At 45.2% G+C, this 144,179-nt stretch overlaps 1 protein-coding gene and 1 long non-coding RNA gene across 2 annotated transcripts; one reads left to right on the top strand and one right to left on the bottom strand.

The window, feature by feature from the left end:
* The first annotated feature begins 14,553 nt into the window (after positions 1–14,553).
* On the top strand, positions 14,554–31,307 carry LOC129324991 (uncharacterized). The gene is made up of 3 exons (XR_008596571.1): positions 14,554–14,691; positions 21,891–21,965; positions 31,198–31,307. It is a non-coding gene; the product is annotated as an uncharacterized LOC129324991 (long non-coding RNA).
* Positions 31,308–40,831: 9,524 nt separating this feature from the next.
* HIBCH (3-hydroxyisobutyryl-CoA hydrolase) lies at positions 40,832–132,960 on the bottom strand. The gene is made up of 14 exons (XM_054972973.1): positions 132,873–132,960; positions 128,241–128,283; positions 127,465–127,605; positions 120,140–120,224; positions 118,817–118,897; positions 117,327–117,379; positions 84,256–84,334; positions 83,337–83,482; positions 76,719–76,805; positions 68,804–68,862; positions 62,949–63,030; positions 49,499–49,618; positions 48,320–48,353; positions 40,832–41,614 (listed from the first exon to the last, which is right to left on the bottom strand). The coding sequence occupies exons 1-14, from the start codon at positions 132,914–132,916 to the stop codon at positions 41,496–41,498; spliced, it is 1,173 nt and encodes a 390-aa protein (XP_054828948.1). The 5' UTR covers positions 132,917–132,960; the 3' UTR covers positions 40,832–41,495.
* Positions 132,961–144,179: the final 11,219 nt, after the last annotated feature.

The following is a 144,179-nucleotide window of genomic DNA, read 5'->3' as shown; positions in this document are numbered from 1 at the left end:
TAAATAACAGCAACTTTTGTACACTTATGAATTCTTCACACTGGTGCTTTCCCTCCATGCGCGTGGGGGAAAAGTTAGGCAAAGATATGTACGCTGTTTTGTGTACATATTGGGCATATGTATATTTTCTTCCGCAATCACATTTTTGAAAGCCACGATTGGCTGCAAGTTGCCAGGGTTTTTTATGACATAATTGACTGTTCAGTGGTTCATTCCTCCGATACCAGACCTTGGACCATGCAGAAAGCTCTGATTAGACACAAGGGCGACATTAAAATATGAATGCTTGCCCCTATCTTTGCAGTGAAGTTGTGCTTAAAATGAACTTGAGCCCAATTTCTGCTACTTTTGTCAAAGTTTCTGTCCACTGTCACGTTGTTGTTGTTGTTGTTGTTGTTGTTAATTAGTTCGACTTTCTCACTGAGATCCAAGGCGGATTACACGGTGCAAGTGAATTAGACATTAGGCATTATTCTTGCTGCTTTACTGATCCCTTTTATACTAGGAGAGCTGAGTGGGTTCAGTTCTGCCCGAAAAGCCTCTCAGAGCCACTGCAACGACCACGTGCGTATAGTCCCCCCCCCCCTTCCAGAACATACTGGAATTGCTGGCACAATCAGCTGAGAAATATTGCACAGCTCATTTTGAAAAGAGTCGCTGGAAACGCAAATGATGCAAACGGTGTAAAACTGAATTATTCAGAAAGGCTTTTTACTCAGATAGGAGGGCTGTATTGTAGGGAGGGGGTCTCAGATGCTTCACTAATGAGTTAGGGACCATAAACTTCACCACTGTTGCCTTACATATTATCTGTTGCTTTAAATATGTGCTTCTATGAACTACCTGTGCTTCATGTTCTCTGATGTCAGTCCTAGAATTGCTTATTTTCTGTTTCAGCATTTCTTCAACTCTGTATTGGATGCTTGCTAATGTTATGTCTTTGTAAACTTGTATTTATTTACCCTATGGCATAGTTTATGGCAATGTCCTTGATACTGATTGTATCACGCTGTGTAATTTGCCTTGAGTCTCAGTGACAAAAGCGGACTATAAATGACATTGTTCAACATCCTTTCTTTTCCACTTAGATTTTGCCTTTAACCCTCTTCTTACATCCTCCGGGTAGATTGCTGCCACCAGGAATTATATTCCAAAATAATTTAAATTTCCCCTTTAATAATGTGCCCAAGAGTCAGGCTCCTTCATGGGACCATGTGGCCCTGAGGATAGGAATGAGATATATAGGAATGACAGATACTCTGGGATTTACAAAAAAAACCAAAATAAACTTATTTTTACAAGAAGCATATCGGTTACACTCTAGTACTTAAGCTTGATGGTTTCAAAGATAGTTCTCAGTTCTTAAAGTTTCCTCACATAGGCTGAGGGCCAAACAACAAGAGACGAATGACACAGGTTGGACACTTGTCAGCTTCCCTCAAGTTTTGATGGGGAATGTGGGCAGCTTGGCGGAATGTTGGACAAGTGACAGTTGAAAAGTCGGTTGGACAGCAGTCGGAGAGCCAAGCTGCAAGACCTGGACGCCTACATTTCCCATCAAAACTTGAGGGAAGCCGACAAGTGTCCAACCTGTGGTATTCGTCACTTGTAGCTTGGCCCTCAGTCACACAGATATGCCTAAACTTTCCCTCTCAGGTGCACACACTGTTTGCCTGCTTCAGATAAATTAATCTCTCACTCAAATACACATTGACTTTTTCTCATTCGCACAGTTCACGTGTCAAAACCAGAAAGCAGGATGTATGTTCTCTCACAGTCACACAGTTCAGGCTTCCACACGGGTTGCCTAAGTGAACTAGAGTGAGAATCCCCTCAGGCTTCCACACAGCCTGCCTGCTTTGCCCAGACTGAACATTCTCTCTCTGCTCAGTAACTAAAATCATCAGTTCACTCCGCCCCCACTCAGTCATCATCCAATCAACTCACTCGCTCATCCCTTTCACCCCTCCCACTCTTCTTCTGTACCACACCAAGCATTTAAACACACACACACACGCGCGCGCTTAAAATCAGGGCTTTTTTCCAGCAGGAACTCGGTGGAACGGAGTTCCGGAACATCTTGAAAATGGTCACATGGCTGGTGGCCCCGCCCCCTGATCTCCAGACAGAGGGGAGTTGAGATGGCCCTCTGCGCCGCCAAGCGGCGCGGAGGGCCATCTCAACTCCCCTCTGTCTGGAGATCAGGGGGCGGGGCCACCAGCCATGTGACCATTTTCTCCGAGGGCAACCCACTGAGTTCCACCACCTTTCCTGCTTAAAATCATTACAGGAATGAATGAATGAATGAATGAATGAATGAATGAATGAATGAATGAAACACGTCATACAAAATGATCTCTACCCCTGCAGGAGCTACAAGTGACCATGAACAACAATCACATCCACTCAGTACAGTAATGCTTCCTTAGATCACTCCTATCTCAAGATGAGCAGAACTCTAAATTGACCTGTCCTGAGGTTTCATTGCCCCTTGACTGACATAGCAGCGATGAAACCCTAGTTGGCTCCAACTGAAGGTCCTTCAGTACGGATGTTTATTTCAAAATTCCTAAACTATTTTTCTGCCAGGAAAAGACGTTCAAAGAACCTGGCTGGGCGTCACCGACACTGTGTGTGAGAGCCCTTATTCCCTAAACCTCATCTCAGCCCAACCATTTAGCCTCCATACTTCAGGGCAAATCTACACATTTTGGATTTTGATTTGATACATGTTCATTTCTTTCTTTCTGACAGGCCTGCGTAATCTGGGCCATTTCTACACGGCTTACCTTATTCTGCAAAATAGCGAAATCTCTCGCAAAATCTTGCGAGAAGACGCTGTTATCGTGTCTTCTCACACAATAACAGCGTCTTCTTGCGTGATAACAGCATCTTCTTGCGAGATTTCGTGCAAGATTTCACTATTTTGCAGAATAAGGTAAGCTGTGTGGAAACGACCCAGGTGAAACGTAGACCTTTGTGTATTACAGCCGGCCAGTCAATCTCTGAGAAATTGCAGGCAAACTGCCAAGATTAGGGAATGCCTCAGGCTTAACTGGTTTAATGCAGCACAGTGGGTCACAAGCTTTCTACACCTGCCTTGTAGCCATGACTTCTATAAGAAATAAAATGCTTGCCATCTGAAGAAAAGGGATACTGAAAGCTTAATCCACAATAAATGGACTAGACCAGGGTTCCCCAACATGGTGCCTATGAACACCATGGTGCCTGCCGAGTTTTTCAGAAAGTGGGTGGGGTCTCTGTAAGGCAGACCGTATTATGGCTGCCATTGTTCAAATAAAAGGGATTTCCATGTTTTTTATAGAAGCCACAAACTGCCACTAGAGGATCAGAAGGATTGGCAACCATGTGCTTCCATTTCCAACTCAGGCTTTCCTACTTTTTCTTCCTTAGTCTCTTTCTTTCTCCTCCCACAAGCTTTCCTTCATTTATTTTTATTCACCTTTCTCTTGCAGCAGCCATTTTGGATTTGGCTCTGCCTCCTTTGGCAGACATTTTGGGGTGGTGTTCAGCCCCACCTCTCAAAATTTCAGAGGTTACCACAGAATCAAAAAAGTTGGGGGGTGCTGGACAACATTTTAGGATGACCCCCAAACTCTATTGTTTGGGGTTGCTGCAAGCTAAATACAGCTACCCTCTGGAATGTATTGTAATAGATTGTTCAAGATTGGATGTTCACAATGTCGTCAGCCTCTCACTTGGCAGTCAATATTACTCTTAAGGCTCTGACTCCTTACTCCTTGTGGTCCTAAAATGTCTTGATGCTTACAGCTGTGTCACAATGCTCATGTGCATAAGCAATTCTTGTCCAGAAAGCCTGACCTCTTGACTTAAGAGGTGGCAGAGAGTGGAGAAACCAAAGGTTAGTAGAGATCAGAAGAAAAGACCCAGGAACAAGGACCCCAAAAAAGAAGCAATTGAAAGCTTTTGTTTAAGGTACAGTTTATATATATAGATATATTTATCCTGTAGCAATCATTGTGGGTTGGACACCGTTTGTTTTTCTGCAGCCAAAAGAGGGAAGTGGAGTGATTCACCCAATTTCCCCTGGCCCAACGGAACTCAAAGTCTTGAACGTCCACAGGAGAGTGGAGATTTGAATTCAGGTCTCTTTCAGACTAAATCTTGGTCTGAAACTCTAACCACTACGCTGCCTTTCGTGGGATGGCTAATGCTGGACAGTAAGCAAGCAGTCTTGGGTGAAGTAGGTTGCTGCCAGTTCCAGCCAGGAAATTCCTGGTGATTCATAGATGGTGCCGGGGGGGAGGGGGGCAGGGCTTTTTTTCAGGGAAAAGAAGTGGTGTAACTCAGTGGGTTGCCCTCGGAGAAAATGGTCATGTGGCTGGCGGCCCCGCCCCCTGATCTCCAGACAGAGGGGAGTTTAGATTGCCCTTTGCACCGCTCAGTGGCACGGAGGGCAAGCTAAACTCCCCTCTGTCTGGAGATCAGGGGGCGGGGCCACCAGCCATGTGACCATTTTCAAGAGGTTCTGGAACTCTGTTCCAACGCGTTCCAACTGAAAAAAGCCCTGCCCCGGGGGGGGGGGGGGGGCAGAATTCCTGGTGATTCATAGATGGTGCCGGGGGGGCAGAGTTTGGGGAACGGAGAGAGCTCAACAGGAACGTGAGGCCATAGAGTCTGCCTTCCAAACCTGCCATTTCTGTCTGGAGATCAACTGGAAAGAAAAAGAAAAGAAAAACTTACTTGTATTAACTTAGATTTCTATGTGACCTTGGCTAGTCACTGACTAATTAATTCTGAGCTTCTTTTTGTCCAATCTCACACCTTCTCTCTAGGATTCCCAGGTCTCTATACCCGCCTGGCAAGCGGGGCGGGGGGGTGGAACTCGGTACTTACCGGGAAGGTATTCTTCGCAGGCACATGTACACTCCCAATGCTGATGTGGAAGTGACCTCCTCACGCTGGCCATGGGAGTGTCCCACTCCCACAGCTGTGGGGTGACGGCACTTCCGGTGATGTCACTTCTGGTGACATCACTGTGCAGGCACAGGGGGTGTGCCGTCTTCACAGCAGGCCAATTTGGGCCTCAACTGGGCCCAATTCAGTCCAATCAGCATCCAAATCGGCCTGCCGCAAAGCACAGGAGCGCTGCTGGAATGGCACAATGACATCAGAGATGTTGTTGCGCCGCCCTGGGAACGCACCTGGAGGCCGCTTCCCATGCCTCCCTCCCATGCCAAGCAGGTATGTGGAGGCGGGGGGCGGAGGGGGAAAGCGGGGGATCCCCTGCCCCCATGGGGGAATGGGATCCCTATATCCCTACTTCTCTTTCTTGTCTGACTTCAGTTTCAAGGGGGAGAGGCCTGCAGACCAGAGGCTCACAGGGCCGGGCTCTCTTGCAATCAGTACAGAGAGAGCGTGTCCTACTTTCACTTTTCAGCCCTTTATTTCAGGGTATGATCAAAGCTTTCAGCCAACGGCTGCTGAGGCTGTCAGCAGTTGCGAGGTGATTTCCAGCCAGTTACATAAATCCAGTGAGCTTGGGTAGGCCAGGAACCCAAAGGCTGCCAGCTGAGGTTTGAGAAACCCCTGGAGATTTGGGGGATGGAGCCAGGGGAGGGGGAGGTTTAGGAAGGGACAAGATCTCAGCGGGGTACAATGTCACAGAGCCCATCCTCCAAGGCAGCTATTTTGTCTGATCTCCAGACTATTATAGTCTGGAGATCAGTTGTAATTAGAGCTGCCAGTCCCTTGGTGCGGGTGGGGGGGATTCCCTGCTCCCAGCCTCTGCCACCCACCGCCACTCACCTGGCTAGCAGGGGGGAAAGGCCCGGGGAATGGGTCTGGGAGGCAAAAAACCTCCTGGGCCGGCATGCCACAGGTGCATTCTTGGCAGGCGCAATGTCACATCCCCGGTAGGTGCGAGGAGGGTAAGGGAACATGGCAATCCTCGTTGTAATTCTAGGAGATCTCCATGCAACCCTACCCCTCCTATATACTACTTCCTTCCAATTGGCTGTTTTTTTTATATTAGGGAAGGGCCATAGATAACAACCAGACAGCACAATTCTAAAAAGCAGATTCCCCCTCCCTTTGAAAGAGGCCCAGCTCCCTAGTCCTCATTGTCAGAGACCTGGTGCTGGTCTGGACTAGGGCTTTTCTGTTCTGATTTGCTCTCAGTGACCCCTCCCTTCAAATCTTTGTCCCTTTCTTTTAGGGATGTCCAACCCTGCTTGTCACCCCCTGGCCTTGCTCACCTGGTTGGCGGGGGGAAGGAGGGGGGGAGGCATGCCTGGAGTCACCAGAGCAGGTGGCGAAATGGCACACCTGTGAGCTTGAGAGGACCCAATGATGCCCTTTCTGTAGAACACCAGAAGTGATGGGGTCTCAGTAGGGCTGCTAGCCTCCGGGTGATGGCTGGAGATCTCCCAGGATTACAACTGATCTCCAGGTGACAGAGATCAGTACCCCTGAATAAAATGGCTGCTTCGGAGTGTGCACTCTGAGGCATTATACTCCCCTCAGGCCCCTACCCCACCCCCAAATCCCACCCTTTCCAGGCTTCACCCCCGAAATCTCCAGGAATTTCCCAACCTGTACCTGGCAAGCCTAGTCAATGGGGCCAAATCCACCCCAAACCTATTGAAATGCTATGTTTGGGGGCGATTCTGCCCCCACTGAGGCCCCGTTGCTTCCATTTACCAAGTGGAAGGAATGTCGTCAAGGCCTCCGGAGGCTGCCAGCCCTGCTGAGTACAGAGAATAATAATAGTATTTATTTAATCTGAGTTCTCAAAGTACCACTGACATAATTTCATTAACTATGATAAAAGTAATGTTAGCAAAAGTATGTGTGTGTGCATGCGCGCACACTCGTACCCATGCATGCACACAAGAAAACTGTGCATGTTTGTTGAACCCATGCATCGTTATAACTGTTGTAGTGATGCATGCTATGTATGGGCAAAAGAAATTGCTCCAAAGCTTACCAGCAGCCACTGGTTCTAGCCCAGCATGGTGTGTCTTTGTTCTTCTTTTACTTACAGCAAGTTTGTGTGTTTGTGCGTGCGTGTGTGCATCTGTGCATTCAAAGCTGTGAAATGACACTGCTTATCCTACCACCGAATTCATTCTTCTGCACATTTAAACCAGACCGATCTGTGCAATTATTTTCATTATGACTTCAGTTCTCTACCTATTGCTTGCTCTAATTATTTTTGTGTATTTGTGTGTATAATTATTTTTACATCAGTTCTCCACCTCTTGCTTGCTTGATGTTTGTTTGTTTTTTAACCAGCTGCCCCGCTGCCTTCTCAGCTGCTTACGTTCTGGCTTGTGAATTTTCAGTCTCAAATCGCTGTGATCCTCTTTGGAGTATTTTAATGGCCTTTACTCACATAATCTCTTTGCTATGTGGCAGATGGGTGCTGTGCCTTCAGTCTTTAGAAGCCCTTGATCAATGCTTCCTGCTGTGTTGGATGAGATTGTGTGTGTGTGTATGCAGGGCTTTTTTTCAGCAGGAATGCGGTGGAATGGAGTTCCGGCACCTTTTGAAAATGGTCACATGGCTGGTGGCCCTGCCCCCTGATCTCCAGACAGAGGGGACTTTAGACTGCCCTCCGCGCGGCACGGAGGGCAATCTCAACTCCCCTCTGTCTGGAGATCAGGGGGCGGGGCCACCAGCCATGTGACCATTTTCAAGAGGTTCCGGAACTCCGTTCCCCCGCGTTCCCCCTGAAAAAAAGCCCTGCTTTACTTTTCATGTTACCTTTATACCAATATTTCCAAATTGTACAATCTGTTTTACCAACGATTTACCTAAACGACCAATTATCTTTATATAATTGACCATATTAAAATCAATTTATAAAATACATCAATACACAATTGCTTTCTGGTTTCCATAAAATTTTATTCACTGTAAACAAAATATCTTCTCCATTTCTCATCAAATTTGTTGATAGATCTTCTATTGATACAGTTCGTCAATTTTGCCATCACCCCATATTCTGACATTTTATCCTTCCAAATTTCTCTAGTGGGGCATTCTTCTTCTTTCCTGCATGAAATAGTTAGTGTAATGTTCTATCAATATTATCACTATTAATATTATCAGTATCATTCCCAATAGCATGATCTGGGGTTTCATGGCAAAATTTACTCTTTATTTCTTCTGAAGGAAGGACGTGGCTTCTTTTATTGAGTCAAGCCATCTCACTTCGGGTCTTCCTCTTTTCCTACTGCCTTCCACTTTTCCTGGCATTATTGACATTTCCAGAGTCTTGTCATCTCATGATGTGACCAAAGTATGATAAATGTGCACATTCCCAAAACCTCAATATTGTTTTTTTAAAGAACATTTTATGAGAAAAGTAAAGTTTTTCTAAGTGGAAGCTACCTGTGGACGGTGGACTCTATGGCATTATACCCCAATGAGGCACCCCCTCCCCAACCCGCCCATGCTCCATCCCACCCCCCCAAATCTCCAGGAATTTTTCAGCCCAGAGCTGGAAACCCTTAAAGACTCCATGTAGATGTCAGTAAATTGTCCCTTTTTTGTGATATACTTCCACTGTGTTTGGACCTAGAGGTTACTTAGAAATGGCTTGGTTGCCAACTCTGGATTGAGAAAATCCTGGAGATTTTGGAGCAAAGCCTGGGGAGGGGAGGAACTCAGCGGGGATGTGATGTCAGAGGATCCAGCCTCTGAAGCAGCCATTTTCTCCAGAGGAACCAATCTCTGTAGTCTGGAAATCGGTCGTAATCTTGAGAGAACTCCAGGCCCCACTTGGAGGTTGGCAACTCTCCCAATCATTTATTTTATTTGGATTGGGTTGCTCTAAGCCAATTTGTGGACCAATTTTACTAGATTTTTAACCCCTCTGCCTCACAACTTCCTGAACTACAAGTACTGAACACAGCAATGAATCTATATCCTGTGATACCTCTAGTGAATGTGGTTCTCTGGAGAAAAAAATAGCAAATTTTGAATCTCCAACTGGCCAAGCTGCCAATGGATTTTAGGATAATTCTTAAACTTGACATTCATTCCCCTACAGTAACAAAATCAATCGCTTTTTGAAGCTCTGAGGTAACCCTTGAGATAGTGATTTATGCCTAAATCCTCTTTCTTCTGAATAATAATAACAGAATAATAACATTTGGTTTATATACCACCCTTTAAGCAGTGGTGTAGCATGGGGGGCAAAAGGGGCAGTCATCCTGGGTGCAAAATTTGTGGGGGGCACATGAGACTGTGCTGCGCACTTGGGACGTGGCCACCCCACTCTGCAGCAGCTGCCTGTGCTGCCGCAGCAAGCTTAGCCTGCTGCAGGGAGGCCGGCTCGGCACCCAGAGAGCCAGCCGCCCCATCCGCTCCGCCCTTGGAATTGACTCCGCACTGGAATTAATGTCATTGTGTGGGCCCAGAAGCGTGTGCGCGAGGGCGTCCCTCGTCATGGGCCCTCTAGAGGCATGCTACACCGCTGCCTTCAGGACAACTTAACGCCCACTCAGAAAGGTTTACAAAGTTTGTTATTATTATCCCCACAACAATCATCCTGGGTGGGGCTGAGAGAGCTCTGAGGGAGCTGTGAGTAACCCAAGGTCACCCAGCTGGCTTCAAGAGGAGGAGTGGGGAATCAAACCCGATTCTCCAGATTAGAGTCCTGCCACTCTTAACCACTACACCAAACTGGTTTAGGAAGCTTGGTTGCTTCCTGAACCTTCCTCTTGTATTCATGCACCATCATAGCTATTTTTTAAGTGGGAAGGGTCAATCGTTCTGAACTAACTGGATCTAGTTAGATGGCCCCAAGGTTTATAGCTAAAGTTCAATAGCCAATTACTCTTTGCAACTGTCATTAGAATGGCTCTAAATTAGAGCTGCGCCAAATCACTTCAATATAATATGCACACAGTTGCCAAGCCAAATTTATTTTGGAGCTGCGTAATGTTTTTAAAGAATAAAACGTGATTTAGGAATAAAGTCAATGCCTTTAATCACACAGAGCAGTGAGATGTAAAAGGAATAAGCTAAACAAAAAAAGAGGAAATTATTAAAACATTTTTGTTGTAATAGTATAAAACCAAATTAAAACTGTCAAATGTTCTAGTTACCCTGACATTTTTTTATATTTAAAAAATTTTATTGGGTAGGTTAAGATAAGTATTACAAATTACATGAATCATCCATTTTCTCTTTAACTTCTAAATACTAATTGTCTTACATTTATCAATTCAAATAAACACTTCCCACCCTCCCTCTCCCCTTACCCTAGTTACCCTGACATTTTTAACCAGCCCCCCCCAATCTATTGGTTCCTTCACATTTACATGATGGTTGCAAGGATGATTCCCACCCCCACCCCCCCTTATGGACTTTGTTACTAGGTGTATCACTTCCCATCCACCAGGCAGCGCTTTCGTTGTGTCAGCTGTGGAGAAGGTTGCCAGCTCCAGGTTGGAAAATTCGTGGAGATTTTGGGAGTGGAGCCTGGAGAGGGCAGGGTTTGAGGAGGCAAGGGATATCAGCAGGGTATAATGCCATACAGGCCATATTCCAAAGCAGCCATTTTCTCCAGGGGAACTAATCTCTGTGGCCTAGAGATCAGTTGTAATTCTGGGAGACCTCCAGCTATCACCTGGAAGCTGGCAACCCTATCTTCCACTGTTCACTCATATAGAATCGGAAGTGTCTATCCACTAATTTTGGTGGGAGGCTCTGACAATTCACATAATTTTTATATTTATGCCTCCAAAACAATATTTTAACACAGAAGGAGAAGGTGAAATATCTTTTATTCATCCAGTATCTTTTTTTGGTTGTGGAATACATGCTGTTTTCCTCACTCCCCATGAAATGAATTTTGTGTGTGTTAACATAGAAAACCCAGGTACAGAATATCTGCTACTCACTGCTGTATAGTCAGGTCCAAACTGGAATTTGACTGAAACCTGAACTTCGCACGTAAATCCTGTTTGCTTAGTAAGGGCGGACGCCTGCTTGTAGCTTTGCCAAGAGTCTGGAGATTAGGATGTTTTCTGTAGGCAGAATGACAGCAAATGGTAGTTCCTGGTGTGTTAAATAAAATCAAGGCCCTAGCCAGCTCTTCCTTTTCTTCTCCAAGTCCCTCCAGGGCTAGTTGGACCCCAACATTGGTGATGGGTAGAGGGGTCCCTGGGGATGGGATAACAAAACCAGAAATATCTTGCATAACTTGGAAACAGGCTATCCAGGTGGGCGACTGTTCGGGAGGGTATTTATCTGGAAAAGGATTCTGTCATAAATGCACAGGACATCATTTTCTTTCCCACCTCTCCTTGGAAAATAATATGCTTTTGGATAAAGAGACTTCTTTCTTTCCTCTTATTTCTCCCCCCCCCCCGCCCCGCACTGTTGTCTAACCCATCCCTCGTGTTGTTTTTTTAGAGAGAACCAGGGCTTTTTTTCAGCGGGAACTCAGTGGAACGGAGTTCCGGCACCTCTTTAAAATGGTCACATGGCCGGTGGCCCCGCCCCCTGATCTCCAGACAGAGGGGAGTTGAGATTGCCCTCCGCACCGCTCAGCGGTGCGGAGGGCAATCTAAGCTCCCCTCTGTCTGGAGATCAGGGGGCGGGGCCACCGGCCATGTGACCATTTTCGCCAAGGGCGATTTAAACTTTAAAATACTCCCCCCTTGTTCCAGCTGACCCCCAAGTGATGTCATTGTGTGGTCCTGAGTTCCACTACCTCGTTTCCCAGAAAAAAAGCCCTGATGAGAACTTTAGTCATTTAATAGAGGGGTTGGGGGGTTGGATTTTTTTTTTTTTTTTAGAAAATAGCCACACTCGCCTTCAGTGCCAATGAAAACAAGTCCTTTCACCCCAAACTAATTTTCCTCACTCGTTCTCACTTACTTCTGTCTCCTCTCCCTCTGCTCCTCCCATTCAATTCACACTCCCCTTTGGCTCTCTTTGCAGCATTTCCATTCCTTCCTAGCCTTTTAGAATTTTTTTATCTATACAAGTTCTCCCCATTGTTTGGTTGCCCTTCATATTTCACAGGAATATGGTCAGACCGAAGTCTCTTTCCCTCTCTTCTTCCCTTCCCCCTCTCTGGCTTCCATTCAGTCGGATCTCCCCTTATTTCCTCCTTTGTTTTAAGCCTTTTCTAAAGCAAACCTCTGTCTCCAATAGCCTTCCCTGCTGAAAATAGGGCTTAATTTAGGCTTGCCAACCTCCAGGTGGAGCCTGGAGTTCTCCCAGAATTACAGCTGATTTCCAGACTACAGAGATCAGTTCTCCTGGAGAAAATGGCAGCCTCGGAGAATGGACTCTATGGCATCAATTCCCTACTGAGGTCCCTCCCCCCCCCTCAAACCCTTCCTTCCCTAGGCTCTGCTCCCCAAATCTCCAGGAATTTTCCAGCCTGGAGTTGGCAACCCCTGTGAACCCCTCTCCCATACTTGCCTTGAAGGAGGAAACAGAGGCTAGCTCTTGAGGACACAACAAAGTATACACACATATAATTACATCACGCTTGAGGCATGGCAGAAGAGGAAATAGGTTATAGACTCATAGGGTTGGAAGGGACCTCCAGGGTCATCTAGTCCAACCCCCTGCAAAACGCAGGAAATGCACAACTACCTCCCCCCCCACACACACACAGTGACCCCTGCTCCATGCCCAGAAGATGGCAAAACACCATCAGGATCCGTAGCCAAACTGGCCTGGGGAAAATTACTTCATGACCCCGAGAATATGAGAGTGCAAAACAACCAAGTTGCCATCTAGCTGGTTTCTTCCCAGTAGCACTGCAGCTGTGTCTTATACCACTGAGTGCTGCACAAGATACTACACATTGAGCCTCAAACCTGAGCAGCCCCATGTGGGGAGGGAGATATTTGCACAAGTCCTTCTTATGCGTCATGCCAGCCAAGGATACTGCAAGATCTTAGGGGCTTTAAAAGGTCAATCTCCCCCCCCTTCCTTTCTCCCCCCTTCAAGTGATGCTTATCTTCCTCCAACCTCCCATGCCTCCTGGAAGGCAAATAGGCACACTTGTTCCTCCGTATGCTAGTTCCCCTCCTCCAGTTTACAAAAAAAAGTTATTTTTCTTTGCATAGATGAGGAGTCCCCCGAATACAGAAACCTCTTCCTTATCCATTTTGCTGCCTTCCTGAAAGACCAGCAGCCATGAACTTCATGGTGCACTGTAAATAGGTATAAATGTTAGCAGAGTGCTTATGCAGCGGTTTGGGACACTGAACTGATGGAGAGTAACAAAGACTTTATTAATAGAACTAACAACTGGATAGGAAAGAGAAGAAAACAAACTAGCTGCCTTGCTAGTTGAGAGAGTTCTAGAAGAAAGGTTAAGAATAGCATTCTGCAGACAGACAAGGAAAAGCCCTTGGTTAGCAAGAAGATAGTCCCTCTACAATCCTAGCCAGCTAGGCCTTGCCCCTCCCTGCAGGATCTTCTGTTCTTTGTACATGAGACATTGCTATAGTTCAACGGTAAATACATGTAGAAATACTCATGGTTTCCCCCTTACCACAATCACAGCCAGCAGCCATTTATCAAGTACTCTCTAGTCAAATCAAGATGGGTAGCTATGTTAGTCTGTCTGTAGCTGTAGAAAAGAGCAAGAGTCCAGTAGCACCTATAAGACTAACAAAATTAGTGGTAGGGTGTGAGCTTTTGCAAGTCACAACTCAGTTCTTCATACAGCTGTATCTGAAGAACTGAGCTGACACTCGCAAAAGCTCATACCTTACCACTAATTTTGTTAGTCTTATAAGTGTAACTGGACTCTTGCTCTTTTCTACTCTCTAGTCAGGGTCTATGAATTCCAGGTAGCGGTGACCCCATCACTTTTGAGGGAGGGAGAGAGAACATCCTCTTAGACACCAGCCCGGTTCACAAGATTTAGGGTTGCCAGCTCCATGTTGCGAAATTAACAACCACAACAACATTCTATTTATATACCACCCTTCAGGACAACTTAATGCCCACTAGGAGCTAACCCAAGGTCACCCAGCCGGCTTCAAGTGGAGGAGTGGGGAATCAAACCCGATTCTCCAGATTAGAGTCCTGCGCTCTTAACCACTACACCAAACTGACTCTTGAGATTTGGGGGGTGAAGTGGGGTATAATGCCATAGAATCCAGCATCCAAGACAGCCATTTTCTACCAAGGAACTGATCTCTGTCAGATCAGTTCCTTGGTAGATCAGCTTGGAGATCAGTTGTGATTCCTGGAGGTCGCCAGGCACCACCTGGAGGTTGGCAACCCTGAGTTGGGAAATTCCTGGAGATTTGGGGGGGTGGAGCTTGGGGAGGAACCTCAGCAAGTCATACTATCCGTTCCTCTCCAAAGCAGCCCCTTTCTCCAGAGGAGCAGGTTCCCGCTGCCTGGAGATCAGCAGACATTCCGGGAGATCGCCAGCCCCCACCGGGGGGTTGGCAACAGCCGGTGGCGAAGCCGCTGCGGCGCGCAGGTGAAGGCGCGGGGCTCGGCCAGCAGGTGCCGCTGCGGAGCCACGAGCGCGCCGGGCTCGGGCGCCGGGACTCAGGAGGGCGGCGCGGGCAGGTTTTAAAGGCGAGCCGGAGCGGCTGCGGCGCTCCCGACGGCTGGCAGCTCCGGCTGGGGCTGCGTTGCCCTCGGGCGCCTTCCCCGGAGCCCCGCCGCCCAAGATGCGCCCCCGGTTCTGCCAGAAGGAGGCGAGTGAGTAGCCGGGGCGGAAGGGCGTCCCGTCCTCCCCAGCCCTGCGCGGGTGGGGCTGGATCCCGGGGCGGGGGGGGGGAGAGGGGCGCAACTTGGGGCATCGCCCCCCGCCTGCTCCCTGCCAGGGGCGCGGGCGCTGCCGCCTGTGGGGCTCGCATGCCCCTCGAGGCTTTGCAGGGCGAGGCTTTGCCAGCCTGCCCGGTTGGAGGGGGTCGTGCCCAGAGCCGCTCCCGTCCGAGGACTGGCAGGGGCGCGCAGACCCCCCCCGCCCGCCCGCAGGCTCCCCGGGTCGGTTCTGTGGTGTGGACTGGCTCGTTCTGTAGGGTTGCAGCCTCCAGGTGGGGCCAGGAGATCTTGCATTAAAACTGACCTCCGGACCATTGGTGGTGGTTTGGGAGGGTGGGCGCGATGGCACGAGACCCTGCTGAGGCCCTTCCCCAAACCCCCCTCCCTTGCCAATGGAGTGGAGAGTGCCCTCAAGTCAGAGTTCAATCGTGTTGACCCCTGGCGGGGTCTTTCAAGGTAAGAGGCAGTTTGCCATTGCCTGACTCTGCAACCTTGGTCTTCATTGGAGGTCTCCCATCCAATTACCAACCAAGGCTGACCCGGCTTAGCTTCTGAGATGAGGCTCACCCTTGCCAGGATCCGCCTCCAAATCTCCAGGAATTTCCCAACTCAAGAGTTAACCGCCCCCCTGTACGGGCCAGAGGCACAGAAAGCATGCAGGTACCTGCTGGCTCTGAAATCTCTTGCGGGGGGGGGGGGCACCACTGAGGAGGAAGGAATCCCTTATGGAGCAGCAGGGCCAGTCCTTCCTCCAGGATTCCCAAGGGGCTGCTTTGGGGTTGTAAGGCGGGATGCATCCGTGTGCCACGGGGCACAGTTCGTGCAGCATCAGCTGCTGGGCCGGAGCTGCACTTGCTTGAGGCCTAGGGTTGCCAAGGGAGGGGAGCGCAGTGGGGATCTGATGCCGTAGAGCCCATCCCCCGAAAGTTGCCATTTCCTCCAGGAGAGCTGAGTTCTGGAGATCAGTTGTAATCCCAGGGGGGACTCCAGGACTCACCTGGAGATTGGGAACCCCAGCATGGCAGTATATCTTAACTGACCCTGGGGTGGTGAGATGCCAGTAAAACAGGGCTCTGGTTGGATGTGAAACTAGAGCCCCTTGAGCAAATGCCTCTTCCCGATGGTCTGATTTAGCGTCCTCTTGTGGAGTCCGAAGGGCTCCACTTTCTCTGCCAGAGGGGGTACAGTGTAGCCGAGCCGGGGGGGGGGGGCTCTCTGGCGCAGGCGTGTGGTAAGATCCTGGCTGCAAGGCATCCCTTTGTTCTTGCAAGAGCTGCCTTCTGCCCGTTGCATACAGGCACGTGGCCAGGCTAATAACTTTGGTACTTTTCTGAAAGGCTGCCTCAACACAGACCTTGATGGATTTTCTTTGGCAGCCCAAATATTTAGGAGCCAGACTCTTATCTCAGCCTTCAGGGTTATGTAGGACCATATTTTCTAGTTATTGCTGCCACAAAAGATATGAGGCATCGCTGTGAAATTTTTAGGCGCCATGGTGACCTGTTGCCTGGGATTTATCGAGCCCTGCTTTTAAGGTTTTTAAAATGGTGCCTTGGGTCAAACTCTCAGGAGAAGATCGAGCACATGGCCACACTGATCCATCTCTCACCAGGTCCAACCAAAACAGTAAAAAGCCGTCAGTGTCTCTTGTTTTCAGGTGAGAAAGATTCCTCCTCTCTTGTACCAACTTCCTCTCAAGCGAGTTCTTTAAATCCAGTGAGACTTGCATCCCAGTAAACATGCATAGGATAAAGCTGTGGGGTGTTTGTGTGTGAGTGAGTGGGTGTGGGGAGAATCACTGGATCTTGCAACACCTTACTCCACACTAATTCCAAAGCACTCCATCACGCAACGAGATTGGCCCTGCTGCAGCTGACGTAGGGGTTGCTAAGCCGTGTATGAGTCTGCAGAAAAGGGACAGATCGGGGTGGGGGAATCTTTCAGCGGTTTGTTTGAAGGCATTCAGGAGCCGTCGGTACGGATGCCTGTGTTTGTAATCCTTTCCAGGGACATCTCTCCCGTTGAGCCTTCTTACACGTTCAATATTTTCACAACAGTTGGAAACAGTTGCTGACAGGCTACAAGACTGGGGTCGAGTAGCTCTTTGGCAGACTGTTGTCCCCTGCATTGGTTGGTTGTGGACGCCCTAAGAGGGGATCGTTTGGTTCATAAGTGGGAGGGCTGATCTAAAATACTGATACTAGAAATAGGATATTAAAAATACTGATCTAGAAACCTAATTCTGCATATTTATATGGGATAAAGTTACTGTATATGCACGCCCAGTGATTTTATTTTTGCAGGCGAGTACCTGTTTAGAATTCTTTGTTTACATTTATTAGCGCTTTTTTTAAAAAGTGCCTTATTATCTTAGGGGTGAAAATCGATTCTGGACTGATTAGTAACTGCGGGCGTTAATGTTGCTCCGCGTGACACTGCGTGCTAACCACATGCTTCCCAGAATCAATGAGTTGGAAAGCCCGCACTGCCTCTCCACAAAGCAGCCAGTATGCTAGGAATCTTTAGGCTGGCGCTTTCAGTCCGCAGGCCATGTTGGCAAAGAAGGCAGCAGCTCTTAGAAGGCTTGAGGTTGGCATCTTATCACAAGTGCCACTGCCTTTCTGGGTAGATACTTTCTGAATTAATCCCCCCAAGCTAGGTAAAGCAGAGTTTTGCATTGGCACCCTTGTTTTCTTCAGTGCCTTGGGAATACCTCCCACTTCACGACGTGGGATGGGTTGATTGCCGCTTGCTGAGTGGGTATAGACCGCCTTGATTTAGAGATAAGGAGATGGTGTACATTTACGGAAGGAGTGGCTGAAGTGAAGGCTTAGCCCCTGAAATTCAGTTCAGACCTCCTGGACTGAAATAAAAACAAGCTACCCTCGTCTGTCGAAGCAGAGAAGAGAAAATGTGCTCTTATCAAACTGTCAGAATACAGAAAGTCCAAGATAATGAACTTATTAAAATGGTAACTATTCGTAGCCGCACCGTTTGGGAGAACGGTGTCAAAATGGAACAGAAAGGGCTAGTTTGAAGTGGCAGCATTTTAAAATGTAGGCATTTGGCGAAACCAAAGAGAATTCAGGAAGACTTTAAAGTGGCATATTTGGCTTTTTGTTTTCTAGGTATTTTTGAAATCTTGTTTTAGAACTCCGTTCGTACCACATATCCTCTGACTCTTCACCCATGCAAAGCAGGACCCATGATTTGTAACAACACAGTTCTTGCACCGGGAATCTTTGCCCGATCACCTCTTTGCTTACTGTGTATTGTTGAAAACAATCTTCTGTCTACTTATTCCCTGCTCTGTAATAGGGCGTTTCTGATATAGAGCGTATTAGTGGAGTGTTTAATCTCAGAAGGGATCTGGTCGTGCACATTATGGAACAGCGGCGATTCAGGCACATTAGCATTGGCAATAGGGTTGCTAGGAGCCCAGTTTTTACCCGTGCAGTCTGGTATTTTGGGACTGTCTGTTTGGAAATGTTCTCCAAATAACCGGACACCTGCCCCCTCTCCCTTGCTTCCAGGCTGCTCCGTGCTGGCCTGCCCAGCCCGATCGCCCAGCCTCCTGAGCGCTGCCACCAGCCAGGAAAGGTGGCCAGCCCACCCACCTACCCAGTGTCCTGTGTGGCACTACCCAGGGGGAGTGGCCAGCCAGCCCTGCCGGCCTCCTGCACAGTGCTGCCCAGGAAGAATGACCAGGCCGCTCTCCCAGCCTTTTGCAAGGTGCTGGGAGAATGGCCAGCCAGCTCACCCGGAAGTGCAGCGTGAACCCATAATGATGTCACTTCCAGGCCGGGAATTTTTTTAAAAAGGTAGTCCCATGCCGTCCCTCTCCCTGCGGGTCTGATAGTCTTCTGGACCCCATCTGGCAACCTAGTTGCCAGCCCCAAGTGGGGCCTGGAGTTCTCCCAGAATTACAACTGATCTCTAGACTACAGGGATCAGTTCCCCTGGAGGAAAGGACAGGTTGGGATGGTGGATTCTACAGCATCACGTTCCTGTTGAGTTCCCTTCACTCGCCAAACTCTGCCCTCCCCAGAGGAATTTCTTAACCTGGAGCTGTGAGCTCTAACACACATTCCACAACAATTGTAGCCTGAATTAGGTGGTTGTGGGGGAATCGGGGTGAGAGTATGCTGGGAAGTGTGCACCCATGCATGTGGAGTTGGCATAAATGTGCCCCCCTCTGATCTGACGAAGAGAACTGTGATTCTCGAAAGCTTATGCTACAGTAAAGTTGGTTAGTCTTAAAGGTGCTACTGGATGCTTCGATTTTGCTACTACAGACTAACACAGCTAACTCCTCTGGATCTCCTGACATGCAGCGTGATTAATCTTCTAGGAACTGGAGAACTAGTCTAAAACTTGCAAAGTGGCACCTTGATTCCACAAAACCCAAACAAGGACTGGAGGTTACTTCAGAAATCTGCCATGAAACAAGAACTGTAAATTGGAGGGCATGTTGTTGCGCAGGTGGTATTGGGTGACACTCTACAACCTACTGACTGAAGGATGGCAACAAAAACAAACGAACTTCTGGCGCACTGATAAGGCGGCATTTCTGTAACAAAGTCCAAGGTTCCTGTTACAGATTGTAGGGCTGACAGACTAATTTTACTCAGACAGACTAATTTTACTCAGACAGACTAATTTTCAGAGCTTTGACTCTCGAAAGCTCATACCCTGAAAATCTTGTTGGTCTCTAAGGTGCCACTGGTGACTGGGCTCAAATTCTGCTGTTCTACTGCAGACCAACATGGATGAAACCTTCGAGAGTCAGTTTGGTGTAGTGCTTAAAAGCGGCAGGACTCTAATCTGGAGAGCCAGGGCCAATTCCAGACGGCCCTCTGCAATCCAAAATGTTGCGCGTTGTCACGCGTCATCGCGTGGAAAACGCGAAATATCGCGTTTTCTTGCGCGAGTTTTGCGCGAGGTCGCGCAAAACTCGCATGAGAAAATGCGATATTTCGCGTTTTCCACACGATGACGCGCGACAACGCGCAACGTTTCGGATTGCAGAGGGCCGTCTGGAATCGGCCCAGGTTTGATTCCCCACTCCTCCACTTGAAGCCAGCTGGGTGACCTTGGGTCAGTCACAGCTTCTCAGAGCCTTCTCAGCCCCACCACCTCACAGGGTGATTGTTGTGAGGATAATAACAACATACTTTGTATATCACTCTGAGTGGGTGTTAAGTTGTTCTGAAAGGCGAATGTTGTTGTCATTATTATTATTATAAAGATAACACTCTGGCTATCTTTTTAAAAAGCCTTCTTATTAGAAGGTCTGATTATTGCAAGAGAATTATAGGCTGAATTTTAATTGGCATTCCTGATTATATTTTTAATTGTGTTTTCCTAAAATTGCTACGATGCTTTGAGGAGGGGGCGCTCATTTCTTTTAGGAACTTACTTGCCATTTGTGAAGACAATTGGAGTTTTTGGGGTGGGGGCGCAATCCAAATGAATTTCTGATGTTATGGATCTAATCCTAACTATATTCATGTGATAGCAAGTAAATCAGCGGGATTAATTTATCTGTGAAGTGTTGTTAGAACTCTGTGGCTTTCACACGGCATTTCTGGCAGGAATGAAGGCAGTTTGGGGCACAACGTTGGAAATGTGTCCTGCCTGCTTTTGATCACTGAAAGCTTTGGAGTCTTCCTGTGGTTATGCAGCACCGGTCTTTCAAATAATTAAATACCTCTGCAAGGTTTTCAACATCCACAGGTTCTGTAGATCTTTTGGAAAATCTGTGCTCTTTGCTAAAGCAGTAAAAAGCACAGCAAGGATTGTGTATGGCAGATCGGACGGGATGGCTGTGTAGTTATTTGAGAGCCTGTGCGATATAGTGCTTTTAACTTTTGTATTGGAATTACGCAATTGTGTATTGGAATTATGCAACTGTGTATTTTATCTTTTATTGTCTATCGTTGCTTTAATTTATTATACCACTATATAATGTTGTAACCTGCCCAGAGCCCGTTCGTGGGGAGGGTGGGCAAGAAACCTAATAAATTAAGGGCTAGGTTTGAATCCCCGCTCTGTCTCTCACTCTCTGCCCTAACCTACCTTGCAGGGTAGCTGTGAGAACAAAATGTAAGAAGAAGATGGGGAGAAAGGTGGGGTATAAATGACATTTTAAAAAGCTCTTGAACAGAAATACTCAAACATCTGGCATGGAGAGAACGATTTAAAACATAAAGATTTAGCGGTTTATGTAACTCTTTTAAAAAAAAAAAGTCCAAGTCAACATGGGGCTTTGCTATCTGCTGGAATTCCAACTGCTCTCCAGGCTGCAGAAGTTAGTTCCCCTGGAGGAAAGGGCTGCTTTGGAGGGTGGAACTCTGTGGCATTATACACCACTGAGCTCCCCCTCTTCCCCAAATCCTACCCTTCCCAACCTTCACCCCCAAATCTCCAGGAATTTCCCACCAGAATTGGCACCCCTAGTTTATATCCTAGGGTTGCCACAGGTTCCCGTACCCTCCTGGTGAGAGGGGGCACCTGGCACTTATCTGGGGGCAATCTCTGTGTGCTCCCAGCAGGCGCGATGATGTCACTTCCGGAAGTGCCCGATGGTGAGCATGCTCCCGCCCTCCATGTCACTTACGGAAATGACAGCTTCGCAGCGGACAGGTGGGAGCGTGCCCGCTGCATACTGACCCCGGGAGGTTTTTTGCCTCCTCGGCCTGTTCCCTGGGCCTGCCCCCCCTCTGCCCCCGATAGGCAACTTGGCCCCCCCATTATACCCCAAGAAGGCTCTCTTGTACCTTGTAAGAGTTGCTTTTCCACCAAATCTGGGCCAAACAATGAAAAAAATTGTGCCTTTTCTTTTCTATCCGGAATGGTTAAGGAGCCCTCTTGGCTCAAGGCCTAGCAGGGCCAACAGCGTCCTTAAAAGTAAAATAAAATAAACATTAAAAAAAAACCTCTTTCACACTTCAGCTTCTGTCCTAGCCCCGTTGTGTGTGTACTTTTCTGCCCGAAAATTCTTTCCAAATTAAGAACTGTTAATCCGAGGACAAAGAGGTCGGAGGCATTGTGTTCGGGGGGGGCTGAGGGAACTTTACTGCTTGTTTGGACTTGGGTTGGAACAAGAATGGATTCTCTGTCTGCCTGCACAGGACCTGGGACTTGGAGCCGTGCCGCATGCTCTGTGGATCATTAGGAAAAATACACTCGAGGCAGGATACTAATTGGTGAGTGGCTTGCCCTAACACGGGGGGGGGGGGGGCGGGGGGGGGAAGGTTACGGCTGGATTTTGTCTTTGCAAGGGAAGCGTTTGGCACACTGGGCTGTGGCTGGGGGGTAGGGTGGGGTGGGAGATCTGGCAGAACCAGGCCTCGTTCTCGTAGCTCAGTGTCTTGATGAGAGAAACGTTGCACACTTAGCTCGTCAGTTAGGTTTGAATATGCTTACTTTATTACACTGAATAAGCAGGGGTGAAAAAATGCGACATGTTGTTTTTAATGTAGAACACAACCGTTTGCGCAGAAGACTCAGATCCTCGGCTTTCTCCCCTGCTCCCTGCCCCCCACAGAACACAATTTTCCAGTCGCACAATCTGTGAACACCTTGTAGTTGCTACTCGAATTGTAGGGCACGATTCAGGAAGATGAGCATTACTTGGCATGGTTATCAGGTGTGCTGAGGTTCCTGCCATTCAAGTACCCCTGTGATTGCCCTCCTTTTATTAGCTTCCAGGTGTAGGGTTGCCAGCCTCCAGGTGGTGGCTGGAGATCTCCCAGAATTACAACTGATCTCCAGGCAACCGGTTCCCCTGGAGAAAATGGCTGCTCTGAAGGGTGAACTCTATGGCATTATACCTCACTGAGGCCCCTCCCCTCCTCAAACCCCACCCTCTCCAAGCTTCATCCCCCAAATCTCCAGGATTTTCCCAACCTGGAGCTGGCAACTCAAACCCCCCAGTCCCAAACTGAAAAAACCCTTCCCTGGAATTCTTTAAAATTCTTTAAAATTCTTTTGAAACAAGCTGCTGTTACCTTCAGTGTATGAGAGCAGGTGTCTGGGTTAGCGGGAGTCAGTTGCCCGCCTCTGTTGGTATTAAACCATAATGTAAAATCCCAGCTTGGCCGGGTGGGGAAGGCTATGATCAGTTGGCCTGGGGCGGGGGCTGCTTTCTTGCCAGTATTGGAGTTTGTTTAAGCCCTGCCTGGAAAGGGAGGGAGGAAGAGTAAGGAAGGAGGAAGGAGGTGTGCCATCTTGGCAGCAAGTCAGGTGTGTATGCATTGTTGGTGGATTATTTCTTTATAGTCTACCTTTCTCACTGCTGACAGAATTTAAAAGCAGTATTTATTAGACATGCCATCAACGATGCAAAAACTGCATTACAAAATCAAACGTCAGTGCAACAACATGCAACCAACCCTCTTTATAAAAAAAATCAATAAAATGTGAATGCAGACTTGAAATTTCAAATGCCTGTAAAATAAGAACACCTTTGCTATGTTTGCTAACATTTGAATTGTAAAGATGAATTGACTTTGGTTTGGTTTGGTAGCACTGCTTGGTTGGATTTTTAGGGACTCCCCAGTAGAAAAACTAAAGTGCAGAATGCGAAGGGACCTGTTCCAACAGGAGTAAGGAAAACTGGAGATAGTGCATCAGCTATCCCAGTTAAGCGAGACTGCCGTAAGCACGATTATAGATATAGCCCCGATAAGATATTTGGATTATTTCTCTGCTTGTTTCTTGTGTCCGGTTTTTAGGTGGTGTACTGATCTATCCTTATCAAGGTTTGATCACTTCTCTAGCATGCCAATGCAATGCTTTCTGGGGCTGGCTACAAAAGCTTTTCTGTTTCTTTGTTTTGCAAATTATACGCTTCGCTTATGTTAGATTCAGGCCGTGTTGGTCTGTAGTTGAAGAGCGAGATTCAGGTCCAGCAACACCTTAAAGACCAACTAGATTTCTAGGGTATGAGCTTTGGAGAGTGAAGATCCATAGGAGTTAGCCATGTTAGTCTGTAGTCGCAAAATAGTCAAGAGTCCAGTAGCACCTTTAAGACTAACCAACTTTACTGTAGCATAAGCTTTTGAGAACCACAGCTCTCTTCATCAGATGCATGGAGGGTATGAAGAAACTGGCCAGAGATATATAGGTGGTGAGGGGAGGGGGAGTAGATGCAAATCAGTTATGAAAGTCTTGAAAGAGGTGGAGTGCGCAATACAGACCAGGCGGGACCCCCTCCCCTCCATAGCTGAATCTGAAAGGAATGCCTGATAGTGAGATAACCACCCAGAGTCTCTATTCAATTCAAGTCTGGTTGAGTCAAATTTACATATGAATTTCAATTCGGCAGCTTTCCGTTGGAATTGGATTCTCCGCTCACCACCTATATATCTCTGGCCAGTTTCTTCATACCCTCCATGCATCTGATGAAGAGAGCTGTGGTTCTTGAAAGCTTATGCTACAATAAAGTTGGTTAGTCTTAAAGGTGCTACTGGACTCTTTACTATCTGGAGCGTAAAGGCTCCCTTCGCTCTTGTGTTTGGACGTTTCCACTGTAGATTGGCACAGGGTATGTAGCGGGTGCTCTGAGCATATGCGGGTGGCCAGTTACATAGCCATGTTGTATTTATCGCAAGGACTTCAGAAATGACAGAAGTTCAAGAAAATACTTCCTTGGGGGCCGACAATCGAACCAACAACTCTTTTATTTGCTAATCTGCTTGCAGCTTCTGGGTTGCTGCATAGGGTAATTGCCCTATGCAAACCATGGGAAAACTTGTGCCAGTGGTGGCATGCTAATATTTAAGAGCTCAATTTATGCAACCCCCAGTATTTTGTCGCTAGAGATAGGATGTGAACACGGCATGCACTGAGGTTTGTGCGCATGGTGAGTCCTTAAACACAGCACTTGCTGCATGTGACATTGGCACAAGTTGGGGCGTTCCTGCAGCTTGCGTTTCAGGTAACATCTAAACACAGCCTTGCTCTGGTGCAGGCTTCGGGGTAGTGGGGTACAGATCCGTGTGTCTTCTAGGAAAACCCTTCGAAGTTTACATTAAAAGACTTTGAGCCTGGGAATCTTCATTAACAGTTAACTAAAGTAGGTGAGGTGATAGTCGTTTAAACCATCACCTGTCCTCTATCTGAACTCCGCAGTTTTCAGTCTGGGACACACATGGGCAATAGCTGTTCATAGCGGTTCTGTCATCTGGCTAAGCTTTCCTGGTTTGAGCACCAAATGTGATTAAAAGCTGTGCTGTTTGACTTTAATTGGGGCCATTGTTAGAGAGAAGGGGTGTGTGTTTGCGTGCGGCAGTGAAAATTCACCTGGGATTTTATTGTCTACATTATTCTTCCTAGTAATCCATCATGTTCTCAGAGCAGAACTAAATCTTACACACATGGAAGCATAACAAAAGCCCCCAACGACTCTCCCCCCAAACACCCCGAGACCAGAGGAGATAGTTGCTGAGAAGCAGTGTGAGTATGTACATACACAACTTCACTGTGAGTTGAAAAGCAGGCCTTTTGTGGTTGTGTGTGCATACATGTAGTCATCACCAGCACCAGGGTTTCTGGCGCCCGTGGCCACCCTCCCGTGTGCATGCACGCAGCGCACGGGCGTGCCCCCAGACTGCGTGATGACATCACGTGATGACGTCATCACGCAGCAAAGCTGGGTCCATTGGCTGGCGGGTGGCTGGGGTGGAGGCTGCCCGTGCTTTGCAAGCCATCCCGGCCGCCTGCTGTGCCTGGCTGGGGGTGTGTGGCGGTGGCAGTGATGCGGGGCTGGTCGGCTTGAGCAGCTGCGGGCCAGGCACACCAGCCCCTCCAACCCTGCAGCGCCCGCCTCACCGCCTCAATGGTGGCGCCGGCCCTGCATGTAGTGGGTCCTAAGAGAAGGAGGGGTTTTCCCATTTGCACTTATTCCTCAGAAAAGCTTGAACCAGCCTCTTAAGTAGGGTTGCCAACTCTCGGTTGGGAAACTCCTGGAGATTTGGGGAGGTAGAACCTGAAGAGAGCAGAGTTGATTATATCACCAGGATACAATGCTATAAAGTCCACCCTTCAAAGCAGCTGTTTTCTCCTGGGAACGGATTTCTGTGGTCTAGAGATCAGTTGTAAATCTGGGAGATCTCCAGGCCCAACCTGGAGGCTAAATAACAAAGAGGCAGCCTCGGTATGAAGCCGAACTACAAACCGAGGGGAAACTCCCATCTCGGCCCAAACCATGCTAGTATCTATACAGTACATTAAATATAATAAATGTATGATAAATACAATAATAAATCCCGACAGCGAGTCCATTCAATAACCAGGAAGTACAATGTCGCTGGTTCTTCTTGTCTTTCAGATAGAAAGAGTTCATTCAAGTACGAAGTATACCTACTAGCAAGGTTTGGGCTAAGATGAAATGTCTGTGATGAAATGTTTGATGATTTTGTAGCGCTCGAGCACTTTATATTTATTAACACTTGCTTACGTGTCCCTATAAATGTTTGCATTTCTTGATACAAGTTCCTCAGTGGGGGGTTTCCCCTCGGTTTGTAGTCCAACCTGGAGGTTGGCTACCCTTCCACTAATTTGACTCTCTCTTTGGAGAAACCGTTTTGAAGCAGCAAGTGATGGATTAGACACTACCATATGATCAGGGCTTTTTTTCTGGGAAAAGAGGTGGTGGAACTCAGTGGGTTGCCCTCGGAGAAAATGGTCACAGGGCTGGTGGCCCCGCCCCCTGATCTCCAGACAGAGGGGAGTTGAGATTGCCCTCCGTGCTGCAGGGCGCGGAGAGCAATCTAAACTCCCCTCTGTCTGGAGATCAGGGGGCGGGGCCACCAGCCCATGTGACCATTTTCAAGAGGTTCCGGAACTCCGTTCCACCGCGTTCCAGCTGAAAAAAAGCCCTGCATATGATAGTCCAGTTCTGACGGCTTAGCAGTTTGGGCCCCCTCTGTCTACAAGCAGAAGGTGCTGCATTTCTCATGTGTTGGGTGACATGAGCACAGACAGAAGTGGGTGCAAGCCAGAATGCTTCCTAGCCGGCTGCTCTAGGCTTTGCTTCAGAGGAACGTGAGACCAGTTGGGCGTTTCTGCTCTGCTGACGGATGTACTGAAAACAGGGTTGCGCTCACCTCTAACTGTTGTTCATCTAGATCTTCGCACGGGCCAGCTGCTCAAAACAAGATTTCTTTAGCTGATAGGCTATTAAGTGCGGGGTGGGGGGGCCCTCCCCGCAGACCGTTCCGAGCTCGTTTTTCTTGCTGAAATGGTCACGTTATTGGAGAGGCCGCCCCTCCGTTCCCCAGTTTGTTTTTTGCCACGGTGAGAAACAGACGTTCTTTTCTTACTCTCTCTGGCTTTGCCTTGCTCTGAATAAGTTAGTAGTTAATAGTAGTAAAGTAGTTTTATAGTTGATAGTTGTTCGTGTTGCTTGAGTTACGTTGTTTAAAAAAAGATAAATTTTTTCATACAGAGGGTGGAAGTGGTGAATTACAATTCCGTTAAAGTTGTGCTCCCTCCCCCATCGTGCTCTGCGTCTTCGAAGGCAGCTGAGATAGCGGATAAATTCTTATTCAAAAAGTGTGCGGCATGCGGCACTAAAATGGCCAAGACTGGTCATCATTTGTTGTGCTTGGCGTGTTTGGGAGAAGCTCATGTCGTAGAAACTGAACAAAGTGGTGCTTTTCCATTACAGGATCTCTGGGGCCATTTGGAAGGTGGTGGCGTCTTTCCACAGTCGCGCACTCTTGCTCTAGCTCTGCTCCAAATACTGGACTCTGGGGGAACCTTTGTGGGATCTTACCATTGTTAGCTTTCAGAAGAGCTTCCCAAAGCACTTGGGCTGTTTGGATGACGGTTGACTTATCTGCCCTCTTTCTGCCATGCTCAGAGGCCTCTATGGGATCCGTGCAGGCCCTGCCATTCCTGACGTTGAAGTTCCAATGCTTTTGAGCTCAGGGGCCAGTTTTACTTGGCTGTCTCAGAAGCTAAGTGGGGTCAGCCCTGGTTAGTTCTTGGATGGGAGACCACCAGGAAAGCCCAGGGTCGCTGCACAGAGGCAGGCAACGGCAAACCACCTCTGTTCGTCTCTTGCCTTGGAAACCCTACGGAGTTGGCTGCAACTTGATGGCACTTCACACACACAAAGTAATCTCCACTCAGGAAAGTAAACATGAAAGAGTGATGGGCGTATGGGGAATTGCTAAGTGGGAAAGCAGAAGTCTTGGATGGAATTGGCACAAGGGGGACTCATCGTAAACGCTTTCGCTTGTGGCTGCAACTGTTCTTTCTGGGCATGGGACCAAATGCTGAAAGTGAAGTACAGGTTAAGTCATAATGGTGCTGGAAAGAGTGCCTCTTCAGTAAATGTGAGTAAAACACTGTGGCTGGTGGCATTTCCAAGTGGCATTAAATGCCCACCCTGCCTAATAACAGTCTCCAGGTATAGCACCCCCAGGAACAGAGCTCCCCCGTGCCTTCATTCTAAGTCCTGTTGCCTGCTTGTTCTTCCTTACATGCTATTGTTCCCATCATCTGCCCTTTCCAGGCTTAACTCGTTGGAATGGATAACTAAGAGTTTCTACACAAGACATCTGACATGTGAAGAACATGTGTCGGGATATGCAATGTTAGCTGGGAAGGGTAGTTTAAAAAGACAGAGCCGGCTGCTGGGCAGAGGCTTTGCTATACACTGGAGCTGTGTGAAGGGGCTGTGAAATGCCAGAATGGAAACTTCTGCCCATTACAACCTCTCCAGGTCCAAGCCTGGCTCTGGAAGGCAGCTGCAGCCCATTTCCATTCCTCGCTGCCTTCTGGTTGCGATCCCACACAGTTTTAGACTGGAGAGGTGAAATCGACAGAGCTTTTGGCAAGGCGAAGATGAAATTAACAAACCCTCTGAGGAGCAATCTCCACCAGCTCTGTCTTTTTAAACTGTGCTTCCCAGCTAACATTGCATCTTCCCACACTTGATGAACATGCGCTAAGGCATCTCGTGTAGAGAGACTCTGACAATGAAATCCTAAACAGAGTTACTCCAGTCTAAGCCCACTGATTTCAATGGACTTAGACTGGAGTAACTCTGCTTAGGATTTCATTGTAAGTTCAGGTAATTACATGAATGTGGTAGGTGCCCCGATACATTTCACCTTAAGAATCCCTGTTCACTTGTATTTTCAGATCTGTAATCTGAAAGTCTGGGAGAGAGAGAACTGACAGATAGTGAATGGTATCCTTGTTAAGGCAGGGATAAAAGGCAGGGTCACTTTGGGGGTCACAGGAGGCTGCTTATTCAATGGCATAGAGCAGCGCCATCTGAGTAATGCTATTTTAAGACAGTCACTTTTCATGGATTTATTCAGGGATTCAGTAGTGAGGTCTAGAGGTTTTAGAAACAAATCAGGATTTTAGCAAATAAATTGATTTCCAGGATAAAACTGCCCAATCTTGTAAACTTGAATAAAATGTCCTGCACTCTCTGTCTGTTCGTATAAAGAATGTTGCATATCAGGATATGCTTGCCCATTTGAAAGGTATAACTTTCTTGTGGTACTGAATATAGTGTGTAGGTTATATTGCTTGCAAACTGGGGGCATCTTAGAGCTAGAAGGAATGTGACAAGTCATAGGTTCAGGGTTGCTAGATCTCTTCACTCTTCAGGCAGGAGACAGGAAACCTGGCACTCACATTTTATAATGCCTTGGTGAGCACGCGTTCCCGGGGCTGTGCAATGACGTCACTTCCAGGAGTGACATCATCATGCAGGGCCTTGTGCCACCCTTGGGAGCATGCCTGTGCTCTGCAGCGGGCCAAATTGGGTAGGAGCGCTGCCGGGGCGACGCAACAGGCCCCGAAGTGCTCCCATGCCTTGCAGTAGGTCGATTTTTGGCCCAAAATGAGCCCAGTTCAGCTCACTGCAGAGTGTGGGAGCGCTGCTGGGAGGGCCCTGAAGAGCTCCTGTGCTTCACTGTGGGCCCGTTTGGGGCCCCCGTTGGCCCACTGCAGCAAGCAGGAGCACTCCACCCAGGACTGCACCCCAGGAGGCGCATTCCCCCGCCTTCCCCACTGCCAGACAGGTAAGTGAGGGCAGGGGGTGGGAGCAGGGGATCTCCCACCCCGAGCAGGAGACTGGCAACCCTACATAGGGTGCATATTTAGGGAGAGGCCTGCTCCAGAGTGCTCCCTGCAAATGTCTGAATGGAGAGGCAATAGTTTCAAAATGTTCTGTGTGTTTTAGTAGGCAAACAGGCCAGATCTTCCAAGTTCTTGAAAGGAGTAGACATTTCTTATTATGACTTCAGCTTATGCTTACGAATTTCGCTTGTGTGGAAGAATTCATTCCTTTCTCTTATTTCTGCTACTCGCTCACTTTCCTTGAGTGGTTTCTACAGGGATCATTTTGTAGAAAAAGAGCTGGAGGAACTCGTTAGCATAACTCATTAGCATATGCCATGCCTCTTGCCATCACTGTAAGTGTGTCGTTAGCATGGCTGATTTGCATATGCCACACCCCCTGACTACCTATCCTGGCTGTTTTGGACCCAATCCTGGCCATTCAGGGCCGAAATTGGGCCCAAAGTGGCAAAAAGGGGTTGAAAATGGCCGAAAAGGGGCCCAAAATGGTCAGGATCGGGCTGCTGCTGAGTGGGAGAGTGATCCACCACCCGTCAGAGGCTCAATCCAGGCTGAAACAGGCCCAAAATGGCCGAGGGTCAGGTGGGCGGGGCCACCTGACATGTGACCTCTTTGGGGAACTGCTGGAACTGTGTTCCGGCGCGTTCCCCCTCGAAATGAGCCCTGGGTTTCTATAGCCTACTTGTAAATAGGGCCCCCCTTTGCTGTGGTGTGTCACATGGACCAAACTTCCTTGCATTTTTGAACACAACATGCGAGTTTGGCTTAATATTCTTCTAGAGAAAGGCAGATTATAAACAGCAACACAATCCTTTCATATTAAAAAAAAAAGTGTTGAATTTCATGACAGTGAAGATGAAGAGGTGTTTACACCAAATTCTTGGATTCTGTCCCTTTGGTCATTCCACAAAGAGTTGAGTGTTCATTTGATTGTCTGATCATTTCTGCTGCTGTGTGTTGTCGTCTTGTTCCGCCTCTTGTTGAACATCTGAAGCAGCTCCTAGTTATCAGAAGACACGTTTGCAAATGTTGTTTCTAACGCCTTGTTGGTAATTAGTGACTGAAATTGGAAAATCTAAGTGTACTACTTCCAGGCCTGTTGGGCAACGCAGCTGATTAAATGGGAATAGTGATTAATAATGACCCAATAGAAGCTTACTGGGTGTATAATTTAATTATGAGAATTGAGTTATTTAAAGGCTCAAACAAGTTTCCCCCCCCACACAACTTCTACTAGCAACTCCAAATATTAAAAATCTGTGTGTTATACGTGCAGAACGTTTAGCTGCTAACTAGTTAAACAATGTAAACTTGTTCTCTCTGCAGGTATTACGAGCTGGGAGAGACAGATTAGTCATACTTCTGCTCAGAAGCGAGCAGCATTCTGTGCGCCTCTAAAGGATAATATTTCAAGGTGTACCAAGTGTACAGCTTTACACCATGGGCTGTATTAAATCTAAAGGCACCTTATCGGGCTCAAACACCATTTTGGACGATGGAAGCAAAGCCCTTGGAGCCTATAACGGGGGCTACGGTGGAGATGCCCCTCTTATCCATGGAAAGCCTGTGGCGACTTCTTCCACGAGCACGGTCATCCTGGACTTCGCTCACCGCCTCTCCCAAGAGATTCTGGATCAGGCCGTGAAGCAGTGGGCAGTGACCGAAAGCAAGTACAGTGACATCCCCTTCATCGAAAGTGACGTGCCATGAAGGGCCGTGCCGTGCCGGGCCGTGCAGGACATCCGACAGCTGTCTCGTGTTTTGGTGCTAGCGCAAATAAAGCCAAGTTCCCATGTTGTGACTTTTAAGATGCCTGTTTTATACATGCAGCTAGCCTTGACTGAGACAATGCCATCCCTTTTCAGAGAACCAGAGTAGCATCCTGTGGTTCTAGGGGTGGCTTATTGTTCAATGCACTGATAAATCCTGTTCAGTACCAACAATAGCGCTAAAGATGCGCAGGAATGCGGAGCACGTGTACTACTGCAGAGGGTAGAGTTGAAACACACTAACGGGGGCCAGACTTTAGAGAATTAAGGTCAAGGCTATAGGAATAACAGTGGTTAATGATCCCGACTTTTGCAGGGTATGTGAATTGCTAATTCACTTAGGAGAAATGAAGCACATGGGTACAATCTAATTAAATTAAGCACTTAAGCCCCATTTATCTCAGATGAAGAAAGTTAAGCGGGCGATGATTATGGCTACTGAAAGAAATGGGGCAATTTCTTAAATTCAGGGTAGTTCACAGTAATGCTTTATGCGGCCACTGCCACCAGGGCTTCCTTTCCTGAACATATCAGATCCCCCTGATGTACTGAGGCCGGTTGTTTACAGCATCATCCAGCTGAGCACACAAATACCAAAGACCTGCCCCAAACAGAGGGAAAGGGTGAAGTTATGCAGATTGCAAGTTCCCGAACGTTAGTGGTAATGTAGAGCAACATGGCAGCACAACTTCGCCAATGGACCATTCCGTCTCTTTGATCGAGATTCTTATTTATGCCACAAATGTGATCAGAAGCCAGAGAAAACTGGAGATAAGCTTGAAAGCACAATTTGTAAGAGAGTGAAGAATAAGCAGTAGCCCAAACAAGAAAAGTTAGATCCATGATGGTTGGGTGAAGTTCAGATGGCAAACAAATCATTCTGTTAGAAGCATTGGTTTATCTCTCGGCATTATTCACTGAAGAAATGTGGCTCACGTAATAGAAACGGTCTGATCTGAGACAGTGGAAGAGCCGTGTTGACGGTGAGTCTGCCAGCTTAAATAACTGGGCTGGTGGAAACTTAAACGGATGAGGGTTAGTAGCCCTGGCCAGTATTTCGTCACGCACCATACGGTGCTATTTCTAAACGTTGCTATACGTGTTAACATTCAAAATAGCAGGAAGGATCACCAGATAGTTTAGCAGCTTGTTCTGGTGGCTGAAATATCATCCCTGAGAGGTGGAAGCTGTATCTTCCCTCTCGGGGCCAAATCTCTTGGCTCCAGCTGGGTTTGATAAGCATGGAGTGGATCGGAAAGAGAGAGAGAGTCAGTGAAGCAGCAGAAAATAGGAGCACAGCAGGAAAGCCGCTTGAATTTTCCTGGGTTGGAACACCAGATGAAGCTCTTAGTGTTCCTAAATACACGTCGCTTTCTCCGCGCAATTTAAGGCCATTGATATGACGGACTGAATGCTAGACTGGCTCCCTATCAGACTATCAGAGCTATAGTGGATTCAGTGTTGTACAACTATTAACACAGAAAGACAAGCTTTTGTGTGATACACAGTAGTAAAGGAAGTAACAAGACTCACATTTGACTTTTAAAAACTTTTTAAACAGAAAGGAAATATGGCAAAATGTGCTTTAAGCTGCAACACAACTTTGTTAATGTGATATAAAGAAAGGGAGCTGTACCCTCAACTAGAGTGTATTACAATATATTTTTACAATATTTGTAACATTTTCTTTCTACCCAGATGAAGTTGTGATTAATCATTTGGAATTGTGTTTGAATAAAAAGAAATTTCATAGTTTTTGCGTGTTTGTCTGGACAGCTAATATGGGGTGTGTGTGTGAAAATTGTGGGGGAGATGCTCCCCCTGCCTCCCAAACACTTCCCCCCCCTCTGCTAAAACACGGTGTCCCCTGTCTACCAAACACCCTTTCCCACCCTCCAGCCCTCCCTCTGCCATTTGTTAGCTGTGGTCTAGCATGCCTCTTTTTGCTGTGGCACTGGCTGGGCTGGGCTGGCCAGGCCCAGGGTGGGTCGTAGCAACCATGCTGCTAGGACAGCTTTGATTTGTGTGCATGTTTTATGGGCAGGGTTTAAACCCCCAAGTGTATTTTTGTTTACTTTTCAGATTTTTTCCTGCAAGCCTGGGGGCTCCCAGTTTGCAGAAACATCTGTTTTTTTCTGAAGTGCCCACGATGTGTGGCTTTAACAATCCTCATAGAGGAGGCACTTGGGAATTAGATATATGATAAGATTAAATACTGTACTGTGCTTAACACAGCTTGAGTAATCCATGAGATAGGAAAAAGCAAAATGGTGTTGACATATGAGAAAGTGTATGGTGATGATCAACTTACATTATCTTCTAACTTAAATAGTGAATATGGATGAGCCTCTCATTTAAGCAGCTGAAAATAAACAGAACGTATACTACAGACTGGGGAGGGAAGGCGGCATGGTATAGCCCGATCTCGTCAGATCTTGGAAGCTAAGTAGAGTCAGTACTTGGATGGGCAACCACCAAGGAAGATTTTGCAGAGGAAGGCACTGACAAAGCACCTCTGCTTCTCACCTTCTTTGACAGCCTCTTACTGGGGTTGCTATAAGTTAGTTGCAACTTGACGGCACATAAACACACGATATAGATTAGGATAATTAGCATCAAAATGAAGAAGATGCTAGCATGGTTGACAAACTGACAACTAAAATAAAGCAAGCAATGAAAGTCGAGAAGGTTTCTAAATGAGAACAAAAAGGGCCACAAACGTGTATGCTGGGGGTAAGCCAAGGAAAATGAGGACCAGTAGTATATTAAACAAAACAATAAAAATTGCTGTAACTAGTCAGGGGGATGGATTGGTCATTGACAAAGGAGTGAAAGGATTGCTGAAGGAAGATAGGGAGAGTGTGGAGATGCTGAACAAATTCATTGTCTTTCATAGAATGAGAGAGGGTTACACTGGAACTGCTACTGTTAGGGGGATTGTCTGATGAACCGAATCAACTATCCATTACCTTTGAGCACTGGGTCCGTGAACTCCTTTATAACAAAGTAAATGTGAAAACGAGCAGCAAAGTTGCAACGCTACCTGATGCTTCAAAGACAAATTGACAAGTTAAAAACTAACAAATCATTGGATCAGGACAGCAAAATAGCATTCTTAAAGAACTCCAAATCTGAGATTGTTGATCTTTTATGCAATGCGTAATACCATTTTTTTTTAAAAAAGGAGTCCAGAAAATCAGTTAGCCTAGATCTGTTTGAGGCAATTGGTGGCAATTATTATTAAGCATAGGGAGAAATGAACACTTGTGGGACAGAATTAAGAGTTTCAGCAGACTAAAGTCCTGCATCACCAACCTTTGGGGGAAGCCTGCAAGAATACTAAACATATAAGAAGAGGCCTAATAACGATAATAACAACATTCAATTTCTATACTGCCCTTCAAGATGACTTAACACCCACTCAGAGCGTTTTACAAAGTATGCCATTATTATCCCCACAACAAAACACCCTGTGAGATGGGTGGGGCTGAGAGAGCTAGAAGCTGTGACTGACCCAAGGTCACCCAGCTGGCTTCAAGCAGAGGAGTGGGGAATCAAACATCCTGTTTCCGCAGCCAACCAGTTGCCATGGAGGGCCAACAAACAAGGTAATAAAGCCCAAGGCTTTCCTCTGAAGGATAGTAGTAAAGCATTAGATCAAATCCCTCATCAAAAACTCTAGGTGTGGGAAAAGAGGATGCATTTTTGGCTGCTTCCACACACATTGGATAATGCACTTTCAGTGCTCCTTAGTGATCATTTGGAACTGGGTTTTCCAAAGGATTGCAAAAGTGCATTATCCAACGTGTGTGGAAACAGCCTTCATGTGGATTAGTTGCTTAAATAATAGGATAGGACTAAATGGACACTTCTCATAATGGAGTGAAAGTAGTGGGATCTTCCAGAGACCTGCAGTTGGACTCATGCTGCTTAATTGTCAATCATTTGGAACTGGTTGGAAATCAGGGACACCAAATTATTCAGGATGATGGAAACCAACATGGATTGTCAAGAGGATCGCTCCAAACTGGGTGAGTGGACAATGTAGCCATTGGTATTCCATGTCACTGTATATTGATGAGAAGTGAAGCAAAAATCCTAACTTTACATCACACCTAACTTTAGATCACATTCCGAACCTATTTCAGAATGGACCAAGAAAAAGTCATGGCACAAAGGAACCGTCAAATCTGTGCTCAGCGGCACCAAGAAAAAATTCTGTTAGGAAAAGGACCGAAAATAAAATGCCTAGCATTGTGACTCACATTTGAAACACTGTCTACAGTTCTGGATACCTCGTCTTTAAACGGAGAGCTGGGAAAGATGTGAGAAAGGGTAACCAACAAGGCAAGGGGGTTGGAGTATTTCGTTGTGAGGAAAGGCTAAAAAGATTGGGGGTTTTAGGTGGGAAAAAGACAACAAAGCAGAGACATGACAGGTTTATAAAATGATGCATGGTCTAGAAAAAGTGGATGGCAAACCTTTTCTCCTCCCATAATACAACTCATCTGCACCTCACACAGTGCAAAATTCAGGAGAAACTTAAAGGATCTGCTTTCCAGTCAGCTGATTGGGGTATTACAATAGCTGCTAGCTAGGGTGGCCAGGCCTACTGCTACTGCCACTCTAGTGGGAGAATTTTTTTAAAGTCAGCATTGCGTTCACTGTGATGTCACTTCCAGGGAAAGTGACATCAGGACCTCTAGGAATTCCAATGATTCCTAGAGCTACTCGTCATGACTTTCAGGTTTTTCCAGAAGTGTCATGTCATGGCACATGCCCCCCATGTCACTGCCCCCCTCCCAAGCTGCAGCCAGTTGTCACACACGGCCTGGCAATGCTGCCACCAACGGGGCTTTACAGCCTAAATAAGATAGGATTAAAAGGACAGATGGGTAAATTTAGCAGTGAGGCAATCCAAGTGGCAGGAGAATCCCCCGACAGGAGAACTTGTGCTGGTCCCAGAAAAACTTGTTTCCACAAACAACGGAAGAAGCAAGCCAAGCCTTAAAACAGTTGCTATGGAAAGCAGCTGGCCACTGCGGGAAGACCATGGCTGCTTCCACACACGTTGGATAATGCACTTTCAATGCTCTTTAGTGATCATTTGGAACTGGATTTTCATGTGTGAAACAAAAGATCCACTTCCAAAGGATCATTAAAGGGCATTGAAAGTGCATTATCCAACGTGTGTGGAAACGGCCCACGCAAGGTCCGAGTGTAGAAATAGCCAAGAATCCCATTCTCTACAATTGGACACACAAGTTGTGGAGGAAAGCTCCCCAGTTTTGTCAACAAACGAAAAGGTTTGGGTAAGGTTTGCTTGTGTGTACGTTTTCTCCATTTAACAGAGGAGAAATGACTTCTCCTAAATCTCATGAGGAGGTTGCTTTACTAGCAAATAACGGCTGCTTTTTTTGCTTTGTCATTCTCACCAGTGTCTCATTAACCATCCAGATCATCTCTTTTGGAATAAGCTGAATCGCTTTCTTCAACTTACCTTCATTCTTCAGAGAAATCTAAATTCTGAAATTGTAACTTGTCTATTGCCATGGAAACAAACAGGAGGAGAAGAATCGGGGTTTGACCTGCCTGGCTATAAAAAGCACGTCAAGTGTGAGCTTTCAACCAGTAGAACAAAATATCTATGACCGCTTGTGAAATGCAGGTTTGTACTGAATCATCACTATTATAACTAAATCTACGGGATCTGGTCGTAGGGCGCTGCAAAAGCACAAGATGGAGAAGTGTTCAAATTCATAAACCACAGAACTGTTTTGCTAAATACCAGGGCTTTTTTTCAGCAGGAACGCGGTGGAACGGAGTTCTGGCACCTCTCAAAAATGGTCACATGGCTGGTGGCCCCGCCCCCTGATCTCCAGACAGAGGGGAGTTGAGATTGCCCTCCACGTCGTGCAGTGCGGAGGGCAATCTAAACTCCCCTCTGTCTGGAGATCAGGGGGCGGCCACCAGCCATTTTCTCCGTTTTCTCCGAGGGCAACCCACCGAGTTCCACCATCTCTTTTCCCAGAAAAAAAGCCCTGCTAAATACTAACCAAATGGGCTGAATCCAGCCAGCTTCCCCACTCAACCTTGCCCAACGTAGCTGCTTAGGACAACCCAAGTCACATATGGCTTTTGTCTATGCTGGTCCCATGATCCCCAGCAGTCTTTTGGGGTAGTCCAAGGGGACTCTTCCTTCCCTTCTTCACTGTAAGAAAAGCAGGTTGGATACAGCCCAACGTGGGTCCAGATTCTCATGTGAACATGCATGTGCAATTTGTTGTTTCCTCCAGCAGTGCTCACAATGCGCCTTAGTTTTCTATGGAGCGTGGAGAGTTGAAATGTCCGGGCAGACGTTTAGACCACAAGTGAAAGGAAACTCCAGCCAACGTGAATGCAAGTGAGAACACATTATCCACTTAGTCTGTGACTCTGATAGAGGTGAAGCGGGTTCATTTTTCTACTGCCACGGCGTCAAAAGGATGCCGCCTGGCAGAGTTTTTCTGGGTTGGGAGGGGGCATGGGTTTCAGGCCTCTGAGGATGTAGACCTGGAAGACTGCCGGGACTGATTTTTGAGGCATTCTGTGACAAAGTTGTTTGCTTCCGCCTTGAATTGGACTCTGTGGTTAATTCAGTTCTGTATCAGGATGTTACGAGACCCCAGTCTGGTCCCAGCTATATGTTAATTTGTTACGATCATAGATCAGCCAACAACAACATAGCAAATAAGTCATAAACACATAAGAATAGACACCATATAATGAATAATTCATAGCCCCGATAAAAACTCGTTTCAATGATAGCTGTATTTAACCAGTTGCTTCCTTAAGGCTCAAAATTTAGTCACCTTAAGGGTGAATTCATTGGAAGGATCCAAAAGGAGAAAGGAAGCTGTTGCTTATATTGCATTTTCACTTGTACTGTGTAATCTGCCCTGGATCTCAATGAGAAAGCTAGAAAACAGCAGAAGCAGCATAAAATTTGTCAGATCTGCTTGAAAGACTGGATAAAATTGGGGAAATATATGGAGAGCAGATAGCCTTATAAACCATAAAGGAGCCCATGTACAATGGTTTCGACCACGTCCACTTGGCGAGGGCAATCCCAGCTATGTGGATAACTTTCAGTTGGAGTGGACCAATGAGGTGGACGTGGTGCTTCACGATGCATAGCCTGCCGTGTCTAGCGCCTTGACCCTTGTTCCTCTTGTCTGATAAGTTGTGAGCTGGGTTGGACTTTGTTGAGTGGCTCCGGGAAGCTATAAATGCCTCGAGGGATGGGATGGTGCTGGCCATCTTGAAGGAGACGGTTGTGAGAGTCCTTCTGAAGATGATTGCTCTGGACCTCGATGACCAGTGGCCAGTATTCTGCTTCTGGGCAAGCTGCTTTGCATGTGTGTTGACAAAGCAACTTCCAGTAGTCATGGAGGAAAAGGATTATCTGGACCTCTTTCAATCCAGAGCCAAGACTGGGTTTGGGAAATGGTCTTGGTTGCCTTCACAGATAATCACCACCAAGAGAACGGGCTAGGGAAGTGCCTTTCTCCTTGTTCTCCTGGACTGCTCTGTGGCTTTAGATGCCATCAGCTGTGAGATCCCTCTGGAGGAGCTGGCTGTTGGGGAAGGGGCGTGCTTTGATCGTTTTGCTCCTACCTGGCTGGATACTTTCAGAAGATGCTGCTGTGAGCGGGGGGGAGTGCTGGTTCCCCCAGGTTTATAGCATAGGGGTGCTGCTGGATCCTGGCTTAGAGTGGCAGGCTCAGGTGTGTGCTTGGAACAGAGCTCATTTTATCAGCTTTTGCTGATATACAACTATGGCTTTCTTTGAAAGGTGTTAGGCCTCAGTGATCCATGCTCTAATCTCATCCCGTTTAGACTACTGTGAGGCACTTTTCATGGGGCTGCCTGGAAGTGTGGAAATTTCAGGTAGTTAATGTTGTGGCCGTCTAACTGCAGGACATGGGACACAGGGATTTTATCACGCCTGTGCTGAAATATCTATGACGCCTGCCTCTTTGTTATCGGGCACAATTCCAAGTACTCATTGTTACCTTCAGGATCTTAAGGAACAGAGTCTCTAAATGGTCACCACCTCCTGTACTGTTCAGGTAGCTTGCTAAGCAAGAGCCGTATCTCAAGAACTACATCTGTTGCCCCTGCCCAAGTGAGGCATGTAGTGGTTAGAACTGGGCCCTTCGTGGGGGTTCCCTGCATGTGGCATTCCCCTCCCCTTGAAGATCAAACGCTGCCCACACTACTAGCTTCTCGATGCGAAACTAGAATGGTTTTGGTCCATCCAGGCTTTTAACTGAGTTTTATCTCCCTGCCCTTTTCTTTCCCTGCTTGTATTTCTCTGTTTTTATGCGGATTTCATACTGCTACAGTTTAAGTGGTCACTGTTCAAAAACAGAGATGCTTGGTTTCACTGCTGCTCAATGGTAGAGTATCTGCTTTGCCGACAAGATCATCCCAGGTAAAATCTCCAGTTAAAAAGATTCAGTTGTCCATGATGTGAAAGATCTTTGCCTGAAACTCTGAACAGCCACTTCCAGGGCAGCTTCATTTCTAAAATGCATTCGATTGTTTTATTTTATGGTGTTAGTCATCCTTGGTAGGTTCTGGACCAAGCAAGATATAAATCTTTTAAGCAGGTAAAATCTGAAAAAAATGCTTTGTGACCAAACGATCAAATTTCATTCCGTGTTTGATCTAAGGTAAAGACTGCAAAATGAGTAATATTTGCTATTTGCATACAAGGAGAAAGTTTGGACAAGCTGTTAAGCACTTACTGCAGTTGTAGAAATATGAATGAGGTCTCAAGCTAAAGACGAGGATCAAATGCTAGGAGCACTTTCTTGGGAGTAAGCCTTGTTGAATAAAATGGGAGTTACTTCTGAGGTTACCTGCTTAAGATTGTTCCCCAAGCGTGAACGGTATGTCTACGTGGTGAGGTTGAATGGGAAAGGAAACAGGCACAAAGCAAGTATCACAAAACCAGGATCGCAAGTGGTTGGACTGCAAATCAGCACTCTGCTGGTTCGACTCCCACTACTACCATGAACTCTGCAGTCTCTCCTCTTGGCCCCAGCTGTGTTGCGGGGATAATAATAATACTGACTTTGTTTGTCGCTTTGCATGGGACACTAATCTGTCCAGAAGAGTGGTATGTAAGTGCAGTTAAAATTGAATTATTTTCAATGTGTATTTTTATAGATCCAGATCCAACAGTAGACAGCTTAGGCATTTCCCACCCCTTTTCTCTCTCATATAAACCCCTCTAAGGTGGTGCCTTCTATGACACCTATCATTCTCTTTTTAAAGCCATTTTTCCTTTTAGAGTTTTAAAAATTTGCACATAGTTGAACCTGTTAATTTATACAGTTAATCGACTTTGTTTTCAGCAAGTGACACCCCTATGGGAAAAATACCACCACATTTTTTAATGGATTTGAAATTTATCACTCTGCAAATCAGCTCCTGGTGCATTGAAGAAGTCAGAGCTGACCTTATCAGGCCCACCACTCCCTTTGGCTCTTCTTTACGACATGGTTCACCTCCTGTACAGACTATCTAGTTTAATCTACTAAACAATATCTGGATTTTTATATATGCAATCTTAATTTTACGTGGAAAAGTACAAGAGCACAAATTCAGCTGATGACAGCACCGTCCTGGTTCTCTAAAAGGCCAAGCTTTGTCTTCAGAAATGCAAATCCTCTTGCTTATGTAATACTAGTAAGCATCTACCACTCAATGCAGGTTATGCCTTTCAAAGCCGAATCTGTGAACATTCCTTCTTTGTGTTAAAGGAAACTGGAATTAATACAGAATTAGGCTGGCCTTAGTCCAATTCTATTGTAACTTGAGATCTCCGCTTCCAAGACACTTGAAACATGAGTCCAAAAATTCATCTGTTACTTCTTCTAAGGTAGCTGGCTTCCACTTTGGAGACTGGTCTTTGTCAATGATCACTGCCAAAAAGGGGGGGAAAATAGTAATTATTTTTTACAGCCAAGAGGCCTTTGCTGACAGAAATATCAGGAGTAGCTGATTACTTATTCTCTCTGCTGACTGTACTGGAAGACTAAGCTCTGTTGCAGTACAGGCAGCGCAGCTCGTTCTGTCTGTTCTTCTTCTACAGAACAGAATCAAAAAGAGTCCAGTAGCACCTTTAAGACTAACCAATTTTATTGTAGCATAAGCTTTCAAGAATCACAGTTCTCTTCGTCAGATGCATGATACAGAGACAGTCTCTGTATCATGCATGTGACGAAGAGAACTGTGATTCTCGAAAGCTTATGCTACAATGAAATTGGTTAGTCTTAAAGGTGCTACTGGACTCTTTTTGATTTTGCTACCACAGACTAACACGGCTAACTCCTCTGCATACAGAACAGAATGCCATTCAAAGGGAAAGTAAATATTTGCGTTCTCAATTTCTGCTACTAATGGCACATAATTAAACCTTAAGTGTTAAGCATTTGTTTTAATGGTCTGCACTCCATATAATGAACTTGTTTTTTAGTGAAATCCTAAGCAGTTACTCTAGTCTAAGCTCACTGAAATCAATGGGCTTAGACTGGAGTAACTGCTTAGGATTTCACTGTTTGTATCCGTGCTACCTACCAAATCCACCATGACTGCTGAATATCTGCCGTTCAAAGTGGCCCTCCATATTACCACAAAATTCCCCCCTTTATCTCAAAACCTCATTCATATTAAGTATTTGCTTTTGCAAACTTACTATAACCTTGTGAGCTTTAGTTTCCTCCATCCTAGAGCCCATCCCTCTAAGACCCTAGCCGATTGCCCATCAAACCAGATTACAAAGAAATTTTAGTTATGCCTCTTCTCCCCCCAAATGTTACCACTCGCAAAATCTCTGGGAAAGGTCCTTTTACATTCTGCTGCTAGAAAAGGTCACAGTTCTGATGTACAGCAGGATGCGGGGTAAGAGGAATCAGATGTCCAAGAAGATGGGAGAAGAACAAGATCCCATTCCCCCAAGTACACAATACATATAAAGGGATAGGGACTTTACTCCTATTGCTGTAAGTATGATGGACTATAAACTCCACTACTGTTGCTATTATGCTATAAGTATGATCCTACTGAGTAGTCCCTACAGTATTTAATATGTCAATCTTAGAATTGCTTGGGCTCTGTTTCAGCATTTCTTCAGCTCTGTTGGATTTCTGCTGGTTTTAAATCTTTGCACATTTGCATGTATATACCCTATTACATGTTTATTAAAATGTCTTTGAAACTGACTACTGACTTACACTGTGCAATCCACCTCGAGTCTCAGTGAGAAAGGTAGATAATAAACAACAAACAAATAAACGACAGTATATTATGGGGGAGGGATGGTGACATGGTACAACCTGATCTCGGAAGCTAAGCAGGGTTAGTACCTGGTTGAGAAGCCACCCAAGAAGACCCTGCAGAGGAAAGCGATGGCAAAGCACCTCTGCTCCTCACTTGCCTCAAAAGCCCCTTGCTGGGGGGTCTATAAGTCCGTTGCGACTTGATGGCACAGACGTACGAATATATTGCATTCATCTACCTTTAACATTACTGAGGCACTACCCACACATTTTATTTGTTTATGCCTCACCTTTCTCCCCAATGGGGACCCAAAGCAGCTTACATCATTTCCTCTCCTCCATTTTTTCCTCACAACCCTGTGAGGTTGTATTGTGTTCAGTTTGGGGCACTGCCGGGACTTTTCTTCAGCTGGAACGCGGTGGAACGGAGTTCCGGAACCTCTTGAAAATGGTCACATGGCCGGTGGTCCTGCCCCCTGATCTCCAGACAGAGGGGAGTTCAGATTGCCCTCCGTGCCGCTCGGCGGCACGGAGGGCAATCTGAACTCCCCTCTGTCTGGAGATCAGGGGGCGGGGCCACCGGCCATGTGACCATTTTTGCCAAGGGCGATTTAAGCTTTAAAAAACTCCCCCCTTGTTCCAGCTGACCTAAAGTGACATCACTGTGCGGTCCTGAGTTTCACCACCTCTTTTCCCAGAAAAAAAGCCCTGGGCAACACAATTTAAGAAGGATAAAGATAAGCTTTGTCCCGAGGGCAAAGATGATGGTGAGGGGTCTGGAGACCAAGTCCTATGAGGAAAGGTTGAAGGAGCTTGGTATGTTTAGCTTGAAAAAGAGACAACTGAGAAGTGCTATGATAACCATCTTCAAGTACTTGAAGGGTTGTCATATAGAGGATGGCACGGAGTTGTTTTCCCGCTGCCCCAGAAGGTCAGACCAGAACCAACGGGTTGAAATTAAATCAAAAGAGTGTTCAGCTAAACATTAGGAAGAACTTCCTGACAGAGTGGTTCTTCAGTGGAACAGGCTTCCTCGGGAGGTGGTGAGCTCTCCTTCTTTGGAGGCCTTTAAGCAGAGCCTAGATGGCCATCTGACAGCAATGCTGATTCTGTGAGCCTGGGCAGATCATGAGAGGGAGGGCAGGAAGGGTTACATCAGTGCTTAATTCTTGTGGCCTTCTTACATGCCCAGGATAAGGCTGATTGCCACTTTGGAGTCAGGAAGCAATTTCCCAAGGCCAGTATGGCTAGGGATCCTGACAGTGTTTTGCCATCTTCTGGGCAAAGGGTCACTGGGTGTGTGTGTGGGGGGGGGGAGGTAGTTGGGAGTTTCCTGCCTTGTACAGGGGATTGGGACTAGATGATCCTAGAGGTCCCTTCCAACCCTACGATTCTGTGATTCTAGGTAGGTCGGGCAGAGTGTATGTGACTGGCCCAAGGTCACCCAGCAAATGTCCATGGCAGAGCGAGGAATCAAACCAGGGTCGCCCAGATCCTAATCCAACCCTCTAGCCACTGCACCACACTGGCTCCTTCACAGACTGAGTTTTCACCTTTGTGGCAATTGCTCCCCTGCTCGGTCCCAAGAGATAGAAGAGACGGATGAACGTAGGAGCAGCAGTGCCTACTTGTGTACGGACATGGTAACAGGATGAAGAAGAGGGCATGGAGATGAGGGAGAGAAGAGTTACTAGCTAGGTAACCTCCCATGTGAATAAGGTGGGTAAAACCAGGTTGGAAATGATATTGTCCTAGAAGGTCAATTTTCAACACCACATTCAACCCCCGTTTTGTCTTACTCAGCCTTTTCCTCTGAAGAATCAAGGTACTTAAATAGGAAATGGATTACCTATAACTGCTGCCCACCCTGGAGGTTTATTTCTCAATCAGCACTTCATGTAGCTAGATAGATTGGTGTGATGATTAATCTGGTTGTGCGCTCTGACTCCTAGGGCGTTTCAATAACCGTGCTTGTTCCCAGTGATTATTACAATTATTGGTGTTTCTCTCGGCCCTGGCTGAAGGCTCCTGCTTCCTTAAAGATTTCTCTTAACTCTGCTTGTCTTCTTGTGTTTTTTAATAGCATTCTTTTCAGCAAGTAACTTTAACAAGAGCTTTCTCCCTGCCACAGACAGTGTGTTTCACCAGTAGGCTTTTCGGCAGCTCTTCGAAGATGAACCCCTCTCCCCGTTCAAAAACCCACTCAGTGCAGGCGGGCTAAGATTTCACACTAAGATTTCACGCCAAACTCGCGCGAGAAAACACGATATTTCGCATTTTCCCCGTCGCGATCCGGAACATGGCGGCATGCAGCGCCTTCAGGTTAGTCGTCTGGAATCGGCCTAGGTGGGGAATCGCATTTTCCGATGCAGAAAGACTTCTTGTTCACGGAAAAGCCAGAATGTCACAAGGAAAAGTTCTAGGCTAGTTGTCTTTTTGCTGTGCTAGTTATCCACTCGGAGAGGTTTTGTTTAACATTCCACTCTCTGAAGTCTGAAACAGTCCAGTCCTGACAGGGTTACAGGATATGTGTGTGTCTGTGTGTGTGCATGCACATCAACTCTCAGCCGAGTCAATATCCTAGTTTTACAGACGCTACCAAAGCATCGGCAGTCACAGTCCTGTACAGTGCAGACCAGGTCGGGTGGGATTGTGCCTCCAGTCGCTCTTCTGGGATAACCCTCCCTTCCCTCAAGCTCAGATTCGTTTACAAGACCCAGTTCCTTCCTTCCTCCCACTGATAACAGAACATGTAAACATCTGTATAAACAGTTCTGCTAGAGGCTGATTAACTGATCCAATAATAGTGACAATACAAGCAATAAATATTATTGCTGTAAGCAGCTGGGGATGTGTCATGGCGGGCACTGAGGCTTCAGAGTTCCTAACTAGCTGTTGTGATCCATGAATATTCTAGTTGCCCTGCGGCTTCCTGATGATGTAAATGAGATCTAGCCCGAATTCACGCCGAACCCCGTTATACTTGAACTGCATGCTCTAGCAGTCCAATGGAATGACCCCGTCCCGTTATGCAAATAAGATTCCAAGGAATCTGACGGCTGTTCATGAACAGCTCAAACCAAAGTCACTGAGATGTCTGTTATGGAAATCATCTAGGAGAGCCCAGATTATTCCGCCTCTAAATACTTCCATTCTGCTGCAAACCAGTGTGTCGTTAAGTCCTAAGCGCAAATTAAGGTTTGCTTCACCCTCATGTGTATGTGGAACTGTTGTTTTACTTTGGGCTGGCTGCTTCTTTTTCTTGGTTTTTAGTTTTATTGTTGGTGTTACTTTATCTTTGCTGTTACTCACCCTGGATCTTCCCCTGCTGGGATTAGGGTATGTGTATAAATTTTAAATAAATATATTATGCCACAAAGCAACAACATAATCATTCAGGTCCATGGGTGAGTTTATTTGGGTGCGTACTGACTCTGGCTTTGCATCACTGCCTGTCTGGTATAGTGGTTAAGAGCAGCGGGACTCTAACCTGGAGAACCAGGTTTGATTCCTCACTCCTCCGCTGTAAGCAGTCGGCCTGGCCTCCGCCATTTTAATAACCATTTTAATATGGTTGCTTGTGATGATAAAAATATCACCAGGCCTCTGGATTTAAAATGGCCGTTGTATTGCCACCAGAGAGCCTCCAACAGTTGCTGAGTACCACCCAGGAGAACACGGCATGCATGGATGGAATGCCGCATAGGAATGCAGAGTGATTAAGAGGTGATTGGATTTGCAGTCCCACCAGCCCCATAGGTGTCCAGTGCAACAAAGGTCTCGCAGAGTCATCCCCACTTAACACATTCCTCTCCCTTCTTCCATGATGAGATCTCCTGTCCTTGAATGAGGAGCTAATCAAATGACATTCATAAGTATATACAGTTGTTCCTGGGAAAGTACAGTCCCCACCTAAATCCATCAACTTAGCTCTGGTGGACTTCATCAGCAAACTATCCCTTTTGTGCAGCGCTAGAACATATTTTGCATTTGCTTTCACACACCCTGGTAGCTACCAATCAAGGCGATTAAACCTTTTGTCAAACCCAGGAACTGATCGTTGGAGCCTTTGTTCTAATGGCTAGGTGGCCTCTTCTACCTCAGGGCACATTTTACCTATAAAGGTAGAGCCCTGGCCCCATTCAAATCGTGCATGCTTCCTGGCTGCTCCCTTAGGGTCACTTCCCTAAGCCTCTCTCTCACCGTACATGCTTCCGGATCCACAAGTGCTGTTCCCTTGAGGTTTACCCAAGCCTCTTGCTCTCCTAGCCAAGGATGCTGGCGTTTGAAGCAACTCTCTTCTCCCACGGACTGGAACCCACCCACCACTTCAGGATAGGTAGATATATTTGCTCCCTCTCTCTGTATTCCCAAATTCTGACTAAGCTTCCTAGGACTCTGTGTGTGTGTAATTATTTTTACCCCGTAATTGCGAGTGTACGTGCATGTCATTTTGTTCTTAATAAAAGTTATTGTTGGACTTTAAGAACCAGCCTCGTTTGCTCTTTTGGGAAGGGACCTGGTAGAAATTGGTGATAGATCCCTGCGGTTGCCGGCCTCTTGCATAGCCATTCTCTTTGCTTGCTAATTCCCCCACAAATCATTTTATTGGAAGAAGACCAGTTCCGGTAACACCGCTTGTAGCCAGCTGGGTGGCCTTGGGTCAGTCACAGCTCTTTCAGCGCTCTCTCAGCCCCACCCACCTCACAGGGTGATTGTTGTGGGGATAACAACACACTTTGTAAACTGCTCTGAGTGGGTGTTAAGTTGACCTGAAGGGCAGTATATAAATCTGATGTTATTAATGTTCTTATTTACAAATGCAGATGATTCCTTCTTAGTAATGGCTTCTTTATGATGTTCCTGTTTTTGGGCTTTTTCTTTTCCATAAAACAAAATCCCTTTCCAATAAATGTCAAGTAAAGTAAAATCCAGGTGCCACCTAAGATTGTGCCTGGCAACATCCGGCACGTGGATTGATGCGGAAGCCAGGAAAGTGGCTGCCACCTTCTACGTGTCTCCCAGATCTTACAAAGGATTTTGCACACTTGCCAGAATGACGGATAGTTACGATCGACACCCAGTGGTCTGCTACTGCTCTCTTAATGGCGACAAAAAGCATCGAGTTGATGACAGCAATCCCAATCCTAACTTGAAATGGCCTCTCTGGCCTGTACCTTACCTGCTCGATAGAAAAGAGCAAGAGTCCAGTAGCACCTATAAGACTAACAACATTTGTGGTAGGGTGTGATTTTTTTGTGTGACTCAGGAAAGCTCACATCCTACCACAAATTTTGTTAGTCTTACAGATAAACTAACATGGCTACTTATCTTGATCTATATCCTTACCTGCTCGGACACCTTCGTAGAAGTCATGGCCTCTCTGGAAGATAAAAAAAAAAAGTATGTGATAATATGGCAATTTAAGAGTTATTACTCTTCCTATGTTTAGTTCAAGTGAAGTAATACCATTTCCCTCGAAATTGGTGTTCACCCAAAGCAGGGCTTTTTTTCTGGGAAAAGAGGTGGTGGAACTCAGTGGTTTGCCCTTGGAGAAAATGGTCACATGGCTGGTGGCCCCGCCCCCTGATCTCCAGGCAGAGGGGAGTGTAGAGGGCAATATGAACTCCCCTCTGTCTGGAGATCAGGGGGCGGGGCCACCAGCCATGTGACCATTTTCAAGAGGTTCCGGAACTCCGTTCCACTGTGTTCCTGCTGAAAGCCCTGACCCCAAGTATTCAGGTTTTTATGATTATGCTTGGCAGTCCTGGGCCAGACTAGCTCCTCAGCTCGCTTCACGCTTGTCCTTCTGTCTCACCCTTCATCCTAGTACACAGAAGATGCTGCTTTGACACAGCTTGGTGGCCCTGGTGTGCCTTTGGGTGTATTTTTAGCTGGCTGAATGCCAAACAGCTTCTGGAAGAACGTGGTGGGAATCCAGCAGTAAAGCCACAACCTGTGTCCTTGTGTTTGTTATAAATGCAATTATTTTACATTAAGGAATGGAACATTAGTGGTAACTAATATAACCTTACTAAAGATTTTGTAGCAGGCACTGGTGTTACATGCTTTCTAGGTTTCCTTTTTGGAACCCCACTGCTAACATCTCCTTTTGAGAGAGAAAGAAGTGTGCCATTTTCCAGGGCTTAACTCTCTCTCTCTCTCTCTCCTCTTCCCGGAAAACTATTCTACAGAATATGCCTTAGAATTCCCTTAGATGTTTCCGCCCCCTTCACTTTCCGTGGCGCCCTGGGAAACAGCTGGATTGGAGAATGCCCCCCTTGAGCTGTCTCTTCCACAGAAGCAAAAGCCGAGTGCTTTCCTGCATGAGATCTAAAACTAACATCATTTGGCTCTGTACATAGGAACATCACGTCTCATCAGACTCTGGGCACAAACACAAACCAGAGATGCTCCAGATACCATTCTGAAGCAGCAAGACTGACGGCCACCCTGTGAGCTTTAACTGCCAGCCTGATACATCTATTGCACACGGGTCAGAAAGCACCAGTCGGACCGCTGTCTTACCATGCACGCTTGGCTCAGCCTGAACTCCATGGCGAGAACTCCCTGCAGGCTCAAGGAAGCCCCTTCTTGAAGCTGCCTGAGGGTCATCTTTAGAGACGTTGGGGACATTTTAGCAATTGTCTGTGGAGCAAATCAAACATTTCCCATTTGAATCTCACATTTCATAAGATCACAAAGATCTCCAGGAAACCGAAAACACCCCAGGTCCCATATTCTATGTGGGGTTTCAAACAGCAAAGGGAAAATAAAAGCAGGTTAGAGCGCACTGCTCCTGTTCAAAGCAACCGGAAGAATAAATCCAAACGATCATTCTGTTCATTAAAAGAGCAAGATTTGAGTCCAGTAGCACCTTAAAGAAGAATTTCAGCAGGCAAGTTTTTGAAAGTCAAGCTCCTTTCATCAGAGAGCTTTGACGCTCAGAGCCAAGCTACAAGTGACGCCTGACACAGGTTGGACACTTGTCAGCTTCCCTCATGTTTTGATGGGAAATGTAGGCGTCCTGGTCTTGCAGCTGTAATGGAGAGCCAAGCTGTAAAACCAGGATGCCTACATTTCCCATCAAAACTTGAGGGAAGCTGACAAGTGTCCAACCTGTGTCAGGCATCACTTGTAGCTTGGCTCTTATAAGCTTATACCCTGGAAATCTTTAAGGGACTACTGAACTCGAATTTTGCCACCCAGATCATAGGAATTTAAGAGGTGTGTTGAATCAGTGATTCGAGATAGGGAGGAGTCTTTCCCATTAATATCAGTGGACTAATCATGTGATTCAGGCCATCCTAAGGAAAATGGGCCAACTTAGATTAATGTTTCTGTATACACCTACTTTCCAGTGTTGCAGTTTCCATTTTACTCTCTCTCTCTCTCTCTCTCACTCACTCTCTTGCTCTCTCTCTCTCTCTCAACATAAAAAAACAAACAAGGAAGGACACCATTTAATGGATCAAGAATAGTCTTATTTTAAATAACGACTCTCTGACTCTCTATTCATTACAAAGATCCGCATTCTTTGTTCTTCCCCCTGTCCCAAGGCAAAAACTAGCACTTCTAAGGCACAACCATCAATAAGGTAAAGCTGAAGAAGTCATGCTGGGTGGACAATTCCCCGAGACTGACAATGCCGATGCTCAGGTGCCGAGACCACTTCTGAAGGTTCTTCTTCCTATTGCATTTCCACCTAGTCTAGGTACTAGGAGATGAACTAGATCTCAGTCTGTGATACTCTGAAAAACATTTTGAAGCTGTGCACCTGCTGGTGAGTTAGCAACTGCAATAACCGAAGGGGACATTTCGGAAAATTAATCGGCAACCCGAGTTCCTGCAAGCAACTGATCGGTCACGATCTCTCTCTGTGCCACCTGACTAGGATGTCATCCCAGTTGAAATGAAAGTGCCCTGAAGGCATATGGGGCTTACTGAGACCACTAAGCCAGTAGGGTTGAGGTTATGCCAAAGGTGAGGGTTGATTATCCATACCGTTGGCCATTCTAGGCAAAGCAGAGCCACTATGGTGTAGCGGTTGAAGGGGTGGGCTAAGGTCTGGGAGACCCAGGTTCAAATCCTTCCTTGCCAGGAAGCTTACTGGGTGACCTGGGGCCAGCCACTCTCCCTCACCTTAACCTACTCATGTGATTTTTGTGAAGGGAAAATGAAAAAGGGGCGGGGGAGAGATCCATGCACGATTCCTTCAGCACCCTGGAGGAAAGGCAGGATTAAAAACGCAGGACAGAAAACTACTTCTGTAGTATGGAAGAATCAGAACGTGAAAGGATATATTCTGATTCCAACACCACACTTGTCAAAACAGTAAAACTAAGAATACAAATATCTTATCACCACAGATAGGATTTCTGGGATACCTGAGAAAACCGACAGACCGGCGCCATTTGGCTCCGGCGCTTTTGTGATGGAAGGCCTCCTGCTGCCGCTGCTGCCGCTGCTTTGGGATATTCTGCACCAACCCAAGTTTCCAAACAGTTCATTTACTCCATTCATTCTTTCTCCCCAAGGGGAAACCCAAAGCGCCGTACATCGTTCTCTTCTCCTCCATTTTAGCTTCACAACCACCCCATGAGGCTGTGTGTGACTGCCCCAGGGCACCAAGCGAGCTTCCATGGCAGGGGGGGGGGGACTCCAGTGCTCTAACCACTGCACCACCTTGGCTTTCTTGCTTGCGCTGTGAAGGCTGGGAGTGGTTGGGTTGCAGGTCAGCATTCTGCTGGTTCGAATCTCACTCCTGCCATGAGCTCAGCAGGGGGGCCTTGGGTCAGCCACTCCTCTCAGCCCCAGCTCCCCAGTTGTGTATTGTGGAAATCAGGGGTATATCGTAGAAAAAGAGCTGAAGGAGCTCATTAGTATAACTCATTAGCATATGCCACGCCTCTTGCCATCACCGGAAGTGTGTCATTAGTATAACTGATCTGCATATGCCACACCCCCTGACATCACCTATTCTGGCTGTTTTGGACCCAATCCTGGCCATTCACGGCCGAAATTGGGCCCAAATTGGCAAAAAGGGGCTGAAAATGGCCAAAAAGGGGCCCAAAATGGTCAGGATCGGGCCACTGCTGAGTGGGAGAGGGATCCACCACCCATCAGAGGCCCAATCTGGGCCATTTCGGCTCCAAACCAGGCAGAAACGGGCCCCAAATGGTCAAGGGTCATGTGGGCAGGGCCATCTGACATGTGACCTCTTTGGGAAATAGCCAGAACTGCGTTCCTGTGAGTTTCCCCTCGAAATAAGCCCTGGTGGGAATAATAACAACACTGACTTTGTTCACTGCTTCGAATGGGGCACTAACCTGTCTGGACGAGCGGTATATAAGCACTGTCACCCTCCTCCTCCTCCTCCTCCTCCTCCTCCTCCTCCTCCTCATTATTTACTGCAAAAGGACGAGATTTGAGCCATGTTCTGAAAAGGTTGCCTTCTCTGGGAATGGATCCAGAAACAGTTAGGATTCTGTCTCTGTCAAAAGGAGCACAGGGAGGCTACATTTGGATTCATCCTGCAAAGGTCTGTTGTACTAGATGGGCACGGAATGGAGGAAGACTCCAGAATAATATCTTCCAGCTCTGTACTCTTTCCTCCTTGGAAACCTGCTTGTGATTCCTAGAATGAGAACCTAATTGGATAAAGAGAAACGGACGGCTGCCTGCACTCCCTCTTCTGGAACGTGGCCCAAGCAGCATTTCCTTGTGCTCCTTCCCAAGCAGGCCTCTGGGTGAGAGGAGGCTGAGTTCCCTTCCTACCAATCCCCTGTAATGCCTCCAGCAGAACACAATTAGGGTTAGAGAAGACGACCACAGGAGGCACCGAATGAACATTATACCTCCGTCTGCATTGACTATTTATCTGTGCAGGGCACTGTGAGGGGGAGGGGTCCAGATATTCTACCTCTCCCAAGTGACTGGAGCCGCCAAAATCCCCTTCTCCCCAACTGCACGGGAAGGAAGGAAAGGCAAGGAGATTAAGAAGAGGCAATCGAGGTGCATGGGGATGGTGGCGAAGTAATGTTTGCTGCAAAATGGAAGGCGGTGAAATGCCCAGGCCTGAGAAGGCTTGGAAGAATAAACGAAATGAATATGCGGCGATGGGGAAATGAACATCTTTTATACATAACGGACTTTAGAATTTCAAGGAAAATGGAAAGGTTTTATATAGCTGAAAATCAAGAACAAAATCAAATTAACACCGCGAATGATAAAAGGAAAGAGGTAATACTTGCTTATAATAAAAATGTTGTTAGATGTGAAGATAGATGGAAAAAATCCAATGCAAGTATTTAAATAGAAGTGAAATATGAAAAGAAAATTTAAGCAAGTTCCACATAAATGTCTGATATTGAATATAAATGATTATAGTTTATATGTTTGCATTTTTGTATATTGAAATTTTAAAAAATTTATGTAAAGGTAATTTGGATAAGGTCAAAGCAGGTGCAGAGGGGAAAACATACTACCTACACCTGGTCACCAGCCAAAGTAGGAACAGACTGAGGCAGGGAGCTCCCTCCCTTGAGTCAGATCCATTTCAGCTTCCCGTCTCCTTATCCCACTCTGGGATAATAATGCCCTTCTGCCAATACAGGCAGGCTTGTTTTTCCTATTACGTAAAAAACAAAAACCCAAAGATAAGCTTGAAAAATTCTGTTCTGCAAGGCTCAGCGTTACAAGGGGCACTTCAGTGGCTCCGCAGGGGGCGGCAGATGGTGCGATTTACCCACTGCTGCTGCTGCTGCTGCTGTTTTGGGTGGGTGTATGAACCCAAAGGCTGAAACAGCAGCTGTCCCACCCGCAACATCCAGGGTTTTCCTGGCTTCTGATCACTCAGATCTCTGATTCCCCCCTCCCTGTTTGCAGACACCAGCAGTGACCCATTTTGCCTGTGTCCTTACATCTGCTAACTCCCAGCTGCCGGGCAGATCTGAGAGCACGAGAGGACAGAGTGTTATGCCTCCGGTTTTGTATACATGAATCACTACCAGCTGGCTTAATAGCAGGCACAGGGAAAGAATGGAAGTGGCTCTGGAAAGGAAAATCCTAGTTATTAGCATCTGCTTAATGTGCTGGTCCCTTTATACAGGTTCACAAACCAAGGCGCGTTTGCCACCAGACTTTCTGACTAGAGCAACAGCTTGAAGTGTCTTCATCAATTAATAGTCCAGGCTTAATAGTCCAGGCTTTCTCCCCTAGGTTCATCGGTGCTATCGACATGCCAACCCCTTGCTGTGGAAACCAGCCCCCTGGTTCATCACAGAGTTGGGTGATCTAAAGAAGACTGGAAGACACCTGGAAAGATGCTGGCGGAAAACTCGTGCTGAAGCTGACGGAGCATGCTGCAGAGCTCCATGGACGACTTATGGAACTGCAGTGATGGCGGCAAAGAAACGCGACTTTTCTGCAACCACGGCAGCAGCTAGTTCACATCCATCCCAACTGTTAAGGTATCGCAACATCTTTTAACCCCTAAATTGGAACCTTCACTGTATTGTCGAAGGCTTTCTTCTAGGCAGATTAGTGCCCCACTCAGAGCACTGAACAAAGTCAGAGTTATTATTATCCCCACAGCTGGGGCTGCGAGGAGTGGCTTATCCAAGTGTCACTGTGACACTGAGAGATCTCTGTCTTTTGGTGCTACGCCTCTGAAGATGCCGGCCACAGCTGCTGGTGAAACGCCAAGAACTACAATGCCAAGACCACGGCAATACAGCCCGGAAAACCCACAACAACCATGGAACCTTCACTGTTCAACAACAGACAATTAGCTGCAACACCTTTGCAAATGTAACCCCCAGAGTCAAGAGGACCAGGTTCAATGTTTACCAATTCAAAGTATAAATGCAATTTATTTAAACACAACTATGAGACATTTCCAAAGTTATCAATGCTGGATCAGTAACCAGTGACCCCAGCGCCAAGTCCTACTCACAATCCCTTGGTAAAGTACGCAAGCAGTTCTGTGGATTTGGCCAGAGGCGAGGCCTGGAACAGCGCCCGAAACACCCCAAAGAGCCTTGCCACAGCAGGACTCTTCTGTTTGTGAAGATGCTGCCTGAATCCTGGAGCTGCCTGAATCCTGTCCTAGGGTGCTGGTCTCCAAGAGTCAACGAGTTCAGGTGCCAGCAATTCCTGGGCTTTGCTCTTCCTTGCTTCTTCAGCTCTTGTCAGTCACTGCAGTTCTCCCAAGAAGAGTTCAGCTCTTCCAGCTAGCAGCTTCAGCTCTCTGATCTTAGCTCCAAAGCTTGGAAGCAAGCTTTGCCTTCCAAAGAGCAGCAGCTTCAGCTCTCTTCTCTCCCTCCCTCCAGTCTTTCCAGCTAGCCTAGTCCTGCATTATACCACCCCTCCTAATCATGGTGACCTCTTTTTTATATACATGGCCTTTGCTAAACATGCAAATTAACAGAACCCTAGGTACAGCTCAGGTCTCTGCTAGTCTGGTCTATCCATGTATCTGCAGTCTATTGATCAGGCCTAGGTCCTAGGCCCCAAACCCTTTTTCCAGTACAGGCGTACACAAAGTTTTTATTGATAAAATAGCTCGAATACTCTTATAGGTCTGGGTGCTAGGCAGAAGTAATGCGTAACACACTGTCTGGACCATTTCTGAATCATTCTGACCCAGTTCCAGAGATGGATATTGACAGAATTGTGGCATCTGTGAAGGCCACCACTTGTACTCTAGATCCTTGCCTATCCTGGCTACTGAAATCTTGTAAAGCCCATATAAAGCAGCCCTTGACATTCATCATAAATCAGCCACTCAAGGCACCTTCCCTCAGCCTCTCAAAGAGGTGGTCATCAGCCCACTACATAAAAAGCATCCTTAGACAAAAACGATGTAGCCAATTATCGCCTAGTCTCTAACCTGCCCTTTCTGAGCAAACTGGTTGGGAGGGCAGTAGCTGACCACCGCCAGTCCTCCTTTGACAGCTCTCATACTTTGGACTCTTTTCAGTATGGGACGGAGATGGCTGTGGTGGCTCTAGTTGATGACCTCCATCTGATGTAGACAAAGACTATGCTTCATTGCTTCTACTCCTGGATCTATCTGCAACCTTCGACACAGTAGACCATGCCATCCTGCTGAGGCGTTTGGAGGCAGAAGTAGGTATTAGGGGATGTGCCTTGGACTGGTTTAAATCATTCCTCATGGGATGGACACAAAGGGTTGCTACTGGAGACCAGTTATTCTCAGAGTGGGAATTATCTTGTGGAGTTCTACTGCGCAATCTTATCTCCCATGTTATTCAGCCTCTATATAAAGCCTTTAGGAGAACTCATCCATAGCTATGGAACTGGATGCCATAAATATGCAGATGATACTCATCTCTATATCTCACTGTCCAAAATCCATGGTGAGTTACTAAGTCACTGCTTGACAGCTGTAGTCAATTGGTTGAAAGTAAACAAATTGAAATTGAACCCAGACAAGATGGAAGAGGTGCTGGTTGGAAAAGCAGAAATCTTGAAGGACATTGTGCTTCTGACCTTTGATAGGGTTCAGTTGACCCTGCTGACTCAGTTAAGAGCCTAGGTGTCATACCAGACTCAGCACTGCTGCTAGAGAAGCAAATATTTGCAGCTGTGAAAAAGGCCTTCTCCCAACCCGGCCACCTGGATTCATGCCACAGTGACATTGAGTCTAGACTACTGTAATGCACTCTACATAGGTCTCCCCTCAAAGTTGACTTGGAGACTCCAGCTGGTACTGAACACTGCAGCTCATTTACTCTCAGGAACTAGATGTAGCATGCATATAACTCCCATTTTGCAGTCACTCTATTGGCTTCCCATCAGTTACCAGGTTGAATTCAATATCATGAGTATCACATTCAAAGTCCTTCATAGACTTGGGCCCTCATATCTGTGTGACGATTTCCCCCCAGTTCTGCCACAGCAGCTTTGCTCATCCAGACAGGCCTTCTGCAGATACCACCCTGCAGTTGGGCAAAATGAATAGCTGCCTGCACAAGTGCATTCTCTATGATGCCCCCAAATTTATGGGATAGTCTGCCTGAGGAGGTCAGGAAAGCCCCCACTCTCCTGGCTTTACACAAAATTTGCAAAACTGAATTATTCAGGAGGGCTTTCTACCCAGATTATAGGATTGTGTCATAAGAAACAGCTCAGAGGCATGCTTTGATAGGGACAGGGACTATATGCTATGCTACTGGATATTGATACAGATATGTGCCACTAGTGAGTTTCCACATTGCTTAATATGCCATGTAAATTAGTTATGAGTAGTTTCAGAAAGATTTCATGTCTATGCTCGACTTTATGCTTATTTTCAGATTCTCTGAAAATCAGAAACCGCTCTGCTTGAGTTTTCCTGCTAGAGTTTGGGGGCAGGGCCCGACTACACTTCTCAGGTAAACTTGCAGGAGCATGACTCATGTCGGGCATCTCGTGTAGTTTAGTTCTTTGTCTGTGGCAGTAGATCTGAAGAAGTGAGCTGTGACTTAGGAAATCTCATACCCTACCACTTATAGGTGCTACTGGACTCTTGATCTTTTCTACTGTGCCCCAAGTGAATGCAATCAAAAAGTGCTCCTCAAAGGTATAAAAGCATCCTGAACAGACCCGTTACTGCTTTGGAGAAATGGTGTTTTCCATCTCCCCTCTGTGCCACCACAGGAGGAGAGAATCCTCGGGATTAGGGAGACAGGAACAGCTGCGCTTTCAAGGGAAGCTGAAGCTGATGTTGCTCCCCATTCAGAGTTTCTCCTGGAAATAGCTCTTTTCCTCCTCCCATTTGCTGTGTCCAGACAAATCGTTTCAGACTAGCTTGAAATGATCCACACGATCCCTCTCATGGGGACGTAATTGCCTCTATGAGAAAGCACGACTGTGGAAAGAATGGAAGGCCCCCACCAAGCGAGCCCTTGCAAATTTACTCAGCAGTGACAGCATGTTGACCGCAGCTGAGACATCTGGCCACGTTCAAGGTCAAAACCTCAGCACACTGTACACCCCTCTCCAAAATACACACAGCTACAACATTGCTTTTTACCAGTCAAAGCACAGTCTGAAAGCTGATGATAGTATTTCTTGAGAGAGTCTTAAATCAGAAGGCTTGGGAGATGGCTAAGGAGGGACATAAGGCAAGACTGGGGCCATCCAGCCACACAATGGGGTTCTCTTTATCCATCCGTTCTGGGGTAGGAGGTAAGATCCCTCTCCCCATGCAGCTGGATGCTACAAATGAACACGTAGTTGCATTCACTTATGAGTTTAAAAACACCCGCTCTGGAGTCTGCCCTCGACCTAAGGTAAAATTTTGCAGAAATCATTACGAAGCTGAAAAGTATGTGTGTGTGTGAGAGAGAAAAATCCAAACTTTGCTTAGTTTCAAGTTCAAAACACTTTTTTTTAATAACAGAGCTTTTCCTCACCACCATAGTTGTTAACTTCTGCTCACCAAGCATTGTAAGAGTTATTAGCAGGAGTTAAAACTTCTGAGATATAGGGAGGGGGGGGTCATTTCTACAGTCAAAATGGCGTATAATAATAACATTCGATTTATATACCGCCCTTCAGGACAACTTAACGCCCACTCAGAGTGGTTTACAAAGTGTGTTGTTATTATCCTCAGGACAATCACCCTGTGAGGTGGGTGGGGCTGAGAGAGCTCTGAGAGAGCTGTGTGACTGACCCAAGGTCACCCAGCTGGCTTCAAGCGGAGGAGTGGGGAATCCAACCCGGTTCTCCAGATTTGAATCCTGCCACTCTTAACCACGACACCAAACTGGCTGGCAATCCTACAACAGTGCCATACAGACCACACAAACCCTACTGATACCAATGCTTGTCTGCACAAATGTACAAACGTTGCATGATGATATTTCCCCTGCATGTTGGTTGATACGTAATACCACTATATCTACTGAGAAGAAAAATAAGGGAAGTCAAAATGATAAAATATTAACCTCTGACTGAACTAAACATGCTGAAGAGGAAAATCTGACTCAGAAGTGTGAAGTTTCTTGGCGTTCCCAGACAAAAAACCCCGAAATGGCCAAAAGCTTCCCTCAGGTCCAGAATGGCAGGATGAATTTTACCGTCTGTTAATCTATTTCAGAACTTATGCTTTCAGACACAACCAAGGCAACTTCCTTGGTCCCCAGGGAGACAAACACCTCACCCAAGCCCCAAGTCCTGTTTCTCAGTTCAGACGGCTATTTAAAATTATCCCAGAGTTTGACTTCGAGCCCCTCTGCTCCAAATATTTACAGAGTCTTGTGCACATGTTTAGTATATGGCACATTCAACATAAGGAGAAAAATCTTATTTTATAAACCCGAGGAAGCTTTAAAATTAAACCCAGTCACCCTCCCTCAGGGAACAGCACTGTTGTCCCCACAGGCCTAATGAACCAAGCTGAAATCCTCTGAGCTGGAATTACCATAATCTAATGCTGTAGAGATTAAATTTAAAAAATCCATACTCCACATTTTGAGTAATTTCATACTACACATTCAGTAATTTCATACTACACATTTTGAGTAATTTTCATACTACATATTTCAATAGAAAAGAAAATCGTAAAGTTTTTTCAGCATTCCCCCAAACTGCCCCGTTTTTCCACTGGGGAAAAAACCCCCTGAAGAAATCCTCAGTTTAATCCCCATGCTATACAACTGGAATGAGTTAAATGCTTTTTAAGACAAGGTTTCAAAAAGTAACATATTTCATAGGGTTTTTTTAACCTATTCTGAGGACTTTTTTCATGCTATGCATTTTGAGTGTGAGAAATCTTGCTTTAAGAAGTTCATTCATTCGAAAAGAGAAGACATTTCATAAGAGGTTTTTTTTGGGGGGGGGTCCCTCAAATTTATCCATTTTGCCTCCAGAAAAAAACAAAGCCCCCCTTCCCCAAATGTCCTCTTTTTTCTTGTCCTTTACATATCTATATGGTGCTCAATATACAAGTTGTTAGGTCACCAATTCAGACGCAAGACATCTGTATTCATACATGCATCAGATTCATTCCCCCAGTTCCTGATCCCCTAGTGATATACAGACAGATCTCTTTCACTCGATCCAAAAATAATCAAGTCTAAAAAACATCTTCCTCGTGCTCTCTCTTCTAGACCCCAAACTGCTCCTATTCCTGAGACATGGGGGAAAATGCATACAATTTATTATGAAATACGGTCACCAGCACAAGGTAAGGGGAAAAGTTGCGTTCTGCCTCAGGCTTCAGTTTGCTGGCTGTTCTTAACTGTGTTGTAAGTTGTTTTGATCAGGGCTTTTTTTCAGGGGGAATGCGGGGGAACGGAGTTCCGGAACCTCTCGAAAATGGTCACATGGCTGGTGGCCCCGCCCCCTGATCTCCAGACAGAGGGGAGTTGAGATTGCCCTCCGCGCCGCTCCAGCGGCGCGGAGGGCAATCTAAACTCCCCTCTGTCTCGAGACAGAGACAGAGACAGAATTCTTTAAAGCCCTATTCAACTCATTAGATCAATATGCTAATTAATTAGTATATGGTAACAGCTGCGAGAGTTGCACAGGCAGCAAAACGGAAGACAGAATTTTGTCCAGATGTGATTGAATGGGTGAATAAATTGTATGAATATGCCTCTATGGCTAAATTAACTTCTTATACGCACAACAGACCAACAAAGGAATTCCAGGAAAAATAGAGATTTCTTTGAATACATAGCTTGAAGTTAAGAGGAATATATATCAACTATAAAACTAAAATCTTTAAAATGTTGAATATAAAATGTGATGCATATGACTGAATATAGAATGTTGAGTATAAAATTTGGGTATAATTAATTAAGGAGAGGGAGAGGAGTAATATTATAAAATTTAGCTGTTCTATATATCTTGCTTATATTTTCTGTTGTAGTGTAAATCTATTATTCTGTATTCTGTTCAAGATTCTTTATGCACTTTCAAATGTCTTTTTTTTTTAAAATAAAGTTTATAATTTTTTTTTTTAAAAAATGTTAATTCACATTTGCTGGCTATGCAGAACCCCAGCTTGCTCTCTTTCCAAGGGCAGGAATAACAAGGAGACAGGCAAGCCAGAGACCTCCTTAGTAGCCCGGGCCATGAACAGCAGTCACTTAAAAACAATGGCATGAAGTCTCAAGGAAGATCTGAGGAATGTGGAATCATTCAACAGACAGGTGGACGAACAAGGCAAAAAACCGACAACACAAACTTCATGCCTGCTTATGTTGCGTCTTCTCCTACCCTGTGGCACACAAAGCACTGCACTGCTATTTAGGGAGGAGGCTGTTGGGGGGTGGAGGTCCCTTTCCGGAAAACAAAAGATTCTACAGCATCAGCCACCAGACTGTCCCCTTCTGCAAATGAACACACACCGTGGATGAGACTGGTTCTTCTGATACATTCAGGTGAGTTGTGGGTTGCTTCTACATGGAGGTTATTCTCCGCTTTGGCTTCGGAGCATCCGCACGAGGTTATGCTCTCAATCATGGGGCAATTGTCCTTCCTCCATCCACAGTATGCTCTTTCCCAAACCTGCCTTGCTGTCACGTTTTTGGGGAAAGTGCAGGCCAAATCACATCACCTAGATGGGAAGGTGTGCATTTTCAAAGGTCCTGCCCGCACTGGCACCATTTTCCTTGCTGCCTTCTAGCACCAGTATTCAGAATCCCAGTGCCAAGAGGCAGTATCAGGTGAAGGCCTCAACCTCTATACCATGTTTGCTGGCCCTTCGGTGCAACTGGTTGGCTGCTGTGTGAGATGGGATGTTGGAATATATGGACCACGAGTCTGACCAAGCAGGGCCAGTATTATGTTTCTATGCTCCTTCTCCAGCCCCTCGCAACCATCATTTTTCACACTTCACCACTGGAAGGCTTTTTGAGGCTTTAAAAAAATCAGCAATTTCTATAGCTCTGTAATACTGTAACGTTTGCTGATTTTATTTTTAAAGCTCCCCCAAAGCCCCTGGTAGCACAAGGCAAAAAGTCTGTAGAAAACTGCCATGTGGATGCTCCATGGCCTATGTGCATGCTTTCTGCATTTACAGCGACGATGAATGCAAAATGGAAAATCTTCACTGTGTGGATGCAGCCATTGTTTCAAAAGTATAGAATTGTTTGTTAGTGTGTTGTGAGGCTTGGCAGGCCTTCCACTATGGCAGCAGATTTCCTGCCAATAAGCTCTGTCGCTCACCGCAATGTCACCAACATCACAACATCATTTCCGAAAAAAACACAGAAGTGACAAAGGGCAGCTCTAGGAATCCCTGGAAACTCTATGGTAACACTGAATTGTACCAGGAAGTGACATGGCATCACCAGTGATGTCAAAGGCCTCCTGCTTGTTGCCAAGCTCAGCCCTAGTCTTAACACAGCAACAACAACTGTGCATATATACTTCTCTTCTAGGCAGATTAGTGCCCTACTCAGAGCACTGAACAAAGTCAGAGTTATTATTATCCCCACAATACAGCTGGGGAGCTGGGGCTGCGAGGAGTGGCTTATCCAAGTGTCACTGTGACACTGAGAGATCTCTGTCTTTTGGTGCTACACCTCTGAAGATGCCAGCCACAGCTGCTGGCGAAACGTCAGAAACTACAATGCCAAGACCACGGCTATACAGCCCGGAAAATCCACAACAACCATCGTTCTCTGGCTGTGAAAGCCTTCGACAATATATTGAATAACCATAGTGCAATCTCCACCAACGTTTGTGCTCACCATGGTTAGCATCAAATCAGGGTCTGAAACCGTGGTTAGCTTTAATAGCAGTGCAAAGAAAAGCAGTCTGGGCACACAGGATGGGAAGGTGAGAACTTCAAGCTGAACCTGCCCTGGAGTCACAGAACTAGTCTAATGCTCATTAACCAAGGAACAGGGGTGAAATAAGACAGAGACTGGCGTCTCCTGCACTCAGTCCAGTGTAACAGCCCTCAGATGGCTTGGAGGGGTTGCAGTATGTAGCCTTAAAAGTATTTTAAGATTACCTCTAGTTGCTTGAGTGCAAACGGAGAACCATCCTGCTTCAAGTTTTGGACAATTCCTTCCATGGTGTTGGCTGAAAATAGGCTAAAACAGAAAGTATCACACAGATCAACCAACAGTTAAATTATTTTGAAATCAGAAAAATACTGAATTCCCCAGTTTGACCAACTTTTTATGTACATTTATATATTTATTACAGCATAGCAGATCCAGTATACAGTGTAAGTTATCATTATACTGATATTAAAATAACCATACCGAGCAAAAGGTGAAGGTTTTGAGTCTTCGGGGGAAAATGCTCTGTAAGATTTCTGAATTTGGAACTGCCTTCAGTCAGAGAGGAGCAGAAACCTCACCTGCACCCTAGTCCTTTAATGACTGTGCCTCTGTAAGGAGACCCTCATTAACGACACTGTATGTGTGACATCTTCTACAGATAAGGCAGTTCATATGCTCATCCTAAGTCTGACCTGGCAGGGTCGGCCTTGGTTACCAGTAGGATGGGAGACCTCCAAGGAAGGCACAGGTCACTATGTAGAAGCAGGCAATGGCAAACTACCTCTTAGTCTCTTGCTTTGAAAAATTCCCAGCAGGGGTCGCCGTAAGTCAGCTATGACTTTATGGCACTTCCTACCATCAAGTATTTATTTACAGGCACATTGACTGGCCTCAGCATCAATAATGAACATGGCCAAGGTGGCTTCCAATATCTGGTCAGATACATACGGATTTCAGTTTTTATTTTTAAATCCCCATAGACATTCAAGCAAGCAACAGCGACTGCTATAGTACTTTGGTCCTCTCTGCCCATTAATCATTCCACATGTCTCTGGGCCCCTTTTGTTCTTCCAAGGTCTGGATCCTAGACTTTTGTCCCTCCATTTGCACAGTTCCTCCTCTGTTGTAGAGCTGATTCCTCCAGTGCTAGGGACTTCCCACTCACTGAAAGACGCTGGCTTTGCATGAGCAGAAGCACCTAGTGCCAGGGGAGACTGCCTCCATGATGGAGGGCAATGCTGCACACATGTGGAAACAGATCAAGATGGCTAGCTGTTAGTCTGTCTGTAGCAGTAGAAAAGAGCAAGAGTTCAGTAGCACCTGTAAGACTAACAAAATTTGTGGTAGGGTAGGAGCTTTCCTGAGTCACAGCTCACTTCTTCAGAAACAAGGTTTCCAAGCCCAGGGACTTTCTGGAAAGACCTTTACAGCAAAGTTGGCGCACTCTGGGATCTAAGAGAGACCAATGCATTTATACAATTCAGCCTACTTTATTTGTCTATACCTGTCTAAAAAACTGTTTTCAACATACTTCTGCCCAGGGCTTTTTTTCTGGGGAAAGAGGTGGTGGAACTCAGTGGTGGAACTCAAGACCACACAATGACGTCACGTTGGGTCAGCTGGAAAAACAGGGGAGTTTTTTAAAGTTTAAATTGCCATTGGCAACGATCACATGGCCATTGGCCCCGCCCCCTGATCTCCAGACAGAGGGGAGTTTAGATCTAAACTCCCCTCTGTCTGGAGATCAGGGGGCAGGGCCAACAGCCATGTGACCATTTTTAAGAGGTGCCAGAACTCCGTTCCACTGCGTTCCTGCTGAAAAAAAGCCCTGCTTCTGCCTATTGTGACATTTTGGAAAATGTATTGGTGGGTGGGTGGTCAGGCAGAAGAGACAGCAATTACTCAGCCCCTTAATTATTAAAATGGAAGACTCTTTAAGTTGCACCTGCATGCAAATTCACCTCCTCCAACTCATAAATGATCTAATAGCCAACAGATATATACATGTTGCCAGGGCTTTTTTTCTGGGAAAAGAGGTGGTGGAACTCAGTGGGTTGCCCTTGGAGAAAACGGTCACATGGCTGGTGGCCCCGCCCCCTGATCTCGACAGAGGGGAGTTGAGATTGCCCTCCGCGCCGCTGAGCAGCGCGGAGGGCACTCTCAACTCCCCTCTGTCTGGAGATCAGGGGGCAGGGCCACCAGCCATGTGACCATTTTCAAGAGGTTCCGGAACTCTGTTCCCCCGCGTTCCTGCTGAAAAAAAGCCCTGCATGTTGCTATGGAAAGGTGGTGTGGTGTGATGGATGAGAATCTTGGAGAGATGGGTTCACATGGCCACTGGGACCTCACTGGGTGACTTTGAGCTGGTCACCCTCAGCCAAGGCCACCTCAGAAGGCTTTTATGAGGATTAGGATGGAAGAATGGAGAATGTTGTTGTAAGCTGCTCTGGAACCCCATTGGGGTGAAAAGCAGGATATAAGCATCTAAATAGATACTACGTGCATACACAGAACATTCGCAATCTCAACATTCAGAGAACTGATTATTTTTGGCAAAAATTTCAGATCCACTCGAAGACCTGATTTGTCTGTAGTTGAGAGGTGATGGGAATTAAGAGTGCCTGGATGTTGAGATCCCACAGCCTTTCAGCCTTCTATAGTAAAGTAATTTTTGTTGTGAAAGGTTCTGCCATTTAAAGCTGCCTGCACATTATACCTCTTCATCTCTTTAGCCTTAATCCCAGAGCTGTGGAGAGGAAGGAAGAGGAGCTAGACAGTGCTTATTGTCTGCTGAGTAAAAGGCATTCTGCATATGTGCAGAGGCATGCGTTCCTTCATGCCAGCAAGTTAGAGCAAGATGGTTCGCAGTTAATGCTTGTCAGAATTAAAGCGACCATTCGTTTTTCTGCTCTTGTCCCCTTCCCACGGCCTCACCTACTCCTGAAGCAAATTCTCGCTGCAAACAGAGGAGGAACCCAGAAATAATATAAAGCTCACTCGATTTTTCGATTGTTCTCACTTGTGACAGTGGACATTAAAGAAGAAAAAAACAAGAAGGAAGCAATGGGCCAGGGAGAAAAACTGACGGGACACAGCAGGAAAGAATGAACTGGGCTAGGAAAGGATTAACTGGCTCAGCTCCAGCCATGTTGCAGCCCTCCTGCCCCATTCCATTCTAGGCAATCCGGCACACAAAGGGCTAGCATATTTCCCCTTCTATCTTTGCCACGAAAAGGGCTATAGACTTTTTGAAAAAATAAAAGTTGGGAATTTAGAGGTAGGGTTCAACGTATTTCTAGAGACTGCTGCTCCCCAAAGCACATCTTTATAGGCATGAGCAGAACAGACAGGCACAATCCAACACATGGATCTGTGGCCATAACATGCAATTTGGCCCTAACAAAATATTCACAAACCCTGCTCTCTGTGTCCCCTGCCTTGAGACGGGGGGCACCTCACCTGTAAAATGCCCTTCTCTGACTTATTTAAAATACTTATATGCCCACCTTTTCAGAAAAATCTGAAATCTTAAAAAAAAGCTTTTTTAAAAATCCCAAATAATATAAGCAGTGCACAACAATATTGCCAGTGGTTAAGTGGTTGGGCTACGAATCAGCAAATCCCACTACTGCCATGAGCAGTGGGCAAACCACTCCTCTCAGCCCCAGCTCCCCAGCTGTATTGTGGGGATAATAATAACTCTGACTTTGTTCAGTGCTCTGAGTCGGGCACTAATTTGCCTAGAAGTATATAAGCACAGTTGTTGTTGTTATGATTATCTGTTGGGGGGTGGGCAGGTCCCTGGCCAGGGTTGTTTGGGCCTTTGAGGGAGGGCTCATCAAGGCCATGCCTACCAGCAACCACTAGACAACTTGCCTGACTTGCCTGACTCACCCAGGCCCAGCTGCTTGCTACTGTTCAACAACCAACATCCCACAAAAGCCAGAGTTGTACAGTGGTCAGAGTCAGATTGGTATCTGGGAGATCCAGATGTGACTCCCCACTCTGCCACGCAAACTCACGGGGTGACCCTGGGCCTGTCACACACCCAGCCTAACCTGCCTCACAGGGTTGTTGTTAGGATAACAACGGAGGGCAGGAGAATCATGTAAACTGCTTTGGTTCCTCGCTGGGGAGAAAGGCAGGGTACAAATGTGATAAATAAAGATTAAATATCGCTGAAGAGAGGGGGGTAGATAAAATGTGGGTCGGTCAGTGGTGGGAAGAAGAAAAGGAAGCAGAGAAAGGTGGGGACTGCCAGGCGGAGGAAATAGGGGAGAGGGATACAAGGGACTCCGAAGTGCCTCCTGCAACTCCTTGCCAATTCCCCGCTATGCAACTGGGCTTGGCCCAGCCTTGCAGCCAGCACTGCATGACTGGGCCCAGCCCAGCAGCTAGAACTGTGCAGAATTTTCACAGGGAAAGGATGCCAGAGGGAAGGAAGGGGCGGGGGGACTGAAGACTGGGGTCAGATAATGGTAGGTTGGCTGATGGCTGGGAAGGAGGAAAAGAAGCAGGGAAAAGGGAGACGCTATGGGGGCTTTCAGGGAAGGAAAAGAGGAAGTACTGGGGGGGAGATGAGATGTTCCCTGCATGTTCCCCTACTTGTCCTATGACAACTGCATTATTGTCTAATTGATTTTTAAAAAATATTTTGCAACCTACCATGAGTATTAGTGAGACGATGGCTGATAAAAGAAGCAAATAAATAAAAAAAACAAATAAAACTTTAAAAACTCATCTAAAAAAGCCTTGTATTCCCTGCTCACAAGAATAGTTCTGTTGGGCAGCCTTGCTGGAAACCAGGAGGATAAGAGTCCCTGGCCTCTTCTGGGAGGCTGTTCCGGAGGCATGGCACAGTCTTGCCGAATATTCCTTGGACAAGGTTGTTACTTGCAAGTAAGAACGAAGCTGCCACAAGGGAACATGCCAGGAGAGGCGGCCCTTCAAGTACGTGGGACTCAGTCATGAAGGGCTTTAAGGGTAAGCGCTAGCACCTTGAATTGGATCTGGAAATGAATGGGCAGCCATTGAAGTGGTCCTGCCAAGGGGCTTCTGGGTACTGTACCAGCAGCACCATTCCTACCGTCTTCAATGACAGACCCACAAGGAATATGCTACAGTAATCCAGCCCCGAGGTTACTGAAGCATGGATCAGCACGGCCAGATCAGGCACCAGTAAACAGGGAGTCAGCTTCCTAACTAGACATAGCTGGGGGGGGGGGGGGGAGCATTTTTTGCTGTCATGGACACCCGTTTCTCCAACAGGAGACTGGGATCCAGGAAGATTCCCAAGCTCTTCACAATCTTGAGTTCTGCCTTGAAACTCTCCTGACCCACCTTCTTTTAGGCCAAACCAAAACTCTTCTATTTACCTAGGATTTTAATTAAAAACTTGATCTTTTACAATCACTTTTAAGGTCTGCTTCTAGCCTGAGTGCTGTTTTATTTTATGAGACTCTTTTAGAGCCCTTTTATGCTTTACTCTTGCTAGGTTTTTAAAGCCTGGTTTGGTTTTGAGTAACTTTTATGTTCTACTTTGTTAGCTACCTCGAACAAGTTTTCTGGAGAAGTGGCACAGAAGTGTTCTAAATAAATAAATGAATGAATAAATAAAATAGCTGCAACTGAATCAAGAAAGGAATTTTACCAGGTAAATATTTTTGCAGGTACCTTAAAATATGCTCTAATATTTATTCATGTACCACATGTTTATTGGACTTAATTGCAATCCATTTCTGCTACAAATTTAATGAATAATGTTATTTTTATAATGGGGTGGATCCAACCATCCTCCAACATAAGTGACTGTTTGTTCAATGAAACAGCAATGTAATTTGTCTCCTTAGACTGGAGAAAGAGCCAAAAGGAAACGTGGAGCACAAATATTTTAATAAATAAATAAGTTTTAAAAATTAGCTCAGGAAAGTGGCAAGATGGGGGTAGGATCCACTCCATTTTTTTGAGTGGGGTTTTAATATCATTGTGTCTGTTTTATGCTGTGACCTATCCCAAGAGCCCTTTGGGCTGAGGTTAAGACCTAAATAGAAGGAAGGAAGGAATAGTAACTGAAAAGTACCTGTTAATCTTGTCCGTATGTTCACCTAGTATGAATTCTTTTTCTTGATCAAGTTTGCACTGTTGAGAAACAAAAAAAGAAGGAAAGAAGAAAACTCTTTAAGTTTCATCCTCTAAATTCGGAAAACGCCAAACAAAAGCAGTAATTGCTAGGGCCTTTTAAGAAAATGTGAGAAAATGGAATTTCTGTAAAACAGTTAAGATAGTTTGTCTGTGCTAAAATAATTCAGAGCCACTGCCGATAGAGAGAAGCCTCGGTTGTATGAATTTTCAAAAAATTCTCTCATACATTATAAAGACATTTTCAGGAAGATTAAAAAACCTAGCTACTCTTATATACAATGTAGTTGAGAGGGAGTCAGCGTGGTGCAGTGGTTAGAGTGACAGACTATGGCCTGGCCTTCAAACCCCCATTCGGGCAGGAAGCTCACTCACAGTACCACCCTAAGCAGAGACACACCCTTCAAAGCCCACTGACTTTGAGGGACTTGTCAGTGGAAAGTGCCATCAAGTCACAACCGATGAATGGCGACCCCTCGTGAGGTTTTTAAGGCAACAGACAAACAGAGCTGGTTTGCCACTGCCTGTGTCTGTGTAGAGACCCTGGACTTCTTTGGTGGTCTCCCATCCAAGAATGAACCAAGGCTGACCCTGCTTAGCTTCCGAGATCGGGCTAGTCTGTACCATTCAGACTGAGGCTCGTTGGACTTAGAAAGGTGTGACTCTTCTTAGGGCAGCACGCTGAGTGTCCCAGGGCCAGTCACTCTCTCTCTCAGAGCCAAGCTACAAGTGACGCCTTACACAGACTGGACACTTGTCAGCTTCCCTCAAGTTTTGATGGGAAATGTAGGCGTTCTGGTCTTACAGCTTCGCTCTCCATTACAGCTGCAAGACCAGGATGCCTACATTTCCCATCAAAACTTGAGGGAAGCTGACAAGCGTCCAACCTGTGTCAGGCGTCGCTTGTAGCTTGGCTCTCAGTCTGACAGGATTGTTGTGAGAATGAAAAGGAGGAGGGGAGAGCTGTGTCACTCTGATCTCCTTGGAGGAAAGAAAGATCACACACAAATGAATGAGGGGGCCAAATGTCAAGTCACCGTTCCCCAGATGAGAGAACATTTGCTTCTAGTCCCCTGACCAATGGACCTTCCTACCTATTCACAGTCATCCCAGAACTACGAACAGATACACTGGGTGACAAATATTGATTATTCGCTGCCAGCCGAGAGGGCTGCGCCATTTGATATATTTGAACTGCAGCTTGTGACGACCGCCATGGACTTTCTGGCACTACAAGGGCTCCGGCCAAACAAAGAGGATGCATCTCTGTAACAATTTGGATGGAATTATGCTAGACACCTGGAAAACATTGCTGATTACACCTATCTACAAGAAAGGTGATAAAACCGATCCAAGTAACTATTGACCAATCGGTCTCCTGGCAATAACTGGCAAACTGTATGCATCTCTTCTGCAAAAAAACCCTGCTGCACTGGATGAATAAAGAGGCAGTGCTGGGTGACGAACAAGCAGGCTTCAGAAAGGGCTACTTTTGCGTGACAATTTGCTTCGGGGAGGAGCAGAGTCTAATGCTCAGCACTTGCATGCCACCACTTTCCTGTTCACAGCTTCCAACTCATTAACTCTCAGCATGCACATTATGATACTCCAGCTTTCCGCTTTGTTGCGAATTTATTACCATGGCTTTATTTAAATTAACTCCATTAATATTTCTGCTACCTGCTCATCCCAGGTCCTTGCTAAAGAAAGCAGAGCCCAAGCAGGACAAAGATTAAGAGATGCACATGTCTTGTAGGGGACCCATTTTTGCAGGCACGCAAGTAGACAAGGTTTCAAGCTAGCTCTCTTTCCTTGAAGCTGTCTCTCCTTTCTGCCTCAAGAAATTGTCTGGGAAAAGCATGCATATTTAAAATTAAATGGGTAGAAGACAGCATCTTACATATTTTAATTGATCGTAAGCGAATCCAGCAGTTCCATAAAGGGGAAAACAGAATCCCATATGGGACTACTCCACCAAAGTAAAAGAGCAAATAATCTTTGGCACCAATCTTTTAAAAAATTTTGCCTACAAAGGAAAAATGGTTTTAGAGTACAAAATTCTGAGACTGAGAACTGTTTGCTTCATGGGGGGAAGAAAATAATTTCTAAAATATATAAGATATTACTGAAATGGTTTACGGAAAAGGAGGTTGTTAAAGTTCAGATGGTCAAATGGGCAATAAATTGTAATAGGGAAATTTCAATGGAAGCTTGGGAAAAGGTGTGGAAAAATGTAGTTAAAATCTCAGCATGTACCACTGTGCGTGAAAATGTATATAAAATGTTGTATAGATGGTATTTAACACCGAAGAAGTTGGCCAATGGTAATAGCCAGATGTCTGATAAATGTTGGAAATGTAAACAATGAAGGTTCATTCTATCATATGTGGTGGACTTGTGATAAGGCTAAGCAGTTCTGGGGGGATATAGTAAAAGTTATGTCAGATATTTTACAAAGGAATATAAATAAAACCCCGGAATTGTTGTTATTATGTATGAACCTAGAAGATTTTGATAAACTGGACAGAGTTATGGTGTTTTATATGATCACGGCGGCCAGAATGTGTTATGCACAGTTGTGGAAGACTCAGGAGATACCATCTATGGAAGATTGGATTCTGAAAGTTTTGAACATGGCAGAAATGGACAAATTAACAAGGGAATTGAAAGAACAAGAAGAATTGGATTATACATTAAGCTGGGAAAAATTCAAGAAATATGTGGAGAAAAAGTGGGACATGAAGGGGAAACTGTGGTCTTTGGAGAATTAAAGGGGAGATAGAAACTTACTTAAGGTCAAAAAGGGGTATATTTCATTGTATCTTATTGGATTAGTATGGAGTTATAGTATTATAGTAATAGGTATTTAAGGAATAGTATGTTACACATATATATGTATCTTTTTTTTTTAGTTAGTATACTTAGTAGTACTTATTATATACTTATATAATTTTTATATTTTTAATTAAGATAAGTAATATAGTAAGTGTAGATAGTTAAGATAAGTAAAGAGATTTGATTAGTATGTATAATATAGATATACATTATAGACTTTAAGAATTTATATGATATACTTTTTAGATTAAGCTGGGTATGGAAAACTGCTGGGAGTCACTAGAAAAGGGGGGGAAAGGATGGGGAAATTGTTATGGGGTAGAAAATGTTAATGATTTTTGTGTATGTTTGTGAACCCATCCAATAAAATTTTTTTTTTAAAAAAAAATTTGCCTAGAAAGTATACTGCAAGGCATATTGGGATGGCTGAAAACAACTGTCTATACTAAGAACAAAATGATCTCAAACTTTTAAACCAAAAGACAGTGATTGAAACTCAGAAGGAATTTGCCCATTAAGGTCCCCTGCGTTTGCAAGTCTAAATGCCACGACAAAACATATTGTACAAATAAACCAATCCATTCCCTTTCAGACACTTGACAATAAATTATTTTAATAGCATCTGTTAGGTTCTTTAGGACATCATAACATTTTATATTTTCTATTTTCTTTTCAGTACCAACTTGGGACTGTATCTACTGTAACACGTTCTGTAAATAGTCAATATGGCTGTCATTATAGCTGGAATTTTTGAAAAAAGATAGGATAGCATTGTATCTTCTATATTTGAAACAAAGAAGTTTCAAGATAGTGTTGGATTAAAAATTGTCTCCCACTGCAGACTGTTGCTGAGCATCCCACTTAGGGTTGCCAGCCTCCAGGTAGTGGCTGGAGATCTCCCGGAATTACGACTGGTCTCCAGGCCACAGAGATCAGTTCACCTGGAGAAAATGGCTACTTTTGGGGGTAGACTCTTTGGAATTATGTCATGCCAAGGTCCTTTCCCTCCCCAAACCCCACTTTCTCCAGGTTTCTCCAGGTTTCATCCCCCAGATCTCCAGGAATTTCCCAACTTGGAGCTGGCAACCCTATCCCCACTGCATGGAGCAGAATTACGGAGAATGCAGTGGGCTGCACTGGGAAGGGTGAAGAGCTGTCCTGCAAGCTGAGCTCTGCTTGCGGCCTTCTTAGGCTTGCCGTTCTCCTTGTTGGGGGGACCTCTGCCCCCACCTCCCACTGGCCACTGCTACTCGCAGCAGCAGCAGGAGAGAAAATTAAAAAGTTGTTGTCCGAGCTGTGATAAAGTTGTGACGGGACATCATGCCCGGCATTTTCCCTCCCCCAAGTCTCCTGCCAGTTGCCAGGCCCAGCCTGGCAACTCTATGCCTTCTGGACACATAAAACCAGGGCTTTTTTTCAGGGGGAACACGGGGGAACGGAGTTCTGGAACCTCTTGAAAATGGTCACACGGCTGGTGGCCCCGCCCCCTGATCTCCAGACAGAGGGGAGTTGAGATTGCCCTCTGCGCCGCCGAGTGGCGCGGAGGGCAATTTCAACTCCCCTCCATCTGGAGATCAGGGGGCGGGGCCACCAGCCGTGTGACCATTTTCAACGAGGGCAACCCACTGAGTTCCACTACCTCTTCCCACAGAAAAAAAGCCCTGCATAAAACTGTTGGCTTCCAACACATTTTGCAAGTCTGCACAGTTTGTGACTGACCAAAAATGAATACAGACAATCAGCTATGGATGTTCGCTTAACAGGTGCTCCGATGAACTTCAAAGATTGAGTCGTATGTTTTTATGTGTTTTTATGTTTTATTTAATTGTTTAAAGTAGTTTTTATATTTGTCCTGAAAACGGTTCAGTGTCTGAAGTGTTTTAATGTTTAAACGTTGACCACTGTGGGGACCCTAAACTGGGTAGAAAGGCAACGTGGAAATGTTTAAAATTAAATAAATAAACTGCTGCCTGCCAGGGACTGCAAAAATATGCAGGTTGCCAGAAATGCAAAATACATGCGCAAGCGCACCTGCATCGCACAGGCACTTCCCCCCATCCAATTGACGGACAAGCTGCTCTTCCTGAACTGACAAGACTTGCTCTCCTGCTCCAAATGTAATGACAGGAGAACACAGCCGGGAAGGACTACCTTTCATAATACTCAGCACAATACAACAGGACACGGGTGCATTCGGAAAGTCACTAATTAAAACCCAGTGACAGCGCCCAGAACAATAACTTAAACAATATGAAATTTCTTCAAACTGAACTGAACAGGTCAGACCTGCCATTTCCTGGCAACTCTGCAAAGTCTATGGCTGTGCTTGACTTTCAGCTTAAATACCACGGCGTCAAGAGACAGGGAGTAACTCGGCAGACATATAGCTGACAGGCATGCCCTCCAACCAGAACACTTAGCCGATGTTGGAATTTCTGTGCAACGCATCACGTTGCTGGTTCACTGGCCCATGCTACTCATCAGTTTTCACAAAAAACTGAACATTGAACATATAGGCACAGGAAGGCTGAGCTCACTATCTGTCATGCCTCATCTCACTATGCTTTGCTGTCTGAAGCATCTATGTTTCATTTAATGAAGCCTGACAGCTTCTCAGGGGATATCACGATGTCAATTAAGAAAAATGGTGAATGGCATGAACCTAATGCAGGGCCTGTGTGTGGACCCACTGGGGCACACCTCTCATCATTTCTATTTTTAAAAAACAGGCCTCCGCCCATCTTCCGCATTAGGAGTCCAGCAGCAAAAAAGACTAGAGTAGGAAGTCATTGCCACACTTCCAAATGCCCTCTCTTTGCTATGAAGAGTTTTCATGGCCTATAAAATGCAAAGATCTTCTCTTCTCTTTCTGCAATTTGCTAAGGAGGATCCTTTATGCAAAGCCTAAAGTTCCCGAGAATTTCACTCCAACTGGATGGGAGGTGGGACGATATAGGTGGGAATGCATTTCCCATTATGCCAATGTACACACTGCCTGAATACAACGACAACTTCAAATGTGTGCCTAACAGTATTAAAGATGCCAAACTGTCAGTTCCTGGCAGGTAGATCCCTCAGCCCCTCTCCAGTGAACACACATTGGTTCCAGTAGAAAAACTTTATTCAGGATTTGACAGTTCAGGTCTGCACTCCATCACGGCGCTTGGTAGAAGTGATAAGGCAAGGCAAGCAGTTCTATATTATACTTTTAAGACTAACCAATTTTATTGTAGCATAAGCTTTCGAGAATCACAGTTCTCTTCGTCAGATGCATGGAGGGCAAAAAGAAACTGGTCAGATATAGAGGAGGAGAGGGGAGGGCGGAGTAGATGCAAACAGCTCCTTCTGATATGGATGCTGTTTGCATCTACTCTGCCCTCCCCTCTCCTCCTCTATATCTGACCAGTTTCTTTTTGCCCTCCATGCATCTGACGAAGAGAGCTGTGATTCTCGAAAGCTTATGCTACAATAAAATTGGTTAGTCTTAAAGGTGCTACTGGACTCTTTTTGATTTTGCTACTAGAGACTAACATGGCTAACTCCTCTGGATCTATATTATACTTGATTTTCCCGCGCTCAAATAACTGTTAAAGTTTTGGCACGCAGTATACATGGGTCCTGTGACAACCCTTTTTAGTTATGGCTAGACATTCAGTATACAATCATACATTCCCAGCATCTGGGCGAAGTAGCAAGAGCTGGCATCTGGACCCTCCAAGGTCCGTGCTAGCTTAGAGGAGCGTATTTCTATAAGATAACAGGAGAGGCCTACTCTGGGTCTCAAAAGTAACACTTGCACTAAGGAGAGAATACATCAGGTTAATGATGAGCATTGTGGTTACAACATACAGACAATCATAGCATGGCTGAACACAGACATGACACCAGGGCCGGCGCGCCTATTAAGGCCAGGTAGGCGGAGGGAGCGCCGGAGGAGGCGCGGCGGGCGGGAGCGCGAGCCACAAAGCACCAGTCTCCTATCCCTCCCACCCCGTGCCGCTGCCAGCACAAGCCCCCGGCCAGGCGCAGCCACCGCGGGCAGGCATCTGCGGCGGCGCAGGCAACCGAGCGGGAGAGCTCAGAGGCCGCCTGCCACAGCAATCGGGCTGGCGGCGACGCGCGCGCTCCTGTGATGACATCACGCGTGATGTCATCACGCAGGCCGGTGCGCGCGTGTGGGTGCCCGTCTGGCCGGCCGTGAGCGTGGCAGACCCTTGTGCCACCCCTGCATGACACAGACAAAGACTGATGTTATAACAAGCTGAATCCAAATCAAACTTCTCTCGAATATGGTGGACACGACCATGAGAAAACTCGGTGTTTATATCCTAAAAATCTAAGGGAACAGTATCAAATGCAAAATGTTGGTGCTCATTCCTCAGACAATGAAGGCAACTTTAGCTGTTAAAATTTTTCTAAGCACCCAAGTGTTTTCATGTAGAAAAATGGGTGCAACTCCCGTTTAGTCTTTATTATGGCCCACGAGCCGTACAGACTGACTAAATGGGACTTGCATGCATTTTTCTACAGGAAAAGCAAGTCCTGTTTAGATCATTCCATGTTGCCATTGTATATGGGCCTTGTTCGCTGTGTTGTCATTCAAAGAACACATGCTGAACAGCCATTCCCCAGCTTCCAGCACATGTACAAAAAACTGAAAACATGTGCATGCATGTCACACATGACTGCCGCTGGTTTTCATTCATTTTCCTATACTGGAAAACTGGAGCATCTGAAACAATCTTGAGAGTATTAAAAAAGGGGCAAAATTCACTTGAGAATTCTAGGTTTAGTACAAAGGAAGATTAAGCAAAGACACTTAACGCCATCTCTTAAAATTCTCACTCCATCTTTCGGTATGGAACAGCATCGACCTGGGAACACAAAACTGCGAGAACAGGCCAGTTCCGGGTCATTTTTCAGAAGAAGAAATGAATTCACCCTCTAGGCAAGTTTTCATTTACAGAGACTGAGCACGGTTCTCCGCCACAAAGTCCGGGACTAGCTGGCTTCGTACGTACCTTTGTATGATAGGCATCCAGGAGATTTGCAACATTTTCCTTGGAAGGTGATTTCAGCTCTGTCAAGTCCTTTTCTAGGGCTGCCACCTGCAGTTAAGCATCAAAGAGCTGTACTATTCCCAAAATTATTTCATACAATAATGAAGTCAACTGATTTTCTCAGAAAGAGCTCTAACGAGGCCGCAGAAGCCTGCAGCCACAATCCAACACAGAGGGAGCCAGTGTGGGATAGTCAGACTAGGATCTGGGCGATCCAGATTTAAATCCTCACTCTGCCATAGAAATTCGCTCAGTAACCTTGGGCCTCTCACACATTCTCAAGACTAACCTACCTCAAAGGGTTGTTGTAAGGATAAAATAGAGGCCAGGAGAGAGATGTGGTAAGCCACTCTGGGTCCCCACTGGGGAGAAAGGTTGAGTATAAAATAAGTAAATAAATAAATGCTTAAGTCCATGAAAAGAATGTGCTTAAGCATGCCTAACTATGGGATGCAGGTCTGGGAATTTATGCCAAGTATCAAGATAACGGCCCTTGGATACTCACCGTGAAGGGTCCTTCTCCTCTGAGGAAAGGAGGACATCTTGGGTGATTCCCACCATCCAATCAGGGAGGCAGGAAGTTGATTTTTCTTCCTCTTCCTTGATGAGTGGGACCACCCCTTGACTCTTCAGTTCTGGGTACTCCCTTCAGCTGTGTTCGGTCTACTGTAACTTTCAACTATAACTATGAAACAGAACTTCAAAAGATAACCATTATCTATGCTCTGCAACCATGAACTAACCACATAGAGTCATATATATAAGAAAACATATATATAACAATCACAGACTTACTAAACACTGTCTTGAGAAATTGGAACAGATACAGAAGGGAAGAAGAGTGCAGCTTTGACTTGTCTTCAGTGACCAACAAAGATCTTGGGAGGGCAAGATGTCCTCCTTTCCTCAGAGGAGAAGGACCCTTCACGGTGAGTATCCAAGGGCCGTTCTCCCTCTGAGGCGGAGGACATCTTGGGAACTCCCAAAGCAGTTCTTAATGTTCGGGTGGGAGATCTTCGTCCCTTATCACATGTTGGAGCACTCTTCTTCCGAATGCCGCATCCACCGATGCGTAAGTATGGATATGGTAGTGTTTGATGAACGTGGACACGGATGACCAGGTGGCCGCCTTGCAAATATCTTCTATTGACGCATTGTTCCTTAGAGCTGCATTGGTTGACGCACTCCTTGCCGAGTGAGCTGTGATTCCTTTTGGCACTTCCAGCTTAAGTGCTCGGTAAGCTTCCGTAATGCACATTTTAATGCTGTAGGCGATGGCTGACGCAGACATTCTTTGGCCTAATCTAGGACGTGCTATATTTATGAATAGAGAGTCCGACTGAGGCAGCGATTCTGTTCTGATTATGTCTATTTTAACTGCACGTCTTACGTCGAGATTGTGCCATTCGCGTTCCCTCGCATGTACTGGTGATGGGAAGAATGATGGTAAATTGATCTCTTGAGCTCGATGGAATCTAGACGTGGCCTTGGGCATGAAGACCGGATCTGTCCTCAGGACCACCTTGTCTCTATGAAAGACGCACAAATCTGGTCTGGTTGATAATGCGCTGAGCTCCGAGATACGTCTTGCCGAGGTTATAGCCACGAGGAAAATGGTCTTGAGCTTAAGCCATCTCAGTGAGATATCCCTCATTGGTTCAAACGGAGCTTTAGTAAGTGCCGATAACACAACATTCAGGCGCCATGTAGGAAACCTGTGTATCGTGGGCGGTCTTATTAATGTTGCACCCCTAAGGAAGCGTTTGATATGTGGGTGTTCCGACAACAGAGTCCCATTCTCTGTAGTGACGACTGTGCTTAGGGCAGCGATCTGTCGTCGCAGTGTTGCTGGTCTGAGGCCTCTATCAAGACCCTCTTGAAGGAATGATAGTATTGCTTGTGTGGAAGGGTGTAACACTGATACCTTTTTTCTCCTGCACCATCTGTTGAACGCTTTCCAGGAGACGTTATAGATCCGGACGGTGGATTTCTTTCTAGACGCTAGTAACGTGTCTATGACTTCTGAAGTATAGCCTGCTTGTTGCAGATAGCTCCGTTCAATTTCCACCCTGTCAGAGACCACCATTCCGGACGAGGGTGCCATATTGGACCTTTTTGTAGCATGTCCGGATGGACTGGTAGTTTGAGTGGAGGTGCTACTGACAGAAGTAGTAGGGATGAGAACCACGGTCTCCGTGGCCACCATGGAGCGACTAGTAGTATCCTGGCTCTTTGTTCCCTGATCTTCCGAAGAAGCTTGGGTAATGTTGGTAGTGGAGGAAAGGCGTATAACAAACCTTTCGGCCATTGTGAGTTGAGAGCATCCGTGTCTTCCGCTTTCGGATGAAAGAACCTGGTAAAAAATCTGGGAACCTGGTTGTTGAGGTGTGATGCAAAGAGATCTACTACCGGCATCCCGAAGTGTGCTGCTAGGAATAAGAACGTTTCCTTCTTCAGGGACCATTCCCCCGGATGAAGGACCTCTCTGCTCAGCCAGTCCGCATGTACATTGAGAACTCCTCTTATGTGTTCTGCTTGAATCGAGCTGAGGTTGCTCTCCGCCCAGCTGATGATTTTGTGGGCTTCTCTTTGCAGGCGAGATGATCTGGATCCCCCTTGTTTGTTTATATATGTCTTTGCGGCTATATTGTCCGTGCGTATCAGGACATGGCTGTGAAGTATTTTCTCTCTGAAGAAAGTCAGAGCTAGTAGAATGGCCCTCATTTCCAGGACATTGATGGGAAGTTTCGTCTCTGACTCGGACCATTTGCCCTGGGCTGGAATGCCCTCCATCGTTGCTCCCCAGCCCTTGAGGCTGGCGTCGGTATATATCTGTATGAGGTGGTGGGTAAGAAAGCTCTTGCCCTGCCGTAGATTGGCGTCTACTGTCCACCATTCCAGACTGACCTTCACCGTTCTGGGGACCTGGATCCTGATGTTCTTCCTCTGTGCTATCTGCATTTGGAAGGGGCGTAGTAGTGATTGAAGAGGTCTGGAGTGGAAACGACCCCAGTAGATTGCTTCTGCATTGGCTACCAGCACCCCCATGAACTTTGATAGATCCATAAGCATGGAGGAAGGTTGTTTGATTATTGATCGTGCCAGTAGTCTGGTCTTGTCCCTCTTCTTGCTTGGGAGGAAGAATCGTCCTTCTTTGGTGTCGATAGATAGGCCCAGGTGTTCCAGGCACTGAGACGGTTGTAGTGAGCATTTGGCTAGGTTTATTAAGAAGCCGTGTTGTTTGAGGAAGTGAATGGTGAATGTAGTTACTCTGATAGATTCCTCTCTGGAGCCAGCTCTTATTAACAAGTCGTCTAAGTATGGATGCAAATGAATGCCCATTTCTCTCAGCTTGAGAACTGGTACTATGAGCAGCTTGGTAAATACCCTGGGCGCAGTTGCCAGGCCGAAGGGTATCGCTCTGAATTGAAAGTGAAGGTCCTTCACACAGAATCTGAGGAATTTCCGATGTGTTGGGGTCATCGGTACATGTAGATAGGCCTCTGTTAAATCTATTGAGGTTAGGAACTCCCCCGGCTGTAATGCCTCTGCGATGGATTGTAGAGTCTCCATCCTGAAATGTCGAACATTTATGAACTTGTTCACGTATTTTAAGTCCAGCACAGATCTCCAGTCCCCTGTTCTTTTGGGGACTGTGAAGAAAATGGAGTACACTCCTTGTCCCTGTTCGTGTGGTAGGACTGGTTCGATTGCCTTGATATCCAGTAGGTGTTGAATGGCCTGCATAGTGATGGATCTTTTTATGGGGTCTTTCTTCAGTGGGGAGACCAAGAATCATTCCGGTGGTAAAGAAGCGAATTCTATTGAATAGCCCTGGGAGACTACTTCCATGGCCCAAGCGTCCGCGTTGGACTCTAACCAAGTCTGTTGAAACAGAAGTAGTCTGCCCCCCACCGGAGCTGTCTGCCAGTCAGGGTTTCTGACCCTTGTCCTCGGCGTCTTGCCTGCTGCCGCGATGGCCCTGTTGTCTGTTGAACCTGTTGTGAAAATTCCCTCTGCGTGATTGCATTTTTGGTGGATTCCATCCACGTCTTTGGTCTTGACGCTGTCTTGGTAGGGTGTGGTGAGATCTGAATGATTGAAAACCGAAAGATCGTCGTTCAGGTCTCTTTAGTGACTTTGGTAGAGCCTTCTTTTTGTCTCTAGTCTCCACTAGTATTTTGTCCAGTTGTTCGCCAAAGAGCTTCTTTCCCTGGAAGGGATAGGCCATCAGAATAACTTTAGCTTGTAGATCAGCTGGCCATGCTCTGAGCCAGAGTAGTCGTCTGGCAGCCGTAGTGGAAGCCATTGCCCTGGAGGAGGATGACAGTGCGTCTAGAGTGGCGTCCGATGTAAACATGCAGGCTTTTAAAATCCTATTCGCTCCTTCTAGCAGTCTTCTGTTGTTGTCTGGTAGAAGCTGCAGGAGCCTTCTGATCCACACAACGGATGCTCTGGAGACGATGGAAGCTACGGAAGATGCTCTGATGGAGAAGGCTAGAGCTTCGTGTGCTCTCCTCAAAAATACATCTCCCTTTCTATCTAGTGGATCTTTTATGTTGCCTTGGCCATCCTCAGCGAGTAGACCTTGGGTCTGTATGGCAACAACAGGGGCGTCTGCGATAGGCACCTGTAATAACTCAGTAGCAAAATTAGGTAATGCATACAACTTTTTAATTGCATTAGGTATCTGCTTGCAAGCCCCTGGCATGGCCCATTTAGCTTTTAATTGGCGCTCAAAGAATTCTGGGAATGGGAATACTTTGGGCTTGTCCTCCGACTGGGGAAGAATTCTTTATTCCCTTTGGGTCGTTGTACTTTTGGGTCTTTCACCTCCTCCCCCTCTGTGCCGGGTTCCTTCAGATCCAAGGCTGCTAGTGTCTTGGCTAACAGATAGTGATAATCTTCAGCCTGAAAAAGCCTATTGGATTGCTCAGAGGAATTGATCTCCATATCGTTCTCATCCTCTGATAAGAATTCCCCCTCTTCGGAACCCTCGCTGGGGGAGGGAATTTCATCTGCCCAATCAATATTTTTGTTCTGGACCCGGCCCTGTTTTCTGGCCGCCTTGGTTGGCCAGGTGTTGCTCTGATTACTCCCCTTATGAGACTTTTCTGGCCTATCAGCTGTTGGGGTGTGTGAAGGCCCGGGTATCTCTGCTTGGCAGATTGCCCTTAGTTCGTCTCTCAGGGTTTGTCTGACTACTGACCTTATTATTGGGGATAAGGTGGTAGCAGGATCACTTACGTAATGTTCTGGAGCGTGTCTGCAGGAGCCCTCTGTGGAAACTGCTTGATTTTGTGCCATTTCTCCCGCCGGGAGGTTGGCAAGCACGTCTTTCGAAAATGGCGGGAAATCGCCAGACGCGGCTTTTCCCGCCAAAACTGGGCTCTGCTCTGCCGCGTCTTCTTCCTGCTCATCTCGGCCGCGGGCAGATCTTGACGGCTCCCTCTGCGAAAGTCGGGGCCGCTTTTTCGAGGGCTGGGATTCCTCCGATGTTGCTCCAGAACCGGGTAGCCGCGCAAGCCGCGTAGGCATGCCGGTGCCGGTAGGGCATGTTCCCGCCGCCGGAAGGACGGCTCCAGGGGAACATCCCTCAGCCCTCTCCAGAAAGCTGTCCTCTGAGTCCGATGACTCTCTCGAGGCCATCTGTCCCTCGCTGGGTCACACTCCTCCCGGCCGTTCCACAGAAAAGGGAAGGGTAAGGAAGGAGGTAGATAAAGAGGAAGGTGAATTGGAAGAAGAAGAATGGAGTAAAGATAGAAATAGAACAAAGGAAGGTAGCAGAGCTAACCTAAGAAGTACTGCTCTCCCCTGAGGCAGGAAAAGAACTGAAGACTCAAGGGGGTGGTCCCACTCATCAAGGAAGAGGAAGAAAAATCAACTTCCTGCCTCCCTGATTGGATGGTGGGAATCACCCAAGATGTCCTCCACCTCAGAGGGAGAATTGGGAGGATTATTTATTTATTATTTATTAACAAGATTTCTACTCCATCTTTCAGCTCCAACAGGGCCACCATGGCAGCTAACCAATTAAAACATACAGATTAATCTCTCGTCTTAAAAAATTAAAATGATCATACATATGCATCATTAAAAGCAGGGCTTTTTTCAGCAGGAACGCGGTGGAACGGAGTTCTAGAACCTCTTGAAAACGGTCACATGGCTGGTGGCCCCGCCCCCTAATCTCCAGACAGAGGGGAGTTTAGATTGCCCTCCGGCGTGGCGGGCAATCTCAACTCCCCTCTGACTGGAGATCAGGGGGCGGGGCCACCAGCCATGTGACCGTTTTCACAGAGGGCAACCCACTGAGTTCCACCACCTCTTTTACCAGAAAAAAGCCCTGATTAAAAGTATTAAAAACCACAGCTTAAAATAAATACAAAAGATACAAACAACAGTTAAAACATTGGGGAGGGAGGAAGGATCACCGAGGGAATTTCCAAGGGCAACAAAGAAGTCTCCACCCACTAGCAGAAGACAGCATCAGAAAAGGACTGACGAGGCTCCCTAAGGAGCGAGTTTCAGCGTTTTGGTGCCACAACTGGGAAGGTATTCAACCTGCCCAGATAAATTTACCTTCTCTGCTTCTATAAAATGAGTGGCAATTCCTGCTCTGTGAATATCTCTTCCTTTCAGCCTGAATCCGGTCAGGGCAAGAAAATATCCAATCTTCCCTGACAGTTTTGGCAAGAAGTAGCCTCCACCTACATCGGGGAAAAGGCCTGTAAATTTAAAAAAGAAAACAAGTTAGCCAAGGCTACTGGTAATACAAGTAATCAAAATTTCCTACTCGCTCGGCTCTTTGTGGTACCATTTCTGTGCCTGGTAGTGAGCTCTTTTTACCGAAAGGACCGCTGTGCCCTGCCTTTCCAATCTTCCCTCCAAGGCGCATAAAGGCTCAGGTGTTTCACTTGAGGATTCTAACGCTTCCTTGCCACTAGCCTCTTTGATCACGAGGCTAAATTGGGCAGAACGGGGCGTCTGATTCTTGGAGAACATGCATACATTGTTACAAGAGCACAAGCAAAAACAGCGGCAGCACGAAATATTATTTTCTGCAAGTTAAAAGTCAAAAGATTTTTGCCTTTAACTTTACATCCACTTTAATGAATTTCTAAAAAAACATGTTCAATCAGTTTGGTAATATTATGGCTGAAATTATTTTTTCCCAGTACTCACAGTGGGATACTTCTTGGAAGTAAATCAAAGCTAAATCAAGCAACTGGGCCTGGGGAGAGCAGGTGTTAGATAAGGCTCCACAGCTGTTTTCCTAGGAACTGTTTTATCAGAATTTGCGGCAAGGTGTCTAACACCTTAACAGATCCTGGGGCTAATCTGGCATAACTACAAACGATCAAGCAAGAAGGCAAGAAAGATATCCTCTTCCCTCTCTTATCTATGTTACATTCTATGAGCTGTCTGGGTGTTTTTCCTCTCTTGCCTTCTTCTTGCCTTCTCTTCTTCCTAACCTTTGAAATTGCACAGTTGGCTTTACCTATTGCTGTCTCTGGCATGGCAAAAACGGTCTTCTCCGTGGCAACTCGGAAATGCCCGTGGACAGACAAACCAACACCCTACCAAAAAAAAAAGGGGGGGGGAACATAATAAATAGGTTTCTAGTGCACGCACAAACACATTTTAAAAAGACAATCAAATCAACTGTTTATTAAAAAGCTTATATTAAAAACAATATAGCCCACATATGCAAGCTTCAGTTTAAAGAAACCACAGCTACATGAGGGTGAGATCAGAATTTGTAACCAGAACTATCACGGTTTTCGTCAGTCGTTCCAACTGCCCATAAGACAATGAACTTGGTGAAGATGAATGGCGCCCTCTGTTTGAATAACTGAACGGAAACCTGGCTGTGGCTGAGTTGCAAAGAAGCCATTTTTAATGCACTTATTGGCAATGGTTGTGTTGGAGAAGAGAGAGTGCAAGTTTATAAAAAAACAATTACTCAAATCACAGAGTGCACACTGGCGGCATTCAGGTGCCGCATCAAACTACAGAAGGTTCAAGCCACAGTTTGTAGGAGAAAACCTAGTTATTAAACAACCCAATGTTTGCAACACACCAAAGGTTGACTGAAAATCCCAGTATCTGCAGCTGGCCTTTCGCACCACCAAGCAGAATCCCCCGCTGCTATCCCAAGCTGCCTTGGCTTGCCAGGCTACTGGCAAAGTGTCACCCACACAGGCAGCCCGCGTGCTTCTGGGTTGGCTGCAACAAATGGAAGGAGAAAGGCGGAGGGGAAGAAGCTTTGAGCAAGCGGAGCGTCTCTTTTCGCGCATCAAGAGTTGGGTGAACTCCTTCCACCTCTCCTTGGAGTCAAGCTCCGACAAACCAAGCTGTTTGTGCATAAACTGGTAAACAGTTTGATTCTATATGCTAGGAATAACATGGCACACCTGAGGCTATCAGGGTTGTTGCGGGGGGGTGGTCCTAGGTACCCCCCCAGAATCTCCCATGCCATCCTTCCTTGTTGCACACCACCCCAACTTACCTGGACTGCTCACAGGGTGTGATGTGGTGGCAGTGGCTGGCAAATGAGAGAACACTGAATACCTGCTGCCTCTTTCACTCCCCCAAGTGCTACCCATCAGTTCCCAAAGCATTTCCAGATGCCTGAAAATGAATATGAACAACTCTTAAAATGCAACAGAAGAGTTGGACCCAGAGCTTGCTCTTCTACTGAAAACCAACATGGCTACCCACCTGAAACAGGTGCCCAAGATGCTTTGTCTCTGGAGTGTCTAATATGCTCTGGGAAACGTAGTTCCCAGAATGTCCGACCTCTGGTGTCAAGTGGTCTGGGAACTACAGTGCCCCAAATGCACAAGGGATACCAAGTATACAAGACATTCTGCAGAAGGCAAGAGAAGGAGGCAGCAGAATTTTCCCATCATCTCTACAGCCTGCTGCCACCACACCAATCCTGTTAATGGGAGAGATGAATTGGGATGGTGTCAAGGAGAGGAAGCAGTTCTCTGGCTCTGATTTACCATCCGAGTAAGAGAAAAAGTATTTATTTAGTAAATTTATATGCTGCTTCTCCAGGGTCCTGTTCGAGGCAGCTTACAAGTAAACAGCAAGACCATAAACTCATAATAAATTATTAATAAAAAAAACAAAAACATTAGAAACAAGCCAGCAGCCTAAAAGAATTATTAGACCCCCTTAAAAATATCCATGCGATAGACTTTAGACAGAGGCAAACCACTAAACAGCTAAACAGATACAACTTCTTAGTTAAAAAAAGTTGGGGGCCGGTGCCTAAAGAGAGAAGATGGGTCTCAATATGGGGAAGTTTGCTAGAACTTCTTTCAAAATGCATATTTTATTTATTAAATAACTGCAAGAAGTTTCTAATACTCCATCTCCCCTCCAGGATTCCAAGCCAGGATACTAACTACCTCCTTAATTACAGTACTTAGAAGGCCAGGCACCCTGTGACCCCTAAGCAGTGATGAAAGTCCAATAAGACGTTCCTTGAACCTTCTAAACCATCCCTCCATCTCTTCATTCTATTCCTCGCCTTTATACCTTACCCTGTCTTTAAAGAGCTCAGGGTGGTAACTGGAAGAGGTGATGCACACAGCCTATCCCTTTTCTTCTAACCCCCTTTTCCTCTGACCCAACTGTCCTCTGGCCCAACACAAAAACAAGCCAATGCCTGATACACTCTGCATCCATTTTTTAAAAATGGAAGTATGACCTAAGATGTCACTCTTCCTCTTCAACTACTCTGGATAGGTCATTTGCAACTACGCTGTCAAGAAACTGTCTCAAAAACAGAAATCTGGAGATGACATAATGTCCCCTGGCACCAGAACATCTCTCTCCCACAGGGGTGCTGGAGCCATGTACTTCAGAATACAAGAAAAGAATTAATTCACTTAGGCTGTTCCCTAGCAGTGCATCTCAGTAGGGAAGCCAGATTATTTCAGGATATGGGTTCCCTTGGTTCAGAGCTGTTAACTGAATGCCTCCTTTGAGGAAGCAGAAGTACAAGAGCCTTTTCAATATGCGTGTTTTGAAACTTGAAAGAGAAAACTTTACTGCTGACAAATCAGGGCTATTCTGATAAAGATGTGTCAACAGTCACTTCCTATTTTTTAATCCCTTGCTTGGGGTCAAGAGGTGAACCACAAACACAAGAGCAAACCCAGTCTATGTGGTGACAGCTAAAAATATTGCATATCAGGAAAAAAGAGCTCCACTGCGACCTCATATAGAAGCAGCTCTGTTTATAGTCAAGCCGCAATAATATTGGAGTCTGGGTATCAGGGTACATGAAAGAGGGATTCTGTTGGACTGCACACTTAATACAAGGTAAACGAAAATTAGACCATGCTAAAATTTAAGAGAAAGATTTAAGACTAATTAGTTTATGAATGTATTGTTATTTTAATGTTAAGGCACCTTTCACATTCACAGAACAATTTTATGCTTGATGAAGGATCTCTGCATCAGTCGCTGACTCAAGCACCCCGTTCAACCACAGGCTCAATTCAGCTTTCAGAGAAAATGAAATTGACATTCCATTGAATTTCATATCATAAAAGATGCCAACAAATATGTCTCACTGACACCCGATATGCATTTGCGAGCGACGATAGCAAGAACCAAGGGGCGAAAAACACCCATACAAGTAATTCCATTCATACTGTAACAAATTACCAGCAGCCAGTCATTTGCAAGAATTCTTGCAAAATGTCAGGGGTAACAAGCAGGACACAGAAATTACAGCGCCAAGAAATGACAGACGGCTTGGGTTTAAACTAGTACAAAGTCAAGAAGTGATCGTTTCACCATCTCAACCCAAAGCAATTACTTGGTGTCCATCCGCCGGTCTGATAATAAGGACACAGCTTAGTGGCAGAGCAAACCATGCACAATGTTTAACCACTGAGAACCATTTCAGAAGACAATATCGGGGCAGATACACCAAGGACCTGTATGTTCATAAAATGTTACTCCAAAAAGCTGGTACCAGCAATTATACATTCTGATAGCAGCTCAAGCCTTTAGGACATCTACATGGGACATCAAATTCCCCCATCTCCTTCAGCTTCCTATCTGATTACAGTAGAATGGTTCCGCTAGCCTATGCTAGTGTATAAACAGGAGATGTTGGAGGAGATGAAGAACACTGTAACAAGAACATGAGGTGCACCCATTTATTTGTGTCATCCTACTGCCTTGCAATATGAGCAACACAGTTTTCATGCTCAGGATCCAAGACATCAGATACGGCAGTAATACTTTAACGCCGACATCACATGTTGAACTAACACCCTATATTTACATGGAAGGATTCAAAAGGAACCTCAAAAGAGGTTTTTTAACACATGGGGGTGGCTTTAGCAGTTCACACCAAGTATAACTTCATGTTTTAGTCTATCTTTAACAGTTTTTCTTAAAGTGTATTTTCCATTTCCCAGAAAGAGTTCAACACATCAACTTACAACCAGGGGTTTTTTCTGGGAAAAGAGGTGGTGGAACTCAGTGGGTTGCCCTCGGAGAAAATGGTCACATGGCTGGTGGCCCCGCCCCCTGATCTCCAGACAGAGGGAAGTTTAGATTGCCCTCCACGCCGCTCGGCGACGTGGAGGGCAATCTCAACTCCCCTCTGTCTGGAGATCAGGGGGCGGGGCCACCAGCCATGTGACCATTTTCAAGAGGTTCCGGAACTCCGTTCCACTGCGTTCCTGCTGAAAAAAAGCCCTGCTTACAACATTATTGTACCTTGTTCACACAGTTCTGATTCGGGGTGGTCATTCTCTGGAATTTCCCCAGAATTCTCCCACAGCTACATGTGATTCAGTTGATCAAATAAGCAAATGGCAATCTTCCATGAAACGACCACACCATTTACTGATCCCAGGCTTTCCCTCTTAGGAGTTAAGAAAATGGCCAGAGATGAGCTACGGAGTTAACTTCAGTGTTTGCCTATAGGATAATATTCAGGGGCTTTCCAGCCAGCAGAGGCCAGATGGGAAACGTCCTGTGGCAACTGCTGAGATCGAGTCCTTGTTGGTTTTTCTTGAATCAATGCTGCTTTAAATATCGTGTCATTATTGTTAAGGAGCACACAAGTCAATCTCATACCAACTCTTATGGAACAGGAGATTAATGTCTGCAGTACATCTGGTATATTTTAGGATAAGAACTGCATTCCGTTCAGAAAAACAGAGCTGGGTGTTTTCACCTCTGTAAACAAGAACAGGAGAGGTCAAAAAGTTGCTTACCTGGTTTTGGGTGGCAATAACTTTTGGCTAAGCAAAACAAATATTCTAATTATTTTACCAATCTTAGACATCATTTTCTGAAGTGTTGTGTAGTGGTTAGAGTGTTGGACTAGGATCTGGGAGATTCCAGGTTCGAATCTTCACTATGCCACAAAAGCTTGTTGGTTAACCTTGGGCCAATCACTGGCCCTTTTCACACTGCTTACCTGCTCCCGGGACGTTGCGAATTATCGCACAAAAACTGCACAAGATAGCGTCTTCTCGTGAGAGTTTTGCGCAACGTTGCGCAAAACTCTCATGAGAAGACGCTATCTTCCGCGTTTTTTAAGTGATATTTCGCAACGTTCCAGGAGCAGGTAAGCAGTGTGAAACGGGCCACTCTCTCTCTCAGCCTAAACTACCTTGCAGGGTTGTTACTGTGAGGATAAAATGAAGGACAGGAGAAAGATGTGAACTAATTGGACTAAATACGAACTTTCTTGATTAAGGTGCATATGTTATAGCAAAGATGAAAATATTACCAAACCTTTTGGTTCATTCTTATGGCAATACTCGTAAGGGTAAATTAATCAACCTTAAATAAGATACAAAAATGTTTCATATATTTAAATGGGACAACAAAAATCCTAAAATTCAAAATCAGATATGACAACAAGCTTGGAATAAAGGAAAATTTGCTGCTGTAGCACAGTGGTTAAGTGGTTCGGCTACGAATCAGTACTCTACTAGTTTGAAACCCAACTACTGTCATGAGCTCAGTAGGTGGACTTGGATAAGCCACTCCTTGCAGCCCCAGCTGGACTGTGGGGATAATAATAACACTAACTTGTTCACTGGTCTGGGTGGGGCACTAATATGTCTAGAAGAGCGATATATAAGCACAGTTGTTATTACTACTACTACTAATATTGAACAGTTTTAAATACTTGATTAAAAACTGTACTTTCAGCAGCAAGAATACCAATGGCACAGTCTTGGAAACAGGATAGGTTACCTAACAGGGACAGATTTGAAAAATTTGGTTTATCATGCTGATAAAAAAAAAAACTGCACGTAGGAATATGTGCGAAGGGAAAGTATCTGTTCATTAAAAATGTATTAGGAACTGACAACTTTTCATAACATATTGGAATGACTACACCTAAAGAATTGATTACACATAAAGAAGTGATTTTACACTGAATATAATTGTTCTGAGCAAGTATCAAAATTAATATGTTTACTGAGATTAATATGTTTACTGTGTATCATTCTGTCTTGGCTGCAGTATTCTCTGATCCTCCTTTGGCCCTGAGCAGGATAGAAATGTAGCAAACAAACAAATACATCTGATTTTTTAAATATATGAAGTACAGTAATTATGGAAAAAGAAATCTGAAAATTTTCTGCAGAAAAATAAAGTGCTTGACAGTTTTCTGTGACAGGAATTTTTCCACTCTATGTCTCTGATCAGACTCCACCCCATCGCAGTCCCACTTTGCCTCCTGTGATGGTCATTTTTGCAGCAACTAAGGTGTAATTCTTTGTCTTCTGCTTTCACATGAGCTTCTTGCATATTCCCACCTCCTTCAATGGCCCTTCTCCACATGCCAGGAATCCACAACTGTTTGAGCATTTGGGTACTTCCAGGAATTCTAACACTGTGCTGCCACAAAATGGCCACCGCAGGAGGCTGAGCCTGCCACAAAATGGCTGCTGCAGCTTACTTTCAGTCCCACAGTGAAGATCCTTATGTTGTAGTGGCAGCTGCTGCCAAAGCAATATTTTAAAAAACTGCACTAGCCAATCAAATCTCCAACGGTCAATTAGAAGCCCTGCTGGGCAAAAGCCACATCTGGACTCATCTACTTTCTAAGCCACAGAGCCCATGAATATTACCACATATACAATGAGAAAGAACCCCATCTCACATGTCCTCAGCACTAGGCCAAAAGCAATGGACTTGAGTAGGGCTGCCAGGTCCCCTTTCTTGTAGTCTTTGCGTGTGTGCACAAAGCATGAGTGCTCCCAGGCAGCGCGATGGAGTTACTTCTGGAAGTGATGTCATTGTGCTGGGCTAAGTAGTGCTCCTGCTAGAGTTGCCAGGTCTCTATACCCTTCAGCCAGAAGGGGGGGACAAGGCACTTACCTCGTGCCAGCAGCGAGGTCCTTTTCTTGCTTGCTCCGGCGCGTGCACGATGACGTCACTGCTGGAAGTGACATCATCATGCCGGCATCAGGAGAGCTTCTGTACTCCGTGCGGGGCCAATTCAGCCCATTTGAGGCCCAAACGAGACCCAAACGAAGCGCAGGAATGCTCCTGCGGCTGGCACGATGATGTCACTTCTGGAAGTGACATCGCCATATCTGTTGGGTGCACACGTGCATTCCTGAGGTGCCTCCCAGTGGCAGGCAACCTCTGAGAGCTTGCCACCTCCCACTGACCACTGGTGGGTCGGCGGGCAAGGTGGCAAACTCCCGGGAGTTTGCCTGCCACCAGCGGGCACCTAGGAACCCTAGCTCCTGCACTTCACAGTGAGCCAATTTGGGCACCAAACGAGGCCCAGAAGTGAGACTGTCACACTGCCCAGGAGGCCTGTTCCCCCACTTTTCCCTGCCACTGGCCAGGTGAGAGGGTGCAAACGGGGATCCCCCACCCGGCAACCCTAGTCTTGAGGGCTGCATTGTCTAGACTGCTCAGCTAACAATAGGCATTTCTATAGATTCCTTGCACCCATGTATACTTTTATAGTGGCTTCAAATAGCTATTCTTCTGATCTGCCATTGTTTCCCTTAAAACATTATACTTTTTCTTGCCGGTTTTAATTAGTACGCTTCAACTGTTTTGCAAGCTGCCTGGTGTGTTTCTTTCTTCTTCTTTTTAAAGCCAAAGGAACATTTTATATCAAATAATTAAAACAATTTAGAACTCATCGTTTTATACAACAATGGTAAACATTACAGGCAATTTGTTTGCACACAGGCAAACAATCATGTACTAAAGTTCTTTGCCGAATAGTAAATTTATGTATAAAAACTCACAATCCAAAAACACAGAGCATAAACCTGTGCAGTTGTTATATATAAATTTCCTGTTTAATATATTAAATTTGCTTCCCCCGTCCTCTATCCCAGCTAAAGGATGAACTTGCCTTTAATTCCCTCTGCACAGAGAGACAAGGCAGGTCAATTGACTGAGCCTTCCAGTATCTTTAGACCTCGTATGAGCATCCTCTCTTGTGATCTTGTCCTGGGTCTTTTAGGCAGTGCAAACTACTCTCCAGCAGTTGCCAATTTACTGGGCCGTTTCCACACGGCTTACCTTTGTTCGTAACGACTCGGAACATCGCGCAAAAAACGTGGAAGATCGCGTTTTCTTGCACAAATCTTGTGCAAGAAAACGCGATCTTCCGTGGTTTTTGCACGATGTTCCGGGTCGTTACGAGCAAAGGTAAGCCGTGCGGAAACGACCCTGGTAGCTTGTGAGCTACCTGGTGGAGACCAGGCTGCCGCAGGCTGTAGGTACAATTCAAAACCTAATCAAAACAGACTTGGTATACTGAAGATGAGACAGTTAAAGTGCAAATGGTGAAGTGGGCTATTAATTTTAACAAAGAAATAACAATGGAGGCGTGGGAATACTTGTGGAAAAACACGCTGAAAATTACGACATGTACCAATATTAAAGAGAATGTTCATAAAATGATTTACCGTTGGTACTTGACACCAAAGAAAATTGCGCTAGGGAATTTGAATATGTCTAATAAATGCTGGAAATGCAAGAAACATGAAGGATCTTTGTATCACATGTGGTGGACTTGTGAGGTAGCTAGGAAGTACTGGGGGGAAATAATAAAAGAGATAAGCGAGATTTTACAATTTCAAATAAATAAGAACCCAGAACTCCTGCTGCTGAACTTGGGAATGGAGAGCATTCCAGCACAATATAGGACATTGTTATTTTATATGACAGCAGCGGCTAGACTTTTGTATGCGCAAAAATGGAAAGTGCAAGAAGTGCCAACTATTGAGGACTGGATTTACAAATTGCTGTACATGGCGGAAATGGACAAAATGACAAGGAAACTGAGAGACCTTGATCCAGGACAGTTTAACACGGATTGGGAGAAGCTGAAACAATATTTGGTGAAAAAATGGGAGGTGGGAGGAGAACTGTGGCAGTTTGAAAATTACTGAAATACAATAAAAGTAGAGGGAGGTGACTTTACCGGGGGGTGGAGAGTTAAATGAGAATTTCTAAGCAACTATTTTATTTGACTATTATATATAGTATTAAGTATCATAGGTGTTATTATAAGAATTATAATGATAGAAATTAATTAATTATAAGAATAGAAACTAATTAATTTCATTTTTGGCAATAATTGTATAATGGAGATATTTTATAATTGCAATGAAGAAACCTAAGCAAGGTGGGAAAATACATAGTAATAGACTATATGTATAGTATAGACTACATGTTAAATTGACTGACTGAGGTATATATGGGTCAAATTGGTTGACTACTTTTGGTGGATTGCTGCATAATGGAGGAATTATATAATTAAAATAGTACGAAGACAAGATGTGCAGAAAAAGTAATATATAGAATATAAGTTAAATTGGTTGACTTATATTGAATGTATTGTTTATAGAAGTACCTAAAATTATGCTAAATGAGGGATAAATTGTTTGTCCCATATTGAAGATGAGATTATAAGATAGAGAATAGAGTACCAAAATTAGTTAAATGACTATTATTAAAAGAATATATGCCAAGAATGTATTATTTAGTTATGCATTATTTAGTTGTTAAAGTAAGTAAGAAGACAGAGGATACACTATGTTATATAGATAAGCTTAGAAGAAAGTGAAAGTTAATGTTTGACAGATATAATAAATTTGAAATGAGTAAGGGATAAGGGACAAGGGGTTGGAAAACTGTTGGAAGTCAACAAAAGGGGGGGAAAGGGAGGGGGTTAGAACTGGGGAAATTAAAGGAAATTGACTGTAATGTACAATTCAATGATTTCTAATCCAATAAAAAAAAATTTTTTAAAAAAAACCTAATCAAAACAGACCAAGGTACTGAAGGGGGAGTTTAGTCATCTCTCTTCCCACTGAACCTCTCCCATTGAAGCTAGAGGGTTCCAGATGTGTGGCTCCTGTTTGAAGTCGCAAAGTTATCCTACTGTTTTACTCAACCCTAGACGACCAGACATAGGCAAGACTAAACCCCCAACAACACATTATGCTTTACACATATTCACCACAAGGACTGGCACCCACACTGCAGCTGTGAGTCCCAGGTGGCCACTCTTGTATAAAAGCACAACAGGGCCCTGATTTTGATTGGAACCATGGTGCAAGAGAGGCACGTGCCTTTCCCCCTAACCATTTTCAAGAGCTGAAATGGTCCAGTGGGTAGTGATCAAACCCCTTGGGCCATTTTGGCCCCCAAAAGCAGTGCAGGGGGAAGACCCTGCCACTGGGGAGTTGCAGCCGCAATATGGCTGCCAATTTCTGTGGTGAACTTGAGTAAAGTGTAACGTGTAGTTTGCGTTCATCAGGGAGGTGAAAGCTTCTCTGTGCCCGTGAAGTCCGTTTTGTATGCCCAGCCCAGCTCTCTTTGGGGCGCCTATCCCTTGCTCTGTATCACACCCTTTACGTGGTACTTCTCAGCTGCTACAAAAGAGCCAAACAGGTGGGGTAACCATGAGCTTCAGCCCCCTCCCCCCAGCTTCTAGCACCCTCAGAGTTGTACACTCTGCTATGTAGAAGCTTGGGAAAGATGTGCCTCTTATTCTTCTCGCCTTTTTCTCAGCCGTGGCTGGCTCCTAATTTTTCTTCCTCCTGTACCTCCATGCAGTGAGATTAACCTGGGGTGGGGAACCTTTCTGCATTCGTCTCTGTTTCCTTTCCCTTTCTCTTTGGCCGCCACGGCAGCTATTTTAGAACTCTAGCATCTGGATTGCCTCAGACCTGTGTGGAGGCAACAATGACTGATGGCTTCTTGTCAGCGGGTAAGCTGGCAGCCCACCTTAATGCTGCACCTGTTGATCTGGGGACAGAAAGCGAACCAGATCATGAGGGGGCTGAGTCTACCCACGCCCGTCTAGCTTCAAAGCCAGACCCCATGAAGCCCCTGAAGCACATCAACAAGAGGCGTCACAGCACTATAGGCACTCAGAGGCAGCACAGCAGACACTCATGGCCTAGCCGGCACATGGACAGCCTCAGATAGCAGGGCAGCCACTCACAGCCTAGCCAGTGCCTTTCCCCTCAGAGGCAGCAACTCAGCCACTCATGGCATAGCTGGCGCATGGATGGCTTCAGATAGTGCAGCAGCCGCACAGAGCATAGCCGGCGCAGCTGCAGTTTCCACACAGAGGGGACAAGGTCACAAAGTACCTCCAGCTGCATTTGTTGATCAATCCAAGTGGCGCAGAACATTCACGGCCAAAATGGCTCACACAGAGGCACAACAGTCATCTTCGCCACCGAGCTCTGCCAGTTAACAGACCGTGAGTAACACACCTGGTCTGGCTTGAGCCATAAAGTCATAGCTGACTTAAGATGACTCCATCACAGGTTTTCCAAGGCAAAAGAGGAACCGAGGTGGTTTGCTATTGTCTTCCTCTGTGAAACAACCCTACTCTTTCTTGGTGGTTTCCTATCCAAGTACTAACCTGGGCCGACCTTGCTTAGTTTCTGAGCTCTGCTGGGACTGGACTGGGCAACATAGGCCGCTATCCGCTTTGACAGCTTTATATCACCACTGCTCAACGCTGCAACCCCATTGTGACAAGAGCGGATAAGGCATTTATTACATGCAGAAAAGCAGTCTGCTAATAATTAACATTTTGGATTTTTGTTTAATAAGAAGAAAACACCCTCATCATATGGCTGTGTCATCAGCCCTTAGAACTCGCTATTCAAGCCCCTGTTAATAGACTGGGGTGTCTTTAAACTGCATTCTTCCAGCTATTGCTTGATAGCGGCTCCTCCAGGCTACGTGTTTCTAAATTTACACAGCACATTCCATTATTCAGGCGCTAAACAGTATGAAGTGGCTAAAAGGTTATATTTAGCATGGAACCCGGTGTTCAAAATGATACACGAGGAAAATCATTAGCAAAACACACAGCATGGGGGCTGACAGGGAGAAAGGGGCTCGCCTTTGTGGATCTAATCCAGAAGCATGTTATCGTGAAAACCTTCTCGAGTACCATCTGTCTTTGGGGCTTGGAGTCTGGAACAGTATGGAAAGGACCTTTGAAGGAACTTTTAAAGGCAGGGTGCGGGAAGGCACGGAAATCTACAAGGAATGAAGACAATTTCACTTAGCATGCCTAAGCGTACAAAGACAAACTTCGGGCCGTTAAGACGTAATTTTTACAGACAAATCAAAGGTACATATGAGATTTTGTTGAAAGAAGAGCATGCGTAATGTTGAAGACGCCATGGTTTTCCATATGGGGAAGATTAGGGGTAGCTGAAGTATATCCCAAACCAATAAGATCTTTCTGAAAAGTTTTCCATTATTAGCCTTTCTTTGACATAAAAAAATGGCAAGAAAACAAAAGTATTTACAATGATAAGACTTGACACCAGATTTATTTGGGCGGAATCAGTCTTCAGTTCATGATAATATATCTGGGGCATTTGTATACTTAAGCAGGGCCGTTTCCAGATTGCTTACCTTCACGCGGGACGTTGCGCCTCGTTGCGGGGAAAATGCAAAATAGCGCGTTTCCTCGCGCGAGTTTTGCACGACGTTGCGCAAAACTCGCACGAGGAAACGCGCTATTTCGCATTTTCCCCACAATGAGGCGCGACGTCCCGCGTGAAGGTAAGCAATCTGGAAACAGCCCAGGTTGCAGGTGAAGCAAAGGCAGAAAGTTGCCATCTGGGTACCCAGGCATTTGGACGTGTCCTGGATAGTTTATTTTATCCTTTGAATGGCAAATCCATTCCCACCATCATCACAAACCATTTTGGACAACCCTTCCAAGTTCCAAAGCGGGCCGCCATGTGGTATGGGGGAGGGGGCATTAGTACTGCTGATTAAGGAAGTCCAAAGGCCCCTGGCTATGTGGCACTCGCTGAGCACTTCTTTGGGGCCCCATCATGCAGGGGCCTGGCCCACTGAATGGGAATGCCGTGATCTGTTCTGTAAATTAAATGTGTTAAAATATTTGAGCACCAACCACTCACAAACGAGATGAACAATAAATGTATCAAGTCTCAATATGCGCACAAAGCAGCAGCCAAATCATCCAAGCGAATGTTTTATTCGGCAAGCACAATTCCCACGGAAATTACATGCAAATGAAGAAACGACACGCACAGCCCATGAAAGCCTCTGTGAAACCCACTATTCTTAACTTCCAGCTATTTAGCACTGCAAAGGCCAAAAGCATGACTAATCCAATGTAAAACTATTAAAATCTGGTTCCTTTAATGACTGGTGCATATATCTGTATGTGGGCTGGCATCCAACACCCACAATTGTGGCCCAGGGAAACTGCCTCACTCAGACAAGCCTGGCAGAGCTTTCCTTGCTGACATTCACCAAAGGAAAGCAAGCTAAGTTAGAAATGGAGATTCAGTCCTGAGATCCCCCCTCCCGCCCCCATTTCCATCTCCTTATGATGCAATCTTATGCAGTAATTCTGCATAGGACTGCAGTTTTACATGCTACTACAACTAAGTTTCCCAAGGCCGGAAGAAACTGATTCAGTATTTGCTACCTTGATTGTAGACTGTATGGGAACCAGATAAGAGAGAGGCAACACAGGCTATTTAATCACTGCCTGCCCTGCCTTTAATCAACTACCCTGAAAGCCCAACCCCAGGAACACACTACAGCATGGGTGGCCTCAAAATTTTCCCATCTATGTCCCTGGTCAGTGAATGCTGCTTGCAAACCCTTCTCTCAGAGCCAAGCTACACGTGACGAATTACACTTGCCTGGCAAGTGAACAGTCATGTGTATTCCTCCCTGTTCACTTGCCCTCCACTTGCGCTCCACTTGGAGCGCAAGTGGAGGGCAAGTGAACAGGGAGGAATACACGTGAGTCTGTGAGACTCACATTATTTACTGTGAGATCAGTACAATCAGTAGCGAAGACAAGAGCAGGCGTTTCTATACAGTGTCAAGGACATTTCCATAAACAATGTCATAGGGTAGATGAATACAAGTTTACAGAGACATAGCATTAGCAAGGATCCAATAGAGGGTTGATGGATTGCTGAAACAGAACATAATCCATTCTAGGATTGACATCAGACAACATGAAGCACAAGCAGTGTATATGAGTACATATTCAGATAATATATAAAGCAACATAATGGTTCCCAACTCATTGGCTAAACATCCGAGACCCCCTACAATACCGCCCTCCTATTAGCAAAACATCCAAGACCCCCTCCCTGAGTAGTACTCTATCTGAGTAAAAAAACCTTTTTTAATAATTCAGTTTTGCACTGTTTGCGGAAAGCCAAGAGCGTGGGAGCTCTCCTGACCTCCTCAGGCAGGCTGTTCCATAGGGTAGGGGCCACCACAGAGAAGGCCTGTGTATGGGCTGCAGTTGATTTTGCCCATGTGCAGGCTGGCACTTGCAAGAGACCCGGTTCGGATGAGCGAAGCTGCCGTGGAGGGACGCAGGGAGGGAGGTGGTCCCATAGGTCTGTCGGACCAAGGCAATATCCTCCCACCTTCTACCCAACAGAATTCCCCCAAACAACCAAATAGAAAAGCTCTACCAAACTCACAGAGTTTCAATGATGTACAGAGTTCCATAATCTATAGGACAATTGCCAACATTATTTTTTTTTTACTTTGGGTCATTAAAGAGTAATTATTAATTATTATTAAAATTATTTGAGGTGTAAGAGTTTTATTTATTTATTAGTTTAAATATTCTTCTGTTCCCCTCAGAAAAGCCACCTTTTACAAATTTATTCAGGGGACACACCCAGCTTTCAGAATTGAAAGGAAAAACACAATATTGCCTTGGATTCTTATTCATTCTTCTGGAACGGATCCTTCCATTCCTCGAAAGGAATGCTCCCTGTTTACCACCCCTTTGTGTGTACATCAGTCATTTTAATAACCAGGCTGTCACCTGTGTGTCAGAGATTTCTGGAGCACACCCTGCTGACCTGGGCACTGAAAATATTTTCTTCAGAGCTATTTTACAGAGATAGCTAAGATGACAGACAAAATAGTGAAATATATATATAAAAAATGTCCTTAGATGATGAAATAAGTAAAAATGGGACCGTAGGGAACCCAAGAATGCATTATTACAAATATATTATCAGTACTTTGTGATGTCTTTAGTGTTTATATCAATGTGAAAACATCAGCCCAACCAAGTAAGTAATACTTTGCACACTTGGCCAACCCATTCTAAAATGTTTATGATTCACGGAGGATTTCACTTAACCCCAGGATGATGTCATTCCGACGTAAACAGAACTTTCTGAACCGGTGTCTGAACTAGACGCTGTCTGAGTCACTTGGATGTTAGTCAAGCAGCTGATTTAGAACAAATGTGTTGTTCAAAATATGGACAATGGTTTTTCCTTCAAAAATGCAGCATCAATGATTACATTTTCAAAAGTAATTATCTCATTACTAAACTAAGGGAGCACACAGGCTCAAGGAAGTCACAAACACTCACAATTTATACAGTGTAATACATCAGTATATTTATCATGAAGTCCCAAACCTACCGCAGAAGTTGCAGCAACCGTGTTCACCTAAAGTCAATAGCCACGGCAACGAGCTATACCGGTCTCTTTATCCTTTCACTCGTTTCAAATATGCTTTCTTCTTCAGGCCGTTAAGTGTCAACATCTTATTTTCACAATTTAGACCTCCAATCTGCAAAGAGCAGTGATACAATGGGACAAGTCACTGCTCTTTGCAGATTGGAAGTCTAAATTGTGAAAATAAGATGTTGACACTTAACGGCCTGAAGAAGAAAGCATATTTGAAACGAGTGAAAGGATAAAGAGACCGGTATAGCTCGTTGCCGTGGCTATTGACTTTAGGTGAACACGGTTGCTGAAACTTCGGCGAGCTGTGTCGCTGCTGCTACCATCAACAATTGTGGACGCCAGTGATTGTGAACTTACCCCGCATTAGCGGAAAATAATATTGAATGTTGGTTCCTGATTTGGAATTTTCACCAGCCAATAATTTGGGCTTTATGGTTATGCAGGTTTGGGACTTCATGCTAAATATACTGATGTATTACACTGTATAAATTGTGAGTGTTTGTGACTTCCTTGAGCCTGTGTGCTCCCTTAGTTTTGTATTTCTTAGGAAGTTTATCCCTGTTGTTGTTAGTTGATTCTCTCATTATTGGCAAATAATTATTTTCATTTTTCCAGTTACTGCATACTTTAAACAGTGAATCTCACAGATTAGTTAAAGCAATGAACTAGCCATGTACTAGAGAAGGAAGACACACACACACTTCTAATTCAGCAAACCGTTTGCTCACACAGTAGAAAGTTTGCATGTGCAGAGAGACAATTATGTGGAAACAAACAAACTGGATGGTGTTACTTGGGAGCAGACTTGGTCGATACCAAGGACGTGGGGCAGTCTGGGCACTTGAAAAGGTGTGGGAGGGAACACAAGTTCTCTCCCCACTCCAAAAGTTCAAATTCTTCTCTAAAATGGCATCTAGTTTGGCCCACTGAGACCTGCTCTTTCATAAAACACAGACCATCACAAGATACCACCATATGCAATTACATGTTTACAGGGCTTTTTTTCTGAGAAAAGAGGTGGTGGAACTCACTGGGTTGCCCTTGGAGAAAATGGTCACATGGCTGGTGGCCCCGCCCCCTGATCTCCAGACAGAGGGGAGTTTAGATTGCCCTCTGCGCCGCTGAATGGCGCGGAGAGCAATCTCAACTCCCCTCTGTCTGGAGATCAGGGGGCGGGGCCACCAGCCATGTGACCATTTTCAAGAGGTTCCGGAACTCCGTTCCACCGCGTTCCTGCTGAAAAAAAGCCCTGCATGTTTATATACAACTGTGCTTTGGAAGGAAAGAAATAGTGGCCAAAACTAGTAAGGTAAAGTTGGATGTATAATGATTTTTGCTAATTCGGGGTGTGTGTGTGTGTTATAAAAAACAGATAAATAAGAATTTCCCAGTAAACATCTACACACTTCATTGATTTCGCCTACTATTTCTTCCTTGGGTTTTGGTGGACCCTCCCTTCGTTTGACTGCTGTTGCAAATTCAGCAGGGACACAGTGCATGTGCAGATGTGCTCACACACTCCTTTGTCCTTGCACAGCTTGCATGGAGATGCACAGTTATCCACCTGTTGTCCGGGATGAAAATGTACAGTTCTCACATCCCATCTGGAGTGTTTCACCTGGCTTCTCCAAGCATGTTACAAGTAGTGTGGAATAACTTACTGGCTGCAACTTCTTCTGAAAGATGGCCTACATGTTCCAGAGAGCACTAGTACGACTACTCCATTAACTGGCGTGCAAAAGCTTCCCTAACATTTAAAGCCAGGAACTCTATTAAAACCATGTGAATACTCTTCAAAGAGATCACCACCCCCAGAACGAGCAACATACAATTAAAAGACTTCTCTGTAGATGATGCAGTCTTGGCACTGAAGAACTGATTGAAGCTAAAAGCATTTTCACTTCCTGGGACTGTTCATACCCTCAGGTGTTCAAGGCGGTTTCAGAAGTTGTATGTTTGGTGATCTAGTATTCTGAATTAAGTCATTATTACACAGATGTAGGATACAGGGGGGGTTTAGCCACACACTATTGCTCAATGTACGAGCTCATCCTCAGATTGCCATACGATCTGTATTAAGCAAACGGCCAGCTCCACCCAGTTCATCAAACCCAACCACTTGCATAACCATTTCTCCAGGGATTAAGGCGTAAATGAAGAACAACCCCATAACAGGCACTTCCCCCTCCTCCCTCACTTTTACAGCATGACTCACAGCACATAAACAATCAGAGGCTGAAACAGTTAAGTGGTTTTCATAGGCTAATTGATCGCTCCATACAAGCAACAGTGAGTGTGAAACGCAAAAGAATTCCAGAATTAAAATGCTGATCATCATTGCCTTGGTGAAACCACAATCACCAAGGAACTCAAGAGCTCACATTACCCAGGGCAACAAACAGCAATTCAAGAGCATTTTTGGAGTGAGAAGTCAAAGACCGGTTTGAGTATTACTGTACCTGAAATAACACTGTCCATCAAGTAAAGTCAAATATAAATGCTAGACTGTTGAAATGGGTACCCGAATCCTCCCAAGACACAAACCCTGTTTTTGAAACACATAGAAAATGAAGGATTAACAATTCCATCTTAAGCAGAGCCACAGCCCATTGACTTCAGCTGTGCTGTAATTGCAATGTTACTGCATTGTAAAAACACTGTGCATTATTAGTTTACTGACGTGGCTTTCTGATACAGTCAGAGGAAGAGTTATCAACCACTCAAGGATACAAACATACATAAAGCTGCCTTATCAAGAACTGAACCGTTGGTCCATCTAGATCAGTGCTGGTAGCAGCTCTGAGAGGCAGCGGCTGTCCAAAAAGTCAGGCAGAGGTCTTTCACAACACCTGCCATCTAATCCTTTTATAACAGGACACGCCGGGGATTGAGCCCAGGACTTTGCGCAGGGAAAGCAGGCGCTCTTCCCCTGCGCCACGGCCCCTCCCTACCCAAGCCCAGCCCTGGTAACAAATATCTAGCCCACTTTTCTTGCCCAGTCAAGCTGCAGGGAATGATGGCCTCAGACGTGCGACGGGCAGGCACAGCATCTAGGTGGAGCCTTCAATGTATGTACGTGCGTGCTGTCAAGTCACAACCAACATATGGCAACCCCAACAAGGGGCTTTCAAGGCAAGTGAGGAGCAGAGGTGGTTTGCCATTGCCTTCCTTTGCAGAGTAATCCCAGGCTTTGGCTAAGAATATTTCCCAGTACTAAACATTTTATATTTGGCATGTAAAGGATAAAGATTTTACAACTCCTGATGCCTCAGCAGCAAGAGTCAAAGTGGCACAGTGTGTTTGCTTCTACAGCTAATAAACGGAGCATCCCAGGTACAATAAAGGTCCATAGATCAACAAAAAGGGATCTTCTTATCTGATGTGCCATCCACACCCAGAAACCAGAACGACAACTTCTGAACACAAAGGTGCATATTTCACTGTTGAGAGAAAAAATATCTACCTTCAACAAACCCATTTCGGGCTTCCCAGCAAACTGCTTCCAATCTATTCATTTTGGATTAACAGTATCCGTTTTAAGAAGAGGGGACAAAATCAGGAATAGCCTAAATTTCCTGACAGCATTCCCTTCAAAATGATCAGTGATAAATGTGAGATTCCCAACATTTACAGATAATCTTTATTCATCCGCTGCCTGTTCGAATACCCACAGTGCACATAACATGTAGCAGGTACAATTCTAGGGGCCCCCTGGCTTTTGTGTTGCTGCCCCCATCCCTGGGCTGGACAAAAACTACTCTTCCCAGCTAGCATTGCGTCTCCCTACACTTGAGCGTTCTAGTGTAAGATGTCTCGTGTACAGAGACTCAAAGTCACAGAACTAGCATGCAGAGGTTGGGACATTTGATGCAAACCTTAATGGTGATGTCCTACTCACAACAGTTGCTGCTGGGGTGATAAGCTGTGAACCCACTGCGAGACTGTCTGTTGTGCTGCAGATAAAAGAAGCTGCTGATCTATTCACACAAGCTCAGCAGAAATTGGTTAATTGATAAAAGTGCTGACTCGCTGCTTTCATTTAGCTCATATAATGCGTATCAGGACTGCCTTGTTAAGCGTGGTTAAAGGCTTTTCTCTGCTAAAAGGGAGGCTGTTTTCTTGCCAACTTTTGAAGTGTGAGGCTCTTTATTTATTATTACATTTCTATGCCACCTTTCCACCCAAATACGGTGCCCAAGGCAGTAAACATCGAACCCTTAAAACAGGGATCCCTAATCTTTTTGAGCCTGTGGGCACCTTTGGAATTCTGACACAGAATGGTGAGCACAGCCAACAAAATGGTTGCTGCAGGAGGCGGAGCCTGCCACAAAATGGCTGCTGCAGCTTACCTTCAGCCACACAGTGAAGATCTTTGTGCAGTAGTGGCAGCTGCTGTCAAGACAACATGTTAAAAATCAACACAGCCAATCAAAAGCTCTGCTGTGCAAAAGCCCCACCTGGCCCTGCCCACTTTCTAAAAACTCTTGGCAGGCACCAGGAAATGTGTCAGTGGGCGCAATGGGCACCATGTTGAGGAACGTTAAGCATGGTTAAAGGCTTTTCTCTGCTAAAAGGGAGGCTGTTTTCTTGCCAACTTTTGAGGTGTGAGGCTGGAAAACTGGGCTAGAACAAATAAAATGAATTTCAATAGAGACAAATGCAAAGTGCTGCATTTAGGCAGGAAAAATCAAATGCATAATTATAGGATAGGGGAGACTTGTCTTGGCAGTAGTATGTGCGAAAAGGATCCAGGGATCTTAGTAGACCATACGCTGGACATGAGTCAGCAGTGTGATGTGGTAGCTAGAAAGGCAAATGCGATAGTGTCCCAGTCATGCGAAGTGATGGTATTGCTCTGCTCTGGTTAGACCTTACCTAGAGTATTGTGTTCCGTTTTGGACACCACAATTTCAGAAGGATATAGACAAGCTGGAAGGTGTCCAGAGGAGGGCAACAAAGATGGTGAGGGGTCTGGAGGCCAAGTTCTATGAGGAAAGGTTGAAGGAGCTCAGTATGTTTAGCCAGGAGAGGAGACGGCTGAGAGGTGATATGATAACCATCTTCAAGTACTTGAAGGGCTGCCATATAGAGGATGGCGCGGAGTTGTTTTCCCGCTGCCCTAGAAGGTCAGACCAGAACCAACGGGTTGAAATTAAATCAAGAGAGTGTTTGGCTGAACATTAGGAAGAACTTCCTGACAGGTAGAGCAGTCCCTCAGTGGAACAGGCTTCCTCGGGAAGTGGTGGGCTCTCCTTCTTTGGAGGCCCTTAAGCAGAGGCCAGATGGCCATCTGACAGTGATGCTGATTCTGCAAACCTGGCCAGATCATGAGGGGGAGGGCAGGAAGGGTTACATCAGTGCTCAGTTCTTGTGGCCCCTTCTTAATTGCCCAGGGTAAGGCCAATTGCCACCTTGGGGTCAGGTAGCAATTTTCCCCAGGCCAGTTTGGCTAGAGTTCCTGACAGTGTTTTGCCATCTTCTGGGCATGGAGCAGGGGTCACTGGGGGTGTGGGGAAGGGAGGCAGGTGTGAGGCTCAGGTCACAGCGGTTGCCAGGTCTTCTTTTTTTCCATCTTTGACAGACCAGGCAGCTTGCTCCCTATCTTTCGACCCGTGATTTAACTACAGTGATTCAGGCAATGGTCACCTCTAGGTTAGATTACTGTCACGCAGGGCTTCCCCCGAGTCTGATCTGGCAGTTGCAGTTGGTCCAAAATGCAGCAGTGCATGTCATCACCGGAGTGCCAAGTGGTACTCATATATTGTGCCAGCTGTATTGGTTGCCAGTTCAGTACCGAATCAGATTCAAGGTTTTGGTACTAACCTATAAAGCCCTATGCAGACTAGGACCAGTGTATCTGCGGGACCGCCTCTCCCCATATGTGCCCCAGAGGACGCGCTGATCAGGGGATAAACAACTATTGGTGGTTCCTGGTCCCAGGGAGGCCCGCCTAGCCTTGACCAGAGCCAGGGCCTTTTTGGTCCTGGCTCCAACCTGGTGGAATGCTCTGTCTAATGAGATCAGGGCCCGGCAGGACTTATTATCCTTCCACCAGGCCTGTAAGATGGAGTTGTTCTGCCAGGTGTATGGTGGAGGCTGAGCTGGGCCTCCACTGGCCGAATAGAGGAGGTCTAGTCCCTCCCTACTAGAGGCATCCACCATCTAGTTTTTAAGTGATGTTTAGGTGGCAGACTGACTATCTCTGTTGCTGCTGTCTTGTATCTTTTTAAATATTTATATTACCTTGTTTTTTGTTACTGCTGTTTTAAACTGTTTAAATGTAAGTTTTATTGTAACGTAACTGTAGCTAAATTTTTGTATCTTGCATCTACGAGGCGAGTTGTGTATCTGTAGACTGAGTCCTGGTTGGGAAGAGTATTTTTGTTAACATGGATGTAATGCCAATAAAGGTTGCTGAACGGTAACGTTTTTAATTGAATGTAATCGCCCTGAGCCTGCCTGTGTGGGGAGGGCGGAATAAAAATCTAAATAAATAACTAAATATTTCCTGCATTGTGCAGGCGGTTGGACTAGATGACCCTAAAGGTCCCTTCCAACCCTATGATTTTGGATTCTATGACCCTTGCATTAAAACACTGCAAGCGTTAAAACACCGCAACATTAAAACAGTGCTAAAAATACAAATATATATATATATAAAAAATCTTAAAAACAATTTTTAAAAAATGTATAAACACACAGGCAAGGAAGTGGGCTTGTGAGAGTTAGGGGTGGAATGTCAAACAAATCAAAAACACCCTCATCCGCTGGCAGAAGGCAACTGCAGAGAGAGAGATTTGCAAAATATGTGAACTTCACAAATGGCTTCAAAGAAGTCACAAAAATAGGATAATCCCAAAATCCCAATAGGTTAAAAATAAATACTACTATAAAAATGAAAAACATATTCTTCCAAATTCTCTTAGATAAAAATATAGCTTTGTTGCTGCATCCTGCTCTGCTATGCAAAAAAAAAAAAAGCCTTATTGAAACCTGTTTTTCACAGTTCTTTAGGCATCCATCTTCCACATGTAATATAATCTGCCCTGATTATATTACATGTATATTACATGCCCTGATTATATTACATGCAGGGAGGGCAGAATAAAAGTAGAATGAAAATAAAATAAATAAACAAACCACCAAGCCTAGGCCCAAATCCACATCCGCAGATGAAGAGCTACTTTCTGGTAGCTACCACACTGATTTCTTGGAGCAGTTTGAAGTGGGGGGATGCTAATAACACCAATTGCCCATTACAACAAGCAACTCCAAGACTGGATTAGAGGCAGAACAGCTTTCCAAAAAACCCCCAAAGCGCTGACAGATCACTTCTGTTCAGTGCAAAGAAAATAAACTCGTGTTCATCAGGACTGCAGATTTCAACCCTCAAATCGTGGCTTCAGGGCACCGAATCCATGGCATTCAGCGTACACTTTAACATAGAAACAGGGCGCTCTGATCTGCTCTACCGGCTTCTTGGGTTACACTTATTGAATCATTTGCTTTTGTCTCCTTGTGAATTGAGGAAATTGTTCAGAAGCCATTACACATACCAAACAGGATGCAAATAAGCCACTACAAGCCACTGAGAGAAGGGCACTTCCAGAGAATACAGGAAGCTCCACAGCCCCACCTATTGGTTGCTTTATAATTTCCTTGAGCAGCAAGCAGTTGACACACACACAACCACACACACAGGGCACCGGGGCTGTCAAACAAAACATCTGGGACCTCCGTTTCTTTCCATGCCTTACAGGTACTGTGTCAAAGCCTGATTAGGATAGGTTTGCTAGGTTCTGTGGGGATTTTTACAAGTGTCATTCTCTTCAGTCATGAAAGAGTTAATTTGTTTGTGTTTAGTTAGAGACAACTAGTTAGCATAAGACCAGTTAGATGTCGAGTTGTTCTTCCCGCCAGGGTAAAAGGGGAGCTGCATGCTTAATGAACAGATCTAGGATTGATTATTGGCTGACCAGGTTTATTGGAGGGCAATTGACATTCTTTCCTTTACTCATTGCTCTCCAGTTAGTTAGACCGTTATCTTCAGGTTGTAAGCGTGTAGGGACTAAGTTAGCTCTTCTTTATTTTATCTCCAATGTACCCTTTCTTTTTTTTCTATATGTAGTAAACATTTATTTTAGAAGCTGAACACACGTGTCTGTGATTCTTTATCTGATGTGCAAATTTTCTACTCTGCAACAATACTTATCCAACAGGTTCCCCTACCCCCCTACCCCGGCAGGAGGTCCGGCACTTACCCTTTCTTCACTGGTCGTGCATGCTTACTCCCAGCCTGCACCATGACATCACTTCCTGGAAGTGACATCATTGCGTGGGTTGCAGGCCACCCTGGGAGCGCTCCCATGCTCTGCATGGGCCCAAATTGGCGCACTCCCCCTGCCGGACAGGTACGTGGGGGCGGGGGGTGGAGGGTGGGAGCGGGGTATCCTGCCCCCAGCAGGGGACTGGCAACCTTATTATTACAACTTTTCTCTACAATAGGGAAGCTTCTATATTTTTATACAAAGGTGAATTCTATTTTTTAATGTGGGTATTATTTAAAGGTCCAGATGTAAGACTCAGTACAAGCTGACATCATTGGAGATAATTCCCTACTATCGTCTCATGCTCTGCCAGATGAACAGATGCAGGGAGAGAGTTCGACAGGCAAAGCACCCCAGCAGAAAAGGTCACGTATTGTGGCTTTGCTCCCAAAAGCCCGCTTTGCTTTGTGGACTCACTCTGAACAGGGCCTTTATTGGAGGTCTTAACAGTTGCACAACTATCCACAAGGGAACAGGTGGCCCTTAAAAGACCTCAATCCCGGCACCTTTTAGAGGGAGGGAAGGCATCACGGTATAGCCTGATTTAATCAGATCTCAGAAGCTAAGCAGGGTCAGGACTTGGATGTGGGACCACCGAAGAAGACTCTGCAAAGGAAGGCGATGGCAAACCACCTCTGCTCACTTGTCTTGAAAGCCCCTTGCTGGGATCACTGTAGGTCAGTTGCAACTTGACAACATATATGTACAAACAGGAGATTTAGGGGTTTAAAGGAAAGAAACAGCACTCTGAATTCTGTCACAAAATGAACTGGTAATTAGAGAAGTTCTTTCAAGGCCATTAAGTAATCTGCTCCCAGATAACTGCTCCAGGTGGCAACATCAACGTTGCATTCTAAATCAACTTAAGTTTCCAAATAGTCTCCCATCTGAACTGCAGCGCGGTCATCTAACCTGGATGTGATCGGAGCATGGGCAACTGCGGTCAGAAGAACATGTTTTTGAGGAAGGTGCATAGCTGACAAAGCAAACAAAGTTGGCTAAACAGTGCTAAGCACCACCAGTCTTAATTAACCACGTTGGGAGCAGTACCTGATGCTGCTAGAAGGCTCAGAAGGTCTCGGGTCACAACTGGCAACCTTCATCCACAAAACCACATCGGCGTTCCAACAGGATAAACTGCACACCCTGTATTTTTCCTGAATCCTCACTAAACATTAACATTTCAGTGACAAGATGCTTGAGAAAGGGCTTTACCAGATCTATAAAGAAGCAAAGGTAATAGCTAAGAACTGTGAAATGACACAATTTGAGTCAGTTATTGCTTACTGAAAAGTACAGGTGCCAACTGAATCATTGAAGATAGAATTCTTCACTGCCGATAATGCTAAAAGGGAACATTCAGCTAAGTGCTCATCAAAAGATGCTAAACGGCGTTTACCTGAGTGCCATTATCACAGCAACTGCTTACTACACTTAACTCATACCTGTAAGTGCATGGGAGTATGAAATGCAATCTGTTACCACGAACAGCTGGCAAAGGCAAACAGCGCGAATTGGATGTCATATTCTATTTCCCCTCTAACTACACTAATACCACCCTTATTTTAACATTTATCTAACATTTTCAAGGCTGCAGAGTGCTTCAAAACTCTTCTTCAGAACCATCTCATAATTATTGTGTTCGCTATTTGTTTTACTTCACTTTTTAATGTTGGGAGAGGGAATCTGAGGAAGCAGAATTTGGAGGGGGAGAAGAAGTTACGTTCTCAGCCTAACCTACTTCAGAGAGCGGTTGTGAATATAAAACGGAGAAGGGAAGAATGCTGTGGGTGACTTCAGGTCCCCATTGGTGATAAAACTGGGTTATAAGTGAAATACATCAGTATATACAGTATATACATAGTATCTGACAGTCATTTTCCACTGATGAAACACCCCATTTGCTGGCAAAGGGGTGGGGGATTTTTCACTAATTCCTTTTGCACTACAGATTTCCACATTGTGGTCAGCACCGTCCCTGCCGGTTTCTCCGAACCTGAACATTGCAGGAGGTGCAGTGGGAGGCAGCAAAGTTCTGTTCCACTTGTGAAGCTCTGCTCACAGCTGCTTGGATAGAAACCCAGTTGAAGTTCAATTCCGAGGTTTATCAAAAGCCTTATGGGATTGCAAAATACTGATGCAAATTCAGAGCCACTTAAATTTAAGCTAGCACTTTCTTCCGCTTAGCTATGTAGCCATTATGGCACTAACTCCCAAGCGGTGTGTCGTGATGATTCAACTAAACAATTGAAGGCCCCTGTGAGCCCAGAGTGACCAACCACAGTAACCCGACACCAGGGCTTTTTTTCTGGGAAAAGAGGTGGTGGAACTCAGTGGGTTGCCCTCAGAGAAAATGGTCACATGGCTGGTGGCCCCGCCCCCTGATCTCCAGACAGAGGGGAGTTGAGATTGCCGTCCGCACCACCAAGCGGCGTGGAAGGCAATCTCAACTCCCCTCTGTCTGGAGATCAGGGGGCGGGGCCACCAGCCATGTGACCATTTTCAAGAGGTTCCGGAACTCCGTTCCCCCGCGTTCCCCCTGAAAAAAAGCCCTGCCCGACACAGTCCCGATATGATTCACTATTCTCATTTTCCCCACTTCCTAAGGAAAACAGCTCTTGCTCCTTGCCTGCCTCCACAGGGGCAGGGCGATTCTGAGGCACTGCTGTGCAGGTGGGGGAAACAAAAGCATTCAGGTCCACACAGAGATGTAACACAATTACCATTACGTCTCTGAACGAGTCACTGCTCTGAGCTTGCCTCCTTCCAACCAGAAGGCATGCTCAGAACAGGAAGGCGTGCAGGAACACGGGAACGGGACTCCTCGGAAGAGGCATCCTTCTTACTCTTTCATCTGCTGAAAGCAAAATTGTTTAGGAACAGAATCAGGCTCCAATTTTAATTCAGAAAAAAAGTGCCTCAATTATCAGACATCCAGTGAGCATCAGAAGAAGAGAGATGTGTATTAGATAATAATTTGTATTATGTTATGATTTTTGAGTAACTGTTTTCTTGTGATGGTTGCCCCCCCTTCTCTGATGAATTTGAGGACTTATATTCTACAAGTCCAACATAACATTCCAATGGAAATTGAGGAAAACTAGTTAGAAAGTAATAGGGAATTTCTATGACCCCTATTCTAAAAGACCTATGTATGAGTATTTATTGGAGTTGACCTTTCGAACAGAAGGGAAAAGCTTTTTCTAGTAAGCAGATTCCTTCTGTCACAATTTCAAACACTGTGGTTGTTAGAAAGCCCTATTGCAAAGACAGTATTTCTCTTGTTTTGACTTTGTACTCAAGAATTAACCTTGGCTAAGCAGTCTCTCAGGAAGACACCCAAAATTCCTGTGTGGCACCAGACATGTAGCATGTTTATATTACAGAGAGAGTTTACTGTCTTGTCAATCAGGCCTGTTTTGTGCCATGTCTCCTGAAGAATTTGATTCTGAAGAATTGTTTGTATCTAGTTTTATAGAACAGTTTTATCTCTTTTCTGTAAACAATTAACTTTGGAAAGTATATAAGATTCTCTGCTACGGCCTATCTTTATGCATGTGTCATAATGAGGCATCTGCATCTGAGCTTTATTATTCAATAAATGTAATAAAACTCGTATTTCTTCACTGATCACAGTTTTGGTGTCTTGAATAACGGAGAGGAATGGCTGTTATGGAAAATAATATTAAAGCAGAGTACTTTTGAAAGAAATTTCCCTAACAGAAAGCTTTTGACACTATAGCCGATGTCTTACTGTATCAGATCCTTTAAAATAGATTGAACAGGAAAGTCTGGCAAGGAAAGTTTTGTTGACTCTGTTAAATACAAGACAAACCCACAGAGAGATATTGTCACATCAACCATGGAAAGTGCAACCACAGAAACCACAGATAAGTCATTCACACACTTCTGGCATCCCTCACAAGCTGTTCTGATATACATGTGACATTTATCAAAGCCACACACCCCTAGACTGTAACCATTGACAATGGCACAGAGGAAACCAGTATGATGTCCAATTATCTTGGAATTCCCAAAGTTAAAGATAGTAAACAAGACGCCAACTGCACTTGATATACAAACAAACTGGCGCGCACATGAAAACTGTGCACGGTAAATGCAGTGACCAGATCCCACTGTGCATCTATCAATATATGGAGAGGTGCGTGTGTATACACAATGTTAACCCTCCACCTGCACTTGTCTTCCACGTGAATGCAATCTTTAGGTCAAAATGACACCATTTTGTTTACTAGGTTTTCTTCACACTGGCCTTCCATGTTTTTAATGGCACAGAGTTAACGGCACCTAAAGGATCCATACCACGGCTTTTTTTCTGGGAAAAGAGGTGGTGGAACTCAGTAGTGGAAGACTGCACAATGACATCACTTTGGGTCAGCTGGAACAAGCGGGGAGTTTTTTACAGTTTAAATTGCCCTCGGCGAAAGTGGTCACATGGGTGGTGGCCCCGCCCCGATCTCCAGACAGAGGGGAGCTTAGCGGCGCAGAGGGCAATCTCAACTCCCCTCTGTCTGGAGATCAGGGGGCGGGGCCACCGCCCATGTGACCATTTTAAAGAGGTGCTGGAACTCCGTTCCACTGCATTCCCGCTGAAAAAAAGCCCCGATCCATACTAAGCAGACTTGCAACCTTGTAAGTCCGCTGAAGCCAATGGCTTTAGAAGGGTGTAACTCTGCATAGGAGGGCACTGTTAGGCTGTAGGACTAAAAGTAAACATTTGCAAGCAAGTCCCGATGAAGACAAGACTTAACACTGAGTGCATTCCATAGAGTGTGCGCGTAAAGTGCTTTCAATAAAGTGTAGGTGTAAAGTGTGTGCATAAAGTGCTGAGGTTTTCAAGGCAAGAGATGTTCAGAGGTGCTTTGCCACTGTCTGCCTCTGCATAGTGACCCTAGACTTCCTCGGTGGTCTCCCATCCAAGTACTGACCAGAGCTAACCCTGTTTAGCTTCCGAAAGCCCACACGATCAGGCTAGCCTGTGCCATGCCAGTCTGGGCTTCTGTAAAGTACCCGGAAAGATTCATCCAAAGGCATTTGGAAGGTAACGGTAAAACAGCTCTCCGTGCAGGAAACCAAAACGGCCAGTTTCTGAAGCACCCTTGCACATTTTTCAACAGGAGGAAATTTCACTTTTTATTCTCAAGACAGGCTTACTTTTAAGATAGAACAGCTTTCTTGCTACTAGCTCCGGGGTTACCAACCTTTTTCTTCTTCTTTTTAACAACAGCTGCTTCTGAGCAATGAAAAATATCCTGAGCTACTCCTCCTGCCCGTGTTTTATCCTAGAAACAGAACACAGACTAGGAAGAGCCCTGGAAATGGAGCTATCGGCTAAGCCGCACAGAGGAAAACCCCATGAAATAAGGTTTTTTTAAAAAGGCCTCGTGCAGATCTTTTAAAAATCTTTTCCTAGGTCTTCTGTGGGACGCACAAACTACTCTGCAGCAGCCAGCAAACTACCTATACCCCACAAGCTACCTGTCGGAGACTTCTGCATTACGTAGTCACAAATGTAGCAACCATATTCCTCTTTCACTTTTGTTTGAAGATCAATGTTTTGGAACACTCTATCAATGGTCTCAATCAGGGGTCCTCAAACTTATTGAGCCTGCACGCACCTCTGTTATTTTGAAAGAAGGTGGTGCGCGCCACTGCAAAATGGCTGTCAGATGAGGTGCACGTACGCTCGAACTAGAGAAAGGGGATGGGGAATAACACACACAGAAGAAGACGGGTGGTGGCAATAACACATCAACAATGAAGACAACAAAGGGGAGAAGGGGAAGAGCCCTTTTTATTTGTATGAAGGCCCCGTCTTCATATTGGCCCCACCCACTTCCCTGAAGCACCTGGTGGGTAATAACAGCAACAACAACCTTGTGCTAATATATCACCCTTCTGGACAGATTAGTGCCCACTCTGAGCGGTGAACAACATTCAGTGCTATTATTATGCCCGCAATATAGCTGGGGATCTGGGACTGAGACAGTGGCTTACTCAAGACCACTTATGAAGCTCATGGCAGTAGTGGGAGTCGAACCAGCAGAGTGCTGATTTGCAACCCAACCACTTATGCACTTTGCCAGCAGGTGCTAAGGTGCCCATGGAAGGCAGGTTCGGGAACACTGCTATACAGATCTCACATACAGTATTAAAACTCTACACACATATGGTGTTAGTAAGTCCTGCCTGCTGTACTGCATGCCCTGAGAAGATTTAGCTGCCATCCACACAAAACTTTTAATCTGCTAGTTTAAGTTGAGGAGAAAAAAACTTAAGAGATGAGAATAATAGGTTTGCCTTGAATATACTCCTTCATGATAATACCTGTATATCTTAGCAGCAGTTCAAGGGGACTAAGTCGCTCAACAAAACGTTTTTATTTCTGAATGACTGGAGCAGCCCTATGTAGAAGAAAGTGTTTCCCAAGACTCCTCAACAGAGATTCACTCTCCTACACAGCCTGTTCTTTGCTATAGAATTGTATCACAAGCCATAGTCATTTAATTACCTTGTAGTAAAGGCAATTTTTAAAAAATATATAAATACTAACTTTATAAACATGTAGTTGTTTTCCCTGTAAAAGGGTATATACTAGGCCAACATAAGAGAACTCATTTAAAACTTCGTTTCTTCCATGGACACGAGCACTGATAAAATCATGCCCTGGAAACTAATAAAATGTTCCTAAAAGCTCCTGCGGCCCCAACCTAAGTGGAAAGCGGTCTGTTTTCCATCCTCTCCTACCCGGCCGTATTTTATCATGACAGATGTTCACCTCTTTCCGTCTCAGTTCCCGTCTGGCAAGTGTTATCTGAAGACAGATAGTTCAAACAAGGAAACATCTGTGGGTCTGGTTCAATCATCAAGAAAAAGAAGATTCAATCATCTCATGTTCCATGATGCACTTGAGATATGCAGCAGCCCTGCATTGGCAGCTGAAACACACGACACGGTCAATAAACAACCTGGGTCAGGATTCAGCACCGCATGAAAACAGCTACTCCAAGATGGCATTTTTCTCTCCACCCACCCACAGAGGCTCTCAGCCAATAATGGTAGTTGTGGGTTTTCCGGGCTGTATTGCTGTGGTCTTGGCATTGTAGTTCCTGATGTTTCGCCAGCAGCTGTGGCTGGCATCTTCAGAGGTGTAGCACCAAAAGACAGAGATCTCTCAGTGTCACAGTGTGGAATACTGGACAACACTTCCAACTACTTTGTCAGATTGCACAGAGAAGCCATTGAAATTCACAAGCATAAGCAAAACTTCAACAGGAAAGAAGAAACCTTAAGAATGAACAGAGCATGGTTTCCAGTTCTGAAAAACACCAGGCTAACAAAACACTCTATACCCGACAATAGCCCTGCAGAGAAGATTAGCACATCAAGCACCAATCCATATGCAAAAGAACCTCCTCAGGATACAGTGAAGCCTCCCGCCATTAGCATTCCACACCCTGGGAAACTCTTACAGGATGACTCAGCTCAACCCCACCCCTCCTGAGTAGATATAAATGACCTGCCAACATCTTTTCCACACTGTGACACTGAGAGATCTCTGTCTTTTGGTGCTACACCTCTGAAGATGCCAGCCACAGCTGCTGGCGAAACGTCAGGAACTACAATGCCAAGACCACGGCAATACAGCCCGGAAAACCCACAACTACCATCGTTCTCTGGCCGTGAAAGCCTTCGACAATACATCTCAGCCAATAGCTTAGCCTGCTTACCACTGCTCTCCTACCAACAACTTATTGCCTGCCCCTCAAGCCCATAAAAGCCCCTTCTCCTGTTCCTCATGGCACAACCACCGGCCTGTCCTTCAGATTATCCAAAGCCTGCTCTGGTCCCTTCCCCTTCGCTTCTCCACCACCCAGTCCAACGGGACTTCTTCCCACAGAGCTTTTCAGCCATCAGAATCTGATGAAGGGAGCTGTGGCTCTTGAAAGCTTATACTCTGGAAATCTTTTTCATCTTTAAGGTGCTACTGGACTCGAATCTTGCTCTTTTTCATGGCTGCCCCCTTGAAACTTTAAGTCACCAGTCTCGCTAATTGACGCCTCCTGCCCTCAGCAGTGACGTGAGGAGGAAAACTTTCAGATGCTGTACTTTCCTGTGGAAAATTTTTTGCTCTCCATATGTAAATACAGTCTCTTTGTCTATAGTTGTGCTGCAAATCAACCGTGTTAGATGGGCTAAATGTGGGGAATGAAGCATGGGCAAACTTTGGGGATGGTACATGGCCTGAGCTTCTACATGGAGCATTCGCCGTCTTTTGCTAGCCTTATTTAAAATTAGCGAATATTATTTAAATATTTAAATTATTAATTTGAATGGGACTATTTTCCGATTCGGATTTCCCCAGAAAACCCACATTGGTGGCCCCCGGTCCTTGAAAAGGGATTCTTCTTGGTCAAGCTGGGCAGATTCTACTTGCTGTGTCCTCCCAGTGCAATGCCTTGCCGTGCCTAGCCACACCTCTCTTCAGCTTCATACTTCCCTCATTCACAGTGTCCCCCCCCCTCATTTTGGGGTGTGCGCGCGCGCTCCCTCTGGTTGCTCTGTCCGGATTCCTTTAGCCACTAAGCAGCCAACACACTCCAACTCAATCCGCTACTCCCTATCAACACTCCGTCCCTTCCATCCTTAGAATTTTTAATTTATTTTGCTAAAGCCACCCCCCCCCCTCCCCTGTGTTCTGCGACTCTTTGCTCAGGCTTTTGTATCTCCTACCCATCTCTCCTTCAGGCTTTCAATATACTCTTCTCCCACTGTCTGCCTCCACACCCCAGATCTCTCGCATCCCTCCCCAATAGCTCTAGAAACAGGCTCACCTTCGGTCACCAGCCTTTGCCTGTCTCTAAACCCATGTAAAGATTCACCTCAGCCAGACAACCCTTTCATTCCAGCTCATGGGAGTGCAACAGTGCAAATATTGTATAGGTGAAAACTCCCCTCAGAAGAGAGTGTGGCTATTTCGCAACCAGGGGCTCCAACTCCAGCGCGAGATTCCTAAGGGACACTGTAATATAACTTCTAAAAAGGAAAGCGTCAAGAAAGAACGCTTGTTTTAATCACAAAATGCTTTACAAAGTCCCACACTCTTGAAACAGCCGGGTCCATTACGTTCTAAAGCTAGCTGAACATGTAACACAGGTCACTTCGCTCATGTGAGAAAAAACTTTTCTACTTACGCCCCCCATTGTAATTCCATCAATAAGGGCCACGTAAGGCTTCCGGCATGTACCTGCCATGGAGGACACAAAACAATTAGATGTCTGAAATAGCACAGTGCATGCTTCTGTGAAGAAACAGAACAAGTAATTACTTATCATGATAAGTGATCGTTTTTAATTACTGATCGTGATCCTATTCTGAACATCAGCGGGGCAGCCATGTTCACCTGTTGTGGTAAACAGTGAAGACTAAGAGCCCTGTGCTTATGCTACGAGATATACTGGCAAGGTGCAATAAGTTTTTACTGTTTTTAAATTCCTTGTGTAACGTATTAAGTATAATCATCCAATGATGATGCAAATGACAGATGTAAGCAGGGCTTTTTTCCTGGGAAAAGAGGTGGTGGAACTCTGTGGGTTGCCCTCGGAGAAAATGGTCACATGGCTGGTGGCCCCGCCCCCTGATCTCCAGACAGAGGGGAGTTGAGATTGCCCTCCGCACCGCTCAGTGGCGTGGAGGGAAATCTCAACTCCCCTCTGTCTGGAGATCAGGGGGCGGGGCCACCAGCCATGTGACCATTTTCAAGAGGTGCCGGAACTCCGTTCCACCGCGTTCCTGCTGAAAAAAAGCCCTGGATGTAAGTGAAGTCATTCTTAAACCATAGCAGGGAAACGTGCTTGAGAAATCAAGACACATATTTTTATTAGCCTTCATTTTGACTTTCTCCTTTGTACTTTAAATGGAGTTTTCCTTATTTATATGCTGCTATACAGAAAAATACAACGGGCAGTTTCATACATCACAAGGTAGCAAATCAGCTTTGCCGCTGGGCAGGGACCACAGCCAATCACAACTCCCTGAAAGTGGCTTTCTATATTCTGTCCTTCTCCATTTTATCCTCACAACAACCTCATGAGGTAGGTTCAGGCGGGGTGTGTGTGATTGATCCGAAGTCACCCAGTAAGTTTCCATGGCAAAGAGCCAAACTTGATGTGATAGGCTCCTCCCCATTATAAAGTGGTTTTAAAACGCCACAAGGGCCCCATCCTAATTGGGCCTGCAGCGTGGCAACGTCTTCCTCGTGGCAGTTACAAGGACACCGTCATGTCTAGTTTGGCCCAGAGCAGGAATCCGGACCTGAGTCTTCCAGATCCTAGCCCAGCACTCTAACCGCAACGCCACGTGTCGGAGTATATTTCAAGAATATCTGAATGTCTAAAAAGCATCTTGCTGCTGAGCTGAAACCATGGGACAAAACGAATGGGGGAGGAGTTGAAGTTCGTCCCTTCACTGCCCATTTAAATCTCTTATCCAGATTAAGTCTGACAAGTTGGTATCAGTCCCCCCCACCCCCAATTAAGCCTGCATGCACACTTTTGAAATATAAAAAACAAGGTCAAAAGTCCTTGTTTTTTGTATCTCTACCCTGAGAGCCTCTCAGGTTTGTTTGGTTCACTTTTGAGATACGGCTGTTGGGTGCAGTATTCTGGCTTCTTGGCATACGCACCAACGGCATTGTTTAAGATGTATTCTTCTCTGAAGAAATCTTGAGCCAACCTGTCTCCAGTTCTTCCAGCGTCTGTGATAGCTAGCAAACGAAACAACTGAAGTCAAACTTGGGTACCAAAACATTCATCATCTTAGAAGGGACAGAAAATTGGATGCTGCAACAAACTTCCATCGCAGCAAGGCACCAATGTATCTAATTCCAAACCAAGCCATAGAGTATACAGCAACAGATCAGCAAAATGGAGCGAGGGACAGATAGGGAGATTTCTCTACAAATCTGAAGGAAGTCCCAGGTTTACAAAACAATCTGACCAAATAACAGAATCAGCACCTGTGAAAGATGCTTAGGTAGATAGGGATGGTGGACTGTACTACAGTGTACTATCTGTTGCTGTTAAGCATGCTCCTACTATATAATTTCTTCAGTGTTTAACATTTCGTGGTTAAATATTATGCTTTATTTCAGCCCTGTTTTATATTTCTGCCTGTTTTCAGATTTCTGCAATCCAAACCATATCACACTGTTTATTGGATGTCCCATCCTGTTGAGCATATTGACTTGGTGTGTCATTCGCCTTGATTCTCAGTGAGGATGGCAGATGATAAATAGTGCAAATAAATAAAATAAGAAAAGAATACCCACTGAACTCTCAGTCACGATTTTGGAGGTTGCCAGGCAACCACAACAATATTGCCGAGCCTTCCAAGCCTTGGTTTCTAAAAATCAAAGCCACAGACTAAGGGGAGCAGGGATAGACTTGTAGGCAAAGCATCCCTGAAAACTGTCCTGCCCTTTCCCTGTCATTGTCCCGGCGGAGGCCTTGCTGGGGGCAGACTCAGCAGCCCTGTCTCCGCCCACTTCAGGGCCACCCATGAAGCAACTGGGCTACCCTTTTCCCAGGGAGAGACAGCCAGGGCGAGGGAAGAAGGGAAAGCAGATAAAAGGTAGGCTGGCTGGTAAGCGGGAAGGAAGGTGGAAAAGGCTATGGCAGCTGCCAGGGAAGGGAAAGAGGAAATGGCGGGCGGAGGGGGACTTTAGATGCCCTCAGCGAGTCTTTGCAGGTCCCCTACTTGTTATCAAATAAAGTGCAGCACAACAGGCCTCCATTCTGCAACAAAAGAGCCACAGGGTGCTGCTGCGGCTGCTTCGGGAATCAAACGAGTTTGCTGAAGACAGCCACAGAAGCTGGAAAAGAAAAGACTGAAGCGTGTAGACCCACAGGCTGTAATGGCTTAAGTGCTATAGGTGGATGCTGCATGGGATCGCTTCCGCCATCTACCAAGAAGAACGCATTTTATGAAATCGGCGCACGTTTCTCACCTCGGATATCCCCTCCTGCACAAAATGCCTTGCCTCCTGTTCCCTTTATTATTATTAGAAACGTCTCAGGATCCTGCTCCCATCTCTGGAAAGGAAAAAAAAGTCACGTCAGAAAAATTAAACACTTGAAGATGTTCTCTCTTTCAGTTTCGGCCATGCTCAGATTATTAAAATGATTTCCGTTAGCACTGGACACAAACAGGAGGAACTTTTAAAAACAGCATCACAGAACACTAAAGGCAAATTTCAGCAAGAGATTTTATACAGCAACATCCCTCCCACCAGTATCGTGAAGTGGAGAGGAAGGTTTTCTATCCACAACGTTCTAAGGACGCTTGTGTTTATTTTCTTTCAATAATTTTACCCTGCTTTTCTTCCCAAGGAGTACCCAAGGTAGCTCACAACATCGTTCTCCTCTCCTGTCCCAAAGTTACTCATCAAGCTTCCATCGCAAAGTGGGGATTCAAATCTGAGGGCCAAGCTACAAGTGATGAATGACACTTGAATGGCAAGTGAACAGACTCACGTGTATTCTACCCTTTTCACTTGCGCTCCACTTGATGTGATCAAGTGGAGCGCAAGTGAATAAGGAAGGATACACATGAGTCTGTTCACTTGCCATTCAAGTGTCATCCGTCACCTGTAGCTTAGCTCTCAGTCTTCCAGATCCTATTCTGACACTAACACAAACAAGCATTTTTAAAATTGTTTACTGTTTCATCCCTGGATGGTCTTCATATAACTGAAAATCTTATCGATGTGGCCTGCTCAAAATATAATTTTGTTTGTACTCACTTCCCCTGAATGTGTGCATAGCAGACCCATGACAACTGAACCACAAGTGTGATAGCTGAAGGGATGCCAGCTCTGGTCTGGAAAATTTCTGGAGAACTAGGAGTGGGGCCTGTGGGCCAGGGGGGCAGATTGGGGAGGTACAGAGTTTGCCTTCTGAATCTCCCATTTCCTTCAGGGCAACTGATCTCTGTAGCCCGGAGATCAGTTGTAATTTCAGTAGTACACCAGGCTCCACCTGGAGGCCGGCAAACCTAGATATCTCTAATTTTCACAGCACAACAAGCATTTTATTTATTAGGATTCTTCCATCCTAACATTTTTTCAAGGACTCAAGGTGGCACAGAATCATACACGGTTAACAGTTATTTTATTGCTGTCAGTTTACTTAGCGCAATGACTCCCAAAAATAAAAGCACAGAAGAAGAAACAGAGAAAAAAAAACCCAAACCCATCCATTTTGAACACACAGTTCTTGAGAGTGGCAATGGTGAATTAAATGCACCAGGAACAGCCCTGTGAACTTTACCAACACATGGTGCAGAACTGCTTAAAAAGGAGAGGGGGTTGTTACAGGGAGATGCTGCCGGATTCTTCCTGCAACCCCACCCCTCTCTCCACTTTCCCCCTAGTTGGGCTCCAGTACCAAAAGAAGCCCAGCAGAGAGGAAACTGGTTGGAAGCTTCAGAAGAAGTGGCACGTGGAGGAAGGGCTCAGCAATGCTTCTCTGCTGGAAATCATTTATTTTACGGATGTGCAAAAGCAAAACAAAACGAGGCTTTGAAACCCTGCCACACCTCATTCCACCTACATTTATGGGAGGGGTGGAGAAACGGGGATTCTTTGGGAAGCACCTTCATCCATCTTCCCCTTCTTTCCAAAAGAGAGGTGCAAGAACCTTAACTTTTCCCTTGATCACCTTCTGGGGCAGATCCAGCAATAAAGAGGGGTGGGGGAATCCAAAGAGATCTCTTGCTGTTTCTTCCCCTCCTCTATACACAAAAAACAGGAAGAGCTGGAGATCACCGGGGATCCTTTCAGTCCTGCTTTGAATGTGTGCTAAAACTAGGAAGAAGCTGAGTACAGGGTGGCCCCAAAGGACAAGAGGCCCCCAAAACGACTGACAAACGCTCTGGTTTTCCTGAGGGCTGGGAGATGGGGGAAAGAGCGGGCAGGGGAAAGTTTAGTCAGTTCACTTTGGAGGGCTTAGAGTTGGAGTTTGGCTGTTGTGAGGGAAAAGAGAAGCATCCATTTAACAGGAGGGTGGAACTAGAGATCTATAGAGATATTTAAGACTAGCCAAGTTTATTGTAGCATAAGCTTTTTGAGAACCACAGCTCTCTTTGTCAGATGCATCGTGCAGACTAACAGGGCTAACTCCTCTGGATGTATAGAGGTATTTGGTTCAGCTCCCCTCTCTGAGCAGTAAAAGGAGTAACAATATACCAGCAGTCTTACAATATTGTGCTAGGTGTGCTGTATTATGTAGGAAACCTGCCCAAGTGTTTTTTCTTAGGTTTTATGTAGCAAATGCCCAAACACTCTGTTAGGAGTTAATGTTTACCTCAGTTGTGTTTTTTTCTAAATATAGTTTAAAAAGTGAAATATTGGGCCTGGCAGCTTACCTCAGCGATCAACCCAGGCTTGGATGGGGTGGGGTCATATCCAGGAACCCATGAACATATTGTAAATTCCCACTGAAAACCCCAGTGATGTATGATGGGGGTGTGATGGTGGAAAAATCCTGTGGGGTGGCATCTAGCCCCACAGGAAATCCCTCACTCTTGCCCACTTTCAAAAAACTCTGCAGCCAATATGGTGGATATGTCCCTCTTTAGGAAAGCTGTAAATATGGGTCCTAGGCACCTGAGCAGTCCTTTCCCTTGGCTTAAGGAAGTATGAATTTCTGTCACCAATTTCCTCCTTATGCAGGTATCTTGGGATGATATCACTTTTTGCAAAGGGAGTTTCCATTAGTAGACTTTCCTCTCCTTCATGTCTCTAGAGCCATTATGTTCTCTGATTCAGTCCTGATTCTGGCCCAATTTTAGCACCTAAAATTCTCTGGTCACCCTCACCAGTAGTCTTTACTGAGGTGTGGAGGCCTAGAGACCCTCACTCCCGTCCCTGGATGCTGAAACCCAGCTGCTCAGGACTCCTAGGAGTTTCCAAGAGCTCTCGTCCAGATTTTTTGAAGCTCCCTGGCTTCATCAGCTAAGCAAGTAAATTGCCCCAGACCTCTCTGTAGTTACTGCTGATAACATTGGCCAACAGTATCTTTTTGAACCATCTGTTGAAGGAAGGAACTGGAGCCTACATACTCTGGTAATTTAACAAAGCAGTTCTCCAGAAGGTGGTGCTATAGGACTCCATTTATATTAAGGAGTTCCTCAGGGATTCATTTTGTCCTAGGTACGTTTTAACATCTGCTTAAGAGTGCTAGGAGAAGTCAAGGGATCTGGAACGAGGCATCATCAATACGCCATAGAACCGCAATTCTATTTTTCTTTTTGTCACGACCATCAGGTGAAGTACTAGACAAGCTAGACTGCTTCTTCCAGTCAGTAACAAGCTATCTGCAGGCTAATAAATTCCAGCTCAGTCCAGGCAAGATGGAGATACCGGTGGATGGTTCACTTGACAGATGCCGTCGTGTCCAATCTGTTCTTGATAGGGCTGTACTTCCCAAGAAGGATCAAGGTCACAGTCTGGGGCACTGAAAGATCCAGCCCCAAATTTAGTTGCCCAAGTGCAGCCAGTGGTAAGAAGCATCTTTTACCAATTTAGATTGACCTGAGCTACAACTTCTCCTGGACGCACACAGCCTCGTCCCAGTTTATTCATGCCCTGCCAACATTCAGTTTGCCCTGACCTGGATAGCCCAGGTGGGCCTGATCTCATTTGATTTCAGAAGCTAAGCAGGGTTGGCCTTGGCTAGTAATTGGATGGGAGACCTCCAACAAAGACCAGGGTTGCAGAGGCAGGCAATGGCAAACCACCTCTGTCAGTCTCTTGCCATGAAAACCCCACCAGGGGTCACCATAAGTTGACTCTGATTTGAGGGCACTCTCCACCACCACCACCATCCAGTTTAGGTAACAGCAATGTTCAGTAAGTGGGTTTATGTCCTAAGATTGATCGAATGTTTGAGCTGGATCAGAATGCAGTGGCAAGATTTCTGCTGGAATTGTGTATCTAGAACATATCCAGTGCTAAAATCTCTCCAGTTGCTCCAGGTCTGTTCCCAAGCACAGTTCAGAGTGCTGGCTGAAAGCCTGGGACCACAGCACCTACAAGGCCAACTGTTCTCATATGAACCTGCCCAATGTTTAAGATAGTCTTCAGAGTTGCTTCTTTGGGAGGCCCTGCCGCTAGATAGTAAGTGAGCACTGTCAAAGAGCACATGGGGCTCTGCCACTTTCGCCCAGGGCAGGGGGGAACATGCACAAAGCTCCGGGTCTTTGTTAAACAAGACTTTACAATGAGAGACTGCTCAAACATTAGCCCCAAGAGCTGCCACCAGTCCTTTCAGAGCCAAGCCACAAGAGACGAATTACACAAGGAGGAACATGTGAAGGGAGTCACCATATTAGCCAGGAAACTGAGTTTTAAAAGAGATTGGAAGGCCTTGTCAATTTCCCCTCTCTACAGAGCCAAGGAGATAGCTCCTCTTTGCCTCCCAAAGGCTCTGTCAGTTTCGTCTCCCCTTCTAAGAGGTAAAGAGGAAATAAACCCTCTGAGCAGAGATCTCCCTGGCTCTGTAGAGAGGGGAAATTGACAAAGCCTTCAGATCTCTTTTAAAACTCAGCTTTCCGGCTAACATTGTGACTTCCTTCACGTGCTCCTCCTCATGTTATTTGTCTCTTGTAGCTTAGCTTTTAGTCTACCTCAAGGCACAGGAGCAAAAAGGACAAATCTCCAGGCCTGTCAGGGAGCTGAACAGAAGGTCTACCTTGCAAGGGCGACTTGCAAGTAGAGTTTCTTAACAAAGATTTACCTGGTAGGTGGTTCAGGGTCAAGACACCAATTTAAGCCTTTTGAGGTTTCAGAATCAAGAACCGCACAAGATAAAAAATGTAAGTATTTATTTAAGGTGCAAAGATATTCAAAAAGACAAGACAGACTGTGGGGATAAAATAACAAAACTTTCGCATTTAAGCTCTAACTACATTTACCAGTAGTTCCAGAAGGCAAACACAAGCTAGGCACAGGTGCAAATTACCTTCGAGTCTCTTGCACAGAGATGGACAGGGCCTTGGTTGTTCATATCCACAACCGCAGACCAAAATATGGTTGCAAAGGGACAGCCAACTTACAGAAGACTCGACTTGACTTGACTGACTAACCTCTCCATGTTGTTAACATATTTTTATGGGTTTAGGGGCTTAACTGGCTCAGGCCTGTTAGCCAATCAGGACCCCAAATATTGATGTCACTGTTGCTAGCATGATTTTGTGAGTGGGCAGAAGTGAAACCAATCTACAGTTTTGATCTCAGCCTCTTCCCACAGGTGTGAGATACTGTTAGTGCTCAGGAATGTTAATTGGCTAGACGCTGTACCACGCAGGCTCTGCTAACAAGCGAATGAACTCTCTCTTATCTCCAAGGTCGCTGCGTACTGAAGCTGCTAGCAAGCTCTGTAAACTTTTTCAGGCCTTTCTCCTGAACCAACATTTCGAACATAGTCACAGTTTGAACAGAAAAGCTGTTTTCTTTACAAGCGCAATTGGAGAAAGAAGCTTTCCAGTGGCTGTGTCCCAGTTATAAAATGTCCTTCCTAGAAAGATTCTACTGGCACTTTTAACTTTTATTTATTTAGGTTATTTCTACGCCACCTCTTCAGAGTCCTGCTTGAGGCAGTTTACAATTAAAACAACGCAGCAATATAAAAAGAAATAAGCCATTAAAAATTATATTTTGGAACCAGGTCAACACAATTTTAATTCGGTCACTGCTTCTTTTTTGTGCTTGGCTTATCTACCGGCTGCATCAGCTTGGTTGATCTCTACTGCTATTGTTTGATTCTATTTCATCTTGCTTTGATTACCACTCTAGAAAAAAAATTAAAAATGGCATACTGGTTTAAATAAATATTTAGTGCCTTATGTTCAGTAGTTCTCTTCAGGTTCCAGGCTTGGCCTCCACTTCACACTACACTGCTGATTCAGCTTTCTGCTGCCGGATAAAGAAAACAATCCTGCTATGAGACCCTTCTCAGACCTGGATGGCCCAGGCTAGCCCAAACTTGTCAGATCTTGGAAACTAAGCAAAGTCAGCTTTGGTTAGTACTTGAATGGAAGACCTCCAAGGAAGTCCAGGGTTGCTAGGCAGAGGCAGGCAATGGCAAACCACCCCTGTTAGCCTCTCGCCTTGACAAACCCAGTCTGGGTTGCCATAAGTCAACTACAACTTGATGGCACACACGTACACGTGCGCGCGCACACACGAACCTTCCCTTTTGTTCACGAGGTGCAGCTCCTGCGGTTTTCACCTGTCTACTGCCATGGAAGTACCCCTCTCACCACTGCTGTTCTATAAACATGGATGAATAGCATTCATCAGACAGGCCTCTATCAGTTTTCTTCATTCTTCATTACTCCCTAGCACAGTCCCAATTAAACAAGAGGGGAAAGACCTATTGGATGAAGACATCTGACCTCTACTTTATCCTAGGATCTTGGGCTGGCTCACATGCACACCTTAATCAAGCAATGAGTATTTAGCAATGTTGCGTTGGCTCCAAAGGCACTATTCTATTGGAGGAACGGTACTTCTGTTGGCAGAGGAATGGAGGATGATTGTGGCATGTTCCCCTCCCACTGCAGCCCCCAACTTCGCCCCTCATTCTGCTCCTGAAGGTTCCTTGGCTCCCAGGAGCAGAATTTTCAGGGGTGCAATGGACTGCAGCAGGAGGGGGGAGGCAGGGAAATCCAAATCCACCAAGGGCATGCTGGCCATTTACTCCTGCCCCAAGTCTCCCACCCTCCCGTACGTGCAACAGAGCCAGTGAGAAGGAGCATGATGGTGCCTCCTTTCTCTCTACCCAGCTCTTTCACTCCCTATTAGTGGATGGGACTGGTGGCGGAAAGGGGTACAGCCCTTGCCTGGGGCCATCTTGGTGTCCCAGACCACCTCTACACTCTGCCAGCAATGCTTTGGGCCCAACCCACTATATTTTTGTTATTTTTGTTATTACAGTTAATTCTTTTTCGCAACCTTCTTTGAGTATCACATAGGTCAAAATCATTAAATAATTAAATAAGCCACATGAACGAGCTGCCACAGGTGGGAAAATCTGAATCGGAAAATTTCCCAATGCAAAATTAACTACTATCAGCACAAGTCGGCAGATACACTACGTACAAGTCTGGACTGTGTACAAGCCCTGGAGATTGTTCATGTAGCCCATCTTAACATGATGTATTTGCAGCACAACTACAGATAAACAGTGTTTCATGCATGGAATTTTCCATGGAAAAATATATAAGATTTGAAAATTTTCTGCCCCAAATCACTGGAATAAAGCCACTAACCTTTAACTGGGGATATATCTGTCGAATCATGGAAACATTTAGTGCGTTCAGAGCCTTCGGTCTGTTCAAGGTTATAACACCAGCACATCCTTTTTTTTCCAGCAAAACCTCTGCAGAAAAATCTGTAGGCTTGGACATGCTCTGTGCATGCAGAGAAAAATAAATAAATAAATAAATGAGAAAAACCAGGTGCTACCCAACATCAACAACACACATGAAACCATCTCTCTGCTCTCTAACAACAATTCTAACAGAAGTTCACAAGCCACCCAGAAACTGGAAGACGCAGGATACTTGCCACGGGGTTCACACTAACCTGCCATCAGGCCATAGTGACACTGTATTGCTATTTTACATGACTGAAGAAAATATTCCACGTTGTGGCCAGGATCCAAAAAAGTTATTTTAGCTTCAGTTTTTGCACGACCACCAACTGTCAGGTAGGCCCAGAGATCTCCCAGGATTACAACTCATCTCCAGACTTCAAAGATCAATTCTCCTGGAGAAAAAGGCTGCTCTGGATGCTGGACTGTATGGCAGTATACCCCGATGAGGACCCTCCCCAAACCTCGACCTGCCTAGGCTCCACCTCGGCACCTATTCTGCACACCTACTAAGCTATTAGTCTTTTCTTCAACTTCAATAGCAGAAACATTAGTTTTGAGACTCCTTTCCCTTTCAAAAGTGGTTTTCTTTGAGGCATGAAGGGCTGCTATTTGAAAAACACAGTTTCAAAGCTTGCAGAGATAAGATAAGAAAGAAACTTCAGTACTCACTAAGTGTTGTAGTGTGATCTGTAATCTGTGGAACGGCTTCAGCCTGAAAGAAGAAAATCAAGGTCTGCAGTGCCTCTGCCACAGCTAATGTAAATACTTGAAGCAAACATACCTGTTAGGGCTCTTTCTAGAAAAAGCAATTTTAATCTTTTTTTCTATTTTATAATCCATTGTCACTCTATGAAATCATTTTTTCTATGTGTAAACATAAGTTTTCTAATCCAGTTATAGGTACCAATAACAGTTCAATTAGTTGGGTGGTGGAAAGTGCTATCAAGTCCCCTCCCACTTATGTGGACCACGTAGGGTTTTGAAGGCAAGAAATGGTTCATAGGTAGCTTGCCACTGCCTAACTCCACATAGCATCCCAGGTCTTTCTTGGTAGGGTCCCAATCCAAGTACTTATCAGGGCCAGCCCAGCTTAGCTTCAAAGATCTGATGAAATTTAGGCTAGCCTGGTCCATCCAGGTCTGGGCACCTAGCTATGCTCACACTATACACAATAAGCAACATTAAAATATTCTAAAATAATCAAACAGAGGAATGATGCTTTTGCACACGTTGAATAATACACCTCTGGAAAATCCGGAAGTGACATTCTGTGGTTGTGGATATGGTATAGTGATCTTTGAGTGACCCCATGTAAAAATCCTGAGGATCCATGCTTGAGACCCATGCCATGTTTTTGCATAATAATCAATTACACTTGTTGCTTAAAGCAACAAATACCATTAAATGAAGGGAGTATAACCTACCTCATTATTGAGACCATAAGGTGCATAAGTCATATTCATACATGTACTGTGTTTCTTTTTGTAACAATGTATTTTTATATCCTTTAGATTGTAGGGATTAGGGTCATATTTATAAATTACAAAATATCTTAAGTCTTCAGCGACATGTTATCTAAAAAATGTTGCACTAAAGGAGCCTCTACAATTCTTGATCCTAGACGCATGTTCCAACATCCTTACTTTAATTTTCCTTGTACTCATGCCTAAATAATAGAGGCCACACAGACAGAAAGCTAAATATGCAACATTTTTAGATTCACAATTGGAGAAATATATCCTGTATATTGAGAATGACTTTCATTTTATTGTATATCTGCCTTACACGCCTTATTTTAATTGGTTAAGTATTGTAAGAGTAAACTTTGCATTGTTGCCAGTTTACAGCATGGTGTTTGTTTTTTTCTGGTTTTGCATCATGGCAGTGCCACAAAGTGTGATTTTGGTCGTGTAATCTGTGGCTGTGGACATATGTGAACAATGAACGTGTGACTTTTGCAGTGGAATCTGTGGTTATAAACACAATGTGTGATTGGATGATGAATGCTGTATGACCCCATGTAAAATCCTGAGGATCCATGAGTATCCATGCCTGGGAATGAAGTTTTTGTACAATGGCAGTGCCACAAAGCAGTGGATGTGTGATTTTTGTGCTGTAATCTGTGGCTGTGGTCATAATACTCAAGCAATGAATTCACGATTTTGGCAGTGGAATCTGGGATTACAGTCACGATATGTGATTGGATGGTGAGTTTTGCGTGAGCCCATGTAAAATCCTGAGGATCTATGAGAATCTGTACCTTGGAGCCATGTTTTCATGCCATGGTGGCCCCCTGCAGCAGTGCGTGCATGATTGTTTCAGTGCTGCCTACAGACATAATCTACAATACAACTGTGTAAAAAAAGCATACACATTCACAGATAGATAAAGATGGGTTAGTCTGTTTGTAGCAGTAAAAAAGAGCAAGAGTCCAGTAGCACCTATAACACTAACAAAATTTTTAGTAGAGTATGAGCTTTCCTGAGTCACAACTCACTTCTTCAGATACCAATAGATCAAGATGGATAGCCCTGTAGCAGTAAAAAAGAGCAAGAGTCCAATAGCACCTATAAGACTAACAAAATGTGTAGTAGGGTATGAGCTTTCCTGAGTCACAGCTCACTTCTTCAGATCAATTCACAACGATCCCTTTAAAATCATCTGAGTCTGAGTTTTACACCCTCCTTCACTATCCTAAAAAGGCCCTGGGACTCCATCCCAAGCTTGCCCAAGCTTGGAAAAAATGCAGCCCATTCCACATTACATGTTCCTTAACTGGCAGTGGAAAAGGGCAAGAGTCCAGCAGCACCTATAAGACTAACAAAATGAGGGATAAGAATAGAGAACTCAGAACTAGAGGAAATAATTCTACAAGAAGATAAAAAGGAAATCTCTAAGGTCTATAAGGTTTTGCTAAAATGGCATACTGTAGATGAGACAGTTAAAGTACAGATGGTGAAGTGGGCTATAAACTTTAATAAAGAAGTAACAATGGAGGCGTGGGAATACTTGTGGAAAAATACGTTGAAGATTACGACATGCACTAACATTAAAGAGAATGTCTATAAAATGATTTATCGTTGGTATTTGACACCAAAGAAAATTGCGCTAGGGAACTTAAATATGTCTAACAAGTGCTGGAAATGTAAAAAACATGAGGGATCTTTGTATCACATGTGGTGGACTTGTGAGGTAGCTAGGCAGTACTGGGGGGAAATAATAAGAGTAATAAGTGAGATTTTACAATTTCAAGTTAATAAGAACCCAGAACTCCTGCTACTGAACTTGGGAATGGAGGATATTCCAGCACAATACAGGACATTGCTATTTTATATGACGGCAGCGGCTAGACTTTTGTACGCGCAGAAGTGGAAAGTACAAGAAGTGCCAACCATTGAGGACTGGATTTATAAATTGCTGTACGTGGCGGAGATGGACAAAATGACAAGAAGATTGAGAGACCTTGATCCAGGACAGTTTAACACGGACTGGGAGAAGCTGAAACAATACTTGGTGAAAAAATGGGAGGTGGGAGGAGAACTGTGGCAGTTTGAAAATTACTGAAATATAATAAAAGAAGAGAGAAGTGACTATACCGGGGGGGAGAGTTAATTGAAAAATATCTAAGCAATTATTTTATTTGATTATTATATATAGTATGAAATAATAGTGGTGTTATTATAAGATTTATAGGGATAGAAACTTATTATTCTCATTGCTGGCAGATAACGGTATAATGGAGAAACTGTATAATCAAAATGAATGAATACAAGAAAGTAGGGGAAAATATATAGTAATATACAGAATATGGGTCAAATTGATTGACTTAAAGTATATATTCAAAGCATAGTTAAAGTGATTGATTATTTTTGATAGAGTTGCATAATGGAGAAATTAGATAACTAAAATAGTATAAAGATAAGATATATGAAACAAAGAGTAATATATGGAGTATGGTTAAATTGATTGACCTATATTGAAGGTATGCAATGTTTATAATGTACTTAAAGTTATGTATAATGAGGAATAAATTGTTTGTTCAATATAGAGAATAGAGTACAGGTTGCCAAAATGATTATCGAAGAATATATGCCAGAAATGTATTATTTAGTTGTTAAGTTAAATGGAAAGGGAAATGAGACAGCATTGCGATATAATAGGTAAGCTTAGAAGAGAGTGAAAGTATATGTTTAATAGGTAAAATAAGTTTGAAATGAGTAGGGGAAAATAGATAAGGGGTTGGAAAACTGTTGGAAGTCAACAAAAGGGGGGGAAGGGAGGGGGTTAGAATTGGAATTTTTAAAGGAAATTGATTGTAATGGACAAGAATGAACAGAGCATGGGCTCCGGTTCTGAAAAACACCAGGCCAACAAAACACTCCACACCCGACAATAGCCCTGCAGAGAAGATTAGCACATCAAGCACCAATCCATATGCAAAAGAACCTCCTCAGGAGACAGTGAAGCCTCCCGCCATTAGCATTCCACACCCTGGGAAACTCTTACAGAATGACTCAGCTCAACCCCACCCCTCCTGAGTAGATACAAATGACCTACATCTTTTCCACACTGTGACACTGAGAGATCTCTGTCTTTTGGTGCTACACCTCTGAAGATGCCAGCCACAGCTGCTGGCGAAACGTCAGGAACTACAATGCCAAGACCACGGCAATACAGCCCGGAAAACCCCCAACAACCATCGTTCTCCGGCCGTGAAAGCCTTCGACAAGACATTAAAATATTTCTAATCCAATAAAAAACTTAAAAGAAAAAGACTAACAAAATTAGTGGTAGGGTACGAGCTTTCGTGAGTCACCGCTCACTTCTTCAGATACCAATGTGATACCCTACCACTAATTTTGTTAGTCTTATAGGTGCTACTGGACTCTTGTGCTTTTCCTCTGCTATAGACGTAGGGTTGCCAACTCCAAGTTGGGAAATTCCTGGAGATCTGGGGGGGGGGGGTTGAAACCTGGAGAAACCTGAAGAAAGTGGGGTTTGGGGACGGAATAATTCCATAGACTCCACCCTCCAAAGTAGCCATTTTCTCCAGGTGAACTGATCTCTGTGGCCTGGAGACCAGTTGTAATTCCGGGAGATCTCCAGCCACTACCTGGAGGCTGGCAACCCTACTAACACGGCTACCCATCTTGGTCTTAACTGGCAGTCTGTCAGAGATAGACTCGACGTGGCTAACCCCGCAAAAGCGTCAGACAGAAGCCCTTCGGCGCCTACAACGGCGAACTCCCCCTCAGCGCCCACCCCCGTGACGTCACGCGCGGCGCCCTCCGCGGGGCCTACCTGGGAAGCCGCTGCCTCAGCGCCGGAACCACTAGCGGCCCCATCACGCCACTGCCCAGCCCACGCTCACGCCAGCCCTGACGACAGCGTGCGGCGCAGGCGAGTGACGTCACAGAGACCTACGGGGATCGGAGGCGAGGGGACCGGGGAGCGCCTCGCCTTCTCTTTCTTCCCGCTCTCTATGGTTCACGCGGGCTCCACCTAGAGGCTGCTGAGAGAAGTGCGCGATCCGGCCCGCTTTCTCCCTCCGGCTGCGGGTCCCAATTGGCAAAGCAGCACCTGTTGGATTTCTGATTGGTAGGCTGCCCTGCAGGGGCTCCCCCTTAAAAGCAGGGGAATCCTAACGGAGGCTTTCGGGAGGGGGGCTTTACTGACTAGATAGACATTATAAAGAAATTTGGACACAAGTGCATTCTGAAGAAAGGTGAGCATCACAGACATAAACAGACTTTAAAGGAGAGGGCTTTTTAAAAAAAAAACCTTAGAATTTTTAACCCTCTTAACATTGCTGATGCTTTGTTTTAGCATTTCTTCAGCTACGTATGGGATTTCTACTGGCTTTAAGTCTTGGCAAATTTGCATGTATACCCTGTTACCTTGTTTATTGAAATGTTTTTGAAATTGACTGTACGGGCTCACATTGTGTAACCCACCTTGTTTATCAGTGAGAAGGGGGGCTATAAAAGAAAGAAAGAAAGAAAGAAAGAAAGAAAGAAAGAAAGAAAGAAAGAAAGAAAGAAAGAAAGAAAGAAAGATGGGGCAGAGTAGCGGGGGTGGAGGATAGAACAAGGTTTGAAGAAGATTGACCATTTAGCACAACTTAGCTCCTGAAGACATGGCTTTAAACAAAACAGTGAATAAAGACAACATATTGTCAGGAGAAGACAAGACTGACTGGTGGAGACAACAATGCTAGGAAAAATGAAAGACAACAGGAAGAGAGGAAGACCCTAGCCAAGATGGCTTGACTCAATAAAGGAAGCCCCAGGCTCCAGTTTGCAAGATCGGAGCAAGGCTGTCAATGAGAGGACATTTTGGAGGTTGTCGATTCGTAGGGTTGCCATAAGACAGAAGCGACTTGATAGCACACGACACACATCCTGGCCAAAGAGCCTGTTGCACAGTTTACAATGATAAAACAATATCCATTGCATAATTACAATTTGGAAACTATAAAAGAGAGTACACAAAGAATCAAGATTAACCTCCAGTGGTCTTCCTAGAAAGAAAAGCTTGCCACAGACTTCCTAAAGACACCACTCTAGTAAGCCTCTCTGGGAAGGGATCTCTCAGCACAGGGGCCCCAACTCAAAAGGCCTTGCTAAATGTTACTATCCTTTCTGCATCTGTTGGACTGGGAGTCTGTGGAACAAAGTCTCCAACTACTCTAGGAAATGGGGCTGTTCAAATGGGTCACCGTACTGCTCTGATGCCAAATTTGTTATAGATACATCCTCCATTCACTTTTACTAACATTTCAGCATGTTTGGCACATCTATGTTCACCTTTATTTTTCATGCTTTTAAAAATGGTTTAAGATTATCTGGGCATGTCAAAACCAAGAGATTTGGACAACTTCCAGTTTAAGAAAATAGCACACCCGTTTATCTCAGTGAGACAGACTATAAATGAAGTAAATAAATAACCTGGAACCACCATTCCAGATACAGATTATATGTCATATCCCAGTTGCCAGGCTGGGCCACAGAAGAATTAAATCGAAACTTTCACAACCAGCAAAGACATTACTATAAAGGTCTGTTATTTTAGCAACATTAGGGTTTCTTACTGTGTGTAGGGCTGCCCAGTGGATTGTTAAAGGTGAAAGAAATATTTTCCTTGGGGTCTGTAAACCAAGTCTACTGAATTTGGGTCTGCAGGCAATACATTTTAAACAAGAAGCAATATTGTTAGCTGTAAGGGCCACACCAGAAGGGCCTGGTCTTTCAGTGGGATTCCAAAGGCACTCTTTGGCAGTACCTTTTTGGAAAATTTGGAATGGACAAGGGGGAGGAACTTGCAAGGACTTGCAGGGAATCTCATTTTCCCCTTACCCATTACTTTTTCTTTCCCTTGCCTGAAAAACCCCATAGCCTCTCCTCCTTTCCTGTTTTCTTTCCACCTAATAGCCAAACTACCTTTATCTGCCCCTTCCTCATGTCTTCAGCTGTCCCACTTCCTCTTCCCTAGAAGTTTCTACCTGGGAACTACGGCTGAGTTGCGCAGGGCCAGCCGCCACCCATTGCACATTGTCGGCCTCTAAGCCCAGCTGCACAGATGGGAACCTGCAAGGACTTGTAACAGGGAATTTTTTTTTAATACTACTCTGCTGCTCATTATAAATTTCCCTACTACCACTTACCCAAATATAATCCAAGACTCCAATCACAGTGATACAAAGAAATATCAGCCAGTATTACGTTTCTATGCTCCTTCCCCAGCCCCTCGCATCCATCATTTTCCACACTTCACCACTGGAAGGCTTTTTGAGGGCTTTTTAAAAACCAGCCATTTCTATAGCTCTGCAATACTGTAATGTTTACTGATTTTATTTTTAAAGCTCCCCCAAAGCCCCTGGTAGCACAAGGCAAAAGGTGTGTAGAAAACTGCCATGCGGATGCTCCATGGCCTATATGCATGCTTTCTGCATTTGCAGCAACGATGAATGCAAAATCTTCACTGTGTCCATGCAGCCATTGTTTCAAAAGTACAGGATTGTTTGGGTTGTTTTAACACATTAAAACAGTCTTTACTAAGCTTGGCAGGCCTTCCACTATGGCAGCAGATTTCCTGCCAACAAATTCTGCTGCTCACCTCACTTCATCGTCACTCCATGGTATTTCATCTTTCCCTCCTCCTGGCAGCCTCTGTATTCTCCTCACCTTTCCCTGCTTCATTCTCTCATTCCCACCTACCAACCAACCTATTTTTTATCTGCCCCCCCATCTTTACATACTTTTATTATTTGTTTACTTCATTTACCCTCTCTCCAAACAGGGACTCAAAGCAGCTTGCTTCATTCTCCTCCATTTTATCCTCACAACAGCCCTGTGAGATAGGCTGACAAGGCGTCATTGGCCAAGCTTACCCAGCAAGCTTCCATGTCCCAAACTTTCATCTCTGTAGTCTGGAGATCAGTTGTACTTCTAGGAGATCTCCAGGTACCTGGAGGTTGACAATCCTACCATACTTCCCTTCAAACTGCTCCTTCATAAAGACTGAAAATAATAACAAACAGGTGTAAGTAATAGATTGCATGAGCCAGTTAGTTCCCCCAGCTAAGACAATGGCCATCTAGGTCTCCTTAACAATAGTCTTGCACTTTTTGACTTGTCTAGCCCTATCCTGCTTGCTTGGTTGTTCTTGCATCCTCAGCCTGCCTGCACAAATGATAACTTTGAAATAAAAAGATTTTTTTAAACATTCAATTTATGTACCACCCTTCAGGACAACTTAATGCCCCCTCAGAGCAGTTTACAAAGTATGTCATTATTATGCCCACAACAATAATCACCCTGTGAGGTGAGTGAGGCTGAGAGAGCCCAGAGAAGCTGTGACTGACCCAAGGTCACCCAGCTGCCTGCAAGTGGAGGAGTGGGGAATCAAACCTGGCTCTCCAGATTAGAGTCCTGCCTCTCTTAACCACTATGCTCTTTTTTGACTTCTCTGGAAATGGCTGTCTTGAGCTTTCCCCCTGCCCCCTTGAGCTTTCCCCCTGCTTACTGAGGAGTCACAAACCCATCACACTTCAGTGACGCATGCACTCGTTCCTGAGAGTCAGTGTTGTATAGTGGCAAGTGTTGGACTAGGATCTGGGAGCCCCAGGTTTGAATCCCCACTCTGCCATGGAAGTGAGCCGGGTGGCCTTGGGCCTAACTTACCTCATAGAGTTGTTGTGGAGATAGAATGGAGGACAGGAGAATGATGTAAGCCACTTTGGATCCCCATTGGGGAAAAAGATGGGGTATAAATAAAGTAAATAAATAAATGTGTTGTCAGAGATTACTTGAGTCAAAAAGCACATTGTCACTCCTTCCACCACACAGGTGCCGTCTACCAGCAAAAACTCTGAACAGCCAACCTGCCATAAGGGACACGGGTTGCAGCCGAACGATGCGAGGAACAATGTGTAGGAAGGCAGACAACAAATTAGATTCTTCTAGATCAGGGGTGGGCAAATTGCGGCCCGCGGGCCACATGCGGCCCGCTACAGAGTTTTTTGTGGCCCGCCAAGACAGTAGAAAAGTGTGATAGGGTACATTTGTCTCATTAAACTGATTCTAAAATTAAATGTGCTTGCAGCTATAGATGATATGAAATTAGCACAATAAATAAATTGAATAAAACGACCACTATTTTATTTAATTTATATTTATCGATTTTTATGATACAATTTATACCTTTTCTGAAATGCAAAGTTAACTAATGAATGCAATCATTTTAAAAGGTGCAGCCCTCCGCTAACCTCCGCTCCCACAAAGTGGCCCCCGAGCCAAAACAATTGCCCACCCCTGTTCTAGATCCATTCAAGTCCACGAGCTTAGAAAAATGCAACTCTGCTTACAATAGCTCTGCCAGATACCAAGTTGCTCATAATAGTCCATTGGGATATTTAAAATCTGCCTGAAAGTGAAGATGGAATAACAGATGTCAGATCATATTTTGACGTGCTTCCCCAGAAAGAAACAGAAGCGAGAAACCAAGTCTGGAGCAGTTTTATTTTATTTTAGAGAGTCAGGCGCGGGGGGGTAGTGTCGCCTCACACTTCAGCTCTTCGTGTTCTGTTCTGCATAATTTTCCGAACAAATTGATTTAAATTGACATGTGTGTAGGCACTGGAAAAACAAGAATAGCCGTAGGGGTAGACAATTTGGATAATCCTCTGGAGGGCTCGCACTCTTCACTTGGATGAGTATTTCACTCCTGTATTATTTCAAGAATAACCAGACGTGCTACAGCAGCAAAAGGTCTGTGCAGCTTGGAAAGAGCTTTGGAATGATACGGGGCTAAACAATGAAACGGTTAAACAAAAATGAAATTTATTGAGAAAAAATAAATTCAGGGTTATCATAACAAACCTAAAGCATCTTCTAAACCTCCCCCCCCCCCGCCCTCAACGTGGTGCATGTGGACACCATAGTACTGGCTAACAGCTTTCCTGGCGCTTGTCAAGTGCTTATAGAAAGTAGCTAGGGTAGGGTTGCCAGCTCCAGGTTGAGAAATTCCTGGAGATCTAGGGGGTGAAACCTGGAGAAAGTGGGGGTTGGGGAGGGAAAGGACCTTGGCATGGCATAATTCCATAGAGTCCATCCCCCAAAGTAGCCATTTTCTCCAGGTGAACTGATCTCTGTGGCCTGGAGACCAGTTGTAATTCCGGGAGATCTCCAGCTACCATCTGGAGGCTGGCAACCCTAACCTAGGGCCAGGTGGGGCTTTTGTCCAGCGGAGCATCTGACTGACTGCAGATTTCTTTTAAAAAAAATGTTCAGTGGTAGCTGCCACCACAGTGTTGGTTTTTATTTGCTCTCTCACTCCTCTTTTCTGTGTATTTTTAAAAATTACCCTCTTTCCCCCTGCACTTGGGCTTTCTCTGCGTGGGGGGGTGGGGCAGGCAAAGAAGGGCTCCACCTCCTGAAGCAGCCATTTTGTGGTTGCCTCCACCTCCCATGGCAGCCATTTTGTGGTTGCCTCCACCATCCTGTTCAGAATTGCAAAGATGCCCAAAGGCTGAAAACAGTTAGGAACCCCGTTCTAAACTGTAGCCCAATTTCTGCCTGCAGCACTCTGATTGTACTGATAGTGATAGTGGGAGGAAAAAAGAAAAGCAATACATTAAGGATGAATGATCCCCAGATCTGAACAAAAGACATTTTGACATCCGCCTCCACTGACATGGCTGCCAGTTTTTCTATTCCCGACAGCTAAGTGGGTTATTCCAACCTGGCAAATTTAAGAAAGAAGTCTAAGAAGTTTTTTCCTGTACTACTGGTACTGTTTGTGTTGGTTCGACACAATTTGGTTCCCCTCAACTGTGGCAAGAATGAGAAATATTTTTCTACTACAGGGACCAGAAACATGAATTACACAACTAGATCATCTCTTTGTTATTGTGTGATCATCTTACAAGTAGTAATAATAATAACATTCAATTTAGATACCGCCCTTCAGGACAACTTAATGCCCACTCAGAGCGGTTTACAAAGTATGTCATTATTATCCCCATAACAAAACACCCTGTGAGGTGGGTGGTGCTGAGAGAGCTCCAGAGAGCCATGACTAGCCCAAGGTCACCCAGCTGGCTTCAAGTGGAGGAGTGGGGAATCAAACCCGGTTCTTCAGATTAGAGTCCTGCGCTCTTAACCACTACACCAAACTGGCTCCCCGGTAGAATACACAGTTCACATTGCATTCATGGTCGTTCTGAATTACCACTCCACTTTTTGGTTGCTCCCTGAACAGCTTGTGGTTTAGTAAAAGAGGCAGTCTTTCAACCATCATAGGCAGTGTGGTGGTGTGGTTTGAGTATTGGACTAGGATCGGGGAGACCCCTGTTTTGAATCCCGAATCCACATTCACCCATTACCCGTATGTTTATCGGATATCTTCCGTTTGCCTCCAATCCGTGATTTTTTCCTCTTCGTTCACATTCCTGCTTCCAATCCATCTTTCTCGCGCGTCCCTCCAGTCACACGGCCGCTCGAAAACCTTTTTTTCCCGCCCATTTTTTTAAAAATTTTTTGAGCGCACTTTTCCGTTATTTCGATCTTGCCTTATAAAGAAACATCATTGAAGATAATGATGCCTCTCTTCCCCCCACTGACAGCACTGATGGCTCTCTCCCGTTTCTTTTTTGGAAATTTGGAAGCATGTGGGAAGCTTTCGTGGGCATTTCCTATGCAGGACAGTTCAGTGCCTGAATTTGACTGAAGTTTCACTTCCTTGGAGTGTCATTATTTCGATATTTTGTACGTTTGATATTACAGTAATATAAATTTAAAAAAAAAAACAGTTAAAAAGGAAGTTTTGCGAGTCCGTTCTGAGGATGGATTCACCCCAAAATGATTTTCCAAACTACCAGATTTGATTCAGGAACAGCATAATCAATAAATCCAATGCTATGAAGTCAAAAACAGTCTTTTGCAGACTACGGAGCACTTGCAAGTTGAATCAGCCAATAGGAACTCTCGGAACGGCCGGAGAGACAGGAAGGGGGGTGGTTTTTAAAAAAACCACGTAAATTGCGCATTGGCCCGTTCACGGCCACCGTGAAACTCCCGTTGAAAACCTGTGACCACATATTCGGGAGAAATGCGAATGAAATGCGTCTGTTTAATGAGGTAATGTGACCGGCACTCGGGATTGCATGGGGAATGCGGGGAACATGCGACTTAGAATGAGTAATGTGGATTCGACCCCTATTCTGCCATGGAAGTCAGCTGGGTGACCTTGGGCCACTTGTACATCTCAGCCTAACATACCTTATAGGGTTGCTGTGAAGATAAAATGAAGGAGAACACTTTGGATCCTCAATGGGGAGAAAGGTGGGGAATAAATGAAGGAAATAAATTTAAATGTAAAAATTCCATCTGTCCTCCACAATCAGAGTATTTTCGTCAATGGTAAACTTAGTTCACAAACCATTATGCAGACATCTCCCTGGCTGGATCACAGTTTAGAAACTTTGGTGGTAGAATACTGCTACCAAAGATGTAATACCCATGCAAATATCCACAAATATATAGTGTCCCCTGCTTCCCAATCTTGAATTCACAAAGGACAGCAACCGGATGTGCCCCTATACAACTAATTAAAGAGGAGAAATTAGGCAATCTTTGCTTAAAAGGGCAGTTTACTTATTTTATTTAACTGATTTATATGCCACCTTTCTCCCCAATGCTGATCCAAAACAGCTTACACCATTGCCTCTATTTTTCCTCACAACAAGATTACTCTTGAGTGTGTGTGACTGGCTCAAGATCACCCAGAGAGCTTCTGTGGCAGAGTGGGGATTTGAACCCGGGTCTCTCTGGGTTTGCCAACTGACTAGAAAAAAAGAGATGGCCCCATTTCTGTACTGTTAACAGCAGCATCTCTGGTAGCAAAATCTCCAAGTGATGAATGCTGGGTGCCTCTAGTATTTGGTACACGTGCCAGTAAACACAGGCTCACAAACACTAGCATTCCACACAGTGCTATTACTACCTACCCACACCACTGGCACCTATTTTCACATTGTTCGTAGAATTATAGAATCGTAGGGTTGGGGACTTCCTGTTTGGGATCCATGGAGGTCTAACGCAGCTCCACTTGCGGAGCTGACCGGACTGCCGTTTTAACCGGCTGGCGGGGTGAAAATAGCCCGCGGCCGACTGCTCTCAGGCGGGGAGCAGGCAAAGAACGCTCAAGACCCTAGGGTGAGCTAGATCTCGGACGAGGGGGGGCTCTACACAACGAGTCTCCCCCCGATCCTTGAGGTCCCACCTTGCGACGGGTCGGCTATAATCTCTGCGGCAGTTTTGGGGCCAATTCGGCTGGCATAAGACCTACATACCCAAGCATCGATTGGGGGAAGAAGCTGAGAGGGGAACTTAAAATCGAAACAGCGATTACAACCCGAGAAAAGTGAAGAGAAGGTAAAGATCATTATCTTCTGAGACGGGACAGATTGATAAAAACAGAGAGGAAAAAAAGTAGATTTTTAAACTGCAACAGACTAGTGAAAAGGAGGGGAAGACTCGGCAGGAATCGAATTTAAAAAGAGACTAAGTTTAAAGAAGTTATTAAAGAAATGGGACTATTGTTTTGAATACCTGTGGCTTTGGAGCTGTGAGAAAAAGACACCATCGCGAGATCTGCTGTGGGAAGACGGGAGACAGGAAGTGCGTAATAACAATAGAGTGGCTGGAGAGAAGCGGCCCTTGCTGGAGGGCAGGAAGTAGGGAATCGCCATTTTTGAAAGGGGAAGGGTCGCGGCTTCAGCGGAAGAGGAAGTAGGCCATCTTGGATTACAAAATCATAGAGAAACCATAGAGAAAAGACGCCCGACATTTTGGACTCTTTAAAATTTAATTTCTATAAGAAGACCGGGACATTTAAAATAGAAAAACGTTAAATTTTACGCCACGGAGTTAAGGAAGAGAGCGGATTCGTGGGAGCGAGCTAAAGCAAGCCCCACGATGTCAAAAAAAGAGTGGCAATCGGCAATAGAAAACCTGGATAAAAACCTGGACAAAAAACTTTTAGATATGATTAAAGAACTTAAGGACACGAAATTGGAGCTGATAAAAGAGGTTAAAGAGGTTACACAGACAGTAAAATCGGAGCTGTCAGAAGTGAAAAAAGGTATGGAAACAATACGAAGTGAATTACAAGGAACGCAGCAGAGAGTTAAAACAGTAGAAGACGCGATGGAGAATTTAGCAGACACGCAACAAACAGAGATGAGATTGGTGAAGGGGAGAATGTCAGTTGCAGAAACTAAACATATGGAGAAGCAGCTACGTTTTCGTGGCTTGCCAGAAGTGGAAGGAAAGCCAGCGCAAGAACAGATGACTGAGGTGTTGGCTGAGTACCTGGGGAAGGAGGAGGAGGAAGTTGTGGCTATCCTAGATGTGGCATACCGTGTGAATTCGAGAATAGCAACCCAGAGGAAACTACCAAGAGATGTGATTGTGCAGTTTACAACACGAAATATGAAAGAGAGGATTGTGACAAAACAGTTTCAAGATCCATTGGAGATTGATGGCAAGACGATTATTATAATGAAGGAACTGCCCAGATCAGTGTTACTGGACCGGAAAAAATATAAAGTGCTAATTCAGATTTTGAAGGACATGAAAATCAGGTACAGATGGGAGTTACCGGAAGGAGTGTCCTTTGAGTTTGGAGGGGCCAAAAAACGCATCAGATCTGAGCGAGAGATGGAGCGATTTATTAAGGACAATGAAAAAGACTTACCAACAAGATCATGAGTATGGAGTGTAAAGTATTATCTTGGAATGTAAATGGACTAAACTCACCGAATAAGAGGAAAAATACTTTTCACTGGCTACTAAAACAAAAATGTGACATTGTTTGTTTGCAAGAGACCCATATCAGAAAGCAGGATGTAAAATATTTAAAATCTGGAAAATTGGGCAAAGAATATGTAGCGGCCTCCAACAAGAAAAAAAGAGGAGTGGTGTTGTACATAAAAGAGGAGCTACAGCCAAAATTTGTTATGAGAGATGTGGAAGCTAGATTTGTAGCAGTGGAATGTATTTGGAATTTAAAGAGAGTGTTGGTAGTCGGACTTTATGCACCTAACGGTGCAAAAGAAAGCTTCTTTGAGGATTTAAGGAAGCATTTAGACGATCTTGCATACGACCAGATAATTCTTGCTGGAGACTTCAATGGAGTGACAGACTTGGAACTAGACAAAAAGACTACAACGGCACAAAAGAAAAGAGGACTATTACCAAAGCTTTTTTTTGAGTTGATTCAACAAGAGACTCTTGAAGATGTATGGAGGAGAGAATATCCTAAAAGCAGACAGTTTACTTTTTATTCTGCAAGGCATTCTACATTATCAAGAATTGATATGATCTGGGCCTCTAAAGACTTAGCATTATGGACTAAGGAGGTAGAAATAATGCCTATGGTAGGCTCAGATCACGACCCAATTATGTGGAAATTTGGAAAAAAGAGAAAAAGGAAAGCATGGAGAATAAATGAGGACTTGTTACAGGAAAGAGAGAATATGGAAATACTGAGAAGAGAGACAAAGTTTTTTATACAATACAACGTGAATAAAGAAGTACCAACCAATAAAGTTTGGGATGCTTACAAGGCGGTTGTAAGGGGCATACTAATGGACTTAAATGGTAGAGCAAGAAAGAAGAAAGAGGAGAAAAGACAAGAGATTGAGGAGAAAATAAAAGCCAAAGAAATACAGCTAAAAAAGAGACCAGGGAAAAAGAAGGTATACCAGGAAATTAAAATACTTCAAGAACAGCTAACAGCAATGAGCAATAAAGAATTGGAGTGGAATCTCAAAAGACTGAATCAAAAAGCGTTTGAGGGTGCTAATAAACCTGGGAAGTACCTGGCATGGCAATTGAAGAAGAAAAGGGAAAAGAAGATAATAAATAAAATTTGCGAAGATAACAAAACGTATTTGGAGCAGGCTACCATTAGTAGAGCCTTTTATAAATTTTACGCTAAGCTGTATAATAAAAAAGAAGTAAACAAAGAATCAATAGCGTCATATTTGGAGAAAACCAAACTTCCAGAAATCTCGGAAGCTTGGAGAAATAAGTTGAATAGTGA

Source organism: Eublepharis macularius, chromosome 2, assembly GCF_028583425.1.
Source record: "Eublepharis macularius isolate TG4126 chromosome 2, MPM_Emac_v1.0, whole genome shotgun sequence".
NCBI lineage: Eukaryota > Metazoa > Chordata > Lepidosauria > Squamata > Eublepharidae > Eublepharis > Eublepharis macularius.
This window is presented reverse-complemented; position numbering and strand designations above follow the sequence as displayed.

Excerpts from the sequence above, each read along its gene's own strand:
- HIBCH (XM_054972973.1), bottom strand. The coding sequence starts at position 132,916 with ATGGGGCCGCTAGTGGTTCCGGCGCTGAGGCAGCGGCTTCCCAG. Across the intron at positions 118,898-120,139 it reads TGCAGGAGGGGATATCCGAG|CTATCACAGACGCTGGAAGA; the intron begins GTGAGAAACGTG and ends TTCGTTTGCTAG. Across the intron at positions 63,031-68,803 it reads CATACGGACAAGATTAACAG|CCTATTTTCAGCCAACACCA; the intron begins GTACTTTTCAGT and ends TTTCTGTTTTAG.